Source organism: Sturnus vulgaris, chromosome 1 (assembly GCF_052056855.1).
Source record: "Sturnus vulgaris isolate bStuVul1 chromosome 1, bStuVul1.hap1, whole genome shotgun sequence".
Classification (NCBI taxonomy): Eukaryota; Metazoa; Chordata; class Aves; order Passeriformes; family Sturnidae; genus Sturnus; species Sturnus vulgaris.
Genome location: NC_142243.1, coordinates 72210353 through 72354531, shown reverse-complemented (window position 1 = coordinate 72354531; position 144179 = coordinate 72210353). Strand labels below are relative to the sequence as shown.

At 42.7% G+C, this 144179-nt stretch overlaps 2 protein-coding genes and 2 long non-coding RNA genes across 6 annotated transcripts in view; 1 reads left to right on the top strand and 3 right to left on the bottom strand.

Moving 5' to 3' along the window:
- Window positions 1-7731, bottom strand: part of NRN1 (neuritin 1) — an 8334-nt gene extending 603 nt beyond the window's left edge. Inside the window, exons 1-3 of the mRNA XM_014885834.2 lie at window positions 7555-7731; window positions 3361-3505; window positions 1-749 (exon numbers count right to left, since the gene is read on the bottom strand). The exon at window positions 1-749 is cut by the window's left edge and continues 603 nt beyond it. Of these exons, the coding sequence (XP_014741320.1) occupies window positions 518-749; window positions 3361-3505; window positions 7555-7609 (432 nt within the window). The 5' untranslated portion in view covers window positions 7610-7731 and the 3' untranslated portion in view covers window positions 1-517. The remainder of the gene's footprint in view (window positions 750-3360; window positions 3506-7554) is intronic.
- LOC148225299 (uncharacterized) lies at window positions 3610-5175 on the top strand. Its single transcript, XR_015805364.1, has 2 exons — window positions 3610-3681; window positions 4603-5175. It is a non-coding gene; the product is annotated as an uncharacterized LOC148225299 (long non-coding RNA).
- A 38319-nt stretch (window positions 7732-46050) lies between the features above and the next one.
- Window positions 46051-105365, bottom strand: F13A1 (coagulation factor XIII A chain). 3 transcript variants are annotated; one of them, XM_014885847.2, is made up of 15 exons: window positions 105347-105365; window positions 103867-104017; window positions 98143-98331; window positions 86414-86665; window positions 79795-79913; window positions 74121-74228; window positions 71457-71631; window positions 68193-68331; window positions 61825-61928; window positions 60940-61028; window positions 59944-60097; window positions 59083-59370; window positions 54872-55032; window positions 51883-52019; window positions 46051-48015 (listed from the first exon to the last, which is right to left on the bottom strand). In XM_014885847.2, the coding sequence occupies exons 1-15, from the start codon at window positions 105347-105349 to the stop codon at window positions 47871-47873; spliced, it is 2214 nt and encodes a 737-aa protein (XP_014741333.2). In that variant the 5' UTR covers window positions 105350-105365; the 3' UTR covers window positions 46051-47870. The 3 variants fall into 3 exon arrangements, with proteins under 3 accessions (XP_014741333.2, XP_014741335.2, XP_014741334.2); XM_014885849.2 differs by lacking the exon at window positions 105347-105365 and adding an exon at window positions 104938-105034 and having other exon boundaries at window positions 103867-104012; XM_014885848.2 differs by lacking the exon at window positions 105347-105365 and adding an exon at window positions 104938-104992.
- Window positions 105366-108120: 2755 nt separating this feature from the next.
- On the bottom strand, window positions 108121-113840 carry LOC106858923 (uncharacterized). The gene is made up of 3 exons (XR_001403802.2): window positions 113751-113840; window positions 112556-112625; window positions 108121-108251 (listed from the first exon to the last, which is right to left on the bottom strand). It is a non-coding gene; the product is annotated as an uncharacterized LOC106858923 (long non-coding RNA).
- Between the last annotated feature and the right edge of the window lie 30339 nt (window positions 113841-144179).

The following is a 144179-nucleotide window of genomic DNA, read 5'->3' as shown; positions in this document are numbered from 1 at the left end:
CCTTGGATTTCTCGCCAGTGCCTTTTCCTGTCTGCGGTTTTTGTTCTCGCCTCGCACACTGCCACATTTTTAGCGGAGCCCGTGGCTCGCCGGGAGGTACCCGGCCGGTTACAGCCTTAGCAGTAGGTGGCCCAGAGCCGTTCCTGAGATTGCGTTTGCACAACGAGGGCTCGAGTTTGTTTCTTTATATTTTTTTTTCTATTTTTGATTCGAAGCGATAGTAAAGCTGAGGTCCGATTTGGGCTGCGCGCCGCTGCCTGTTTGGTAAGTTTTGGCAAATAAACACAAAAAAAAAAAAAAGAAGGAGGGAAAAAAAAAAAAAAAAAGAAAAAAGAAAAAAAAAAGGGAGAACGCTTCCACAGTCCTACATGGATGTTTCACCATCATCAGCCACCACCATCACCATCATCATCATCATCAACCACAGAAAAGCACAACGTCCCCAAAGCAACGGATGGACACTTCCTCTATAGATCCAGCACATGGAGAGGGTGTGGGTGTGAGTGTGCTCGCCCCCCTAGAAAGGCAGCCAGGTCACTAGGGCGGCCCACAGAGCCGCCAGGAGCAGGGGCAAGGCCGGCGGGAGGACGGACGGTGCCGCGCCGCTACCGCCTCCGCACAGTTCGAATAAGCTGCCTTGGAAATCGAGGTTTTTGGATTCCCGTCTCAATTTCTCCCAGAGGTCTGTCGCTCCTTCCTGGCAATCGGTGAGCGCTGTGAGGGTGCAGGCGTGGAAATCATCCCAGTACCTGCAGGAGGGGAGAGCAGCCGGCGTCAAAACAGGCACGCGCCCACCTTCCCGGGAAGGGGGCCCGCCCCTCGGGCCCGCCGCCCCCTCCTCCCGCCGGCGGAGCCCAGCCGGGCATGCCTAAAAGGGGGGGGGTTGGGCTGGCTGGGAGGAGCCGCTGCCTGAGGTTTCGGGGGTCCCCCCCATCCCCAACCCCGCCTTCGGCACCAGCCCGGTGTAAAAATTGCTCTGCTGGGTCTCTGGCGGAGGGGTCTGTGCCCGGCTGGAGGAGGGGACGCGCCCCGCTCGGCTGTCAGAAGCCAGCCCGGGAGCCCGCGGGCTCGTCCCGAGAGTTTCTCGTCACGGGTGGGAAAGGCACCCTTTCGGGTGGGGCGTGCAGAAACCCTCGGGGGAGATTCCCCGGGGAGGTAAAAGGTCAGGGAGGAAGAGTAGGAGAAGCAGGGAGGGTAGGGGGAAGAAGAAGGAGCATCTTCCTCTTTTGGGCGCCTCGCAGCGGGAGGGACTCCTGATCTGTGGCCAGGGATCTATAGGCATCGAAGAGATTCGCTTTCCCAGGATAATTTCCAGCTATTCGCACAAAATCTCCCCTTTTTTTTTTTCAATTTTTTTTTTTTTTTTTCCAAATCCTTTCTTCACCGGGACTGGACCAGCGTTTGTCGCCGGGACAGGCAGCCGTCGTCCCGGAATAGGGAGAGTACTGGAGGATCTTTCCTGCAGTATCTGGGTTATCAAAAATAACCCCGATTCTGCCGTCCGCCTTCTATTTCCCCCACGCCTCATGGCAGACGTCTACAAAACTGGGTCTTGATTTTCTTTCTTTTCCTTTTTTTTTTTCCAAAGTAGTCCTACTGCTTCTAATTTATGAGCACTCTAAGCTGGTTGTAGACTCCCAATGTTTGCTACATTTGTAATAAATAATGAGATACTGAGAAGCCAGAGTCTAAGAGTGTGCCTCTCCTGCAGTATTTCTGCTGTAATTGCATCTCCCAAAGGAAAATTAAATCTCTCACCATCTTCCTTCAGTACACATCCCGGCACAGGGCGAAGGCAATCGGATGGTGGGAGGTGGTCGGGAAAAGGGTCTTTCTTAGGAAAGAGTTACTTTTTAGAGATCAAGATCACATCTGGTCTTGCACTCGAGGGCAAAAAATATCATATCAAGATGCTGCCGTCCCTGAGTATTTATTTCTGTTGCAGGACACAAAGTAAATCTCAGCCCAGCATTTATAGCGAGGTGCCAGCCTTTTTGTGTGTTTGACTCAGAAATCTCTAGGGAGAAAGAGAGCAGTGTTATAGCATCTCTTCACCCTTTCCTTTCCTTTCCTTTCCTTTCCTTTCCTTTCCTTTCCTTTCCTTTCCTTTCCTTTCCTTTCCTTTCCTTTCCTTTCCTTTCCTTTCCTTTCCTTTCCTTTCCTTTCCTTTCCTTTCCTTTCCTTTCCTTTCCTTTCCTTTCCTTTCCCTATTTTTGCGGAGCGAAATAAAACCCCCAAACTATTCCAAACTTATTTATGTCTAAAGATATTATCTCGTTTCTAAATATTTTTGTTTGTTTGTTTCTTTGTTGTTTGGTTGGGTTTTTTAAACGGGGGGATTTTGCACCGAAAAGCAAGGAAAACACCTTGTGCTGCAACCACTTTTTGCTTTCTATTTTTTTTTTTAATGTGTGTTTGTGGTTTGGTTTTGAGTTTTTTGTTTTGTTGTTTTGTGGTGGGTTTTTTTCCTCCCAGACATATCGAAAATGCTCGTCTCTTCCTCCCCGTGCGGGACACCATTTCACAAGGCGAGCTCTTTTTCTCCCTTTAATATTTTTGTTGCTGCTGTTGTTGTTATTATTGTTATTATTACTATTTTAACTATTATGACTATTATTATAATTCCCCTTTATCGTTGCCCTTCCCTTCTTGTCCCTTCTGCGCCAGGAGCGAGGCGAAACTGGGGGCAAATGCGCTTTCCCTGGGGATGGAGGTGGCAGAAGAGAGCTGGCGCTGGGACGGCCGCCTCTCCGCCGCTGGGCGATTCATGTCATGACTGGGCTCTTTTCCTTTTTAATTACGTTTTGTTCGCCGAGAAGCCGCCTCCCCAGCACCGGCTGTGCCCGGCCCGGGTGGGCAGCCTCCCACCGGCCTCTGCCTGCGGGGCGAGCCCGGAGCCTGCCGGTGAGCGTGTGTCCCGCAGGCAGCAATAAGGAAAGGGATAACGATCCCAGTGCAGCTAATGTCAGTACCCCAGCGCAGGTCGGGGGAAGGGAAAGAATAGAAAGAGCAGCTAAGTAGGGAAGGAGAGGAAAAAAAAAAAACCAACAACAAAAAAACCTAAGAAAATAAACCAGCAAAAAAAACCACCTCAGATTCACGGAGGCAAAAAAAGAAAAAAAATGAAAAGACATTGTAAAAATTCCCTTCAGACTTCGCTGTTCCCCAAGCCCGGCCCGTCCCCGAGACAGTAAGCTTGGAGGGGCCCTGCAGCTGAGAATCCAACCCCAAAGCGTAACCCCCGCGTTAGCTGCGTTCCTTCCCTCCTTCCCGCCACCATCCAGCCTCGCCCCCCCTTGCCCAGCCCCGGGTGACCCCCATTCTCCCCCCGCGGCCCCGAAGGAGAGAGGAAAGACCTACGCGCAGATCGTTTGGAGATTTCTCTTGTCGTCCAGGTCCTGCGGGTAGTTGGCCATGTTATCGCCCAGCCGCAGCAAACAATCCGAGAAGCCCCTAAAGACCGCATCGCACCGCCCCGCCGCTCTCACCGCCTGCACCAGGTACGCTGCGGGGGCAGGGGCACAGGTCAGCACCGCCGGCCCCCGCCCCCGGACCCCCGCCCCCGGCTCGCCTCTTCCCTTCTCCTCCCCCCGCCCGCCCCCAGCCCTGGCTAAAGGCGCGACCTGGGGCAGGAGAGGGGCGGTGGGACCGACACAGGCTCGCCATCGGCCACTCGAGGAGGTGAGGCAGGGGCTTTTCGCCCTTTCCTTTTTTAGTACGGAGGGTTCGGTGCTTGTGGATTAGCTGCGTTGATCTCATTAATATTTTTTTCCCCTTTCCCCCCCTTTTTTTATTTTGAGGGGAGAGGAGGAGGGGAGGTGAAGATGCGTTGCCTGCTTCCCCCCGGACTTGATCCTTTGTTAGAAAATTCCGCCTCGAAGCAGCAGGAGCGTTTCTCCGTACAAACGCAGGCGCACGCACACACTCCCTATTGCCCAGGTCGCTGGGCAAACATCGTGCAAGGCGCAGCGGGAAAAAAAGTTAAATTAAAAACAATAATTTTTTTAAAAAATCACTAGAAAGAGCTGAGATAGAGACACGCAAAGAAGGGACCGCGAAGTCACGCAGACAGCTGCGGGGGCGCCGGCCCGGCCGTGTCTATGCTTGGGGCGGCGAGGCGGGACCGGGCCGGGGTGAGCCCCGTTCCCCCAAACCCGCTTCCCAGGCATCCCTAGGGACGGCTCTAATCAAGGGCATTCGGTTCAGTACAGCAGGAACCAACACAAGAGCAACCGCCTGCAAACGGGGAAAGAAAATGAGTTACGGGCTCCTCCTGCGTGCCCCGAGAGGGCACGGCACGGGATGGGACGCGGGACTCGCCACACGGCATCCCGCACACGCCCGCAGCCGCCCGGCGGGCAGGGGTACCCGGGCACGGCGAGGGGCTGGCTCCCAGCCGCTCTCCTGCCGTGACAGGAGCTGGGGACGCCGCGGTGTCCCTAGGCCTGGGGGATGTCGCTGCGGCCAGCGGGGGCGGGAAGGGGCTTCCCCCCTCCCTTGAGGAGGAGCGCCTTGCCGCCCACGCCGTCGGGTGGGGGTCCCCCCCTGCGCCGTGTCCCCAGGGAATGGCTGTGACGGGGGGTGTGTGTGTTTCCTTGCCAGGTACCGGTTACAAGCTAAATGGCTGACTCCAAAAGAGACTGTTTCAACCCAAATCCTCCTCTTGCCGTTTGATTCATCGCTACCATGAGTTGGTGGCCACTCCCCTCTACACACACACACACACACACACACACACACCAGCACCAGCCGTCACATCAAACCCCCAGCAGGCTCCAGACATTGGCTACGATAGGAAAAAAAAAAACCCAAGCAAACAAATAGAGAAGAACCGAAGACCATCCCGAGGGTAAAACTATGTCCTATAAAACCCGCGCCATCTCGCTACAGCAGCTACGGAGGAGGGGGAGTCGCCACGAATTTCTGCAGAAAATGTGCCGGGCTGTGCTGAAATTCCGGGGTTCCAAGAGGAGTCTTGCCCCGGGTTGTGGCCGGGGTGTGTATGTTGCGGGGGGGTTCACATTTGGGACCAGAGGTGAGCCGAGCATCTCTCGCCCCCGCGGGGCAGCCTGGCCCTGTCTGCCCGCGCAGCTGCTCCCGCACAGGGTATCCCCGGTCCAAAGCTGCCATAACCCCGTCAATAAATTAAAAAAAAAAAAAAAAAAAAAAAAAAAAGGAAGGGGGGGAAAAGCAAAAGCGGATAAATACTGTTCCTGTCTGCTTCAAAGACAATGAGATTTCTCATGAACTAGGTCGCTTGTGCCTTTGCCGTTGCCACGACCTTCCACACCCCACACGCCCCATTTAAAGATAACAGTGTGCAGCAATGTGCAATGCAGCAGGAGCCCTCCGTGATGGACCGGGCCCCCTCCCGAAACCCATTCCCCGTTCTCCCAGTCCTGCGACTGGTCCATCCCTCCTGTCCTTTCCGCGGAGACTTAGCTCACCCCACCCCCCACCTCGGTCACCTCCCAAAATGCCAGGGATTTCGGACAGCTCCAATCTCCTGTGCCTAAATAAATAAATAAATCAATAAATCCCCCTTCTCCCCCCCCCCCCCTTTTTTTTTTTTTTTTTTTTTTTTAATGCCCGGTGCATAGACATTTTGGGAACGAGCCGAGCATCCATTTCACACGAACCTTTGGCGGGGACGGGGCAAAGCCAGGGGACCTTTGCAAGCCCTGCACCGACAACCAGAAGCTGATTCCGGGGGTGGGGAGGTGTGGAGGAGGTGGGGGGAAGGTTACCCGAAATACCGAAGGAGGAGCAGGGAGGAGAAAAGCCCTCCACGAGCTTCAAAGCCGTCCCCTTCCAGGGCACCGCAAAGCCACCGCACCGCCACCATCCCCGCGGTGTGCAGCAGTATTTGGGGGTAACTTTCCAAATGACTGCTCATGCTCGCGCCAGCCTGGGAACGGCATTTCCCAGCGACTCTAGCTGCCTTTTGAAATTTCAGTAAAATCCGTCCTCGGCTGAACCAAATAAACACAAAAGAAAGAAAATCTTTCTCCTCCTCCAAACGAATGAACGAACACAAAAACAAAAATTGCAAGGATTGAAATTAAGGACAACATCCAAATAAAGCCTTCCCCCTTCTTTATCTGGCAGTACAAAACTGGCCTTCTGAAGAGTTCAGCCTTATTTAAAATGGAATAGTAATACGAATGTAGGGGTTTGCATCATTTAACCACATTTCCCAGAGGTCAACATTTCGTTGCACTATTTCTTTCCCACCCCCCCCCCTTTTTTTAGATGAGGAAGGCATTTTGCCTCCCTTTCTAATTCTCCCCTCCTTTTTTTTTTTTTTTTTTTTCTTCTTTCCCCCTTTTGGCTTTGGTGCCCATAAAATGCTGCAGAGGTTTTCTGGAGAGGAGTGTGACAGAGCAAAAGGATCTCTAAATAGCAATGCCGATTTTTCTTTTGTAATTGTATCAGAATTCCTTTGCAGGAAAATATTTTCAAAGGGGTCTCCACACCTGACAGTCTAGATAATAAAAGACGTGCTTTAATCCCCCTTTCCTTAAAACCCTGTTTTGGATCATGCCCGGGAATCTACATATCCAGTAGCTAATCTTTAAAATTTCCCTATATAGGACCGAAGTGGTCATTAACTTGGAGATTGTTTAATATCCGTAACTGAAAAAAAAAAAAAAAAATTCAGGAAAGAAAAGTATAAAATGAACCCGAGAGCAAACCAACAAAACCAACCAGCGAAAACCCCAAGATATTGAACAAAACCAGCAACAAAGCACACAAAATACACACCGGCATGGAAAGAAACCTGTTCTATTTTAAGTAACAGCCTGTATAGAAATTTTTTTGGACCTGCTCGATTTTTGACAGGTCTTCTCCAAGCACAAAATTAACGATTGGGCGGTGGGACTCCGCGATTTTTTAAAGTAATTTTTTATTTGTTTAATCTCCACATTCGAGTTGATTATTTCTTTTAATTTAGTGATGGGTTTTCTTTGGTTTAAAGATGCTCTGCAAATGGGAGAACGTTCTGGTTCCCAAAGGGAGACCTTCGCTTGTCCCCTTGATTTTCTGCAAAAAAACTTTCCAGCTAGATCTCTCGCAAGACATTTTGTGTCAGTTCTTATTTCTCTGTCCCTCGGGAAGAGGAGGAGAATTTCTTAGCACTGGAGTCACCAGATTGTAAGTGGAAGGGAATGAAGGGGATATCCGAAAACCAGATACAAACGCAACCGTTCGTGGGGACGGAGAGAAAAGGAGGGAAAAGAAGGAAGAAGAGGCGGAGGGGAAATAAAAAGCGGAGAATGAGTGAACATGCACTGCTTTAGGAAAACGAAAACCAAAAGTGGTTCACGAGAAAGCAGAAACCGGCTGCCTTTCCTGCGGGCTCCCCTGCCTTGACAGCGTTCCGGAACGCGAAGCCGCCGCCGCCGCGCAGGGAAGGGAAGGCGGGGAGCGGAGAGCGGGGTCCCGCCGCCCGCACCGCGGACCCCGCGCGGGTTATCCCGACGTTCCGCTCCCGCATGCACCAGCCGGGCTGGGGCGCGCACAACTTGACACGGAATTTGGCAGTCCACTTACCTATCTGTACAGCAAGGATCAGAGAAATATAACTGCCGTTCAACTTAAGTCCCATCCTACATTTAGTAAAACCATTTGCGGCTGCAGATCTTTAAATAGTTACTTTGGAGAACGTGGGGGAAAGCTGAAAAATAGACATTGCCAACAAGTTCCGAGCAGCGGAGGACTTTGCAGACAAGGGGGGGAGACAAGAGGAGAAGGAGAGGAAGAGGGAGGCAGCGGGAGAGGGCGAGGAAGGCTGGCTGGGAATGGTTCGCTCCATTAGGAGGGGGCGGAGGAAGTACAGCCTCACGCCCACCACCGGCCCTGACGTGGGGGGATGACACCGGCCGGGTTTTTTTCCCCCTTTCTTATTTATTTTTTTTTTTTTTCTTTCTTTCTTTCTTTCTTTTTTTTTTTTTTTAATAAATGTGCACCTTGGAAGAGGAGCGCCATTTATAGGCATCACGGGCTGGATTTACCCGCTCTCCCCGTGTCCCCCCGCCCCATAAATCGCCGAGAAACTCCCCCCGCTCCCCGCGTTCCTCCTGTCCCGTGTGGCGGCGGTGGGGGCGGCAGCCGGGACCGTCCCCCCGGGGCGGGAGAGCTGCGGGGGCGGGAGAGGACACACAGACACAGACACACGGACACACAGACACATACACACACACACAGACACGCACACGGAGGAGCCGCCCCCCGGGGGTGGGGATAGCACGGCAGAACCCCCCCCCGCCCCCGGGGCCGCCCCGTCGGGGCTGCTCGGCCCGGCCCCCGCGCTGCGCAGCGTGCAGGGGGACAGGGACGTGCGGGGGTCCCCTCCCCCTGCCCGCCCCTCCCCCACCATGACGTCACCCTCGGGATGAGGGTTGGGGGGAGCGGGGAAGGAGGGGGGGCTGGTCTCTCCCGGCCTTTCTGCTGGTGCTCAGTCCCGGCGGCAGCAGCCCGGCGGTGACACCGCAGAGGGTGGCGTGGCGAAAGGGGTCACGCGTGGGACAGCCCCGGGTAGCCGCGGTGGGGCTGCCCTGCGTTGGGACCATGGCACCCCGCCATCGCACCCCATCCTCTGGGGACGGGATACAAGTGTGATGGGGCTGGGTGGAGGGCATGGCTCCGATGAGCCTTGCCGGGGATAAGGCTTGTTCTGTCACCCAGGCACCTTCCCGGGACCGTCCTCAAGGCCGTCCCCTCCAGCAGCAAGAGAGGGACCTCAAGGTGCCGGCACGGGCTTCTCGCAGCGCTAAGTAATCAGACAAAACCCCTACAGCCTTCTCCTGTGGCTCTTTCACTGCACAGTTTTCTCCCCCGTGCCCAGCTCAGCCCTGATCTTTACCACCCATCTGTACATCTCCAGGAGCCAAAGGGGGCTCGTTGGAGTGAAAATTAGTGCTGGCTTCCCTTCCTCCCAGTTCCCCCCAGCCTGCAGTCCTGCTGTGCTGTCTGCGCTGCAGAGTCCTGGACCAGCTACTGGTCCCTCTCTTTTACAAACCACTCGTGTCAATATTCAGACCCGAATGACACAGAGACAGCAGCTGCCAGGCTGGGTACCCATGGCTCCTATGGGCTGCAAATGCCTGAAGCCCACCTGGCAAGGAGAGGGATTGCAGGGGGTTAAATGACAGTGCAACTAGGAGTAAAGAAACTGGAGGGCAAGAGGGAAAGCTTCCTTGCTGAGAGCTCCATTCACAAAACAGTGCTGGTGAATGCCACTGCCTCTTCAGGTCTACCTAATGTGTGCAGTGGCAGCCTGTATGTGCATCCCCTCAAAGCCGTCATGAACCCCTAAGCTCTATTTCTCCAACTCAAAGGCAAGGGTAATTTTGGGTAACTACGCCAGCCGTCAGCTGGGCCCTGCAGATGAAAAACGCTGGCTTGCCACCTCTGTGCCTTCCCATAATTTCTTTTTGTTCTACCTTTCCTTCCTATTTATAGATTTCCGCTATGGACAGAGAGAAGAATTAGAGGACAGAGCTGGCTGAAAACAAATCTGAGGAATTAAAAAAACAAAAAAAGTTTCATTTTCAGCCAGCTCTCAGAGCCAGCTCAGCACGTGGGCACATGGTAGTGAATGAAGAACAAGGCACAGACCGTGGGGCTGTGTCCCCTGGCAGCTTGCCTTTCCATTCACTCCACCATAAAGCTGCAGCCCAGAGTAGGGTTGTCTTTTACACCCTCCTGAAGACATTGGCAGTGTCAAGGAGGTGGAGGCTAAGCTTTGCACTGTGCACAAAGTTCTCCTTCAAAGCAGCAAAAGTTTCGAGTTTAAGCTAAGGCAAAACACTTTTACCCTGCTCTTTGCTGCTGTGGTGAGGAGGGATTTTACAGCGCATAAGAAAGATTGAAGAAGTTATCAAAATGTGGAACTCTGTCCTTTTCTCCAGAAGGATGGGTTAGATAGCTTAAAAGACCTTTTATACCTCACAGTTGGTGCATGATCAGCATAAAAAAGGAAGAGGATGAAAGGAGTGTGGGTTGAGGTACATGGGTGTAAACACTGGACTTATCAGTTCTTGGCAGCTTGTCCATTTGTGGCTGTGTTTGCTGTTGAGAAGGACAAGACACCTTTGTAAGAGCACCAGATTGTGGAGGCTGCAGCAAGAGGAATTTTCATTTCACCTCTTTGCCCTACTGAGTATCGTATTGGTTTATTGGTTTATTATTTCTTATTGATTTACATACATATCTGCTATGGTTTTGTCTGCTCCTATTTTTTTTTTTTTTTCGGAAGGCAGACGAGCTATAGCTTCAGGTTAAAGGTTGGGCTGGCTCCAAGAGGCTTGGTTGAATATTACACTCTGCAAATCTGCTTTGGAACGAACTATGGGGCTGTTTCCAATGCACAATCAGGAAGAGTTTAATATCTGGCTTTTGATATGTCCATCACTGCCTAAATGGCTGTAGCCTCTGGCAATCTGGCCACGAATCTCATAAGAGCAGGCATTTCTAGGGGATTTCTGGCCAAGCAACAACAAAAAGAGATCTTACAGCTAGAGGCATCAATTACAGAGGCAAAAAGGGTCTGGCCAAATTCCTCTAAATGTTCTTGACTTTTGGGGCAGTCCAGATCTGTCTGAAATTCAAGCTTGACTCCAGTCTTACCACCTTCCCTGCCCCAGGAAGGGGCCCACTGCACTATAGATTCTGAACAAAAGCCAGCGGTTTCTGCCCATCTCAAATAGCAGCACTCTCAGCTCTATTGGAGCCGGGGAGCAGGATGAAGTGGGGACAGTTGTTTATCAGTCTGTCCTTCTTTTTCCTTTATTTTTTTCCCAACCTGGTATTAGAAGGTGTCATGTTTTAGAAGGTGCTTGAATATCAGCCCATCTCTAAGAGACATCAGTCTGTGATTAAGGAGAGGAACGTCCGACAGTGCCCTGCTCAGTTCCTGTTAGGACAATTTGCTCATCAGCACGATTTTGCCCTTGTTTTTAAGGAAAATCTCTCCACCCTGGCAGCAGCAGCTTCATGCTCCACTTGTTAGGGTTGGCTGTCGTGTCGTGCCGTGGCGGAGGCAGGCGGACAGAGCCCACGGCTGCTGGCCAGATATAGCTCTGCCAGAGATAGCGACAGGCACGCCGTGGGCTGCTCCGTGCGCCCCAGGGGCTGCCCGGATATTTGGGTGGGCATCCCTGTGCTGCTGCTGCCAGGCACAGAGCAGTGTGCTGAGCAGATGATTTAATTCCAGGTTAGCTCCACCGAAATCATCTACCACAAGGGGACCCACCACGTTCAGAGGATGTGTTTTCTCATTTAGTTTTTTGGCTTGCTGACTGTCATGGCTGAAACTCAAAAGAGGCAGCCGGCTCAAGGTAACAGAAAGATGCTTTCCCCAGCAAAGCTGTCTGTATCCCCACAAATTCTTTTTCCCTTCATCCCTTTTTTAAAATGCAAAATATATCTTCAAACAGCTCACACCATGGGCTTTTTATTTCATGTTTTCAGGCTAGTAATAGGGATAAAACCTAAATCTTTCGTACTGTCAGTCAGAGACTGATTTATTCTAAGCGTCGTCTCAGGTTGAAGAGGAGGGTCCAGTGATCACGGTGATATTTAAAAAGTCCCTCCCATGGGTGTTGAGCAATGTATTCGCTGTTAGCTCATCCTGCAGTAACATCGCCTCTACCAGGAGGTGATCGCCTGCTTTTTCTCTCCCCCACCGTCAGCCAGAGAGAGACCTGGCCCTGGAGAAGCTGATGGAAACAGGAGCCGGTGGCTTGTGCCTCTGCACCCTCCTGCCTCCCAGGTCTCCTGAGAAGGAGGGATGGACTGACTGACAGCCTTACAGTCCTGCAGAGGTGGCTGCCCTTGCTCCTGCTGTGGCTCCCAGTCCTCAGTTGCTACCTTCCCTAGAGCAAGGTGGCCAGCCAGAAAAATACATGCAAATATCAAACCTAGCTGATAAATTAATAGCTGTTCAAAGTATGATCCTCCAAGATTATATTTAAGCAGAAAAATGATGAGAACACACTGAAAATGTGACAGGTAGGATTAAAGAAATACCTTTCGCTACCAGCCAGACTTCTAAAGGGTTTTTTGGGTGGTCTTGTTCATGAGGCACCTGGCTTCATTACTGGCTAGATGTGTCCAACTTTAGCTAATCATAAAAATTAAAGTTATGCACCAGAATTTGCCTCACATCTCTCTAGAAATTAGTACTAAAATGGCACTTATCATTCACCATGAAAATCATTGTCATTTCATGCTTGTGAAAATGTATTTCTGAAATGTAAATTGTTGCTCTGGTTTCAAATACAAAATTGAAAAAGAAAAAAATATCTGGCCGAGCAGATGTAAAAGGAACATTATTCCTTGATATCAAATCTTTAAAAAAATGAAAAATGCTCGTTAAGGTATTTGTAACCTATTTGAAACATTAAAAAATGATCTGATATAAACTTAGAAAGTGATTAGAATAATGGAAACTTCATGCCCAGCTTCTGTGATTTTAAAAGGGGAATTCCAGAATGCCAGACTCCTCCTCTATGTTCTTATGAAAAGCTCAGTCTCTGTGTTCGTTCTTCAATATTTTCTTTCTTTTAAAAAGCGGTCTTCAAAAACCAAGGCATCACTTGACCATGATCAGCTTGTGCCAGCCAATCCAGTAAGGAAAGCACTATCTGTTACAGAAAGAGCATTGTTTGCATTTAACTGCACTCCTCTGGGATATATTTTTAGGAGGGTGCCTGTGCATGCACTCAAAACGCTGCTTATGAGCATGACCCCTTTATATTGGATTGTGGCTCGGGCTCTGCTGCTGAGCCCAGGCGAGCGGAGGGGAGGCATGCGAGCCTGCGCTTCCCGAGCCAGATGGAGTTCACACCCACTACAATTATGTTTGCAACACATGATTTGCTTAAGGTGCCTGTGGATGTTTCAAAAGAGTGGGGTGGTTTCAGTAAAGCAGTCTCAGAAGAAAAGCAGTATCAACTCCTGGCATCTTCACCACTGAAATTTTCTTTCAAGAAGCAGAAGCCTAAAGCCAATCTTTGGGTTTTTTTTCACTTTGATGGCAAGTGTAATGAACAGGTATATACACTTGGAAAATGGCTGTGTAAAGGTGTGTATGGGTGGATTTCCTGCCATCCAGAATTACTATTGTCATAGAACATGGAACCATAGGACAACTCAGGTTGGAAGGGACCTCCAGAGATCATCTGGTCCAACCTTAGATGGAAAAGGGAATCTATATGAGATTATCTAGCACCCTATCCAGTCGTGTCTTTGAAACCTTGGTGCTGGGGAGTCCACCCCATCCTTTTGGAAGCTGTTCCAGCAACTGCTTCCTTATGGTGAAATCCACACCACGTAAGCAATTGGAAGGTTTGTGATGAGCTGTAGGGAGCATGCCAGAGCTGTTGTTCACTCTCTGACATCCTTCACAGACACCTTGGCCCAGACACTTGTCATCCTGAGTGCCTGGTAATAACCTTGAATGTAGTCCCATGGCATTAAGATAATTTCAGCTTCTCTGGTTGCAAATGCCAATAAACCAAAATCTGTATCTTGGTTCAGAACCAAACTTCAGTTCCGGAGTAAACAGTGCCGTTGTCAGAACAAAAACTGGGTGCATAAATCCAATATCCTCAATATTTATCAATAACTAGTAGTAAAATTTGCTGACACGTGAACATTTTCTGCTTCCATGGACGTTGGCAGCACAACTTCTATTGACCACAGTGAGATGGGATGTACCTCAGTGGGGTGATATTCTGATTCACGTGTTTCTGCCATTGATTTATAGAGTATCTACTGCCACAGCAGCTATTAACCTTCAGTTACAGTAGGACTTCAATAACTGAAATAACACTCTGAGTTTTCTTTATAACAGTCAATATGATTTGTTCTAGAAAAAGCCCATAAATACATATTTAAAGAACCAACCTTATCAGATTTCCAGCTATCATAGGAAGATACTGCTTCAACATTTTTCTTCATCAGTCCTTAGTCACAAAAACCAAAATTTCAGGGGAACTTGGGGCTTTAGGGAGCAGGAAACCAATGTGTTAATTAATTGTGGGCTGATGAGAACATTGCTAGAACAGATGTTCAGCCACTCACACGGGCCTTACAAGAACTTCAGGCGAGATCTCACTTTCCCAGGAAGGATGAAATCATGGAGGAAGAATGTATACAAAGGTGAAAAGGGCTCTGTGACAGGGAAACATATTATGGGTCTGCAAGTGCATCAGCAGTCTGATTTACAAAGATGTTGAGAACAGGCAACTTCATCCCCCTTCTCTACTATTAGCTTCAGGAACCTATTTATGACACTGGAAACTGGGAAAAGTCAGAGATAAGTCCTGTGAATCTGAGTAGAAAGCTTCTTCCTGATCCGAACTGCGAACTGATTTCACAAAGACATGACTTGAGCAGAGAAGTATACACTCATTAATAAACGTCCTTCTTCAGAACCTGCATTTGGGCCACATTTGTTTTGTGCATGCCCCAATTGGCACAATTAGCTGAAATATCACAGTCATGTGTCAGCTGCCGTGCAGGTGATTGCAGCTGGAAAAGTAAAGGGCAGTTCCACGGCTGCTGTTTGTAAGTGCTTAAGAGCCCCAGACAGCCAGCAGCCTCCTTGAGGACTTGTCTTGCTCCTGAGCATGATCTAGCAGTGCAATAAAGAAGCTGGAAAGGGATGTGGATGGCTGTGAACTAAGGTGTTTCATGCATCACTTATTCATTGCCATTAGCTTAAATGCATCCAGGACCTAAAACCGTATCTGGGAGCACCAAAGACCTTTGCCTAGTCACATTAAGGAGTTACTTCTTTCTCATGTTGTTATTTGCCTGTGCCATCCCTGATCATTCTCATCTTTGGGTTTTGTAATGAAATGTCCACTCTGCTAGACCCTAGTAATTTGGAGACTGAACCCCAAGAGCCTTGGACAAGCCCCTCCAGCTGGGGAGCAGGCAGTAGCCATTAAAGGCAGGCTGGGAAGAGGCAGGCTGCTGTAGTTTGTCTGTCCTGTCACTAGAGTGAGACATGCTCACAAGCATCCTGGTCTCCTCTTTGAGGCGGTGCTGAGCAGGCCTGTGGGGTGCTGGCACTGAGGGGGCACCTTGCACCATGGTAGACCTTGGCATCCCCAGCTGGCTGGGGCTTGGGATTAGAAACTCTCCAGGTTACCCATTCTACTGCACAGACTTTTTTTTACAGTTGCCTCAGAGTAGTGGAAGTGAAGGAGAGGGTGGGAGGCCCCTAAATATCCTTTGTCATAACCTCTTGACAGCCCCTGATTCCTGGACTGACCTGAGCTGTAGTCCAGTAGAGTCCCAAGAATCTTTCTATTGACTTCTAAAAATCTTTGAGCCAGACGATCACCCTGCTTAGCCTGAGCAAGACCAAGCAGCACAATAAGTATTGCAGATATTTCTCATCCAGGCAGCAAGGAGAGCAAACTTTTTACTGAAGGGTAAAAAGACAACAGTAGTTCTGACATCTAAATAAAATGACTCATTGAGGAAACTACCCTCTCTCCCCATCTGTGAAATGCCCACCTGAAGACCCGTGATTCACAACAATGTATTTCAGAGGGGCCCGTAAGGATGTTTTTTTTTTTCTTTTCCCCCCGTTTTTTTCTTTTTCTCAGAGTGCGATGCCCTGCCAGTGAGCGACTTGTGCAGTCCAGACGGAGAAAGCAAGCTGTTAAAAGGTAGTGATTGCAGCACTGATCTCTTGCAGGCTCTGCAGTGTGAGGAGGTGGTTCTGAATCACAATGAACTTAATTGAACAAGAAATGGCATTGATTTTTCCTTTTCAGCCCTCCCCATTGCTCACAGCAAAGGTGCATTGAACCCTCTGCCCATGCCAAGCAGCAGAATTGCACAGCACGGTAGAATGGAGATTTTTTACTTTTGTCCTTTAATTAGCATGTATTTATTTTCAAATAGGGTAAAAACCAAAGCTCTCTAGGCTTTGAATTGTCACCAGGGAAAAGCACTGCTGGTGCAGTATGAATTTCAGCAGTCCAAGGAAACAGGTTATGTGAGAAGCCATAGCTTGCTCCACACTCCCCTGGCCAGGAAATAATGTTGCTCTTGAGTCCATCTGATTGTAGAATGACACAAGCTGCTGAAGGGCTCCTAAAAGGTCATTTTATATTATTTTTTTAACTTGGACAAGTAGAGGTGCATAAGCTGCCTCCAATCTGCAGGGAAACAAGGAAGAAAAGTATCTCATACTCCAATTATTGAATCATTGTTATTTTTTGCCCTGTTAAGCTTGTTAACACATAATTACATGTTTGAACAGCTAGTGACTTCCTACAGATGCTGTTAAACTTGTCAGTGAACATCTCCAGGTGTTTACACTAACTTAGAAGTGTATGAGGTGCTTGTGAATTTTCCAGTGTCTCTCCAGCTAATTTTCCCAAAATGTAAAAAAAAAAATAAAAAAATTTGGGGAATTCACTAGCAAACTCACTCTAGCAGTACTCAGATCTCAGCTCTGGTATCATAACTTGGTTCCCTGCAATGCACAGATTGTTTTTTTTTTCTTGAGGGGAATTCTCCAGTTGAGATTGCCAGGATGAGCAGGGGAGGGAAGAATGGCCAAAGGAAATTTAGGTTCACTGCGCTAGGTAGAGCAGTGGATGCCATGTATCACAGTGAGAGCAGCTTCTACCCTTAATAAACACATGTCCCCAGTAGCAGGTACTGGACAGCAGATCAATTGGATCTGATGTTGGAAATGAGAGGGGAGGACAAACCCCACCACGCTGTCAATTCTGGCTGCCAGCACAGCGTTTTGGGGCTGTGAGCAGCCTAAATGCTGGGAATGCTCTCAAGAACTGGCTGCTGCCACTTGCTACTTTCATTGCCTTCTGAGCAGTGAGATTAAATGGATAGTTAGCATGTATGGGTTTCATGGAAAAGTTCTGTCATTACCTGTAATAAGAGCAGGATCAGACTCTTCTAGGGTTGATGCAATTCCTGAAAGTGCTGAACATTGTACAGGAACTGAAGCAGTGTGCTGTATTGCAATAAGATACATATAACGAAGTTACTGGCATCCAAGAACTCTAATGGGGAAAAGAATTACCGCCACGAATTGCTGTTACCAAAAGGAGGGACTACACTGAGTAGCCTAAGAAATGAAACTGAAGGGAATGCCAATATTTTGTGGTTCTGCATGCCCGTGAACAGCTTATGCAAGCCTTCAGCAGACCTTGCCTGCTCCTGCTAAGCATTCATGCTTTGCAAACTCACCTCTAACTCGGCAGAGAAAGCCATGGATTTCAGCTTCTCCAAGCCTGCACCAAAGTCACAAGAGGCTGGTTTTGCCTCTGTAAGGGAACAGGTGTTATTTCTGCTCTCCTGGTGAAGGGAAGTCTCTAACCAGCTGCATAGGCTGAAGAAGCCAGCCAAAACAGAAGCATCAAGGCAATACAAAGTGTTGGGAAGAGCTACGTGGGCTTCTCTCTGTGAAAGCAAAAGCAGAGCCATTTGCCACAGCTCGTAGCAGTGGTTGTGACTGGGCATATTTTTTTTCAGCAAGAAATGGAAAAGGGAATCTCTTCAGGCCATCAGATAAAAGCTATTGCAGGTCCTCCAGCCCATTCCCACAGCTAATGCCCTTGTCTCACAGTGATAAAGTTGCTGAGAGATTGGAGGTTGGATGTGATCACCTGGGAAGTGTCTCACATCAGCCAGCACTGAGTGCACTTGAGGATAAAGCTGTGCCATTCATCTCAAAAGTGAGGCAGCTCTTCAACTACTACTGCTGTAATGGGTTTGGATCCTAACGTTTTCCAACAGACAGTCTTGAAACAGAAAAAAATTATCAAGAAAAACAGTAGGAAGCCTAGTGGTCTAATAGTCTATAGACGCAATACAGTGACACTGTGAGATATAGAGTTTAAAATCTAAAATATTTAGTATATTAAGAATATTCCAGTGATTCCACTGGGAGGATTACACCTAACTTTACACCTAGCTAAGCCTCCTTTTTCTAACTTTCTGAAAAAAATCTGTTTTCTACTCACAATATTTCAATTATTTTCTCTAGGCAGAGAAGGATTTTTGTGTGTGTAAAGTCTAAGGTTAATCTGACAAGGATTCTTAGAGACATGAGCCTCTACATTGAGAGTGGGCTTTCTTGTTGGTACAGCATTTTCAGTGTGGGGGATTTAAAAATTTTATTTTTAAACACCCTATCTCTAAACTCGAGGTAGGGAAGCATTTAATGTGATTATTTAGCTTTCTTATCTGAAAAATTATTCTCAATAAATATTTTAATAAGGACACTTTTTAATTTTAAGAACTCTGCAGAGCAATGGTTTTAACACATGCTTCTGACTTTAATCTACTTCATGCCAGCAACGACTTATGCACTTAGTTAAAGAAAAAGTCCACTTATGTGTCTAAGGTGCTATGCTTTTACAAGCAAAGCAGACTGGGAAACCCTTTTCTGTCTATACCAGAATTTTATGAATGAGAACACAATCTTAGGAAGAGTTTACTAGAGTAAACTGGGTAAGCAGCTTAAAACCTCCTAGAAGATCCGTATTTGTTCCTTTCTCCCACTAATTTCTGCAGTTTGTTGCTAGTTAAACAGGTTGTGAGGTATCCTTGTGTGGCTGCTGCTGCTAAATGTGGTGGTGCAGGTAGGCTCTGATGGCTGGTGTGTGTCCAGTGAGGGACTGTGCCAGATGAGAGGCACAGGGGAGGTGCTGGTGGTTTCAGGGTTGCTGATGATGGGATGGTGACAGCCAGAAAGGGATGGTGATGGGGCTCTTACCATCAGCAGCTTGCTGAGAGGTCCTGTGGCAGATGCAGCCAGCCTCCTTCCTGCCACCCTGTGAAGAGACAACAGAGGAAATGTCATTGTCTGCTCTCTGCAGACGACTAAGGAAACTCTTGGTCCCATCAATCTGGTGAGGAACATTAGGTGTGCCTTGGTGCTACTGGGACGTGGCTGAGAAGGGGAATTGACCTTCCTGCTGCTTTGGACTGTCAACTTAATCTTCATTCCTAGTTCACAAATAACACTTCATTACATATTTTATGTAATAAGTTATATAGTTTATCTATTACTTATCCAAATAATTTAGTTGTAAATTCTATGGATTAACAAGCCTTTTGCTAGAAGCCTTTGATGCAGGCACAGTCTGGGCACTATTAGCACCAGTATCACCTTATGTCTCCTTTCACCTCAGTGTCTGCCCAGCTGACCACACTCCTACCAGCTCTGGTGAGACTCAGGTCTGGCATTGCAAGGGTATTTGGGCTGAAGAGCTGTAAATTGTAGAAGTCTTTCAGGCTCTATCCAAGCAAAGGAGTTCCAGGTAACATGAAAACCTAGCTGGCCTTTCTTGGAGTTCAGTTGTTGTCTAACTGGCAGCAAATCACACCAGTATCTCCAGAGTGCTAAATTACTTTATTCCTCACTGCTTATTTTGGTAGGTAGGAAATATTTCTCTTTCACATCAGTGGGACTAAAATGCAGCACAGTGAAGTGGAAGATAAATCTGAAGTGCTATCAGATTTCTCAAATCCTAGCCCATGAGCTTCTCACTGGGGATCCCTAGCTCTGCAGCTGACCTACATTTAACCTTGTATTTCTTGCCCTCACAGTTCCTGGGCTTTAATAACAGTTCTCCCTGGATATAATCCTGGTTCTTTCTGTTACTTTCTTCATCTTTGATTCCTGATTGTTAGAAGAAAGGTTGATGGAGCTGGTTATTTCTTTCATGTGATCCAACAGATCCACCCATTGTGGAAATATGTCTTGTTTTCCCTTGTATGGTAAGAAGCCACCAACAGGAAATAATGTTTCTGTTTTATTGCTTTATGTTGTTTGTTTGTTTGTTTGTTTTCCATTCAGAAATTTTCTTTAAAAAAAAGCTTTTTCTTACTTTGTCTCCTGTGTTTTGCTTCCAACATTTTTTTTCTTCCTTTTCCTGTGTTCTTACTGCTTCTGTTCACATACATCCAAACTTACTTTGTAAAGTCAGTCACACCACGTGACTTTTCACTGGCCAGAGTGTCCTGTCTGTATTTTGGGTGATGGTCCAGGTTGTTTCAGCTCTCTCTCTCCAAGACAGAGCTTAAGATCTGCTCTGCTAAGCCCTTGACTTTCAGGCCAAGAGATTCCAATCTCATATCAATCATAGAGACATTATTTAAATTTGTATGGTTGAAAACTGTGATTCAATTTATGATTTATTAATTGGTTTTTAACATTTACAGGTTTTTAAGGAGCCATCTTCAGCTTCACTCACTATACTATGCTTCTTTATGACAGTGGCTGCTGCCTGTCAGAGGTCTTTCACGCCCTTCCACATATGAATGGGACAGAACAGGGCATCTGCTACCATTACCAGATCCATGGTGTATGTCTCTCCATCTTGGACTACATTTGATGAAAAGCTCCCCTGATAGCTCATAGAATTGTTTAATCAGAGAATATCCTTGGTGCAAGGTCCTGCACTGGGGTCAGGGCAATTCCAAGCACTAAGAGGATGTATTCAGAGCTGCTCTTGATAAGAGAAGGGCTTGGACATGTTGGTGAATAAGAAGCTTGACACGACCTGACAATGCACACTTGTAATCCAGAAAGCCAATCTTATCCTGGGAGGGGATTCTGCACCTCTACTCTGCTCTGGTGAGACCCCACCTGCAGTGCTGCATCCAGCTCTGAGCCCCTCATTGTAAGGGCATGGACCTGTCGGAGTGAGACCAGAGGAGGGCTGGGAAGGTGTTCAGAGGGCTGCAGCACCTCTCCTAGAAACACAGGCTGAGAGATCTGAGGTTGCTCAGCCTGGAGAAGTCCCAGCAAAGACCTTACAGCACCTTGCAGTACCTCAAGTGGGTCTGCAAGAGAGTGGGAGAGGGGACTTTTGACAGGGTCAGGTAGTCATAGGACAAGAGAGAAAGACTTCAAAGTAGAAGAGGGTAGGTTTACATGAAATATTAGGAAGACATTCTTTACTGTGATGGTGGTGAGACACTGGAACAGGTTGCCCAGAGAAGTTATGGCTGCCCCATAACCCTGGAAGTGTTCAAACCGAGGCTGGATGGGGCTTTGATCAGCCTTCCTTAGCTGCATAGTGGAAGGTGTCCTTGCCCATAGCAGAGGGGTTGTAAGGAGGTGATTTTTAAGGTCCTTTCCTGCCCAATCCATTCTATGAAGTGATTCTATGATCCTGAGTTACAAGGGACTCACAAACATCATCAAAGTCCAACTTGTGGCCCAAACACTTTTTGAATTCTGTCAGGTTTGGGTCTGTGACCACTTCCCTGGGAGCCTGTTCCAGTGTCCTAACACCCAAACCCATCAGGGGTTCTAATATCCCAATCTAAACTTTCCCTGACAGAGCTTCAGGACATTCCCTTAGGTCCTGTCACATCACCACAGAGAAGAGATCAGTGTCTGCCCCTCTTCTTCCCCTCACAAGGAAGTTGTGACTGCAATGGGGTCTCCCCTCAGTCTCCTCCAGGCTGAACAGACCAAGTGACCTCAGCTGCTCCTCATGTGGCTTCCCCTCAAGGCTCTTCACCATCCTCATGGCCCTCCTTTGGATGCTCTCTAATAGCTTAATGTCTTTTTTATACTGTGGCACCCAGGACTGCCCCCAGCACTGGAGGTGAGGCTGCCCCAGCTCAGAGCAGAGCAGGACAATCCCCTCCCTTGCCCAGCTGGCCATGCTGTGCCTGATGCCTCCAGGACAGGGTTGGCCCTCCTGGCTGCCAGGGCACTGCTGGCTCGTGTTCAACTTGCCATGGACCAGGACCCCCAGGTCCCTTTCCATGGGGCTCCTTTCCAACCTCTCATTCCCCAGTCTGTACATCCAGGGGTGTTCTGTCCCAGGGGCAGATTCTGGCACTTTCCCTTGTTGAATTTCATACAGCTGGGGATTGCCCATGTCTCTGATTTGTCAAGGTCTCTCTGAGGGGCCACTCTGCCTTCAGGGGAGTGAACAGCTCGTCTCAATTTAGTATTATTAGCAAACTTACTTAATATACCTTTGATTCTACGTCCAAGGCATTTATGAAGATGTTGAAGAGCACTGGCCCTAAATAGAACCGTGCAGAACCCCACTAGTGACCAGCTGCTGGCCTAGTATCACCCCATTCACTATAAACCTTTGTGCCCAACTTGTCAGCCAATTTTTTGCCCAGGAAGGACAGTAGAGAGAGCAGCAGAATGTTCACTTCATTATAGGAAAGGTCAAACAATTAATGTAATGAGCTCCACAAAGTGTATAAGAGTGCAGATCATCAGTGCACAGACTTAAAAGACAGCACTGTAGCAAACTCCAGAAGCAGTTTCACTAACTTAAGAAAATTCTTAGTCTGTGATGGCACTTGTCACAAGAGGCAAGAAAAACCCTCAACAAACCCAAAACAAAGATCTCCCCTGTGAATCCTGTTCCAGGTCCTTGACTGTAGAGGAATGCTAGGCACAGAACTATTAGTATTATTAGCTTGAAATTGCATCTTGAGAAAGTGACTGAACTTGGAAAGCTGGAGAGAAGAATTCCACTGAGAAATCGCAGAGCTGGTGGGGGACATAAAACCGTTCATTATTCTTCAGGTCTGGGGAAAATTATAGCAGAAGTGTAGAATTTATTCTGAAATACATTCTGGTTATTTCAGACACTAAGTGAAATTTGTACCAGCTGAATTGTTAGCATGCTTTTTTTTCTTAAAGGGAAGAAAATCATGTGAAGTCATGGCACACATGGGGTGCATTCTTTTTTTTATTTTTGAAGTGAGATCTAAATTAGTGTGATCTGAATTAGTCTGATAAACTTAGGGTAAAACTAGTCTGGACTTTTGTAACTGGGAGCCGTACCCTGTACAATAGAGCAGACAACACACAAGCCATCTCTCAGGAGCTGTGATTAAGGATGTGGTTAGTGAATCATTCCTGCCCCAGAGCTGAGCCCACCAGGAGCTCAGAGAGTTAGGAAGGAAATGCTCTTCCTTGATCCTGGGTTTCTATTAAGCTGATTTAATCACTTGAGCTACATCTTTGTCTCTAATTTCTTCAGAATATCGAAATGGCCTCAGGGGATAGAAAAATAATATTTACATGTAAGTTCATAAAAGAACAGCTATGCCAGGCTAAACTTTGCCTTTTGATACATATGAGTTGATGATAAAGGAGTGTCTTGGGCTAAGGAAGGAATCAAGTTTGCATTTCGTGTAAAGTCTTGGATTTACTACTGCAAGATTAAACAATCAACTTTAAATGAGGGGTTTATAGCAAGTGATTGTTGGCTTGTTTTTGTAGTAACAACCACCATTAAAGAATTTTTTGGTTTCTTATTGAAGACACAAAAGGGGAGGGATGAGTGGTTAAAGTACTTGAAATACAAAGCAGTAAATTTTATTGAATGAATACCCTTTTTTCTGCTCCCTTACCAATTAGAGGGAAATTTTTACATTTTCTTATATTGTTGGGGAATTTAGGATTGGTCTTGCAATGTCCTGCATTGTGGGAGAGGAAGAGATGGGAATCCTTCCTGACCTATGGCCGTGGCTATTTGTTCTGGTTACTCTTTTGGAGAGACAACATGCAAACCATACACAAAGCAAGAAAAAAACCCACAGCAAATCCTATCACAAAGGTTACTGTCTTCCACACGGATTTATTTTAGCAAACTGTCTGGAGAAACACAGATTCATCACAGCTGCTTCAGGAATTGGCAAGCTTCTAATTATGTTTCACTGTTCCGAGTATTACTTCCAGGATATTTTTTGGATCACACATGATAAAAGGTGACTTTGACTTAGCTAGTTATTAGCTAACAAGCTCAAAAAGAAGAGAAATCAGGCAGTGAATGAAAATTATGTAGGAGGGAGAGAGTGACTTCAGGAATCATCAAGTCATACTCTAGCCACTGCTGCAGGGGGTGTAGCCAACGTGAAGTAGTAATGGCTTAATGACTGCTGGAAGATGCAGCCAGGGTGGTGATGCTTGCATCTTGCAGAAGGCCATTGTAGTGACCTCGAAATAAATTATGCCCATCCAAGATGTGTTGTGTCTTCTTCTTATTAGTGGTATCAATCCAAACATTCAAAGTTTCTGACTCGTGTCAAGCCCTGATGTTTGCAAGCCCAGGAGTGTATTGTCTGATCTGTGATTAGCAATATCACAAAGTAACTCAGAGAGAGAGAACACAGGCAGACCCATGGCAAGCTTTTCAATGTAAGTTTTGCTGCAAAAAACAGTTTGGACAACTTGCATGCAAAAGTAATTGCCACATCTGTATGTGCAGCTGGCTTGAGCCTGTGTGGAAGCTTGTTCAGCTGGCCCAACAGGACATCCTCACAGTCTGAATTTGTACCTACAAATTAGCCCTGACTGACAAGACCAGCTGGTGGCTATCCCAGCCATGGGTCCAGTAGCTATCATGGTGGTGTTTTGCAATAGCAGCTTGGCTAATACCTAATCCTCTGTCCCCTCAGGGGCCAGAGCAGCCTTCTTATGGTAACATCCATCAATCACTGCTTTGTTAGGTGTGAACATGGAGCAGGAAGACCCAGGGGAGCTCAAGTCCAGTCACACAGCTCAGGGAATTTCTGAAGGAATAACAAAACTAAAAATTTCTTCATATTATCTTACAGCAGATTTGAATTTCTAAAGGAAACAACCCCTTAAATAGCTCTCTATATTCTGTTTCTTTATAGACTTCCACCTGGGGACTAGCTTTCTTGTTTATCTTACCGAAAATAGTTTTCCAGTGCTTCAAATTTTCAAGGGATTTTGATAAGGTGAGGAGGAATTTTGCTTGTACACAAGCTGTGGGAGAACTTTTGGCATTTCTCTTCACACTGGCGTCCATTTGGGACCCATCTGAGTCCCTCCACTTGGCTGCTGCACTTCTGTCCTTCATGCATACACAGCAAGACATCCATTTTCACTCTTTTCTCCAGTTCAAATAATCTTGTAATCTGATAAAAAAGGCCATTATGGGGCTGAAAAATCATGAAAAGTGACAAGTCTTGTCCCCTCCTGACTTTTCTGACATTACCTCTCACTCAAGCTGCCAGGAGCCAGCATCTGCTTCCCTTGTTATCCTGGCATTTCCTCTGCATGATGAAGAAAAATCCTCTTCCTCATTACCAGCCACACATTGCATCCTGCTTTACACCTGCTTCTTGTTTTCCCCAATTATTTTCTTTACTTTAGTTTACAAGTCTTAATTTAGAAAGGAGTGAGCAAATGTAATTCTTCCCAGATACATTTATTCTCTTCCTTACCAGTCCACTGAAATGCCATCCTTCCTTATTCTTTCCCTTCCTCTTCTCTTTCCATCTGCTCAGATTCACTTACTTTGCCAGCCTTTGTTGTTTCACCTTTCCTCCCTCTTCCCCCACGGACTTGTTGCTCCTGCTCTGTGGTCAGCAGTGAGATGATCAGCTCTCTTGTGTGGTGCAAGGAAGGTTTGAAGCAGCAGCTCTGCTTGGCACCAGGAGTCTGGGGTGCCAGGGCATTGTACCCAGCGTCCCATTTGGGACCAACTTCTTTGTATTCCCAGAGAAATCAACTGGTGACAGCTCACAGGTTTGATGCTGGTGGTGATGGGGCTCAGGCAAATGACCTGCTCTATTTTTAGTTCCTAAGGCCTGGAGGAATGGAGCATCACAGAAATTGCCTTTGAACCACTAGGAAAAAGCTGTAATTTCAGGGTGGATCTCAAGCAATCTCACATTCCTCCAACACCTCATTCTTATAAAACACCCTGGTGACAGACAGATGCCATGTGGCAGTGGTCCACTCCCTGTGAAAGCTTTTCCACACACCAATAACAGCGATCACACTGTCTCAGAGCCCAAGGCAAATGTTTGCTTCAGCATATACCAGCACGACTTAATACAGATAAACTGCCTGTGAAACACAAAACCTCAAAGGTTTCTATTTCTATCTCAAACCTTCCCTTAATTTGATGGGAATAGCTAGTGACCAGCAGGGCTGGCTGTGGCTCTTGGAGGGCCAGTCTCTGCAGCCCCACACGAGTGGAGGTGGTGGAGTTTGACCTCCTGCTTGTGCCAAGGTCTCAGACTCCTCTCCAGCCTTTGGCCTCTGAGCAGAGAACACCGTGGTGTGGCTGTGACTTAGACAAGCACAGAATGCAAATGTGCCTCCCTATCAATTAAGCAGGAAGAAACAGTCATTTGACTGCAAATACCCTGACTGCCAAAGCAAGCAGTTTAATTACTGAATCTTGCTGAAATTCAGCTTCATTGAGAAGTGAAGTCTTTCTCTTCCCATGGGGGTGGCTGCACTTCTGTTCCCTTAAGGAGCATGATAATTTTTCTTTTTGTGGTCCTCATGGTTGGTTAAAAATCAATTTTCTTTATCCTAATTCTATCTACATAAAATCCTGCTGTGTGCTAACTGCAGCCACCCCTTTGAGCCCCAAATGCCTACTGTGATGACTTTTCTTAGGTGAACTTTACCTCATAAGTGTTGTGTCATTATTTAACATGATCAAAAGCTATTATAATGGGTCTGTATAATTAAAGTAATTAATTTAACTAATTACCTTTTTTATTTTTGTAAGGAAAACAGATATATGTAATAAAGTAGTGCTCTTGTCTTAATCTTCCTCTTATTTCTGTACAAATTGAGCCTCCCACATGTGGACCTTTTTCTCATTTCATAAAAATAGAATAAATCAATTTAACAGGATCTAGAAATTCTCCAGGACGTGTAATTAAGGGCTTGGTCTATTTGTCTGCCCAGCTTTCATAATCTACCAAATATTACTGCTTCTGGTCTAAATGCTGGAGGATATCTCTGCTAGAAGGTCTGTACAAGACTGGGTTTCTTTCAGCCTAGCACACACCAAAATGTCTCATCTGCAAAAATTTGGGATTTTGACACTTAACATAAAAGAATAAGAAAGGTGGAATGACTATTAAGAAAAAAATATTAACTTGGTTTTCATTTTTCACCCCACCCATTTCCTCAAATGGCTCAAATTCAACTGTTTTTACATCCAAATCCTGACATCAAGCAGTGACTGTAAAGTTAGTGAATTTTTTAGCTGTTAAGGAATTGTATGTTGTCAGTTTGTCACATGCTGTAAACTGGCACATCTTTATTGAAGCCAGTTGTACTTTGTCAACTCCATGCAAAGTAAATATTTGGTCCATTGTATTCTAAGTCTTTATCCAATTCTAATTAAAACCAAATAATTCTCTTGCCAGCTTCCTAGAGAGCTAGATCAGATTCTGGGAAACAATGGGGAAACTGTAATTTGTGTGATTTTTTAATATCATTCCCAAAGAATTATATTTACGCAAATGTCCTTGGCTAAAATCCTGAAAGCAGAGCTGGGGACTTCAACCATCATCCCCCCAACTTGAGGGTCCCAGAATCAGTGCAAAGAACTTTATAAAATATTTAAATTTGAGGTCTGAGGTCACTAATACTAAATGGCACTCCTCAGCTCCAAATGCCAACCAGCTGACCAGAGAGAAAAATTTAATGATGCTCATCTCTTATAGGAAAAGAAAAATCTTAAAGTTTAAAATTTGTCCTTTCATCTTATCAACAAGGCATAATGGATGAAAGTAACTTGCTACACGATTCTAGTTCAGTGAGAAGAGGGAAAAGAAGTGTGACAATGAGTCATCTGGTACAAAGCATCAGAATTCAGTAAATAAAGCATTTTTTTTTCCGGGCAAACTGCCTTTTATCTGATAAGGTCTGCATGACAGCTGTGTATTTCCAAGAGTGACATTCTCTAGAGGCAAGAGAGCTAAAGAATACCAGTAACTCATGGGTAACCTACTTCTCTTGTGTATTACCCCACATGCTCCCTTTTTTTGGAGCTTCTATCTCAGCAAACCAGGGGAATCACGGGCAGTGCACACACTTACAAAGCTGTTCCACACTGAGACTGACTCCCAGACTCTAACTCAGGTCCTTGGACTGCTCACTTACAGGTTTACAGTGCCCTCAATCAGTCCTACAAATAAAAACCAAGAACAGAGACTGTTGTTAGAGGCTCTGAATTAGAAACCTTGTGATTTTCTGCTGGCACAGACAGACAGGCACCACCTTGTCAGCCCTGCTAATAAACTTCAGTCACAGAGCTGACCTTCTGACAGGCTCCACAAGCTGATGATATCTTGCGGCTCTTAGGTAAAGATTGTTTCACAGGTCAATGCAAAAGGCTTCTCCACGATATTTTTAGATTAAGGTTTTTATTAGAGAGCCAGAGTGAAAAGAGAACATGAGGAAGAGGAGAGGGCTGTGACAACAATATTTTCAAATGCTTCTCCCTTGTCCCCTGCTTCTTAATCTATGCTGAGATACCATTCTGTGATGGAGCCTTGCAATCCCACTCATCTCCCGGCACGAAGGCATGGAACCTAATATGGCAGTGCTGGATATTGAACAAAACATACTTCCTGGAAGGTGGCGCCAGCCCCAGTTGTTTCAATAGAGGATGGAAGGTAATGCATGGCTGTTGGCAGGCAGGGAATGGTGAACTAAATGACTTTAGGCTCAATGTAACATCTTGGCCCTGCTCTACACAGGGCTGCCCATGGACACTGCTCTGCTGAGTCCTCACCCCTCGTGAGCTGTCTGTCCCAAGGCCATCCACCCTGCACATCACAGGACACACCTGCTGGGGAGGCACCTGCCCTGTGCTGCACCAGCTCTGGAAAGATCAGAGAATCAGAACTATACAATACCCTAAGCAGGCAGGGACCACAAAGATCATCAAAGTCCAAGTCCTGTCCCTGCTCAGCACAGCCTCAAGAGTCACACCATGTACTGGAGAGCATTGTCCAAGTGTTCCTTGAACTCTGTCAGGCTTGGTGCTGTGACCACTGCCCTGGGGAGCCTGTTCCAGTGCCCAACTACCCTCTGGGTGAAGAATCTTTTCCTGATATCCAACCCAAACCTCCCTTGACAGAGCTTCAGGCCATTCCCTTGGGTCCTGTCACTGGCCACCACAGAGAAGAGATCAGTGCCTGCCCCTCAGGTCTCCCCTCAGTCTCCTCTTTGCCAGGCTGAACAAACCGAGTGACCTCCGCCCCTTCTCATATGGCCCTTCACCATCTCTGTAGCCCTCCTTTGGATGCTCTCTAATAGCTCTGTGTCTTTTTGATATTGTGTTGCCCAAAATTGCACACAGGACTTGAGGTGAGGCTGCACCAGCATGGAGTAGAATGGGACAATCTCCTCCTTCAGCCAAATAACAATAATAGAGACAAGAGATCACTCTAGAACCCAGAGGACCTTGCATCTGTACAGGCATCTTTCCTGTCAGTGGCCTACTGATTTCTGGACGTGAAAGGTTGTTTTCAGAGGGACTTGTGGTCCCTACTTCGGGAAATAATTCTGTGTATTTATGCGATCTTCCAGGTCCAAGAGCAGGTGAACTTTGCAGAGAGCTGCAAAGCCAGGTGCTGCTGCCCAAGCCACAGGTTGAGGCTGTTTAAGGTATCTTGAGTGGCCACTACAGCATGCAGGAGGTATGACGTACCCCAGTTGTGCTGGGACTTCCAGTGGGACACACTATCCTCTCCGTGGTATCCTGACCACCCCATCGCCCAGTGGGACACCACTGATGTGTGCAGGAAATTTATTCACATACCTTGGCCGTACTGGTCACCCACAAGGTACCCTTGGTGTATCTCAGCACTGCCTACCTTGATGATAAACCTGACACTAGGTAGGAGGAAGCCAGTAGTCCACCTGAGGCCATCCAGATCCTTCACCCAAACTATGCCAAGGCAGGAGGGACAAGACAAGGAGCAGGAGGGACAAGGGACAAGAAGCACATGCTCTCTGTGTGTACATCAGCAAAGTCCTCTGTCTCTGCAACCTTCCATATTACTCTGCACCACGACTAGCAACACCTATGCTACTGCATCTCAAGAGATTCTCTTTCTCTTTCCATCACTTCCAACTTCATACCTTCTAATAGTTTTCCCTTCTATGTGCCCTCTCTTTTCTCATGGCAGACTCTTATTCCCCTTCTCCACCTGGCTGGATTTGCCAACCCCTCTCACTTAAGTCCTCTCTCTGTGAGAAAAAAATGTTAATTCTCTCTCGAACTCCTCATTATCTGAAGCAAGAGGTGTAGCTCCAAGCTGTGAGGACTGGCTGATTGACTGGGACATCCAAAGATCTCTCTCTCCAGCCAACACTTCCAAATGTAGGTTTTGTCCTCTTCATGTAGATACTGGAGCACAAGAGTGAGTAGGAAACAGGGAAATTTGGCTACTTTGTGCAGCCTCCATCATTGGTGGGTAGCTGATTAGATGACTGCATGAATTCCTCTGTTTGTCTTAATACAGGATCTTCTGGAAACCTAGGTGGTTTTATATGTAATTGTCTCTTTCAGACCTTTGTTGAAACATTCCTTGCTTTGCTACCAGCTCATGTCATGAGCGGAGTGTTTGGAGGGCTACCCCGTGCATCAGTGTAGAAGCTCCTCCTGAAAATGGACCTTCCATGAGCCACAGTGTTCTGCAGTCTTTGGACAAACTTTTGGTGGATGGATGCCCTTCTGCCACCACCTGGTTCATGGCCAGAAAAGCTGAACACCTCTCGACTGGTGCTGCAATTTAGGCTTTGAGCAGGGAATGGTGGCTTGGGGTGCTCAGCTGGAGTTTGCCAAGCAAGGATGCAGCCCTGCAGATTCTCACAGGTGCAGTGAGATAAGTGCTGGTAATAGAAAGAGGAAGGCTTAAAAAAACATTTACCTGGCAATATCCCTTTAAACCCATGACTCATCATCACAAGCACACTTTTGATTCTCTTTCCATTCATGTCTCAAGGACCAATACCTCAGTTCATGAAAATTTTAGGCAGTTGCTTTTCTGTGTGGTATTTCAAATTCTGGCTAATGGATGTGGGTAGCACAGATGATTTTGTTATGAATGAACAGTGCTCTGGTGAATAAGTCCATGCACTTCTCCAGCTCCTCACTAGAACATGTGAGGCTGTGAGTGGGTTTGACAGGGTCAGATTTTGACATCTGAAATGGAGCAATGATGGAGCAGCTGCTGCTTCCTATGCTTGTCAGTCAGCCTCAGAATGCAAAACAACCTGGATTTCAGGGCTCTGCTTTAGAGAGAAAACCCTTTGAGTCAAGGTGCAGGTCTAGGCATAATGCAAGGTCTTATCCCAGATTATTGCATTGATTATTGTAATTTTTTCCTTTCGGGACAGTTTCAAGCTATACTCTATCCAATTAGAGCTGTTTTAAATATCTTTGTACTGTACATCATGTGATGCTGGAGAAAGGAGGTAGTACATGTATTTTATTTAGCTTCTTGTTTTTACAGTAAGGCTTTTCATGGCAAGAGAGTTGGCATTATTCATATTCTTTATTTCACTCATGGCTATATATGAAGTTATCTTCCTGTGCACCACGCCAAAAATGTTCTTATAAATGTGTTTCTGCAGTGCAGTGTCCAGTTTTATATACAGATGGAGAATAGGCCCTCCTTCCTCTTGGCCCATTCTTTTGTGATGGGTTTTATACATTGAATTTTTGTACACTTCATTTGCAACAGAACACATAAAATTGTGTTCATTGAAGTCTGCAGCAGCAATGGGAAAAGGATTTCTCCTTGAATGTCTACATATGTTGATCAATAGTGTTTAGAAGAGCTAAATCTCCTGGGCTTCTTATGCAAGGGAGTGACTCTTCTAGATTTATCTCCTCCTCCCTTCTTTTCCTTCCTCCTTTATGATTAGGGTTTGATTTTTTGTTTGGTATTTGTTTGCTTATTTAGTTGATTGTTTGGGTTTTTATTTGCCTTAACTTGAAGACAAACTTTCAGCACCAAGGCTTTAATTTGCCCAAAAATGGGTCCTCTTTCCCTCTGTGCAGCGAACAATACTGATATGTAGTTTATTTCCACCACCTTTAATGGATTTAAACAATGGCTTTCTTTTTATTCCTTCATGGAAAATAATCTGAGAGTGGGAGAACTTCCACAGAAGCCATTTACAGACGAAAGTCACACTGTTTCCAGTTCTTTAAACTTTCCACCCCACAGAACACCTCTCCTCTCCTCTCCTCTCCTCTCCTCTCCTCTCCTCTCCTCTCCTCTCCTCTCCTCTCCTCTCCTCTCCTCTCCTCTCCTCTCCTCTCCTCTCCTCTCCTCTCCTCTCCTCTCCTCTCCTCTCCTCTCCTCTCCTCTCCTCTCCTCTCCTCTCCTCTCCTCTCCTCTCCTCTCCTCTCCTCTCCTCTCCTCTCCTCTCCTCTCCTCTCCTCTCCTCTCCTCTCCTCTCCTCTCCTCTCCTCTCCTCTCCTCTCCTCTCCTCTCCTCTCCTCTCCTCTCCTCTCCTCTCCTCTCCTCTCCTCTCCTCTCCCTGGAGGTAACAAGTTTTCCTCTTTGGAGGCCTTGTTTTTTCCACCATACCCCTATCAGGATGAACATGTTTCATCATGCATGTGATTATTTCATATGTAGACATCATTGGTGCTCTCATGCTTTGCTGAGCCAGGCGTAGTTTTACAACTGAAGCACCAAGTGTCCCTATGAGATCTTGTTTTACCTCTGCCAGAGTGCCAGTAAGCTGACTCTGGGTGCTGCAAATCACTCTTCCCTGATCTGTTATTCCTCCTTCCCCAGCTGAGACCCTCTGACCCTTCTGCCCCCACCCTGCTGGTTTCCAGCAGCTCTGATGACCTCTCTGAGCTGGGCCCATTGGTTGCAAATGCCTGCAACCTCCCTGCTGCTGAGCAGTGGATTTGCCAGGCAGATCTCCCACCACGACACAGTTTGAGGTATTGGTGGTTCCTGCTGGGGAGGAGAGAGAGGAGGAAAAGCAGGTCTGTACTGTTTGGCAGCCTGCTGGGTAAAGCCTGCTGGTTTAACAATGAAAAGAAAGGGAAAGAGATTATTACCCACATTTTTTTTTTTTTTTCCTCCCCACAGTTTTCCCTCTATGCTTTCAAGGAGTGAAGGTCAAAATTGAACACCAGCATTTCCTGTGCATTTATCAAGAGCGATCAGGGAAAGGAACCCCAGGTGAGTCTGTGGATGTTCCACGCTCCCTGCTGGTCCCACTGCTCAACTCTCAGTGTTGCTGGCCCACCGTAGCTAGTTTGTGTAATGAATTCCCCCAGCCATCCCAGATTTCAGATTGTGTCTGGGAGCATCAGCCTCGCATTTGTGTTGTTATGAGTTAATGTCTTCTGGTCTCTGAGTCATTGCTGATGAGTATTCGGGTGTTTGGAGCCTCATCCCTTGCACACATGAACATTTTCCAGCAATGTTAATGAGATTTGCAACCAATCCTTGTTGACTAGAGCATAGTCAGAGCCAAGCAGAGCAAATAAAGAAGGAAAAAATTGGTGTGCTTCCATAATCCAAACATCCTGACAGCCAGATTCTGACCTGCTGGCCATAATGCTTTAAGAGTCAAATACTTCCAAATGCACGCACTTTTGCTTTGTTTTGCATAAAAAATACTTATTCCTATTCAAAAACGGAAAACCAAAAAGCCCTACAATGTCCAAAAGCTATTTCTGGACATGTCTGAAAAGTACTGACTTAAGACTTCTTAAGTCAGCATGAATATAAAGTTTCAGTAATTCAGGAGGAGGATATAGGATACTAAAAAGTTCTAAACCCCCTGAACATGTGGGGTTTTCCCCGAAGGTGATCATAATTGTGATAGATTTTTCTGTTAAAGCTCATGTGGACCTCCTAGTCTCTATCATTGCTCTTCTTATAGTAGCAGGCACCGAGATCCTGTATGTAAATCATGTTGCAGACTCATTACTGTTACTGCTGCTTGCTTGCTAGCTGAGACATCAGTTCTGATTTAGGGTATTTTGACACTTAGCAACAAACTAAGCTTTGTGAGCAGGTGGCTGAGCCAAAATAGTATCAGAGTTCGCAGTTAGCTGAAATAATAACAAGGAATTGCTGGTCAGAATATGCTTTCTTTCTTGATTTATTAAAACAGCATACAAAACTCGTTTGTGAAGGATCCACTCCCACGAGACACCTGCTTCAAAGCCACCATAATACAGGTGTTTTGCTTTGCACACAGTCACCATACCCAAAGTGTCCAACCAGTGAATCCATTCACCTGTGGTGGCCAAAGTCATCAACAGCCTGTGTTTCTTGACTACCCAGGAGATTTTTAACCAATCAGTTCTGAGCTCTCCCAACAGCTGCTTGCACCTGCAACTCTAAATACACCCTCCTTTCCAGATCTTCATTGCTGCTCTCTCTGGCTGAAGAATTGGAAGTTGTCTCAGACGGTCTCTCCCAGCTCTGGCATGGCAATTCCCTTTTTATCACTCCATTTATGCTCTACAGAGAAGGTAAAGACATCCACCTTTCTTTTGAGGGTCTCAGTGATGCCTTGGATCAAGAACCTCATCTCACTGTTTTCCAGCCTGGCTGCCCTTCACAAGCAAAACAACTTTCCAGGCAATGGAGATAGCATAAATCTGTCACTGTATGCAGTGTCCACAAACTTTCCCTTTCTGAGAGAGAAGGAGACCACTTCCCCTCATGTGAGACCCTCTCAATATGTCAGATAGCCAGATTAAAACAAAGGAACAACCGAAAAATTGGATATCAGCTCTCCACCTTGGACAATGTACATTTGTACTCTCTGGTCGCTTTTAGTTCCTTTTATGCTGCATGTTTGCAGTCTAATGCAGGGATTTGAAACCCATGGCTGAAGGTCAGACACAGCCTGAAAACTGATTTCTCATGGGCTGTGGCCACTCAGTTTTTAAAGGCACACCGGCTGGCTTGCTCGATGGCTTGATGTAGCTGAAAGAGCAGCAGAGCTCTTGTCAAGAGGGGCAGACCCCACCCTGGCCTCAGGGCCGGAGGATGGCGCTTGGGGAGGTCCGAGCATCCGTCTGCTCCTGGCAGCTCCGTGATTTCACTGCGAGGCTGTGAGCAAGCCTCTTCCAGAGCTCCTGTGTTCTGCAAAATGGGGCTAGAAATAGAAATTTGTCTCATGCGCGAGACTTGCCATCTGTTTGGGAACCTTGCTAGCAGGTTCACCAGCTGAAAGTTAAGTGTTGAAGGCTTTGTATGGGAGGATGAGAAGGTGTATGTGTGCCTGGGGGGGCAGGTTGGGGTGGTAGCCTTGCACAGGTTCGTGCAGCAGTCGTGAAAGCAGCAGAGGAGACTGGGGGCAACAGCCTTGGCTGAGATGCTGTGAGTGCTTCCAATGTGCTGGGCTGGACACGAAGCTCCACGCTCAGGCTCATAGGCCAGTGAGTGGTTGGTACTTGGTAACTTCATTATGGGCATGCAGCCTGAACAGCTTTAGAGGGCAAAACTTATTTTCAGAAGGCAGAGGATCATTCTCAAGGAAAATAAGCTTTCTTGCAGCATGAACTTGCAGAAATCACTAGTCACTTTCTAAAATCCTGCCAGTTTACATTTACAAATCATTATGTAAAAAGAACTAAGTTTTATTAACAGTTGCAGAAGAAATCAATGAAGATATTGCAGAGAATTGTGATCCCAATGAGGAAATTAGCTGCAGGAGAGGAGGAATTGTTGACAAGCAAGAAGCTTTTCCCAGAAAAATACCCCTGCCATTGTTAGGCATGCATAAGGAAAAAAGATATATATAACTCAGGACGTGAGTGAGTTGTCTGGCTTAGGGGAAAAGGTAAAGGAGAATTGTTTTCTAAAAAGTTATTTTTAAGATGTAAGCAGGTCTTTAAAGCACAGGCAAGAGTTCTGCATATTATGTTAGCTAGCACAGGGAATTCAGCAAATGAGCACAAAACCCAAAGGGCTCCATCCCAGATGATAATTCTCATGCAAGGGGTATTTAAGTGTACCCCTGGGCCCACATGGAGAGATTGGGCAGGGACTTCTGTGACAAGTGCAGTGCAGAGAAAGAGGAAGAATGATCAGCAAAGGCCATGGTATATACTGGAGTTATCAGAAAAATATTAACCCTGTAGAAGGTGGTCAGATCTTGTTATTGCTTCTATGAACCCTTAGCCTGATTATTGCCATGTGGTACCTTTGATTATTTCTTCACAGTAGCTCTTGGAAAGCCCTTTATACATTCATGAATAGACATTAAAAAAAAAAAAAAAAAAAAAAAGTAAGCTATTTTCTAACTGACTTGATACATTCCAAAGAGGCAGGACTCAACATCCTTGGATAGGTGAGTGCTTTGAAGGTGCCTGAAGGTGAACATGCATGTGTATGTGTGTAATGCATGTCTGGAGACCTTGAGGGCATCCTGGTTGATGGTGCCCAAGCATTTAAATGGAATGACTTAGAAGACCTTCTAAGATATAACAAATGCAGGGAAAGAGTTTTTGCAGTGAAGAGGTGGCAGGAGAGAAGCACTGTCCCTTGGGTTTCTGGTGCTCTTGCCTTTACACCTCAGTGCCTGTTTTTTTGAGTTGTTTGGGATCTCAATAATTTACTCAAGGCTACTGAGTCAAACAGAGCTAGGCTCAGACCTCAAAACTATCCAGATCTTTCCATCAGACCTCCAGGGGACTAGTTTAACTTTCAGGCTACAAGCTATGTAATGTACTTTACCACAAAGTTGATTCATTTTTACATCAACAACCTGTATATGTGCTAATATTTCAAAAATCAGTGGATCAGTTTAAAAACTGTAGGCAATGCTTTAGAATCATTATCAACTGAAGTGACTGACTCAGAGGTAGTAGGAAACCATCAGGACTGTGGCAGTAGAATGAAACAAGCTCTTAAGGAGGTAAAGCTGTGGTTAATTTTGAGTGAGAGGCATCAAAACATTACTGTATGTACTTCTAGGGTGCCAAAAATTGTACTGCTGTGCTGTTCCACATCACTCTGAGCCATTCTGGATCAGCCTCCAATGTAGTGAGACAGTTAAGATGACTTACAAAAGTGTTGAGAGAGGAAACAGGTGAAAAATGTTTTCAAGACTGATGCAGTAGTAAAAATGTTGGTCTCTGATGAAATGAAAAAGCCTGGCTGGAGTATGGAGATGTTGATTTACTGTGCTTGTCACACAGAAATGCTCAATTGATGTTCTTCTCAAGAGAAATTTCTGAGTCAAAGATGACACAGCAATGGTGTGTTCAGTGTTTGCACTAGTATCAAAGTAAATTTACCAAAGACCCAGGATACAAGCATCCAGCTTGGGCTAATTAAAACTAGATCTCACTGTTGCAATCAAATATACTATGTTTGAGTCAATAAAGAGCACAAAGACAAGCCAAGACCCGATGTAAGCCAGTCGAACTCTGACACAGCGGCTGCTTTAGATATTACTTAAACCTGCCTTTACACACAACAAAACATAGTTAATATTGATTCTTTTAAAAGCTGGCACATTATCAATATGTATGTGCTCTGGTAAGACATGCCTCTTCCTGGGAGGGACCATGTGCTTTCACTGAAGTCAGCTGGAGCCAAGCACTTTTTACTCTGCACCTCTGAAAAACAGCCCTGTATCTCACTGCAAATAACCCTCACCAAAAGCAACCATCTGGGATGATTGTTGCTGGAGATGTTACATATGGAATAACTTTAACTCCTCTATCTATTTCCATGTTACATACAGGATTTATAATAACCTGGAGTAATAATACCATGTTTCTGATTCGTATTTTTTTAAATATGCAGCCCATGTCAAGCTTTTGGGAAAAAAAAATGGCTTTTTGATCATCATACAATTTTTAATTTGAAGCCAAGTAAGAATTAGCTCATGCTTTGAAAGCTTTTTTATTCTTATTATTTCTCCCCATTTTTTGTTTCCCTGCAAGTGCAATTTTTTTAAAAAAGACAGCAGTAGTTGTTCTGAGGATCACTTTCTGGAGTCTGTGGCTCAGCATTGGTCTGTGGCTTCAGGCAATGCTTGCAAGCAGTATGAACCCATCCCAGTTGTAAAACAGGACACAAAACAGAGAACAGACTTGCACAGGGATGCCCAAAAATCAACTGCAGAGCTACTTTATCCTGAATCACCTTCCAGCTCTATCTTGTTGATATCATTGCCTCCCTTGGCAAATGACTGATTGTCAGAAATGTTCCCCCTTTTCTCTGGCTTCAGGGATGGTTTAGTTAATTCCTGTAGTAGGGAGCTATGGTTCTTGTTCAGGTTCTCTGATTTTATTCCCATTATTCCCCCTGATTCTCCAGCTTATTTTTGGAAATCTACTGAAGTCAATATATGTCACAAGAGAAGCAACAGCCAGACTTCTGAAGAAAATTTACCTGCTCTTCTTTGTGTTATTTTTTATCTTTTCTGGTATACTCTAGGAAGAGCTCCTGTAGCTGACTTCATTGCCCATGTCCTTTACTAGGAGCCTATTAGGGTGGATTGCAATAATAAACGGATCTACTATAACACAACCAGACATCAACAATACAGTTCAAAATTAATGAAGCACAAAAAATAAAAAAGGAAGAGGGAAAACACCATTATCTTTTATTATTTGGTGTTTCCTCGTGTGTATTATTTTATTTTCAAGGGATGGAGAGGTGAAAAACAAAGTCAAAATTCTCTCCCTTCACTGAGGACTGTGGTGGGGCCAAGCAAAGGGGAGCAGAATGGACTTCTGGTGTCTGCTGGTATAGGCACTTACCAAACTAATCTCAGCTACCTCCCAGCCAAATCAACCTTTATTCCAGCCTTCAATTCCATCACCCTGGGTTTATGGCCCACCAAAGCTCTGAGCTGGTAGGCTCAGTGTTGAACTTAAGGACTGAGACCCTCTGAACTGTGTCCTACACTGTAAATCCACCAGCTTTAGTGCTGGTGACTTTTCCTAAGGAGGCTCCCCAGGATTTTCCTGAAATCCCCGATCCTACTGGGAGATAAAAATGTTCAACTGCCCAGATAGGCAACATCAATTAATATAACAAACCATTAAAGCAAAAAGTTATAAGAACTGGGCAATTAAGTAATTGTAAATTCGGTTACTGCAGTGGCCCATCACTTCAGCCACTCTAGTCCCACTGAAAGCAGCGTGGGATACTCCCACTCCCAAGCTGCTAGCACAGACAGCCTGCCCCAAGCATCTGTTGCCAGAGATGTTTCGAAAGGGGGGATCCCACCACCAGTACAATGACCACAGATACCCTGAAACTTGGCCAGGAATTTTGCTTTCTCCCCTTCAGCTCTACGACATCCCCTGCTTTTTCCTTTTGTGGGCTCTTCAATGTGTCTCAAGTCTCTGCCCTAAATTCAGCAAGGCCAAGGAGGTGGAGAAAGGGCTGGGGTAAGGGGTTAAGGAGCACCTTGAAGCAAGCTTGTCCTGCTCTGCTCACTCACTAGCTCTTCAAGCCCTACTCAGAAAGCAGATTTACTCTTTCTTCACAGGCATTCTGTTGGATACCATGATTGCATCTTTCTGTAACATACAGGGTGGTGGGAAACCCGAAGTTGCCTGGAAAACTGAGATGCTCAATTAACAGCTGATTTTTGAGAGGAGTTACACTCCCTGCCACATTTAATGGACTCAGTGTGTGACCCTCATTAGTCTCTCCCACAGCAATGAGTTGGCTACCCCTGTGCACTCAGGAGCCCTGTGCCAACAATCCATCTTCCAGAGCCACAAACAGCTAATTGCTCATCCCAAAGAGACCCACCAGCCCATCATCAGAGGAGTGCATTGCCAGTGAAGGCACACACAGCCTAAATGTGATGGCCTTCACTTGCTCTCCTGTTGATCCCTTCCCTTATCCACTACATTTTCCCCCATTCCTGCAGGAACGACACTGGGATCCAACAGGCAGAGGCTGCACTCAGATCACAGTCCTTCCTGCCCAATCTCACCATCCATCCTGGCAAAGGGAGTGATTATTCCTGTGGAAAAAAAGTGTGTAATTGGTCTATACATTGGTGATGACCCCTGCAAAGGGGCTGACTTAGTCCTGTATGCCTCTTTCTGAGCACTTGGGTTTGTCACCTGATAAGATCTTCTACGCAGACTCAGCACTAGTAGGGTAAGGCACATGCCTAGAAAGAAAAATTCCCAGAGTGTCTTTACCTGCTCAGATCTGTCTGTCCAGAGCTACCAGCTACTGACAAAGCAGACAGAATTGGGGGTAAAGTGATGCTAAAATCTTGAAAACCTTTAGGCTGAAGCTGTGGTCCACCACATTATCAGTTTAGTTCATGCTTTGTTTCTAAGCAGCATTTTATAGTCACAGGTTTTGTGCAACAGAGACCCATAGGCTGAACAAATTGTTGTGGATGAAAAGCGCCCAAGAAGGGGTGTGAGCCATAAAGTGCCTTTCCTGCTGCAGGAAGAGATATTTGACCACTGGTTTTTTGAGCAGTTATGTAAAGGAACCAAGAGCCGCTTGGTGACAGGAATTACAGATTCAGAGAGTGGCATAATCAGTTTGCCTGCTGGCATGTCTGTATCGTTCTAGATACAGTCTCTTCTGCCTCTCTCCCTCAATATTGTCCTTAGTTGTATTTGCTTCCTGCTACTCAATTTCTAAATATATAAAAATCACACGTAAAGGTTCTTTTCCTTTCCTCAATTCTACACCCCCTGTTTAAAGTCTGCTCCTTTTTTTCCCCTTTTCCTCAAAATGGTGACTTTTCCCATTTGATTAACCTCACACTTTCAGTTGTAGCCACAGTTGGATGCAAGTTAATTTGCAGTTTGATGATGACACTTCCCCATTGCTGAGTCTCTGAACGCAAAGGTATTTTTTTTCTTGGGCACCAGTAATGCTGATGAGGTCAACAGAGCTTTGGGAATAGGTTTTATTACTTAAAAGCTCTTCCAGAACTAGTTGATTGGAGCTCAAACTATTGTTTTATATTGCAAAAACTGTGCCTACCTAACTTAAACCATTTGAAAGGCAGAAAATAAGTCATCAGCATGTTGCAGTGGGGTTTATAATGGCCCTGTGCAAAGCTTATCTTAGTAAAGGAAAATGTCTTCCGACAAACTAAAGTGTTTAGGCAGCAGAGGCTTTGGAACATCATCTTTATAACAGTCCCTAAATTAGCTCAAGTTGTTTGTTCTATAAAGGACAACAAACCCAACAAACTTTTAAGCAAAGAGCAGGGCAAACTTTTCCAGCTGCAAAAGGGATTTGGAGGCCATATGCATCACTAATGAAGTACACAGCATTTGGTTAAAAGGAAACCAGTTCCCAAAGCATGCATGTTGGTACAAGCACAGATGCAGCTGGGTCAGCACAAAGATACTTCTAGGGATCACACAGCATTAGTGTGCCATTCTGGAGAGAGCACCACCAATTTCTGCTGATACTAAACTAGACCTGTGAGAGACTAGAGAATTTTTTCCTTGAAGCTGGACTACCAAACATTCCTACCATTATTTCTGAAGATGCACTAACCTCCTGTTGGAGTGAGCAGTGGTGATGAGAGAACTTTTGTACCAGTACACCGACACAGAGAAATACAGAATGCTTCAATGCTCTGAAATTGCATTGCCCAGGCAGATCTTTGCCATGAAGCTCTCACAGATGCTGAGCTCTTGACCATCCCTCACATCTTCTGACCAGTAACATGTTTTTGAAACAATAGCTTACAGTGTTTTAGTTCGTGCCACAGTGATTGAAGAGCACACATTGGATCAGCTCAGTTTTGCCTGAGTTGATTGAAGAGTGAAAAGTGATTGAATTGAAGAGTGCATCAAAAGCTCTCCAAGGGCTCACAGCCATTCAGACCAGAGATGACAAGCCTAATGTAAGTCCTCCAAAATACAGTGTAGCTATTGGGTACTCAGTGCCAGCAGCTTCACTCTAAAGATCTGCTCCTGTAAAACGTACTAATGCAAATATAGCTGAAGAACATTTAAATTGAGTTACAGCTCACAAGATTTACCCCTTACTCTGTGAGGTTTTTTTCTGTGCAACTGTCTGAAGTTCACAGCATAATTTTACTACTATTCTATAGGTTATTTACAAATGAAGGAATTTTGTAATCAGATAAAACAACCTGAAGAGCATCACACAACCACAGAGATTCTGAGATATATTTACGTTGAAGAAGAGCAGCATGCAGATAACATTTAAGTGCATCTCAGAATCATATGAATTTACAAGTGATGAAAAAATCAGTTGGTTTTCAAATGTTAATGCCCTACTTATTGCTCATACACTGCTGTAGAAAGATAACCTGTGGTCTTTTCAAAGGCAGAGTAGAGTCTTTTCTATGCCAGGTGGAGGTATTTCATGAAATAATGCATGCAAAAGCACAAAATGTGTTCAACCTTTATGGTCCAGATCTTGCAGGTTTTCAATCTGCTTCAGCCAGAGTTGGGTCTGGGTTTAACCTAATGAATCTGGGTCCCAAGAGACCCACATTCTCCCTGCACAGGTAGGTCAGTCACTCATTAGCAGTGTCCTTTCAAAATGCAGATGCTTAAAACTGCTGTGCTTAAATGGTACTTAAAGTGACATAATGTTGGGAGAGGTTCAGAGGAGAGAACCAAGACTGAGTACAAGCATGTAAGAGTTTCCATGCACAAAATGACTGAAGTAGGACTCCTAAATCTGAAGAAGATGTGATGTGGGTAAAATGCAGTTCAGAAATCTATGAATCTATAAGTCACATGTTGGAGAGGGAAGACAGTCTCTCTGATTCTCCCAGTCCCAGAGATGCAGGATGTCAAAGGAGGTCAGTGGGAGAATGAGGTTCAAAGTAAATATGAGATGTTTGATTGTATCTGTTGATACCACACCTGGGAATCGCCTTGGTAGATGCCAAAATCTAATGAAGTTCTCAAAGATCAGGAAAGAAAGAGCCACTAAATGTACTAAACAGAGATTCTATGTTGTGTTTGTGCCCAACCAGGATATTCCTGTTGCATAAGCAAAATACTTGCATCTGCAACACCACTCATGGCTACTTCAGTTTTCACTAGGCCACATGTTTCCCACTCCTTCCATTAGACTTGTCATGATACCTTTAGATTGCTTGAAATTACAGGACAATATATTAAAACTAATACTTAAATTAAACTCTATTCTATGAACAGACTAGGAAAGTAAACAGACACTTCCATCTCTGCACAAACCAGTCTAACATGCCAATACAGTGATTCATCACTTAATTCATGCTGTTCCCATCTTGCAGTTCTCTTAATCATAACTCACAACTCACATAGCAATGAACAAAATAGTCACCTAAAAGACATTGAGAGTGCTCATTCTTCCTCCCCCATCACTTTGTGGGTGTCCCCTGTTTCACACCTGGAGGCAAAAATGTCTCAGTAGTCTGCCTGCTGTTGGATCCACTTCCAAAGATTTTTGGGTAAGCCAATGTATTTATAACTTCCAGCTTGGAAGTTTGATCTACATCATTTCCATAAGTTAGTGGGTTCTCAGGAAATGGTCACACAATCAATATGCCAGGATTATGGCTGCAGGTGATGGCAGCTGCATGATGACCTCCTCCCCTCCCTATCAATCACATCCTGCCTGTGTGTTGTTGTGGCTTTGAGTGGTGCTTCCAGCACATGTCAGGGCCTTGTGTCCACTCTATGGTAGCCAAAACCTGAGCAGGAGCTGCATGAGTGTTTTCAAGGGGTTCCTTTTATTCCTGGACTAATCCTGTGGAGACCAGACAGGCACAACCCTGTTTTAGTTGGAATGCAGGTGACTTATGGAAAAGGCTGAGCCCAGCTTGGATCTCCTCACAGGGTACACTCATCTCTCCCTTACTCATCCAGCTATCATGCTGGCTCCAATATACAAGACAATTCCTCTCCTTCCATCGACGCTTTCAGTATACTTTAGACTTTCCTCTTTCATAACAGGGATATTAATTCTGGCTTTCCCACCTCCTCTGATCTGGTTGTCTTCCATTGTCTTCCTCTGTTGTGCCATCACTCAAATTCAGAAGTTAGCACCAGCAGCCACAGCCTTCTCCTTGGGAAAAGCAAGGACAAATATGAAAGCAATATGCTGAGAAGATGGCATGGCAGGAAGGAAAGCGCCCAGCAGCAGAAAGGGGCGGGGGGAAGGTGTGTCACTGATTTGGCAGTGTTTATTGATTACTTTCAGTTCAAACCAATTATCACTGGTAGTACCAGTCACTAGAAAAGTCAATGCTCAGTCACATTCTCTCATTTTGGTGCACAAATCAGATGCTGCCACTGCTTGCAAAAGGTCACAGCTTGGTGATAACCTAGCAGCACGGGCACCGAGGCTTGTCAAGTTTTTTACCTGTAAGATCAATTATTTAATGCCCTGATACCTACTACTGGCTCTCTTTTAGTTTTTCTGTGCTTTATCCAGCTGCATGCTGTAATGCTTGCTGTTATATGTCCTTTTTGTAATTAGTGGACAGTAGGAGCAGGTGGTTATTCCTTGTAGAATGAACTATATATGACCTCAAAATGCAGCATAAAGGTTCATTAGGATGGGAAGGTAACAGGGGCCTTGACTGCAGGTGTAGGATGATATGGGAGGCCTCAGGCTACAAATAGCTCACCAGTAGTTAATAAGTGGTTGTCAAAGGGTGCAACATTAGGAGATAGGTAAGAAAAATTCTAGATGTAACAAACAATGAGTACCCAACACATGTAAAATGAATCACGTAGCAAGTTAAGATCTACCATGGAGTTGAATCAATAAAAAAAGAACAAGATGTGGAGTGTACAAGAAGTCTGTAAAATGACCTCTGATGTATCATAGGGTGACAAGGAAGAAATTTTCTGTTGTGCTTCTCCCAGTGAAGAGGAAGATAAACTCTCCCCACTAATATCAGACTCTGTTTGGTGGAGGACCCGGTGACTTGCTGATACACATGCCCCCACCAAGACTGAAGACATCAGAGGGTCAGTGTAGAAGTGCATAAAAAAGCAGAGAAAGTGGAGTATGCTATAAAGTTTATGTATACCAGTTTTACCTAATATAATTTGGACTATAAATGTCAGTATTATTGTAATAAAGATACAAGAATATAACTCCATCCTAGTTATTTCAGCTACTAATAATTCTCTGAGTAGATTAACAAGATTAACAATATATTCTTCCCAGGTGTAAGTTGTGTTTCCTTTTGATCATAGCAAGATTTTGAATGCGACAAGTTGATGGCTACTGGAGCAACCTGCCCCACAGATTGGATGTAACAAGTTGGAAATAAATCAGGTGTGTTTCAAGAGTGACTTTTGTTTGTATTTAGCATCTCTGAGCTGCTGGACTGTGAGAGCTGTGGAAACAGAGGTTTGATTTTGGAATGTTTCCTCCCCAATTCATCTCTGAGCTGTGATGGTTGCATTGAGGACCCAAGTTCAGCCCACCCAAAAAAGACCCTCAGCTGAAGAACTTGAACTCTGTAACTCTTTCCAGGTTCAGAGCTCCTCCTGAGCTCCTCTGAGGTTGCCAATCTGTCCTCACTATTAATTGATCACACCCTATGTGTACATAAAGTGCAATCACAGCACCCCCTGCTTCTCCAGTCAGGTTTTACCTGTGCTCCCTGTGACAGCCCATGCACAGGCTGGAGAGTGGCTGAAATCCTAGAGGCTATCCTCATTTTGTCCTTAGGTTTTTGTGAGCATCTTGGTGCACAGTGAGCAGACTCGTGGTGCCAAGGGCTGCTGACATCCCTGGTCTCTGTTCCCAGTCATCACTTCAATATATCCCTCTATAAACTATAAATAAAAATACTTCCTGCCTCCTGGCAAAGGTCATTCAGCTTAATGTGTGTTAGTAAAATCACTTGAAATATGTAGCTGAGAGAAGCACTTCTTAGAAACGAGACATAGGTAAGGTTTCATTAGGGGCAAACTGGTGCCTTAATGGTCTCTGATAAGGTAAAGCAAATTCCAGGGATTCTTTTTCCTGGCACTAGTGATGTTCTCTGGAAATCGTCACCTTCTCCAATTAATCAGATAGCCAGTTGTTGAAACAGAAGGAAAACCAAAGGAAAACAGTTAAAATTAGCCTGTAATTTTTTTTCCATTTAAATAAATATAAGTTTTTTTTTCCTTAGCACCAAAAAAGACACTGTTATTAGCATGGCTCAGAAGTGAATTTTTAAATTCTTACAATGAAGATGCAGCAACTGGTGTCTACAGTGCTACTATGTAGAAGTAATTGATCAAAATACAGAACACAACACACAAGTGCAATCAGACACGCTTTATTTTGAATTTTTATTACACTGTATTTATAAAATGCCTGGAATAGAAAGCAGGTTTATATGCAAGAGCACAAAATGGATAATTTTATTAGAAGATGTAGACCTTGGTAACACTGCTTAATTACCTAACAGAGATTCTCACCTTGCACTGACAGCACATTGTTCAGTTTCCTCTACCCCACAGACAGGAGACTTTGACATTGCAAAGTTTCTAATGTGGTCACATAAGCTGTATGAAATGAGGGTGTGTCCATGCCTGAAGTGAAAGCCTCCAAAAGTCTGGTTTTCCCAGACCCTGGGGTATGCCCAGAGTATATGAGGTGGGATGAATTTTTGCTTTGTTCCCCGCACTTTGGTAAAAAGAGCAGCTGCATTTTTCCTCTCCCAAGACTTTAACAGCTGGTTACAGGTCTTGCAGGAGGTACCGTGGGCAGTGTGTGGCAGCAAGAGGAGCAGAAGGGAAGGCATCTCTCTTGCTTTTCATTGAGACCACCAAACGACATGGCCATCCAGTAAAACCCCAGGGTTTAAAGAGCAAGATGTTCCTTTTAACTTTAGAAGCTCAACTGGCTCCCCTGTGCTGTTAATATCTGATCTTACATACACACTGTGGCCAGAGGGGAGGAGTTGCTGTGGCTTGTGGTAGGTTTCTGACTCTCAGGATACATCTTTATTCCTTTCCCAGATGAGTTTCTGTCCCTCAGTGTTGCTGGGATTATCCATGTAACAGGTCTTCATTCTGCTTTAGCCATGATTCTTGGGAACTATCAGGCAGGATTTAATCTGAACACATACCCATATCTTTAGTGTAAAATCACCCCCAGCTCCAGTGCAGGATATTGGCTAGGCTTGTGGGACTGGCAGGAGAAGACCCTCAGCTCTCTGGTCCTCTCCTCTTTCCTTCACCCCATTTGCCAGCCTAGACTGCTCTGAGACAGTGAACACTCCTGACACACTCATGTGGGAGATGTGCCTACAGGGTGGGTTCAGGAGAGAAAAAAGGCAGAGAAGGGTGAAGAGAGAACACATCTTACACAAGAGATATTGCCATAAAATGCAGATTTTCTGTGATAAAATCTGAGCAGAGGCAGAAAAAGCTCTGGATTTTCACCCAGCAAAGTAGAGGAACAGCATACCAACTGCATATGGGGTCTGCTGAGGGTATGAAGTGAGTATGTGCGAGTGCCTCCACACATGAGAGAGTAGGAGAAAAAGTACAGGGAAGTTGCAAGATGAAACAAGGGGCTGAGAATATTCTGGAGATAAAACATCCTGAGAGATGCCTCCAGCAAAGTGAGCTCTCCATGAACCAGAACATTATTAATTTGTAAGATAAAGTAGACCCTTTAGCCAGAAATACTTGTCTCTATTGCAGCCTGAATGATCTACCATAACATTGTGTAATTCAGTATAAGAATTTATAACACTGGGTTCTTTATTTTTTTCCTTCCCTTTTCAGTGAAATACCAGGCCTTAATTAAAACTAAAGTTCAGATTACTCTGGCGAATGGAGCTTTTCAAATTTCCTTGCAGCACTAATGCAAAAGACCATAAATACAAGTGAACTACAGGAATAATATGACCTAGAATTGCTTTTAATTACATATAGCTAATTTTAAATCATTCAGCATTCAGGTGCTTTTTGTTCTCTCCCCAGTCATGCCATTTAGTTTGCTTTATCAATTTTTTTTCAGCACAAGGATGACCAAAATAACAATAAGCAGATTTATACCTCTCCATCAGCCACCCCTTACCATGACATTTTTAAATATATCTAAGTGAGAGAAGAAGGCAGCACCTTGGTTCATGGTTTCTGAATCTGGACATTCAGCTCACCATACACATGTCTCAAAGCATCAGAATTCAGGCTTGCAATCAACTTTCGTAAACCCGGTTGCATTGGGAAAAATTTTACTTCCCAGGTCAATGTAGAGTTCATCGGGATTCTCCTGAATAAAAAAGAGAAAAGTTTCAATATTGCAGTCAGTCAGCCAGTGCTCTCAACCTGACACATAACTGGAGAAAGTGAAGGTGGATACTATAATATGTCTCAAATCCTTTGTTTCACTCATTCTCATAAACATGATACAAATTACTCTCTCCATCTTCTATTCCTCTCAGAACTGACCCTTTTAAAGCCTTTCCTCCAGGCTAATTTTAAATTTCCAAAATGAATCCATTTTCTTTTGCCTCCTGTCACTTCCTCTCATGATCACTTTCAGAATGACCTTCTTTACAGCTAACATATATTTTTTTCTAATTTATAATTCCATTTTTCAGGGCTATTATAGCCTATGGCCCGCTGGTGATTCTTTAAATGGTTAAAAAAAGTCCAAGTGTCCAGGTTATTCCCCTGCAAACCCTATGAGATGTTGAATCGCTCTGTAGTTCCTATCCTGAACCTCCCTGTCATCAGCAGATCTCCTCAGTGGCCCCTTCAGATGACTTCTTCATGTCCATACAAACGAGTCAAAGTATTCTTGGGAGTCCTGCTGTTGTTGGTTTTTCTTTTACATTATGTATGACTCCTGATAATTCATATACGAAACAAACGTATTCTGCACTGTTCTTGATTTTCAATTTTTTTGCTACAATTAAGATGCATGGAGAGCCTCAGGTATTGGTTTTCTGTGTTTTCTCAGTGCTTTCACAAGGTTCTGTGTGCAGATTTTTAAGGCTGATATTTATTGATTGATTGATTGTGTTTGGTTGATGCTGGGATACAACTGCTGCAAAGGAAGCAATGGACAAAGTAGTGTAGTGGGAAGCTTTTTATGAAAATTAATGGTATTTTCCCCAGCATTAAATAAGAGGGTTCTAAGTTCACTGTTCTTATCTCATGTAGCTACAGTCTCTTGAAAACTGAACAAAGTGAGAGCAAAGCAAGCCTATACTTCAGTCACTGTTTCAAATTCTCATCTGGTAGGATTTGGTTCTCAGGTTTCATGTCCTATGCCAGGGTCAGGACAGAAATATCTGCCCAGACTTAGCACAAGCAGCCACGAGACAAGAAACCTTAATTAGTTCTAAATGAGCTAGCCTGGAATCCTCCCACCTGAGTATTTGTTTCAGCGCAGGTTTGCCCATGTTAAATGAGGTATTCCAGCTCCTTAGAGGTTAGCTTAGGTATCTCTATATGGCACTGCATTGCATTTTGCATATACAGATAGAGGTACCTTGGGGCATGTACCCACTTTTAGAAAAAAAAAGCAGAAAGAGATCATATATTTTTGATGTGAGCATGTGCAGACTGCTTCCAGCAAGTGTTTCTCCTTTTTTTATCTTTGTTATTAATGAGAGAGATTCTGTTCCCCATAGCTGGTTGGCTTGCATCCACCAGATGCCCACTAAAATGGAATTATGATAAACTAATGACTTCAATTGCTGAAGAAAGTAAAATACCTTTTAGAGTTTATGGAAATTATCTGCAAGAGATTATCTGAATAGAAAGTGAAGAAGTTATTTTACAAATCTACTGTGCAGAGTATACTTCTTGAGCAGTTGAGGGGGCAGATTCTCTAAGGATGAAGGTTTTTGGGTCACAGCTTCACAGTACTCCAGTGAGAGAGGTAGCACTATCATCTTTGTTTTATAGTGCTACCATCTATGTGTGTGCATGTGTGTGTGCATGTGCAGGAAGACAACCACTGTGCTGGGAAACCAAACCTGCCTTTTCCTGTCTCTCTACTGTCCTATTTCTAAAACATGTTACTTCTCACTACAAATGCTAATATTAGCTTCGCTTTGACATATAGAAACACCCAAAATTACTTACCTGCTAGTGTGAAAGTGTGCTTGGCTATAATCCTTTTAGCACTATCCATCACTGCCTGGTTAATTCTCGTTTGTCATGCAAAGACTATGCCCTGTGTAAAAACTGCTGCTGCCAAAGGCTTTTCCATAACTCATGCTCCTCATCTGTCTGAGGCTAATAGCTAAATATCAATATCTTTATCTATATATAGACTTTATGAATGGTCAAGACTGAAGCCCCCAGGCCACTACATTGCCAGAATAATGTTGTATCAGCTAGGTCACACATTACCAGTTTTATGGAGCCATTCAAGTGATACAGAAAAGCTTCCTGAAAAGTACACAGATGCCAAAAACCTGATCCCCACACAGAACTGTAAAAGCTCCATCCCAAATGTAACAGTCCCTAGTAAATAGGGAAGTGTTGGGAGGTGGGGAAAGCCTAGAATATGTTTAATTCTCTTTACAAATGGAGTAAGCTACCCTGATCTGATTTTCCTGGGAAAGAACTCAGTGATGAATGATTCTGTATAATGTGCTGAGCCATCACCACACTGGAGCCATTTATCACTTTGAATGCATGGAGACAAATGTGACTATTATTTAAATAAACTACAACTGCCCCTTGCTCTCTCCTCTGTGTGTATCACCTGCATCCTACATTCACCTCAGAGAACCTAAATCTTAAAATGACTAAGCTGATCCATTTCCATTTTCAATGCTGCCAAGAGCATTACTGAAAAGAGGAAAACATGGTGACTCTAAGGAAAATGATGTGTGCTCCATGAGTAATTTTTCTCCCCTCACTCTTTGAAGCACCTGATACTTTCTGCATCCTTGAAGGTGAGGGCAGTCCACAGCAGCTTTTGGATCGAAAAGGATGCAGAACAACAGGGAAGGCTGGCACAGCTGGGCAGCAATGAAGGCTATTGCCACAACTTGTGTAACTCTTGTGGACCATGCTGAGTCATGCTCAGCAGCACCTGTGACATACCATGTGCACAAAGCAAACACAGTATGTTGCCCTTTCATGGTTATTTTTCTATCAGCTCCACTCTGGAGATTGGTTTTGATCTTTTTATCCCTGTCCCAGGTGCAATCAGGCTCAGACCTCCCCTGCCAGCTGCAGAGGATGCTCACAATTTATGCAGCTGCTGAAGCACAGGCAATTTTTCAAACTCCTTTTACACACACCTGGGGACCATCAGCTCAGGTAATGATAGATACTAAGCCCAGATACATAGATGCCCAGGACTAAGCAATAGCCTAAAAATTTTCCAAGTTTCTCCATTATATACCCTTGGCTAATGCTAAGCTTATAACACTAAACTCAAATGGAAAGAGGATTTACAACTTGTTTAGCGTAGGAGTATGATGGTGTCAGTGTAAGATGTGACTCTGAGAATAATGAAAGTGACTTTCCTTTCAGGTCTGTGCCCCTGTGCTGGGCACATGCCTGTGTGCCAGGGCAGCCCTGTGCAGTGGAGCTACTGGGGGGAGCTGTGTGCTCACACACGCTGCAGCATGCTATGCCAGCCAGCTCTACAAACAACACACATTTTATGTCTTGACATGAGCTTGAAAAGATCATCTGAGGTACCTGAACGTCTTGTATAATCATGATTAACATGAGCAGAGAAAAGCCCTTTCTGAAAAACAGCATAGGACTCGATTTGCACATGCTGAGTGAGCGGCAGTAAACACTTTAAGCACAGGATAAATCTTCCTCTGTGATAGCGGCTTGTAGGTGCTATTGTCAAGTGCTAAAAACAATGTAATACAGTGAAAAAGTAAACTTGGGCTGCACTAGCAGCTACTCACAAACACTGCCAATTCCTCCAACCCCAGTACTGAACAGATGAAATGCTCTCACAATTTCTGTGGGTAGCCTGATTTCTACTCACTATTGAGACCTATAGCTCCCCTGTGTATTGGATTTTAAAGTACAGAGAGAGTGTTTGAATTAAATTACTCAGCACAGCATTAGTTAAGTGTCTCCTGTGAGCTTCCTACTGTGAGCAAGCAGGGGACAAACTCCCAGTTGGTTGTGCTTTCTTCCCTACCCGAACTGCTTTTTTATTGTTCTCAGCACGCCAGGTCCCTCGAGGCGGAGCGTGACGTTCTCCAGGGTTTGTTTCAGAGGATTGGTGAACTCCACAGTCACAGACGCTTCTTTACCAGCTACCAGTTCACCTTTGGTCTGCAAGACAAGGAAAGGACAATGCACCAGAAACTGAAAATAACAGATACACAGTACTGGCAAGGCAGAAGAACAGAGCACAGAGCAAAACAGCACAAGGCAAAGGAAGCCTAGTGAGAAGAAAATTGTTGGATGGCACATTTTTCCACCCATTGTAATTTTCCCTCAAACCACATGGCAGATCAAGAGGCAGGCCCTCATTTCCATAGAAAACCAGAAATCTGCTTGTACAGTTCTGGAGCTGAGGGCCCAAGTGCAGGTGTGTCCAGCTGATGGGAACTCTCTCCCAGACTCTGCCCTGCTCCTCAGGCTCCCCACCAGCACTGAAGTGATCTGCTCAGGACATAAGCTCCAGAAGAGAAGGGCAGGTCTTACTACCCTAAATTAGAAACACCAGGCTGGAGTGGTTTCATCCTCAAAACTGTTGTGCCCATCTTCCTCTTGCTTTTGCATTCTCTTCTCGTGCTCTGAAGGGTTTCTAAACCTGCACATGTGCTCTATGGAGGCCTGAAGGCCAGTTTTCCTCCAAGCCCTATGTAAGCAAAAGAGCAGTACATTTTGCACTGGAAAATAGTAAACCTCCAAACAAATTTGTTTTTAAACAACAGCTACATACATGGGGGTTTCGGGTTCTTTAGCCCCCTGGAAACTCAGCATTTCTCACAGAATATGTGTACTTGTTTTTGTTCATACTTGCTTGGGCAAGGGTTTTCAACTTACAGCTGGCTGACCTTCTGGCCCACTTCATGGTCCATCAACTGATTTAAAGGGCCTTGAGAAAAGTAACTAAGAAAAACAAGTATCTTGTCCATAAATTTAAAGTGGTGTTTTAAGGAAGTATGATATTTGCAAAAACCTGCATAGCCTCCAGTCTAAGGGATTACTCTGTGCCAGAAAACAATAAAATGACTGGAGTAAAGGAGGAGATACAGGTATGCTCTCAACAGCATTTGGCCACCTGAATGTGCAATAGGACACCAGTGGCATTTTCAGAAGTCTTGACTCAATCAGAAATCTCTATAACCTCTTTATTTCAACTGACCATTTAAGATTACTGGGTGTGATTCAAAATCATCTTGAAGTCCCACACTTGCAGCTGAGACCATGATATGTATTTGCTGGTCTTGTTTTTGTAACCTGGTCTCAAGGTTATAGTCTCAATATGGTATAATTTCCTAAACTGTTGGGTCTGACAATCTCCTTAGACCAACAGAGAAAGATCAAACGTGCATCTGAAGACATCATGGGAGATACATTTTTTCATTCTTCTCTCATTCTCACATTAAGAAATTCGGTCTGCCAGTCACATTCACTGAAAAAACTTGACAAGAAAACTAAACAGATAAACTGTCTCAAATTTCTTTAAAAAGCTATACATCAAAATTTCCTCTATCAATACATGCTCACACACATGCACACACATACACCTCTCCTTAAAAAAAAAATCCAGCTTTTAAAATTTCATTTTCTTTGCATACATCACAAAGAAACAAAAGAGAGAAACTTAGTTTTACTTGAAAACATGGGTTTTGGACAACAGCCTATTCTATATGCTAAAAATCCTTTCTTCAGAACAGCAGGGAGATTATGCTATTTTGAAGTTGAAAATCTGAGATGATGTAGAAGATGTTCTGTGTAAGTATTGAATTGAAAGAATTTTTTACTTTTAAAATTTGGTTATTGAAAACAGGTATTTGAAGTAGAATTTCCTTGTCTTGTTTACTTCCTCTCTAATATGCTCAGTAAACCAAAAATATTTTGTTTGAAAATACAATTATCTGATCAGAATATAATGATATTTCTAAAGACCATGAAACAGGGTAGATTTTTTGGCAAACTTCGCTGTAGTCTCAATCCAAATTTCTAAAAAAGCTTTTTTTGCATAAGGCTGCAGTTGCTACATAAATTATTATATGGAAACCCGAGCACTGGTTCTAATAAATATAGAGAGAGGAAAAGTTGTATAAACTTAGATTTCTTTCAAGCTCCTGAATTTTATGGAGCTGTATTCATGCTTATATAAAGCTTCCTGAACATGTGTTCTGATTTTTTTTTGTAGTATTAGGAAAACAGCAGATCCAAATTCCATCATTCAAAGCAGTTGAAGGCTTGGTGCTTTTGAAAATGATGTAATTTATTTGGATGCTCAGTTATGAACTGAGAAGTTTAAGTCCCAGTTAAAGTGGTTTGTTAAGTTAATCTCAGCTGAGTTAAAATGGCTTGTTTTTGCCATACAACATAGGCTCCTTGTACTTCACAAGCATTACTTTGCTCCATTTTCACAGGTACCACACCATTGCCTGCGGAAATGCTTCAACTTTCAGGGAACACCAGTGACAGTACACTCAGAGTGGCAGCAAAGCACTGAAATCCCAAGATATTGTCCCAAATCAGTGCTGCCCGTCCAAGTTTGGAGAAACTTTGCAGAAGCTCTCCAAGCAAAATCACTTCAATAGCAGTGTTCTTCATTCTTCAGCAAGAGGCCCCTGTGCTGTGCTGCTTTAAATATAATGGATTTCTGGAGTAGTTAAAGAACTTGAGTGGCTTGAGTGAGTAATCTCTCTTACCCTTTGAGTTTCTTCAGCTTTCTCAGATGGTGCCCCCTCTTTCCTCCACTGGATAATTTCAGCTCTTCGCTGCCAGTGCTGCTCTCAGCCTCTCTCTTCAATGCAGGGACACTCAGTACACTATACAATGTACCTATTACACCCTCACACACTCCAGCCAGCCACTGCTCTGTAAGGTCCATGTTAGATGCTCTAATGTTCATAAACACACACACTCGTCTGCCCCACAAGTCAATGCAACACCCTTGTAGAGAACACATCCCTTCCACCGCAGCCTGGAGCTACCTTGATCCGCAGGGTGGGAATTTCCAGCATTAGCGCCTTCTGCACGGCCAGAATCTTCCCCGTTTCATTGATCCGCGCGGTCACAAAGAAATGAAAGGAGGCTTGCTCCAGCAGGTCTCTCATGTACTCACTCGATTTGATCACAATGTCGAAAGAGCTGGCTGAGGGAAGACACAGGAAAGAAAAAATGGCATCTGAAGCAATCTAATCACTAACTGCTCCTCCCATGGAGCAGTGCCAATTTCATGAGTGCCTTGGAAAAAAGGCGGCTTACGAGCCAAAGAATGGCTTTGATTTTTTTCCCCAAATGAACTTAATTTCTTTACTACACCATTTCCCCTCTAATTTTCCCCTCTTTCCATTTAGGCTGTGAGCTTCCAGGGGCAAGGGCTGGGTTTGTAGCCCAGTCCCCTCAGTATGGGCCAGGTCACTGTTGAAGGTTTCTAGGTGCTACCACAAAATAAATGGGAAGGAAGGCTGGAAATACATAGCTACTGGGCACATATGTCCAAACCAGTTTTTGAGTGTCATTCCTGTAAATGTTTGCTCTTTCAATTTATTCCTGTTCTTTCTTGGCCTCTCTTCTTGGCACAGAGATGCCACCAGAGTAGCAGCTGGGGGGAGTGAGCCCATGCAGGCTACCTGGGAGATCACCTGCTCTCCAGGATATGGCTGGATATATGCCTTTGTTCTACACTGGACTTGACTGCAAAATTTAGCAAGAAGCTCTTCCTGTCACCAGCATGCCCTCCAGAGAGCTTTCACGTGATCTCTGACAATAATTATTGGAAGAAACAAGTCCCTGTAGGCTAGACAGTTGAGAAGCAGGGAATCATTAATTTTAACTATATTGAACTGCAATTCCCAGACCAACAATGGTGTGAGAATGTGATGCAGAGAATCAGACCTGCTAACTAACTGACCAGGCAAAATATATAGACCTGGAGCTCTTCTCTCTATAAACATTCATTATAACCCTAGTAAACACATCAAGATCTCCCATCTGTTACCTATGATGATTACTGTTATCTGTTATTTGTATTGTATTTGTGACATACACTGTAAACACTGAGATAATTGAACTCAGTTGGGTAAATGACATTCACCCCTTTTTGCTCTTTTGATCCGCTCACATCAAAACCAGTTCCTTGATTTGGTTTCAAAGCTATTCCCTTGGTAGCCACCTGACCTGGATTTACTAGGCCAGCCTTAAATTTACTTGATGTGCTCCAGCTCCCTCCCTCTCACTCTTTATCTTGTTTTAAAGAATTTCCCATAATACTCTTAACTGTAAATTATAAATCAGCTGAGGTATTTCTCATCTGAGAAGTAAATAAGTAAATAAATTAGTTACAAACCAGGAGAAATTCACTTTACAGTGGAAGAAAAGACAAACTTTTCTGTTTAAATTTAATCACTGTAGGGAAAAAAAGAGGAAGAAGAGACTTCCATTGCCTTAGCACTGGTTGTGCTGGCAAGTTCTCAGTACCACTTACTGCATCTGGGAAAGCCAAGGGAGACACAACACTGCGTTGCCTTACTGTTTTTCAAAAGAATAGAGAAAACTAAATATAACTCAGTAGATGTGAGAGCACCTTTGAAGGCACTGAAAGGTTTAAGCTATTCAAATCCTCAAAGATGTTTCCAACCCACACAATTCCTTTAATCATTATTCTGAAAATCATTCATTCGTTTCCTGTTTGAAAACCTAGCTTGCCTCATGCTTTTAGTATTTTGGGCTGGAAGAATGCCTTTAATACGTCTGTTTAGCATTGTAATTTTTTGTCACATATAAATATATACATATTTATAGGTATATATACATATATATCTTCTTGCCCTGAACAAAACCTACAAATCCTGCTTGGGTGCCTCGGAAGGTACCCTCCCATTACACCCCTGACAGATTGTTTTCATGCACTTGCAGATAATCACAGTACCTTCCTTCACACTGCCCACCTGCTCAGACACTATTCCTGATCCATGTACTTCTTTCCAAGGAAAAGGTGAAAGAATTCATGCTCAAATTTCATGTAACAACTTCACACCTTCAGAAATGGGGTAATTTGTGAGGTGCTTTTGTCCTGTTGCAGAACAGAATGCCCCACAAGTTGATGACTGTAGCTCAGATATAAGCAAATTCCCACCTTGAAAAGTGGGAGCAACTTTTAAAATATCTTATTGGCCAGAAGCAGTGATGGGGACATACTCTTGGTACACATACATAAAAATCCATGTTCTGTTTTTTCAGGTCTCTTTCCCCAGTCAGTGCTCACTCACCATCGTTCAGTTCAGTTTCCAGCACTATTTCAAGAAGCTTTTTTCTTAGCATTTACTTAACTTAGAAAAAATGAATTATGATGCTCAGTGATGTTTAAACATCTATTAATTTCATTTCTTGCAGAGAGGAGCCAGGTGATCCTCAAAGCACTGCAGAAGCTGTATTTTAGGTATTAATACCTACACAGGCCTTTGATACAAGAGCAGGCAAAAATAAGTCCTGGAACCATGAACAAATCACAGCCGGAAACTGTAGCAGGCACTTCTCCTACAAGATGACTGAATTTTCCCTCATCAAAGAAGTGACACAGAATTTAGACCAAGACCATTGAAACTGATTTTTTTTACTGTACCTATTCAAGCCTCCAAACTTCTGCAGTATTTCAGATCAGATATTTAGAAACTGATGTAAGTCACTATAAACCCTCACACTGTGTTTTGATAGCATGTATTGGAACAACCTAATGCCAATTTCCAGGCCCCCTGAAAATCATCCACAGAGTTAGAAAGAATCAGCAAGCAGCTCTCAGGGCTTTGTTACAGGCTGGAGGTAAAAGTTTTATTAACCTTCACCAGAGGATCCTTATCAGTGGACTTCTACTTTTGGAGAATAATCAGCCCCAAATAAAATATGCAGTTTCAGATGATCAAAGTGGGGAAGAGAGCAGAGGACTTTTTTGTGGCCTGATAGGAACTGTGGTTCTATGGAGGCTTCTCAATGAGACAAAACTCGTCCTCTTTGAGGAAAGAGTGCTCATTGTGTCTCCTGAGCTGTTACAAGGTAGACAAGACAGGAAGCTCAAAGGTCAGCCAGGATTGCTGTGATCCAGCAGCACACCCAGTACAGGAGGCCCAAGCTCTGGGCTCCCAAACTCTTGCTGTGCTCAGAAAGATTGATTTGCCCAGTAGCAGTGTCTAGGAGGCAAAGTCAAGGCTGCTGGCTCTCAGCAGGGAACTCCAGTGAAGGATCCTCTCCTCTACTTCATCTCCACAAGAGCACGCTGTCATCACTTTTGCTGAGCTGGGAGCACTGACCAAGGACACAGCCCTGTCAGGAGAACAAGTGATTGGCACTTGCTGCTAGAGCCTGCTAGGTAGCATTGGAAATACAGTGGGTCCTAAACCCCTGCTGCAGTGGCCAACAGGAAATAGATTATGTCCAATTTAAAAAGGAGAACATCCCTCTTCCCTACTTTGAACAGTACAAAAACCTTCCCACTGCTCCTGAGCTAGTCTGCCAGGAAGTGCTTCTCTGGGAGGAAGTGGGAGGCAGGATCTCCCTACTGTATTCCAGAGGGCACTTGGAAAAGTAAATGCTGCATCTGTAAAGCTAACTCACCTTTGGTGTCTGCTGACAAATGTCCCTGCTCTATCGTGGCACATTTTCATTACATATAAACTTTCTAGATCACCGTAAATACAAAATCCTGAACTGCACAGTCCTCCAAAGCCAGATATTCACTTGAATCTTCTCAGAACTTGTCAGCTTCTACCTTGTCAGGTAAGACAAAAAACACACCTTTTTGCCTCTGTACATGACACTCTGTGGAATTAGAACTTCCCCTTCACTTGATGAGATATTGCTAGGAAAATAAAGGAATTCAAAGGAAAAACAATACCTTGCTGCTTAATACCTGTGCTCCTTTGATTTCTTTTGTATTAAAGAAGAAAAATTAACAATTCCCACACATGCAGCTTGGTGTAAAAGAGCATTATGCAGGGAGAAACAGCCTGAAGTAAACAGCCTCAGCTTTAAATGACCCTGGTATCCAGCCCAGGGTAGGGAGTGGATCCTTCTGTTACCCAATAGAATATCCTACCCCTAGCTACTAGAATTGGCTCTACCCATGGGTGGAAACACTGGTGACAGTTAATAAAACTGAAAAAAATCTAGCAGTTAATATCACAGAAAACAACTAAGCAAGTCTTACATGAAGAGGGTTCCAGTTTTGCACTGAAAGAGTGTTTCTTGAATTCACTTTTTATGACTCCTGTATAAAACACTATGTTGCCCGAAAGGTAGGTGGTTGCAGTGTAGGAGTTGCGGCTCTTGTTCCTGAAAGTGATAGTGACTTTAAAGTCATTGCCAAGGACTGCCTTTTGTGCTTGGAAGTCCATATCAACATCTGTCTGTGGCTGGTACGTGGTGTCTTGGATGTTTTGCTTTTTAACACCATACATCACAGCAGTCTCAAGAGCCAGCCTCTCCTCATCTGAGCCTAGGAATGAATGAAAATCAGATTTAGAAAAGGAACAGAAGTCCAGTGTTAGCCCACTTACCGATCACAAGGGTGTGTCTTCCATAGTTTGTGGTAGCTGAAATGAGTGGATGAGGACAGTGATCCCTTCTGAGGTAACACTAGAAGTGGGAGAACTTCACATCTGCTCAGGGAGTTGGTGTTAAAGCCATATCAGAAAAACTGATGTAGCTGAATTCCTATCAATACAGCTACACTGGTTTACTCAGTGTGAACATCTGGTCTGAATTAGAAATGTCTAAACATCTTTACAGAAAGCCTTGAATTGTTTTGAATGCTTTGAGTTGCTCCATGACTAGCCTTTATTTTCACTACACCTTACTTAATTTAAAGCATTTCAGAGTAGCAAAGTTTGTGCTCTGTTTGTGCCCTTATGATCAAGGCTTCTGGGATGGAGTTACAAATCAAGAATTCCTGAGGGCACTTTGGCAGCTTTTCATGAAGCTCCCTCAGTGACAGAGGTTTCCATGTCATCATCCAGAGTTTGACTGAGATAAGTCTACATGCATATGGTTCCAGCTCATTTCAGTTTACCTTCTCGGAACTTGTACTCCTCAGTAATGTTCACCATTCCATCACCTCCAACTTCCTTGGTCACAATCAACTGCCCAATTCGGGTTGTATCAATCTTTTCTACCACTTGGGTTCCATTTTTCTCCACTCTTGTGTAAAAAATGTCACTATTCACCTATGAAATTAAATGAAAGAAGATTGAGATATATGGAAGTAGAGAGAGGAAGTCAGCCTATCTCCCCCAAAATAATGACACATTGACTTAAGTACCACTAATTACTCACATCGACATTTCATGTTTAAAATGAGTCATATGCTGAGATGCATTTTACTATTTGCAGCTCCAGAATGACAGAGAGTGTAAACTTTACAAAGCTACAGAGAGGTCATTAAAATTTGGGGAGCACTGCTACACATTTCTTGTACCAAAAAGCTTTAGGAATAGAGAAGAGAATGCTTAACAGCTAAAATATTTTCATTCTTTTCTGTCCTAAGCCATTTACAATTCAATGAGAGAGAAACTTTTCCTACAGTGTTGCAATTGTGGGCATTCCTCCTCTGGTGATGCAAGAGGTTAAAACTCCAGACCAGGCCCTCTATCTCCTTATTGAGATATTTCCCTCTCAGATCTGTCAGTCAAATCACCCATGTGAGATCTCCATGACCCACAGCAGCCAAAAGGAAGGTGGTGAGCAAAGAGAATGAGTAGCTAGAGCTAGTGACCCATTCAGCATAGCTGAATCTTAGAAGGGAAAATGACCACAGCCTGGAGTTTTGATTAAGTCAGAGCAGCTTTTTCTCATTGCTACACTGGGGAGCAGAGATTAGAGAAACCTCTGTCATTCATTAGAGCCATATCACACCTGCTAGCATGTCAAAATACAATGAGATTATTCTGTAATATGAAGTATACACAAAGTAACTTCTCAATCCATAAATTGAAGTGGAACTATATCTTCTGTTTCGCTATGATCTCACTGATACCACTCATTGCAGTGAAAATTTTCATATATGTACCTCGGCATAGACAAAAGGAGCATCAAATTGGAAGCAAACGTGACCATGTTTAATGGCTTGAACTGAGGCTGGACCACACCTGTACATACCTATGGGGAGAAGAGACAAAGTGAGAGCCTAAATAAATTTAAAAACATGTAAAAATACTATATTTTCTCAAAGAAAAATAATTATTGGGGTTTGACAAAATCTTCTAATAGCTTACAAGAACTCCTAACCAAGAAGCAAAAAGCTTAATTTTGTTACGAGTTCTGTAGATTCGAGTCTGTAACAGCCTGGTGGCTCAGTACCTTTAATGGCACTATAACATCCACTGTAAGTCTCAAGTGCTTGAAATACAGTTACAGCTGGTTTTGGTTAAAATAGATAATTTTGGGAGCACTCAGGTACACCACAGGCTGAGAAAGATCTCACTATAAATTTGAAAAGATTGTATTTTAAGGGCTGGGAAATTAAGGACTCAAAAGAAAGAGCAGTGACTATTCACTTTTTTTTTTCTCCTGTCTACTGCCTGCTCATGTAGTTTAGTTAGGGCTGCGTAAAGTAAAGGAGAATTAATTTGATCAGGCTCCTGTATAGGTACTCTAAAATGTGAGAAGCCATCTTTGGCAACAGGATTACATATGTTCTGTACCAAGCAGGGCCTTTCTCGTGCAGGACTTTGTGTACCAGGGCTTCATGAGCAGTGTTATAACAAGGACAGATTTATTTTAGAGTTCAAAACAAATCAGGAGAAGGCCCTGAGATGATTGTGGTTATTTGGCTCAAGAAGTTGTCATTGGCCATATGGTGCCAGGTGCCACTGGCTCAGCTATCATCAGCTCATTGCTTGAATCAGAGATCCCAAACATCTGAAAGTGAGCTAAGAGCTTCAAGCAATATTACCATCACTGGTTTCCTGAGGTGTCCCATCAACAACCTGCCATCCTCCGAAACCAACAGGAAGGTCAGGTCTGGTCATCCAAGCTTCGTTCCAGCAATGATAATTCCTTAGACAAGAGATGGGAGCAGTATATCAAATTCTTGGAAAGAAGCACACAGACCAAAACAAATCCTGTGTATTTATGTCCTGGCATTGTTTCAATAACACCATTTGCCAATTCAGGGATAAAAAAGTTGACTCTTTTAAGAGAACAGATTTTTAGGTCCATAAGTTTGGTATCTATCTGTTAAAACCTGGAAGCCACAATCCTTCATTGTAGTTTCTTGACTGCAAGTTAAAGAAGCTTTTTTGTTTCTTCTAATGTGTTCTGAGTGTAAATGTCTGAGAAAATATGCCAGTGTTTGGAGATTGTTGGGGTATATGAAAAGCTACACAATCTAGAATCCCTTTCCAGCCAGACACCTCCACTTCAATCTGCCTGCTAAAGCAAACTTTGAATCTTCAAGCCAATGAAACATGGCCTGCTTTATAATTATTCAGATTGAAGCTTTGGCATCTCTTATGAAGAGATTTGGGATCAACTCCACAACATACAGTGTGCAGTTTTGTTTTCAAAACAAGCATGCTTTGCTGGCTTCCATGTTGGTTGAGAAAAATACCCTGCATAGCCTTTCTAAAACTATCTTCACTGTGGATTCCTTCTAAGTTTTTTTCCCTGAGTGTCATGCCAATGCATGATTTCAGATCTCCTAAAACATACATCTTTTCATAAAACCCACCTACAACCACTGTGGGCCAACTTGTATCTTTAGGGCCCAGGACAGTGACCTGAAAGATAAAATTCTGAGTTCATCTAGGTGCTCAGACCTAAAACGTTCTCACCTGGCTGGATGCTCAGGAGAATTAAAAAAACAGTACAGCATCATCAGTCTGCCCTGGGTATTTCAAAGATGAGCAGACAAGACAGAGAGATGTTGTAACTTCGTGCAATGCTACTGATGCTCAAGGGAGAGCATGAGCAAGAAAAAAAAGATGATCTGGAAAGAGAGTCTCACAGTAAAGCTGCAAAGTGTTTAGATTTCATTACTGCAAAAAATAAAAGAAGGAAAGAGTAGAGAAAGGAGCAATTTTGCTTGCAAATTATACATATCCTACAGCAGATCTGAATAAAATTACATCTGCGTAGCTGCTCATATAGCCTCTAGTACACGCAATGATATTAGCAACCAAAATGGGGATTGTTAAACTCCGACCATTCCATTAATAATAGGTGAAAACCAGCTATGGAGCAGAGTCAAAAGGATCTGAAGCTTGTCTAACAAGACATTTCAAAGTGGAAATGAAAGCTTGGATCAGGGTAAAACTTGTCAGTTAGGAGAGTTAATGAAGCAGCACTACAGAAAAAGGAATTATTCAAGGAAAATGACGCACACTCAGAGAATTTTTGATGCTGCTGAGAGTAGTCAGTGCTGAATCATGCTCACAGAACTTTGCTGAGGGCTACCTGAGAATGGGGACACGCTTCATGGAAGGTGGGTATCTGCAAACTGCTATGCCAACATATGAGAAAGACAATCCCTGCCCTGAAGCCTTCACTGGTTCAGTTTGAATCAAAGTCAGATATGTCACTAGCTTTGCATTCTGAGAAAGAACTTGAAGAGTAGGCAAAAGGAAAGGATGATAAAAACAAGGCTGGGAGGGAGGGTAACAGTGTGGAAAATGGCACATCTACTTCAGTTCTTTGATTACATAACACAGTTTTTTCTATATTTTTTCCTGTATTCGTCTTAGGGACAGGACCTTTCTTTCTGGTTTCTATTGGTTTAGTGCTGGACACAGCAGGATGGCAATTTCTTTGGGTCTGTTGCCATGAAAATAACAAATACACATAAGGATATTGAATGTGAATGGACAGAAGGACACTATTTGTAGAGCAGTGAGCATCAAGGAAAGGAGGATTAGGGAAACATTTGTCTCTCCAAAGGTAGCAGAAACTTCCTTATAGAGGTGAGCATAGCTGAGGAGCTGATTCCATGGCCATAATTTGTTGAACTGATTCTATAATTCTTGTATTCTACAGCTAACCTGAGACATTAAAGAAAGCAAGAATGGCAATAGAGATCAATGTAGTGACCATTAAATATTTACAGAGATAATTACGGACAGACTAAACAAAGCAATTGGGAAATTAATAAAAGATGACCAGGTGGGTTTTATGCCTGGAAGACAATTCAAGAACAGTAGTTCGTATTGCTTATGGGACAGGCACATGCTGGAAGCAGCTGCTGCCCTTTTATGAGCTAACAAGTTCAGGCATTGAGGTCGAGAGAGACTGCTAGGGTCAGGCACTGACAATATTGTTGAGAAATTAGAGCAAAGTGATCTGGATGTAAATGGGAGAGCAGAGGTCTCAGAAGGGCTTTCTCCACATGCCTGGACATGGATGAAATCCCATAGGGTTGGGTGACATCAAGAAAATTCCCGCTGAGATGCTGATGTTGATCTGCTTGGACCTCACAGTAGGAGTGAGTCTTGATTCACATCCAAAAGAAATATTTTTTAAGTATCTTTATATCATCATTAAGAAAGACAAGGAGAACAGACAGTACTGATGGCCCAAATCCGGCCAGATTTATAAAAATAACTTTTTGCAAAGTCTGTGTAATTTTGTATATGTGTTTTGTTGGTGGTGGTGTTGTTTCCTATCCTGAGGGAGAAGACAATCTTTAATAAAAGTAAATAAATGTCAGATAACATTCAGAGGGAGCCCCACACTCAGAGATTGATTGGACTAAAAATCCTGGCTCCAAGTATCTCTGAAGTCTGAGAGTATTTAAGACCTGAAGATATATCAGCTCCAGCAGCACAAGGCTAGAGTACAATAGAAATGATATATTAACAAAGAAAAAGAGCTTTGCTTCCAGTTTGCAAGAGATTATAAATAAAACTGAGAAATGCATTTAAAAAATCATTATAAATACCTTGAGCTTGTCCTCTTAAAAAAAGAAATGAAAAAGACATTAAAAATAAAATCAGGGTTAAGACACAAGTCATTAGGAGTCAGCATGTGGGCTACCAAGGAGTGTTACAGAGTAATGAAAAGAAAGGACACAGAGGAGAAATGAAAAGAGGTGTATATATTAAGTCATGCCCAAAGGGTTATGTGCACCATGTACTAATAAATGTGCTGGGAGGATAAAAAGATTAACAAGGCAGTTTAAAAAGTTATCTAACCAAGGAAAAGCAATGTAGGATGGAAGAATGAAATGCTAGAGACAAATTGCATATGGATTTCATTGGGACTAGGATGATTTTGAATGATCTGACCCTGTCCCAAAAGAATGCAGGAGAAAAGAGATGAAATTAAGAAGTTTTTGGATACAGCTGGGAAAAATTGAGGTAGGAAAGTAAAAAGAAATGTCAAAAGTTGGGGGGATGTATTTCATGGATCAGGTTAGGAGCAGGAGACAAGAGATGAGACAGTGAAAATTGTAAACCATAGCAATGATCCATTACAGGGTGTGTATGGATAGAGAACTGAGGCAACCAGTCACTGGCTCTTGTTTCACATCTTTTATAGGCAGAGGAGGTTTCAGAAGACTTCTCCTTTACAGCTCTCTGAGCCATAAAAGGACCAGCCCCATGAGATATGCTGAGGTCCATCTGTCTCACAGATAACAATCTAAACTGCTCAAGGAGCAACAGAGCAAAGAGCAGGACCACAGCTCTGGGTCTCAGGAGAGTAAACTTCATCATGTTTAATATCCTGCTTGGAAGAATCCCATGGGAGGCAGCTCTGGGTAGAAGATGGATGCAGAAGAGCTGGTTGTTTATCAAGAGTCACCTCCTCTAGACTTAAGAATGGTCCATCCTTGGAAATCAACCAAAAGTAGCAGAAGTCCACAAGGTGGTCCCAATTAAACTCAAACATTTAAAAAAAAGGTGCTTAAGAGAGGGGACAGGTGACCAGGAGGAATACAGAGTCACATGTCTAAGCATGCAGGCACAGGTATAGAACAGCCAGAACAGAGCAAATCAAGTATGCCAAGGGACATGAAGAGCAGCAAGAAACACAAGCAAATCAGTGTCAAAAGGAAGCCTACAGAATGTGGCTCTGCTGTAGAACACAGAAGGCAACCTGATGACAAAGGATTAGGAGAAGGCATTCAGTGTCTTCTTTACTTTGGTTTTTACTGCTAAGTTCTGCCCTCAGGAATCACAGCCCATGAGACCAGTGGGAAGGTTTGCAATAGTGAAAACAAGACAAGTAACAAGATAGAGAACAGCTAAACTAAATGAGCACGCACAAGTACAATGGATCTGATGGAAAATATGAGGTAATCTCATAAAAAATGCTCAGGGAGCTTGCCAATGTCACTGTAAGACCTCTCGTATCTATCTTCAAAAGATCATGGTAATTGGAGGAAGTTCCTGCAGACTGGAGGAAATTAAATATTGCTCTATTCTTTAAGAGAGAGGAGTATCCAGGGAGAGAAAGACTTGTCAGCTTCCCTTTGATCTCTAGGAAGGTTATAGAGCAAGTTCTTCTAGAAAACATTTTAAGGACTAAGTGATTGGCAGTAGTCAGCATGGATTTACAAGCAGCCAGCTGTGCCTGACAAACCTGAGAGGGTTTTCTGATGAAACGAGTGACTGAAAGGACAAAGGGGAGACCAGTGCATGGAGGGGTTGGTCCTTTTGACTTTAGTGCCATCTCCCAGAACATCCTCACACACAAAACTTTGAAGTGTAGACTAGACAAATGGACTACAAGATATATTGAAAACCGGCTGAATTGCTGGGATCAGAGGGTTGTGATCAGTAGTGAGCTGGAGCTCAGTCATTAGTTGTGTACCCCAGGGGTCGATACTGGGTCTGACACTGTTTAAAAACTTCATTAATGACCAGGAGGTACTTTCTGTACCCTCAGCAAGTTTGTTGATATAGAAAACTGGAAAGAATGGCTGATACAACACAGATTGTACAGGAGGAGAAACAAAGGCAGCTGAGACTGTTCAGTCTGAAGATAGGAAGGCTGAGTAGGATCTTATCCACGTGTATAAATTCCTGGTTAGGGAGTTGAGGGAAAGAAAACAGAGCTAGACTCTTCTCAGTAGCCCAAGGACAGGACAAGAAGCAATGGGCACACACTGAAACAGAAGAATCTGTCTGAAGATCAGGAAACACTTTTCTCACTGTGAAAATGGTTGAGCACTGGCACAAGTTTCCCAGGAAGTTGTGGGATGGCCATCCTTGGAGATACTCAAAGCCCAACTGGACACAGACCTAAACAACGTCCTCCAGGTGAGAGTGCTTTGAGCAGGAGGGTTGGGTGACTTCCAAGGGTCCCTTCTAGTCTCAACTGCTCTGTCTTGCTGTGACACAAGCATCACATGTAAATCAACCTGCTTTCCTTAGATTTCCTCTTGATTATGGAAATCACATAAAAGATGTCACAGCAACAGGTTCAGTCATTTCCTCCACCACATAGTGGGTTTATTACAGTTTTAATACAAAGACTTCCAGAGATCAAGTTATTAATGAAACATGCTGATGAGCTGCTATGCTAATGAGTTGAAGATATAGTTGACACAAGTCAGGTATATTAACACTGAATAAGACAAGTATCTCCTGGATATAGGAATGTAGAGGTCACATTCATTTCTTCACTCTGAGGAGGAGAGGCTTGAGGGCCAATATTCCACACAGAGCATATAATCAATATATGCTACACTTCTGTCAAACAGAAGACAGTAGGAGTTTGAAGAGCCAGTTAGAGGACTGCCTTCTCAAAAAGAATGTGTACACTCCTTCTCTTGACTCTAGGGAGTTTTCTTTTTACAAATGTGGTGATAGCATTTCAGTATCTTTTATGATACCTTGACTTGTATCTCTTTCAGCTGAACAGCGTTTATTTTGGAAAGCACCTCTTTGCAACAATTACTGTGTGCACACAACATAAAACCAGTTTACAAATATGGAAACTGGACACAAGCAGATAAAAAAGAGTGTTTTCCCCTAGATATTGAGGTACCTGTTGGAGCCTGGCTCCAGAAGGATGGAAGTGCCCATCCTACCCCATTCCAATTTTAGAAAAGCTGATCTCTAAGGAGCACAAGTCCATTCCAGTGCTCCAGTGTGCTTAAATGAGCACTATATGGTAATATTAATAGCAGGATCCCTCAGGGGTTGCCTGTTTACACAAGAAGGCTTCATATTAGTCAGCCTACCAATAATCATTCATTCTTTTTCATGTAAGCCAGCAGTGTTCTTCAACGCACAGAGAAATAAACACAATACAGGCATTGCCATCATGCTTTTTGCTACTTTTATCATTGAGACATTAAAGGCCTTTTCCAGGGAGACTTACCAGACAGAATCTTTTGTAAGTCTGGTGTCCACTTTTCCTTCGTCATCCAGAAAGAAGTCCAACCGTAAATTGGCATTGTTATCATGGGCAGAAGAATAGTTGGTAATGAGTCTTGCAGGTATCCCCAAGCATCTCAGAACTGTGGCAAAGACAGAAGTGTAATGAGAAGGACAAATATGGAGACTGTGTTCATGGATGACAGGATGAGAGGACAGAAATATAAATAACTAGAATAAAATGGGAAAACTCAGTCAAATCAACCCAAATAACTCCTCCTATCTGTTTTTATATTGCACATGCTAAATATTTTATTTGGTCTCTAAATTATGAGCATTAAAGACAAATATTGGTACAAGGGTTATAACCAAAGCAGATGATTACCAATAGTTTTAAAGGAGCTTTGCATAGTGACCACATGGCAGAATTTCAGGTCAAATCTGGGTGCAACGGGTAAGCTGCATGACCAAATGTGATACAAAGAAAAAGAAGTTTGAGCTTGCAAGAGATACACAATATGTCAGGTTTCTCAGTATCAGTAGCTCAGGAGAATTATGAGACTATGCTAAAAAGAAAATTAATAGAAAGTATCTCCTTTGGATTGATTTGGAGTTTTCCTGTTGGATGTTTGATGTCTGCTATCAGAAAGGATCTGGAGAACGCAATGAATAAAGTAGAAAATGATTGCTAACAATGGGGAAAAGCTGCCTTACTTGCAACTGAAATTACAAGCTTTGAGAATCTGAATCAAATGCATTACATAATTCATAATGCTGGCTAAGTAACAGCATTTTTGAGTCAATAGTCCCTTCCAATTAAAGACCTTAAAAGGAGGATCAAAAACAAAGCCCCTAGCCCTAACTCTCACACCATTGCAATAAAGCACTGATGACCCTTCTTACCATTTGACAAGTGGTAAATTTAAGAAATGTGGAAAAACTGTGGAAATGCTACAGCTATGTCTTGTAGTCTGCATCAGTGCATCAATAGGCTTCTGTGTTTGTTGTGCACCCTGGCACATAAATAGGCATGGAGCACATTCCTGGGCTAGGGAATGGGTCTGTGGGGTGGCACATCATCTCAGCTACTCCAGATGACATACTTTGTCTCAGCCAGAAAAAACTCCTGGCTGTCAATTTAGGAGCCAATGTGATTCTGTACAAAAGAGAGAGTGAGGGGTTTTTGGTGGTTGATGGGGTTTGTTTGGGGTTTTTTGGTTTATTTGTTTTTGGCTTGTTCGGTTTTGGGTTTTAAAATTTCTTTTTGCTTAGTTTTTTTGTTTTGTTTTTGGGGGCTTTTTGGGGGGTTTTTTGGTGGTTATGGTGGTGGTAGTTTTTGGTTTGGGGTGGATTTTTGTGGTTTTTTTTTGGTTTTTTTGGGTTTGTTGTTGTTGTTGTTGTTTTTTGGGGGATTTTTTTTGTTTGTTTTTTGTTTTTGTTTTTTTAAGGGAAAAGACTTTTATTGAAAATCCTATTTAAAAATTGTTCCAGGGCTGCAGAGTCGAACAGCCCTGCTGCTACTGCTGGGTTTTGTATATTCATTACTGTCACTACTGTGACTCCCAACAAGTGTAACACTGCACATTCATTTCAAGTTCCTGGATGAAAAATTACCTGGATGCATCCAATACCATATGTACCTATTGATTAAACTTAATTCAACTGCCCTCCCAGGCTTCCAGCACATGAGCCATCAGGGCTCATTGGAAATAATTTGTCTGACAATTTCAAGATTAATGACCATTTTTTGGAATGTTTTAGCATTTTGAACAGATGAGTATCTGGAGTGTACAATATAGTGACCTTGGAAAGCTGGACTGGTCACAATGATAAAACATTGACAGATGAGAGAGACTCAGAAACACCTCAAAGCGACCCTGATAGTTGCACGTGATTGTTTGGACCTTCACTGTCCCCTGTGCAGTGGTCAGCAGCTGGATGTGTCAGTGGCTATCATCAGATCAGCCATTGGACAACATCTGCATTTCATAATGCTCAAGAAACTTTATACTTGCAGTGCAAAGTGCCAGGTCTCTGACTTGGCTAACTTAGTCAGCAAACCAAGTCTGATTTTGCCCCAGATAAATACGCCTCTCCCTTTAACACAGCAGGCTCTGGGGCTCTGCTGCATCGCCCCAGTTTCACGTGGCCTGCAGGCAAATTATTGCGTAGTGGTGACTCAGGGCAAGTGTTGGGGAAAAGGTGGGAGAACTGGTGTGTGTGTGTCTGTCTGTGATTAGGATAAATCCAGATAAGGCAGAGAAGACAAAGTAGCCCATGGAATCTACTGCAAGGAATTGCATCCACAAGAAACATTTTCATGAACTTTTTTAAACCCATTGTTTGAGATCAAAATAACCAGACAATGTGCACTCACAGCCCAGAAAGCCAACTGTGTCCTGGGCTGCATCCAAAGCAGCGTGGCCAGTAGGCAAGGGAGGGGATTCTGACCCTCTGCTCTGCTCTGCTGGGACCCTACCCAGAGAGCTGCCTCCAGCTCTGGGGTCCCCAGCATAGGAACGACACGGACCTGTTGGAGCAACTCCATAGAAAGCCACAAAGTGTGTTCCTGTGAATTAGCAGATGATGTTGTTTGAAAGTGCTAGACAGTCAAAACATGGGACCATTCCAATGCTGCTTTCCCCATTGGTTTTTATGACCTACAACAGTCTGTTTACTGCAACACTAGAACTCTAGTTTGACCAAATGTGTTTAGACTTAACTTTGTAGTGCTAGACAATTCATAAACTAGGCCATCATTTATTTTCTCCATTCTTTTGGCTCATAAACTCCACATAAAATGTTAACAATGCTCAGTTAAAAGGTGAAGGGACAGTGCACCTCAGTCTTCCTAGGAGCAATCCTCAGTAGGTGAGATTCTGGAGTAGAAACACTACCACATATTCCATATTGGGTAGTAATTTAATCTTTTAGGTCTAGATGACAAGAACTCTGTCTAAGAATTCTTGAAAGAAATGTGGGCTGTGCTGAAGGACTTAACTTTCTTTCACACAAACTTACCCTCATGAGTCACTGAGTACATTTCACTGAAGCAATAGTTAACAGAATTGTATGGAAGGGCAGCTGACCTGAAGGACACACCAGAGGTTTATCCATGACCATGTCTTTTACCCATGTATTTTTGAGTATCTCTACTATCTACTCCTGAACAGCACAGAGCTAGGAAACATTTTAGTTAGCTTTACCTAAAAACTCTGTTAAGCAGGAACCACATAGCAGCTTGGAGCTTTTCTCAACTGATACCTACACGTGTTGAAGACACCAGCGAAGACCCAGCATTGGCCATATCGGACAGGTTGCTTGGAACTGTAATACTCCAAGAGAATGTCCACACTTCCTGTCCAGGCTGAAGGTGCAACACCATAATCGTACGAATTGTTCCAGGATCCAGCAATCACACCGTTGTCATCCCGGGAGTTAACCTAAAGTCAAAGGAAATGAGCATTAGAGATGTCAGAGACTGAGTAATAAAAAGCTCTTTAACTCAGCAGACTGATAGGATGAGAGAGAGTGAATATAGAGAGTGAATATAGACAAATTTAGGCTAGAAATTAAGATAGAAGTGTTTCATTATGAAGGTAAGGGATAAATAGGACAATCTTGTTAAGGGCCATGGATTCTCCATCACTGAACAATTCTGAATGAAGGTCACACACTTAAAAAAATTCTGAAATTAAATCACCACACTAAGTATCCATGTTGCCAGTTAATAAGTTTTATTAACATTAAACATGCTTATTGTTACATATTTTTAATAAATGAAATCAGTTATACATTGGTAAGCAAGCCTCAGAAATATTAAGCTGTATTATTTCCATCATCTATTTTTCTGTCCATATCAGCCCCGAAATAGAGCCTCCTGATTTACAGCAGCTTGAGAGAAGAATCAGTCTACTGTTATTTTTAGAGTAGAAACTAATTTCTTTGGTCTGGCACACATGAAAACAAGAAGGAATTTGCTGTGTAAGTTTTCCTCTGGTAAGATTATACAAAGCAAAGAGTTTTGCTGACTAATGGCTATACTGATAGGCATTAACGAGCAATACGTCTCCTAGCTGCAATTTGAACCAAAGCAGTTGAGGCTGTGCAAAAAGCTCATTCAGTCTGTACCTTTTAATTATGCTAATGTGGAACAGCTACATGCCAGCCAAATAAATCACAATTCTCATTTAAAAGCTTTTGGCTGCATTAACTACTCTTTTATAATTAGGAAATCGACTTCCTGTGAACTCCAGGACTGAACAGAGATAAGTATTCAGAGTCATAACCAATGGGTTAAGAGGTTGTGCCCATCTCACTGGTGTAGGAAACATGCCAAGGAAAGAATCACTTCAAGGACAGGACAGCATGTTGATCTTCAGGCTCTACTCTGACTGTAATGAGTGGAAGAGAGGGTCTCTACCTGCTCTGCAATGTCAGAAAGCCTCAGGAGGATTCTAGCATGGGGGGCATGTCCTCAAACTAGCCCAACTCTAGCACATTTCAACTTGAGCAAGAATGAGGTTAAGTGCAACCTAAGATGGTAACACAGGTGGGATTTCAGCACCTCTTGCTCACTTCTCACTCAGGTCCAGATTTCAATGACCAAACACCTTACCCAGTTATGGCCCAATTCTGCAGATTAGCCCTAAAGTCTGTTGAATTCTGGATTTCTGATGCTGAACTCCTCCATTTCTCTAAAATGTTGAATAGCTCAAAACCTAATATCCAAGCATTATTTGGATTCATAAATGATATGCAATTCTTCCTGAGGACTTCCACACTCCTTATATGAGGGACTTTTACGTCTACTAATTCAGGGATGAGAAAACCACATTTGATTCTTTCTTCTATCTAAATGTCCAAAGCTGTATTTCTGATGTCTGGTGTGAAAGAACTAACTAAAATATTAAAAGACAAAGAGAAGTAGAGGTGTTCTCAATACTTCTTAGTGAAGCTGCTTTATTTAACATGCAAGACTATGAGGCTGGAGATCCCACTTCAATGTCTTCTAAGACAAAGAGCTCATTTTCTTAAAGCTGGGCAAATGCTCTAACAAGTGGGTTAAAGAATCATCTATCTCCAGCCGCCATGTCTTGTGGACAGTCTATTTTAGTAGCTGGCTCAGGAGAACATCTAATTACTCTAGCTTATTCTGGGAAGCAGAAAGCATCAGTTCAGACCTCTAATAAGGCAAAAGAGAGGACTCAGCCTCTGTCTTCCCCAACCTGGATGAGTCTAGCATCTTGAATATTACGGATGGGACTGCTCTTGCACCCCTAGCATGATTCCTGGTGCCTGGCAACTGGAAAGAATAGAGGTCTGAATAGTCTTCTTGGTTATTTTAGGTACTTTCATTCTGAGTGGGGTATGTTTTGTGGACTTCATGTTAAAGAGGACAGGGTTTTCTTCTGGGGCTAAAGCAGCCCACTTATGTAACTGCTCTCAGTCTGATTAGGTCACTGGGGGCTTGGATCAGACACAACAACTCGACCATTGCAGTGTTCTAAGACCCCACTGAGGTTAGCAGAGTTATGTGGAGTCCACATAAAGTTCCTCAGGTCCCCATCCAAAATTCCACCCACCATGCCACTGCATTATCCATAGCAGAAATAGCTTTCTCAATTATATTAGCTACTGGAAAATGAGCACATTGTCATGTAAGAAACTATTATGCCCAGAGTGCAATGTCTGAAAGTGGCTTTCCCACCAGTGAGGCACCATTCTCAGGAAAAGGCAATGAGACAACAGAAGTTGCTCGAACTTTAGTGGAGAGAAATAAAATGTCAGACCCCAGAATGGACAATTGTCAGAATGGACAACTGATCTGTTGTGTGCTGTAGAGAGCACATAAGGGCAAGAGGGCCAGTTAAATCAGCCCAGCTTTTATTTATGAGTCCCTTCTGACAGATATTAGGCATCCATTACATACCACTGCTGAGGCAACACGGCAGATTTTGATTGGGTTCCCACGACCAGAGAGCTCCAGCTCTGCCTTGTCCATCAGGAACAGACAAGCATCCAGAATGTTTTCTTCAAACTAGGTAAAAGAAAATAAGAAGGGACACAGGGGGAAAACTGACTCAGTTTTTATTCTGGAAAGAACAGGCAAAGCTATTTTTCCCTGTTGTTGTATTTGCTGATCAGTTTCAAAATTAGCTGGTCACATCAAAGCTCTGTTTAACAATAGAAATTTTCTTCTGGAATAATCATCCATGTGTGGGGGAAAAAATAAAAATGTGAGAGGCTGCGAGGGAAGAGAGTGTAATTTTCAATTCAATCTCAGTCCAGTTTCCAGAAGGTTGAAATGACAACACAGACTTTCTGACAGGACTTGAATTTTTAAGTGCTAACAAGTATATAATAGGAGGGTATTATAATAACTACAAGAAGCTTGTCTACTTGCAAAGGACTTTATGTCCTTCACAGATTCCAGACCTGCTAATTTCAGGACTTCTGCGACACAGCCAGTGCATTGCTGGGAACTTGAACAATAAGCGGTTTGCCAGTGGTAATTTGAAGACACTTGTATTTCAAAGTTATTTTTAAAATCTGTTTAACATTGACAAGCCAAAAGCATATTATATAGATTAATCCTGGTCCACAAAATTTAGACATCAAAAATACCAAGTGACCTAAAGCAGTCTTCTGCAAAAATAGAGTGAAAAAGCACATTTTTTCAATCTAGCATGAACAAGCACAAGAATGAATTGAGGGCAGAGGTGTCTAAATAGACCAGAAACCATTTGTCACAGAACTTGCCCTGCTATGTATTTCATTTTCCTTTGAAGAAACTGCATAGCAAAGGAAAATACCTCTGTCCCCTGGAAAATGGTAGGAAGTGCACAATAATGAAACAAATACCTTCTAGATACACAAACTTATATTAACATTCAAGGCTGTGACAGAAACTCCATGGTGTTAGGTTTCATGTTCTATGCTTGCACGCTGAAATATATGATTCATGCTAATAGGATTTTTGCTCTCATGCTGCTACTAGAGTTGGATCGATTTCCTAACTCTCTACAGCCTGGATTAGGGCTCCTTGGCAGATAAGACCCTCCCAAAATTTGCCTCCTGAAGAAAGTGAGCAAGACCCCAGATCAAACTGCTGCTTTGGCAGTCTGAGGAGAATGAAGAGTGAGGTCAGAGAGCTGAAAAGGAAGTCCCAAAGAGCAAAGACTGCTGCTGATACAGCACGGAAGATGCGAAGGATAGAAGTGACATCCTAGACAGTAGCTGAGCTCCAGCATAAGCCAAGAAAGGGGAAGCACCATCGTGTTTCACCATCTTCAGCCATTTCCTGGCCAATGGAAGTCCTTTGCTTCTGCCTTGAGGGTACCACTGCCTTTTCAGCAAGCATCCTCCAAGGCAGCACACCCATCCCATTATCTCCCACACTTGCTCTGAATTACTTTCTCTGGAGCAGGTATTTGCTAATGATCACTTTATAGTCTGAGCAAAACTGAATTCATGGTGTTTGGGAATAGGGACACAGGGATCAGTGTTTCTCAGAGACCCACTACTAGTATTTTGTCATTACTGGCAAGCTGAATAATTGCACATCCCAGTCCACTCCACTGGGATGTGATGCAAATAATGTCGGATGAATGACTGTGCTGTGGAGAACCTCCTTCCCAAGGAGAATCCTTACAACATAAAATGTAAACTCTGGGCCCTCACAGCTGTCCCTCCTGGTTCAAATTCACTTTTCTTCTGGTCTGGCCCAACAATCTTTTACCAGGATCAAGGTCTGCTCTCTGCACTTCAATTAATCAGACCTGGGTTAGATCAATAAGAGGTTTACCCTGCAAATTAAACTTTTTTCATCTACAGTTTATGAGACACTGTCAATCTTGCCAGTATATACAGAAAGAATAAAGAGAAAATAAATGGCTATCAGGGTTGTTGCCTTCCACTCTAGCATTTACAAAGTGACATGAATGCTTATGAAATAACTGGATTAACAGAAGAGAGGACAAGCTGAAACAGCTAGCTGGCTTACACTGTTGCAGCAGTGTAGGATGCAGAGTAGCCTTAACATTGAGGCCAGTTTTGACCTTCTTGACTATTCAGGGAATTAAAAAATATTAAATCAAACTAAATCAGTTTTCTGCCTTCACTTTTGAGAAGAAAATCCTATCTAGAGGGAAGTAGAATAGAAAATTTGCAGTTATAAGGCTGAACATCTCTGAAATATTAGAGGAACAAGAAAAGTAGTAGGCAGCACAGCAGAATGAACCTGGTCCAGGCACAGTCTCTGTCTGTTCCATTGAAGCTGAAATGAAAACAAACCTGTTTCACGAGCAAGGAACTTTGGCCAAACCATGTGGGAAAAAATACAGGTGGAAAATAAGGTGCAAGAAAACGCACAGATATGCCTTGTGTTACAGAGCAACACATGTAGCTGTCCTGGGCATCCTCCTGCATGCTAAACTGTTTCTACCAGATGACTTTCCATTCAAACCAAAGTAAGAGAGGCTGTATCACTTTTTGTACTGGTTGACTAAAAGCTGTGTTTCCCGCAGTCAGTTACAGGCAGATGTGATCTCATCTTGTCTGTGCCCTGACCTGACCAAATGCATGTGCTGTAGAATTACATAGGCACAGTAGGTTTCCAAGCTAAACCAGATCAATGCGTGGACATGAGAGAAGTCATGATGCCAAGAGAACTCTATGCCCACCTGTTTTATTTTTCTCACAAAACCACAAATCAACATTAAATGATCAATACAGCATCCAAGTTCTGACATTTTTCTGCTAGTGAATTCCTATGTGCCTAGATGTCTTCCAAAGATAAATTTCCCCTGAATCCGCCATGGAATTTTCTGAGTGCCTTTTACAGTTAGGACGAATCACAGTCATGTTACAAGGAACACCTCCATCCTCACTCATTGCAGCCATGTTTCAAATGTTCTGTTGTTTTCTCTTCCTCTGTCCATGTTTCTTGCATTTTCTCCTCTCATGTCAATGCTTCTCGTTACAGATAGCAGCTTTGAGAACCATCCCCCAGCTAGTAACCCAATTTTGAGCTCTATGCTCCTTTTCAATTTACAGCCTGAGTTAAAGTTTCCAGATGTCATTGTCCTAAGCAATCTTTTAGCCTAAGAACATTACCATGCACAAGTCTATCTGCATTTTTGTATATGACCTTTTACCTCTATGACTCTGTGTGGCCTTGTGCTTTTTACTTACATGTTGTAAAGGGCTGTATGTCATAAATATAAAAATCATAATTGTATGATATATTAATAATCTAGGCCTTTCTGCTAGTACTTTTACTCACTCACAGCAATGCTCTTATTCTTAACATCTAGGATTGCCAAAAAATATATCTTTAATGGTTGGAAATGGACAGGGTAAGATCAGGAACATTCTGTCCTCCATTTCACTGAAAGTAAGAGAACCAGAAGAACATTTATCTGTTCCTTTGCAGATTGACATGCCTGTTAAACCCCTACAAAATGATCAATTCCATTAAAGCTCTTGGCTTGGGCTTGCTGAGATGCATCTGCCACACCCAGCTTTCACATGGGCAACCAATAGCAAAAGGTGCACCACAGCAGAGTGAAAATCAGGTCCTCTGATTTCAGCCAACACAGGAATTTCCATTTCCAAAGTACATGAAAAAGGACTATGGAATGGCCCTAACCCTCCAGACAGAACTACCTCATAGCAAAACCAAATAAATAATGCAATTTCTCAAGGGAGGCCAGAATTTGTGTCAGGAAGATGCCAGACTCCCAGAAAATAAACACCTCAGGCCAAGCCACCATAGGCCATAAATTTAGCATCCCAGGACATAAATCCAGCATCTGCTTTAAGCAGCATCTTCCACCTCCAGCTGCTTATTCCCCTCTCTCCCTCCCCCTTACGTTTGTCATGGAGTGAATCCCAAATCTAGGAACAGAGCAAGCCCAAGAAATTACCCAGGGGGGAAAAAAAAATCAAGGAGATGCATATTCAACTAGATCAGCTCTCCAGTCTGAGTCACTGCATGGCTGCTTGCAGGGGGAAAGAAGGGCCAGGAGGGGGAATTTTTGGTCAGCTTACATGCAGGCCCAGCTTTGGCCTCAGGATCTGGTTCCACAACTCTTATATCAGAGGCACCATCACATTATGGAATTTCTTCCCTGCTCCTTATTTATGGCTTGTTTTTGTCTCAGTTAGGAAACCAGTCAGACCCTGCAAACAACAGCACTGGCACAACCAAAGGAATGGTGCAGAGGCAGAAACTCCCTAAGGCAGTGCTGCCACAGGAAAAAAAGATGAAATTACACCCTTAAATAAGGAAGAAAGAGAGACATGAGTTCAAAGAGCTCTCCAGGGCAAGCACACTGGCAATCCATCCAGCTGAAGCTTTGAGGTGGTATTTAACTGAGGGAGAGAAAGGAAGATGTAAGGGCCCTTCTGCAAGGCTGTGCTAGGGAGGTGCCTCAAAAACTGAATGGATCCATCACCATAGTAGTAAGGAAGTACCTTCTTAATTGTGCTGTTGTGAAAATCCAGGAGATGCAAGGAGTTCACCACAGCCATGTGTCTGTCCATTGGAGCCCCTCTGAGTGACAGCTAGGGTTCTAGCTTTGCTGTCATTTTGATTCTGCTTGGCAATGTTTCCTTCCCAATCTAACACAATAAATTAACTCTTCCATCCCACAGGGATTTTTAGGCTGGTTAGTTCTTACAAGAAGGTTGAGGTAAAATAGAAAGTCTGAGACAAGGAGTAGTGGTTTTAAACTAAAAGAGGCTTGGTTTAGATTACACATGAAGGAGTTTTTTACAATGATGGTGGTAAATTGCTGGAACGGGTTGCCTAGAGAAGCTGTGGATAGTCCATCCCTGGAAATGTTCCAGGCCAGGCTGGACAGGAATCTGAGCATCTCGTCTAGTGCAAAGTGTTCATGTCCATGGTGGGGTGGTGGAGCCAGATAATCTTTTAAAATCCCTTCCAACCCAAATTATTCTATGATTTTATGTTATTGAAGGCACACCAATACCCCACTCCAGCCTAGTGGAGGGTGTCTCTCCCAGACTGCAAGACACCACTGGAGACTGTTATTATCAAGCCCAGGCAGAAAAGGGAGAGATTCCCCCAGAATTTAAAATTTCGGGATTAAATACTAGTTTGTCACAGGAAACTTGTGCCTGTCTGACCCCCAAGAAGAATAGAATTACTTCCACCAAGTTGCTAAAGCTCAAAAGAAAAGTCAAAAAGCAATACAACCTGTTGTCAAAAAATGAAAAAGCCCAAACAAAAAACTCTACTTTTCATAAATTGATTTGATCCTGAAGCAGCAATAATGCAGCAGCAGAAATACCTCTGCCCTGTGGAAACCTCAGCTAATGATTATAACTTCCAACAAGCAGCCTTTTAGTATCTGAAATATGCCCCTGAATGAAGGTCTTTAAATATCAGCTATTATAGCATTGCTTTTCTGGATTAGGCATATACCCACTTCATACAATTTTAAAATGATACCCCTTATCTTTCTGAAGAAGAAACCAATAATGCATTCCAGAGCCCACAGTCTCAACCACGGTCTGGTGTCAATTAAACTCATTTGCTGTCCTACTGGGAGCAGCCAGAGAAGATCTAAACAGCTCACCTGCCCGTAACTCCAGCTTCTTGATTTTATATCTTCGATATTTCCATGGAATACAACACCAACATCATTCAGGACATATTCTTCCCTTTCTTTCTCATCATCCAGGTACACAGCATCCACTGCATTAGTTTACCAAAAATAAATATTAGTACAAGTGCTTTATTTTCAGATAAAACATTTTAGCATACAATACATTCATCTTTGATGAAAAGTACCCCTCTTCCATCAAACAAAGCATTACTTGCTTCAACAAAGTACAGGGATAAGGAGGTAGTGATCCTAATTAGGAATATGATACACAGCTTAAACACATGCAAGATGGAAAAGTGCTGGCAACTCCTGCCAGTTTTCTCAGGATCTGTAAAGTATGATTAAAATGTCACATCAAGAATTTTATTATTACTGTGTACAACTAATTTAAAAGTTGGAGCACCGTGATGTAATTTTGCATCTATACAAACAGATCAAAGAACAATTTCAAACCTATTAATGCTAATGGAAAACAGCTCAGGTCAAAAGATCTAAAGAAAAATCTGTAATGCATTAAAAAATGGAATACAGTTTCTATAACATATTAAGAGAAAGGTTTGATTGCCTTTTCTGTACATTAGTTATTGACTGGAGTATCCCTTCCCCACATAGCTTGAGTGACCAGGTAATATGAGGAGAAATTCAAGTGTCTAAGTGAGAACTGGAAGTAATTGGATGAGATCCTCATAAAAACATATACAAAGGGTACATTCTAGATTGGACTTATATAAAAAAAATCAAGAGCATATGCATGGATGTTGACTTGCAAACATGATTTACACATGTAAATAACACTACTATTATTAAATATCAATATTAACATTCATAAGGAACCCTGAACAACATGAAGCCATTCAGACATTCACAGGTAAGTAGGAAGCAAGCCGTGATGCTGTGATGTTAGAATAGTTGAAGATTTCTTTCCTGTGCCAATGCTTGCATTTTGAGACTAAAAGATACACATTAACAATTAATAGCATGGGAATTAATTAATTTGAGGAAATCAGTACTGTGGTCCTAGATAGCAAATTAAAGAGAACTTCCAATAGTTTGATATGAGCAACTACAAAACTACACTCACTGCTGTCATAGTAGATTTCTTCAGCACCCCACTACAAATTACTAGAGGATCATTTAACTTTTAAAAGTCTATTGATTTGCTGTGTTTTGTTGAAATGCTAATCAGATTTTCACTTTCTTGTAAACCTCATCCTCAAAAGTTTCTTCATTTCTCCATGAAACCGCAATTTGGCCAAAAATAAGCTAAAATCTGAGCCCACCAAAAAAAAAAAAAAATCAGTGGGGAGACTTACATTGGCCTCAGCTAGGGGAAGGGCTTTGCCAATATACACACCTGACCCTTCTGGAAGTTTTGTTTTCCCTCAAGATATTTTTATATTTCTATGTCTATATATACCTAAGGGATTATGCCTAGCTATGTGACATAATAACCTCCAAACTGGTGTGCAAAGGATGATAGAGAAGCAAGGGTTAAATACAAGAAGCCTGTATTGCCATTATGCTTTATGGCAGTGCTGTACAGGCTCTGATGACTAAGTATGACTTGGAGCAAGTAGAAGAACAGCAGGTTTGACAGAGTTTTACCTAAAGTAGGCAGGTCTAAGACACACTCTTGTATTTGGCAGGGTGGTATTCAACTGGCTTCTAAAGGCTGGACCATTAAGAAGTTTATAAGCTTTTCATTAACCATTACCTAGTGAGCCTCAACCTGCACCCAGGTACAAAGAGGATGATCATGGGTTTACTGTATTCAGAGGCTAAGAGAGTGTTAAAACTTGACAGTGAATGAAAAGGCTGCAGTCATTTATGCAAGCAGCGACTCTCATACTCATGAAACTGATATTACATGCCTTTTTTGTGGTCCAACAAGTTCTGTATAACATGCCACTAAAAATATTTCTCACCTTACAGATCATGGAGGTTCTGTTTCATTAGGCTGGATTTGCCTGATTTGCTCACTGAACGATTATCTGCATTCTCTCACTGAGCTTTGGATTTATTAAAGTCTGTCCATACAAATAGTACAGAGAGTTCATTTAAAGAAGGAGAATTCGCACCTTTTTCTGTGCAGTTACACATTCAGTGAAGTGTGTGCATATGCCTTCTTGACAGCTGTTGTTTGCTTTTGGGGATTAAAAATATCAACATTGATCTTGCTGGTATCAATTGAGATGCTTATGTTATTTTGAGACTGCATGATCTTTGCTAAATCAGATGAAAATTGATTAACTTCTCTGTCGATTGTTTTAAATATTTGTGTTTTTGATAAGGTAAAAAGGTCTTCTGTGTTTTACAGGGAAGCTAGCTGCTTTGATTTTTGACAGCTTTCATTGCCCTTGAGACTGTTTAGAAGAAAATATGAGGCATTTGTGACTACTTTGATGCTAAGCATGCTCTACATAATGCAACTCCTAATTATTTCGTGCAAGTGGAGGCTCACATCTGACAAACAGAAGAATTCCACAGAAGTGTACTGGGTTTGTTTGTTCTTCTTCTCTAGCAGTTCAGAGGTTTTTTTACTCACATCTTTTATCCTGAGAATTTACTAAGACACCAGCAATGCTACAAAGAAGCAAATTAGCTTCTATGCTGCTCCGTTTGAAGTTGGGTAAGGTGAAAATACACTTCACGTGAAGACAGCGCTGCGGGTAAGGAATCCCTTGCTGAAGACATGAGGAGTGCAAAGTAACCCTTTCTATTTGGGAAAGTGAATGAACATAGGAGAACTCTACCCAGAATGGAGGGACACCAACCCCAGCACAGCAACCCTGTGGTGCTGGAAAAGCCATTTCTTCATGCAGACAGTGACAGCTGAGCACAGCAGCACCAGCAGACAGCTGGAAGTGGAAGCAGCAGACTTGCCCTGAGCTCCCAGCCTCCCTTCAATGTGCTCCTGCAGGAATCCAGGAATGTAAGGCTGGGCCTCACTGGAACCACAAAACCCCCAGGGCTCATGTTGGGAAGAGGACAGTGCTGTGACAAACCCCAGGCTGCAAGAGCTAAATGCAGTTATCTACTAAACACACTCTATCCAGGATCAAGATCAGTATGCTGCCTTGAATAGTGCCAGTACTTGCCTACATTAATGTAGCAGAAGGATGAAGCTCTGTGTGAATTTTGCCCATGCGGAATCTATGACACAAGAAATCGAATTTAAGATTTACCTATAAAAGTAAGAAAATGTTATTGGGCCAAATTTGGATGACTGGTAACATGTGAGATGAGTCCAAAGTCAACCACATGTTACTAATCCTCAAACTGTATTAGAACATTTAAGCAGAAGAAATATGCAGCTGACTCAATAAAGTTGCAATGTATTTAATTGCTTAAATGTAATCCACTTTGCATGAGGCTTGGGTGAGCAAAATGCACACTTAAGCCCACAGGGTCTGCAATTTACTCAGCTACACTATGCACCTCCACCTGTGAGAGAGTCACAGAAGTCAGCACTTAATGTTCCCCAGCAGAAAGCTGCATCTGCTTGGAAAGAGCTCACAGCTTCTTGGAAAGAGCTCACAGTATCCAGATCAAAGGAGCTCTACTCTGCTTTCATGTGGTCTGATATTACTAAGAGTTTAGTTAAATTCCAAGAAGTTATGCTTAACTACTTGCCATTTGTATCTTCTGTTCCAGAACTGAAGAGAGCTCTGCATGCCCAAAAGCACATCGGTTTTATCTAACCATGTCATCTGACTGTAGAAAGATGCTGCCTCTCCTCACAGACTTTACCTTGCTTATTAAGTGAATGAAAATTTCACCTGAGTAACTGAAATCTCAATCCACTAGTTAGGTGAATTCACAGATGTTTGGGGCTAGTGTATATAATTTTGGAGAATCAAGTCCAGTGTCTTGAAATTATTCTTGGTTATCAGTCCTCAATGTACCTAAAGGGATTAAAATATATTAAAGCATATGATGATTTTTTTTAAGCAAAGTACTCTGTAGCTTGACTGGTAAAGTATTCAAACTTCTTCTGAAGCAGCAGGAAAAAAAAAACAGCCCTTCCCGGGAAAATATGTCAAAACTGAACTATAGTGAGAAAAGGAGCAATAAGAAAGGGCACAAATGCCTCCGTCTGAAAGAAAAGCTCATACTGACATATTGATGTTCCTCCAAAATGATGAGTCGGAAAGCTGCACCAGGCACTAGAGCCCATACTCTGCTCCCTGCTATAACAATCCCTATTCATTCCTGGCATCAGTCTTCTCTCTTTTTAATGAGGCTTTTCACTCAGATTTTTCTGCTTAGTTATTAACCCAGCAAACAAGTCGAGAAGGTTTTCAAACTGTTGTTTTCTCTACGCTTTAACTGCCTTGGTTTTTCTACCCTTTTGTCATTCCACTGAAAAATCTTTTCCAGCCAGGGGATAAAGCATGAAGAAATAGTCCTTGATTTTCTAACACAAGGAAAGGAGGGAAAGACAGATATAGGAACCAATTAGCCCAAACTACCTTGGAGTAGAAGAGGAACAAAAAATGAGGATATATCAAAATCCAAATGAAGCAAGCAGGAAATGAAAACTACAGTAGTCAGCAAGGAACAGGACCTGAAGCCTTTGAGACACACCTGAAAGCATAAGCTGCAGAGGAAAATGTGGTCCCCAAGTTGACTGCCCTGGATCTGGGGTCACACAGCATGTCCTTGCTGCCCAGAGACTCTTTTTTGCTTTCCAAAGGGAGACTTTTTCCATCAACCTTGCCGATGCCTGCCACTGGAGGCAACTGCTGCATGTCTCACTCCCTGTGGGTTTACTTTCATGTTGTGGTTTTAATCTTTCTGGCTTTTGGACTCATTCAGCTCAGGTGTGAGGGAGGGAGAACACGAGAGAGCAAAATGTCCATAAACCATGAATAATGGTGCATCAGTCTGCATGTAGAGTTGCTGGGCAAGGAGGTGTGAAGTAGGGATCGATTTTCCCTTTTTCACTCTGACTAACACCTCACATCAGTTTGTGTGGTCCCAGTCTCACCACAGTGGGGTAGGCAACACCCCCCACATCACATCTTGTCTCTGCATTAGGACTGCATGCAGCCCTGGCTGGTTGTCTGCTATTCAATCATGAGGCAAACTGAGGCAATTTAAGAAGCTTTTCCTTGGATGTGCTGTGTGCTGCAGCGTCACTGTTCTGGCTGTTACAACACCCAGGACTAAAACCAAGTAGTGCTCTACCTTTAGGTGGAGAATTGCACCTCCCTGGCTGAAGTTGTGAGTCTGATGATGCCAAAACAAACCTTGAGAAATTTTGGCTGCTCGCAGTGGGTCATAGTTTTGACAATGTTTCGTCTCGTTCTGTTGCACACCCTCCAGAACAAACTTAGCACACTGCTCTGAGGTACCTTACACTGCTTTTGGAAGTGTCTCATGGTGTGGCAGGGCCAAAGGCCCTGCCCTCCCCTCCTATTCCCACTTAACTAACTCCTCTTTATTCAGCATTAATCTATATCTTCTTAAATAATGCATAAGCTAATCATTGCTTATATTCCCTCGGACTAGGGGCAAGTAATGAATCCAGCACAAATCATTCCATGTACTGACAGTAGAGCAGCTGAATAATGGGCTCCACTAATAATGCTAAACTTACTTGTCACTTGGTAGGAGGGCCCTTGTTTGGTAGAGGATTATTTGATGCAAATATTGTGGTAAAAAACCAGAAAGATGAAGGAAGGGTAGCAGAAGAATACTGAAGTTAGTTGGTGACCTAAATATACTGCAATACATGTGACTTGGAGCCTTGCAAGTGTCAGAAGCTGAGACAGTGCTACAGTCTGTCAGAAGGCTGAGTCAAACCTCTCTGGTCCTTCTTGCCCTCTCCTGAAAATCAGACACAGAGTTCAGTGGGTAAAATACAACCCTGACAGTGTAAAGCTTGATTTCTTCCAAGGAAGATTTAAAAAAATAAATTTTTCTTCAACCCACCATATTATAAAAAAGGGCTCATTTGCAAAATGTTTTGTTCCTCAGAGAGGGCACCATTGCTAATTAGTCACCACTAAACGGGAAGTTATAAGGGCAAATGTCATGTAGCAGCAGGAAGGCACCACCAGTGATGCCACAGCAAGCTGACTCCACTCAGCCTGTGCAGGAACAGCAGCTCCTATTGAACTCCTGCAACATTTTGACTGCAGATGTTCAGTCCCAAGTGTGGCAATTAGTGATGTAAGTCAACAGACTACATGAGGCTGCCACATCCTGCCCCCCACCAAATCCTGCAAAAAGCAGGCCCATATTGACTTGTTTAAAGCGTACACAGGTACTGGAGACTCTCAGTGTTGCCTATTCAAGTCAGAGTAAAACCTTGGGGTATGTTTACTATGAGAAATGGAGCCTGAACTGGTAAACACAGGCTTGGCCTCATAAAACTGCAGAGTTTAGATGAAACAAAGGCATTGGTTTCCAGCATGGAGCCCTGCTCACACAGTGCTATTCCCCACCCTGAAAGACTTGACTTTTAGCAGTTACTGTAAATTTTCCAGACCCAAACTGACATGTCTCCAACCTCCTGGACCAACCCACCTGAAACCTGATGAGGCCAGCAGCAGAAAGTGTAAGCTTTTGACCAGGTACTTACACTGGCACCAGGGATTGAACAAGATGTAAGTGTCAGTCGCCGAATTCCTGCGTGTCCGAAGGATGCCATAGGGAGTCAAGACAGCAACATACAGGCGAAACTTCCCAATGATGCAGGTGGCAGAGGACATGATGGACAGCCGAATGGAGTTGTTTTCCCTGTGGATAATCTTTGCTCCCCACTGACCAGGTTTTAGCACATTGCCTACTAGGATTGGGATGTAGGTGCCTTTATTTTGCTGTGGGTAGCGACCTGGAAAGAGAAGTGAAGAGGTTCACTTGTTCTGACAATTTTTTAATTTTCTAGAAGTCCTCTGTCCTTTTGTCTTATTTTCAATGGAAGTGGCAGGTTTTAGTGGGCAAAAATAACCTACTCTCTCATTGTCCCTCACAGGGCCTGGCAATTTGACAGCACAGCCACACAAATACCTGCAACAGCTTCCTGCAGGCAGCCTGTGCCCATATCCCCACCCACCTTTCTCCAGCAAGCTCCAGTCTCACTGGAGCACAGATGGGAGCACAGATAGTCCTGCCAGCATGAGAAGGGGCTGTCCAGTTTTTTTCTTGCTCACCATTGTTTATCGTAGTGCAGCAAGCTGCACTCCAGCTTGTTCCTTGCCTTGATGTCAACAACATCAGCTAGACTGTTGGTAAGTTTAGGAGTTTAGGTGAGAGCCCCTTCCCCAGTTCAGATGTACCCACTACCCTGGTCACTAGCACACAAGTGCCCTCTGGGACACAGACATCAGCTTTGAGGCTCTTTAGCAGAGCAGAACCCTCTTCTTCTCTGCACTACTGCACTGCCAAGCAGAGACCAAGCGCTCTTTCATGAAGTCCACAGAGATGGAGGAAGCACAAATGAGTCCACCTGTAGATACCAGTGCCTGGTTCCTGCCGAGCATCCACTCCTCAGGGACGTAGTGGAACCAGTTCTGGATGCCCAGAATATAAACCACCACATTGGGGCTGAATCGCTGAATCTCTGACAGAAATGGGTCCCAAAGTATGAAATGCCTCCAAAGTACTGCACGTGAGAGTCTGCCTCACAGTAAGACAAATCACACTCCAGAGAAGCTTATTTTACTCTGCCAACTCTAAAAACAGCTAGACAGATAGGCTACATGTAAACATGTACAGTGCCAGGATTCAAAGTTGTGTGAGGCTCCGCCCCTTGAGACTGAGGTAGAGCCAAAATAAATCTGGAAGCCAACCAGAAGTATAGACAGAAGAGACACTTCTGAGAAGGATGAGTTCCTTATCTCATTCTCAAATCTACTTTTCATTTCATATTTTAGGCTGAAAGTGAGTCTCATTCAAAAATAGGGTAATGAAAAGCAATGATGGCAGACGGAGGGACAGACTTCTATATTTTTCATTCCTACTATTTAAGAACTTCAAAATTAAACCCATTTTCTTGCTTGCTTATTTTTATACTACCGATGTAGAGATAATCACAGATCTGAACATTGCTACATTTTGGGAAAGGACAACTCCAGCTTTAAATCTGAAACTTGCAAGCTGCCATGACATTTGTGTTTCTGAGAAATCTGGGGCTACTGTGCTTCATCCAAGAGATTATTCTGAGCACATGAATTTCCATTTTGCAGATATTCAGTGCACATAAATAGCCCACTTTGCCCTGCAGGCCAGGCATGCTGTAACCCATGAAGCTCATTCAGATCAGTGAGGAACACAATGGAAGGAAAAGACCTACAGAAGAAAAAAGGACTAGAATAAGAGAGCAAAATCAATAGGAAACACTAGGAGATAGAGCATTGGACACTTCAAATATAAACCATCAAAAGAAAGCCAGTGTAGAGAGAAGAGCCTATAGAGGTAACAGATCTGTGAGCTGAACACATTCTTATTCTTTGTAGTGCAACTGTGTATGACCCAGCTTGCCTCTACGGTTGATATTTTGCTTCTAGTTTTGCCATAATCTTTTTCTAAAAAAAGCAGTCCATGCAAACAAAGCAGCAAAGCAAACCAAACCAAGTAGTTGAACTGATATCCCTGAAAACCGTTAACAAGTTCTACTTTTAAAAATACCTCCCGTACCTCCTTCAGAAAGGTGGGAGGGGGAAGAGATTACTATTTTAACATGGTTAGGAACTGACATCCTTGTCTTTGCTGGAAGCTGCATGCTGGTGTAGGAGCCTACTGGGGACAGAAGCTGCGCTCTGGCAGTGACTTTGCACCACCATGTCTGTGTATGCCACGTGTATGTGGGGAGATTGCAAAATCACTTCCCAGAAAATCTGCCTACAAGGACCAGATAGGATCTCAAAGAAGCGATGAAAACTTTTCAAGACATCCTTATGGGACCACTGACACTGGCACCTTGGCAAAGTACCAAGCCTCTGATATTCTCACTTTTTCTGAAAACTCAAAACCCCATTTTCCCTTCCAAACAAGCAAAGCCACAAGACACCATAATATACCTTTTTCTAGACAAGGGAGCAGCTGTAGTTGCTGTTGAGGAGTATGCAAGGTTCTTTCAGCCCAGAGCCCCACACAGCTGGTCCCACAGAGTAAGAGGTCACTGCATTCGCTTGCTCACCCATGAGGAGAAGGTGCTCTGGGGCACCAGGGATGCTCTACATCCCTGCAGACATGGCAGATTTGCCAGGGATGGAAATCCTAGAAGTCAGGATACTGTGCAGATATTATAAATAGTAAATACAAGAGTATGTTGTTTGCTCCTGACAGACAATCTTGATTTGGTGCTTGCTAATGGTTACATAAATCCTGAAACCACAAGGAAGTTTGGGAAGATGGGCAGAGCCTTCAAGAGCACAGTGAGCAGTTTCCAATGTTTTCTTTGAAGAGGGGACAGGTTCCCTAATCTTCTGAAACAGAACCAAACAAAACCAAACCAAAAAGTAAACAAAACAAAACGCAAATAGAAGAATAAGGGGTGTAAATGAAAGAGTAAGGGAATTGTTACTTCTGTCAGGAGCTTATGGAGCTGAATTGTAAATGCACATCTAGACATCTGACAGCATCAGCCACACTAGTCTCATATACACACATCTGTTATCTTGATACTAGAGTGTTATAAAGCTGAGTAACTTTGGCATTGCACACTAAGGTTGCTGGCCAAATAATTCTTGCATAGGCTCAGTACTATGTTTATCAACTTTGTAGGGAAGTCCTATCAGGATGGCTTGGCCTTTTGACCTTTATCTACATCTTGAGCACACATTTCTGGCTGCAGTGGAAAAGTAGATCCAGCTTTGGCTCATAGTTGGGATATCTGCAATATTGGCTGTTTCTCAGAAGGGGTAACATGCAGTGGTGATTTCATTCTCTGGCTGAGTCTTTAAGGAAGAAGATTCAATACTATGCAAAGACCAAAAGCCTGTGAATGCCTGGCAGAACACTCTCTGAAGGGTCTCTGGTATTAACCCAACCCATGGAGAGGCAGGAGGCAGTTTGAGTGCATGTCAGGACTGGGACATGTCGACAAGATAAACCCTTTTTATGCTGACAGGAGGGTGCTGACATTATGCCAGTAGCATTAGTTGGCTCAGGATCTCTCCGGCTCTGATTTGCTCCAGGAGTTGGCAGCCTAAACCATGCTCCACAGCCAGCTCTTTGTGGTTGCCTCACTCCCCAATGCTCACGTTTGCTTTGGGTGTAGGAGGCTCTGGCCCTTATATGAGGACATTTCACAGCCAATTGCTCTGTGGCAGACAAAATCGTTGTGTGACATCATGCTGTTGGGATGTCCCTTTCTGCTCACTCTAACAGCATGTGGTAATGAGAAAATCCAGCTTGTGAACTCAGAAAGTCTGGAGATTCCTGCACTGGATGATTTTTTTTATAGGCTCCTTCAAAGACATCATGTACTGAATAGAAGCTGCTGACTGTCCTGCCTTTGAAGCAGGAGAGGACAGGAGAGAACTCACTTTCTAAGACATGACCCCCTTTCTCAGGCCTCCAACCCCTGCATATCAGTGCTAGGTCCTGAGCCACAACACTGCCAGAAGACATTACTTTTTATAGAAACCTCCCTTGTACAGAATGTTTAATGGCACAAACAAATTATTTCCTCTGATACACAGTGCACAGGTCTGCAATCCTTTGATACTTCTTTTTTATCCTTTCTTATTCCACCCTGGTTTCTGTAGCTAACCAAACTGCTCCTTCTCACTTCAGTTGCAGCTCAGCTCAACTCTACGCTTCTTGAGGTTTCCAGGCATCCAGGAAAAGAGGAGCAAAGTATCTGCTGTTGCTATTAAAAGAACTCATAAAATAAATTTAAAAAACATGAATAAAAGATCTACATGGCAAAAGGCACCATGCCTACAGCATGTGTGGATGAGGGCACGCATGGGATGTCCCCTATCACACAGACACTTTACAGGGGCAAAGAGAAAACTGCAGCATTGGTTCAAGCTTGACAAAATCTATATGTACCACCAAATAATGAACCATCTAAACCACAGAACTGTGGCCACACACACATGCATTCAAAGTGAGTTATTTTCAACATATGCCTTTCCTGCCTAGCATGTCAACTCTGGGCTCATCAGGCACAGAGGCAAGCTGTGTTAAATTCTGGGTAAAACTGCCACAGCAGAGAGAGATTTACAGCAACAGAGAGAGGGTGAGAGATAGGTACAGTGAGTTCAGCTGTCAAAACACGAGCAGTCCTCCTCCAGTTATCCAATTCTGCTGCTGCTCTTTACAGGTGACTAACAGGAGCCAGGGCTTGCTTGGACTGTTCTCCTCCTTCTCTATCTTGGCCCTGGAAGCTCCTGACTACATGTAGTTTAGTTTTCCCCTTGATCCCCAATGGACATGCACACTGCTCTGTGTGTGTGTGCATTAAACAGCTCGTAAACGCCACGGCTGAATTAGTGCCATGCCGTTGGCACAGACACTGGAGGGACCAGCAGGTGCTCTTGGATAGGTCCTACACAGCCGAGCTTTATTTCCAGCAGCAAGGAGGGAAGGTTTGGTAGCACAGAGATTAGAGATGTAGTGAGCTTCACAGGACATTTCCTTCCTCATCAAAGTGGGATAACTCAGAAGAGAAGGAGGTGAACAAAGATGTATCTTGGTAGTCTTTGTCTTTTTAGGAACACTCCTTGGAAGATTTGCTATTCAAGGAGTCAAGTGATCTGTCTCCTTTTGGAATATATATTATACACAGTATTTAACAATTTTCCTATAAGTTCATTTGTTTTATCTAGATACACTCTTTCATTTAAAGGGTAAAAAATCTATTTCAACACCATCCATAGAAGTATTATAATTGTGATATGTTGATAAATGAGTTTGAGCTGGAAGTCACCAATACAGAGTTGTAGCAGAGATAAGCCTTTTGATAGCAAGCAGCCTTAGAGATGTGTGTTAGCATATGGGATTTACGACACAAAACACAGGGTAAAACAAATTAGAAGGAAACAGGAGAGGTGCTCCAATAAAATTCCAAACAATCAAAAGAAGCAAGAAGAAGAAATAATTTTTTGTTAAAAGCAGTAGTATCTAAATCTCTAACATCTCATATGGGTTTCTCCCACCCTCAAATTCAGAAGTGCTACATACAAACTTGGAAATGTAGTAAATGCAAATACCTTGAAAGCAGTTTTGCTCATGGGCTCCAGTTATAAATCCTTAACATCTGGCCACTCTGTCCCAGAAGTGAATGTTTCTAGTACTTTACAATTGTAAAACACACATCAGAGCCACACACCTTAGCTAGTAAAACAACTAAAAAATACAGCCAGATTTTATGTGCCACTTGATGCTGCTGCAGCAGTGCAAAAATCAGCTTAATAAAGATTGCTTTGCATGAAATACTGCATTCATAGACCACCTCAAGGGACTCCACTGTCTCTGCTCCTCTGGGGCCCAGCTGGGAATTCCAGAGGGGAGGAAAAAAATACCCCAATGCCTTTGTTCAGAAAGTGGAGAGGTTTGTTTTTTGCTAAGAGCTGGCAAATAGGTCTCTCGTCTGCTGGGAGTCAATCTCTAGAAAATATGTTCCGCTGCTAATAAATTATTTTTTCTGTCACAAAATGAGACTCCAAGCTTAGACCATCAGGTGTTTCTGTATCTCTGCTCAACTTTTTGTACTTCTTTTTGAAAAAAGGATCTAATAAACTCACAGTTTATTAGAGTTACCTACCAACACAGTGTGTCCTCTAGACTGGTTAGCTCTCTTTATAGTGCCAAGAAATCTCCTAAAACATGAAGATCTAAAGTTTTCCAAAGAGCAACTTTTAACCAGAGTCAGAACTCAGCTCAACATCTCATCCCTAGTGCTGGGGGACATCTCACATTCCAGCACTTCTGTTGGCTACAACCTGCCCTGCCCCAGAGCTGCTGAGGAACACAGGTGACAGCAGAGGTAGCAATACTTCTCACTAAGGCAGAATTACTGCCTGACAAAATCATCAAAACCTCAGTAATCCTGGGATCATTCCTGGCCCAACTCTGCTGTGAAAACAGGGAAAGGCCATGGACACTGTAAGACAGTATGAAGAGCTCCATTGATTCTGCTGTGTGTATCCTGAACTGGACCTCTGGTTATTTAGCTGAACTCAGATATCCCTCTGACTATAAGTGGGAATTTGGTGTCATCTAAATAAGCCCTACAGGATCAGCTCTAACATCTTTATGTTCTTAGCTTCTTTGATGTGTTTATAACTACCCCTCTGGAACTGGCTAAAACTGTGGAAAAATGAGCAGTGAGTCTCTCCTGTGATTTCAGGCCAGGAGCCAGTGATTTATAGAAGCCTGAGGAGGGCATATGGACAGGTGTGTGGGTGTCCACACGTGCACATGTGTGGAAAGGTGATAGTAGCCTGGGGGACTGGAATTTATGGTCATTCCAGAAGTGCGTCAATGAATAAAACATTCATAATAACATTTAGGGCTAGACCAATAGAAATGGATTTATGAAGCCATTTAAGGAAAACACAAATAGACAGCAATTTATGAGGATGTGGGGAAATACATCATTAGAGTCAGGATGCACCATATAAACTCATCAACCCCTCAAGGATTTACAGCCACATACTGGAAACTACTACTGAAAGCAAGACTGAAGGTTGTATAAGCCCATCTCATCATACATCTGCTTTTCAGAGAAATCTCTGCCAGTGCAGCAGTGCTAGTGGAAACTTTGCAGCATTCACACCAAACTGACTGTCCCAGGTGTGGGAGCTACGCTTGGCCAGGCTAAGCCTTGCACTGTGGAAAACGAAGAGAAAAACAAAATATTCCCATCACCACAAAGGCAGGAGTCAGGACAGATTAAGATGAGTGGAGTCCATTGGCTCCTCTGGGTTCACTGAGGCTCCAGACAAACTGGAATTAATCCCACTGTGGGAAGCTAGATGTAAGCACAGCATCTGCACTTTTCTTGTGGCTTTTTCATCACAACCCCAAACCAATGCAACAAGTATCATCGAAGTGGTAATGCTCACCTTTCCTCTTGTAAAAGCCAGGAAGTAGGCAGAAATGAAGGAAATATGTGGTGACAGAGCAGCTCTTAAACCATAGGCACTGCTCCAGGGCTGAGGTCCAGCACAAGAACTGGAATTACATCTAATTACTCTTTATAAGTGGATATTTTTCCATGTGGATTTTTTGGCACATTCATTGTGTTCCATACTTTGGCAGGCAACTATGGTCCTAATTTAATGAAGGATTATGTGCAAAACTAAATTATACTAATTCACATGTTAGCATTTCAGTCAATTTCATCAGGGATGACTCTACAGAAAACAGTCTGTTAAAGCAAGAACGACTTCAGTCATAAAGAACTATCACAGAAGAATGTCTGTAAAAGTGACTTTCAAGATATTGGGGTGAATTATTTCTATATTTACATATAAATTATATATATACATACACACAAAAATATATATCTATTTACATGCATATATACATTTTTTATACAATTTGACTCATGAATTTTCTGAAAATGGAATTTAAACGGACTGGATTAAAAAGGATTGTAATTAAAGGTTGTATTCTGAGTGTTTCAGATCTGGTTTCACATGAGAGAAGAAGTATTTGTCCCAGGTACCCTTGATTCATTATCAATTAGAAGGATTAAGCAGTCTCTACTTGCTTTACTTGCTTCATTAATCATCTTTTTAATGATGCAAAAGAAGAAAAAAGAGGAGTGAAAAAGAAAAGAGAAAGGAAAGTAAATTTTAGGGAATAACGGATATAGAAAGTTCTGTGCACACTGCAGGATCAATCCATTACAATTGTCACATTTTTCAGGATCAAAATTAGTCTTTAATGGATAAAAATTCTGTGATGGATTAATGTCAACTTTGGGAACTTTCTCAGAGCTGGGAACTAATAACTTCTGAAAAACTTCATAGGCACTGTTGTATAAACAACCCCCACTGCAGGCATAGCCCTGCAAAAGTTTTCCCAGCTCGAACTGAATTCCTTGCGAGCCAAGACCAGCCATCCCTACAGAGTAACTTTGTACCTTATGAGAATAGAACCTTGAACCACTTGAAATAATCTGCAGTTCAGGACATCCTGGTCCACACTGTTTGGGGAAACATCCACACTCTTGGAGATACTCAAAACCTGCTTGTGGGGAAAGACCCAGAGATGCTGGAGAAGCTGGACCTGCTTTGACCAAGGGCTAGAGATGAGACCTCCAGAGGCCCCTCCAACCTAGGATATTCTATTCAACAGTTCTGCTTCACCACTTGAAATCTACTGCTCAGGCACACAGAGTGCTCCTTGGAAAGGTCATCTTACAACAGCCTGCCAATATTTTGTGTGTCCATCACTTTAATCTCCCAAACTCAGCACATTCTTAGGAGGTATACTCCTTTCAGTGCAAAAAGTTTCTCTAAGCTCAAGCTGCCTCTGCTGCAGGGCTGTTGTCTGAGCCACTCCCTAGGGATAGCTTCTGCCTGACAGTACCAAAGGACAGGAATCACCTTCCCTGCCTTCGGTCTTCTTAAAGTCAGAGTCTGGTCTATGAGAGACAGTCAATAGAGGAACAAAAAAAAATCCAGAAGAGAGTTCATTCCACTTTAAGACAACAGGGTTAAATTCTGCTTGGAGGTGCCTGCCTCTCTCCCTTGCCCACAGGCAGCCTTGGCAAGAGCTTTTGGACTGGGTTCTGCTGTTCAGGCAGTATGAGAGGTGAGCTCTTCAGGAAGTCAAACTGGAAAAAACTGGATGAAAATGGTAACATCTCCCTGTGACAAAAGGTTTGAGAGTACAGCACTGAGACATTCAGCAGTCTTTTCTAAGTAAGAGAAATTTCCTTTCTCTTCTCAGCATTAAACAGTGGAACTGATACTAAAAGGAGAAGTAGCAAGAGTCAAACATATAATTTCTGAATTTTCCTTCTCTGCAATGGACTGTTTTTGTTTTGCTTCCCATTGCTAGCCTCTGAGAACAAATATACTGCATTTTCACCACACGTTCACAAAGAGAAACATTTGCAGAGTGCTGAGTGTTGACCAGTGGGAACTGGAACACCTCCCAGCTGAATCTCTGTGAGCTAAAGTCTTTGCAACAAGAGGGCAGTGGTGCTCACAGAAGTAAAGAAAAACCAGGGGAGGGCAACAGCATTAAAAACTATCTTGTATCTGCAGCCAATTGTCAGCCACCACACATGGACACCCATCCCATTTCACTGGAAGGACATCAACAGTGAAGATGAGGGAGGGGAATTCCAACACACACCCAGGGCTAGCTCCAAAGGAATCATTCAGAGTTGTGTTTATTGCAGAGACTCCCCTGACTCAGGCTATATTAACCCCATTCATACCATGGCTGAAGATGAGAGTATTTTTATCCAAGGTACAAAACACAGATGGATGTGTTAGGAAAGAGCAATAGAAAAATAAGTGAAATGTGTTCTCTTAAGTGGATTATGCAATGTCAAAAGAAGTGTTAATTTTCTTCTTCCAATATAGAATATCTGATTAAAACAAATGCAAACTGCACGGAGTGCAATAAAAAACAAATGTTCCATTTTCCACATCTTCTTGATACAGCTGTTTGTTTTAAACATATAAAGATTAAGGGAACAATCTTGAATTTAATTAAATCCCAAAAGAACTAATGATATTTATGCATATTAAATTTTTAAAGGCACTTGTGGCTGTTCAGCCAATCATTCACTGGACTGTCATAACATGCCTCCCAACCCTAATTTAAATTAGAAAGAAGAGACCCATGAAAAAAAAATGTGCAGACAGTAACATTTTCACTGCACATATGTTTAAGAGATAAACGCCCCTCTAGCTTTAGAAGGCAACAAATCTAATAAATGGCCACATCATCATAATTCAACGATGGAAAAGACTCAGTGTTACAAATTTCAGATCTGCATCTCACAGGAAAGTAAATTAAAACATCAATTATAACCTTCTTTAAAGACTTTATAAGGGAAATATTGATGTCTTAACACAGAAACTCCCAAATCAATCTAGATGAAGCTGGGTGTTTCCCAGAGTTGTGTTATAGGGAGGGACCAGAATTTGGTGGTGCCATCTTTGGAGCATGGCAGGAAACCCTTTTGCTTCTCTCCTTCTCTAGTAAGTTTATGCCCTTCTGTAGTCCTGTACCTTCAGTGAATCAACAGCTACCTTAGGACCTGGGTCTCTGATGAAGACTTCTCAGTGAGAGGAAAAAAGCTCTCCTTCTCTTTCAGCAATAAATCAAGAAAGTCTCTGACATCGTCCTGAGTAAGACTCTCAGCACTGGTGAAGCCACACCTCAAATCCCGTGTCCTGTTCTGGACCACTCACTACAGCAAAGACATTGAGAGTGTCCAGAGAAGAGCAACAGAGCTGGGGAAGTTCACAAGTTCTGTGAGGAATGGCTGAGGGAGCTGGGGGTGTTTAGCCTGGAGAAAAGGATGCTCAGGGGAGACCTCATCACTCTCTACAACTGCCTGAAAGATGGCTGTAGTAAGGAGTGGGTTGGTCTCTTCTCCCTGGTGACAAGCAATAGAACAGGAGGAAATAGTCTCAAATTGTGCCAGGGGACATTTAGATTAAATATTGGGAAAAATCTCTTCACTGAAAGGATAGCCATGCACTGGAACAGGCTGCCAGGGAAGTGGTGGAATCACCACCCCTACTTGGGTACAAAGTTTGGGAGTAAACATGGCAGTGCTAGGCTGACATGCAGACTCAATGATCTTAGAGGTCTTTTACAACCTTAGTGATTCTATGATTCTATGATTCTGTTTCTGGTCCAAAATTACAGTTGCTGAACTTTATCTCTTGTTACTAAGTTGTTTGTAAATGCAGGCTGAAAGGTTGCAAGATTCTTCCATCTGGTGTAACTTCCCCTCTTTATGCAATCAATATTTTGCTATCTCAGTTCATACAGTCACCTCTCCTACCTCAAAAAACAGACTCCTCCTTCCTACATCTCCTAAACACTAACAAATAGGTTTCCTGTTCCACCTACCTTTCAGCATTGCCATACAGCATTAACCAGATATAACTCCGAAAGCTCAAAAAAGTACAGCTTCTTATGAAACAGAAACCCCCAGATTTGCTCCTTCTTTTCTCACATAAAATTCTGCTGATTTTCTCAAGAAAGGATTCAAATCCTATTTAGAAAAACACTTCATTGCCTATGGCTAAGCCTGTTTTTGTGGTTTATCAATCATAACAGGAAAAAAACCAACTATTAAGTTCTGCTGTTTTCCTGTTTATGAGAGACCATTGCTTTGCTGATAATACACAGCCTTTGCCAGGCACTTACCCATCAAAAGCTCCAGCCAAAACTGGTCTGTTTCTGGCTTGTAGGGTCGGTTGAAGTCAATCTGGATTTGGAAAGCCTGTCCCCGACGTACTATCAGCCTGGGGTTGTAGTACTTGTCAGTGTGGTGTTCCTGCTTGTTGATCTCTTGAGGCTCCTTGAACATATAAATATCCACAACACGCAGGTAATCTGCAGAGACACGTAAACAAACGGAGGGGGAAGGTGTCAGTGTGCTGAAATGTCAGTATTGGTGCCAACACCATTAGAGGCCCTGTCCTCTCATCTCCAGGGAAGGAATACCATGCAACAGGAACGTGCTGGATCTGTCTGGGGCTTACATGCTCCTGGCTGAGAAGACACTTCTCTGTCCACCGGCCATTTTCATTTCACAGAGGCTAAAAGGCTTCAAGTGCATGGTGAGAGCAACCACAGAAAGATCAGTTTGCTAGGTGTTGGAAGCTGAATGACCCCAAGGAGAGTCTGGACCCATCTTTCCATTGGCATTGGCTTTCCACAAATCTGGGCGTTGCTGTCACAAGTTTACCAGAGCAATCAGTGAGACTTTGATGGCTGGGGCGTGTCTCCCTTCCTGCAGCCCCCTATTTGTAAAATGCAAATTCACAGGGGTTTTGTGACAATGTTGTTTGCAAAATGCTACCAGTTCTGAGAGCTGAAGAGCCTGAGAGGCAGTTAATGATCTTGCATTCAGCTGAGAGCCTGGATTGCCTGTATTAGATAAGGTTTGGGTGTACTGTATGTCTTGTCTCAGCTTCTCAGTACACCTCCACTGCTATTAGTGTCTCCTTATGAAAACTAAATATAACATTACAGCATATAATTACAGCATAGAGTTACAGGCAAGCAGCAGTAGGTATCTATAACATGCAGAGGCAAAGCTTTCTCTCTTCAAATTCAGGCTGCCTAAAGGGTTATAGCAAACTAGAAGTAGTTTGTTCAGCAAATGACCTGTGTGGGGTGGCACTGGGGATAGCCATAGGCACTTGCAGTCACCATAAGCTACATGACTGTACCACACCATGAATCTGCACAGTGAGAGTCTTCTCACACTATAAGAAACCACATGAAAATGAACTGGACATTGTTCTTTCACCTGCATGCTTTGGCACATAATCATGAAACTTCTGCTAGGAGGAGCAGGACCATTACTTACTCACCACCGGGAGAGAGACAGGAGAGTAAAGCTAGATTTGCAGCTCTCAGCTTGTCTTCCAGGTGCTGACAGTTAGAAACAAGCTAATTCCTGCATTTTATACTTAGAGTGACAGAGCCAAACTCATGCCTGGGAAAAAGAGCTGCACATTTACAGCAGCTGGTGGAGCTGTGTGTACTTGTGATGGTGGCTAATTTGGCCTTCTACTAAGCACATTGTGGGCAAGAATGATGTGCTCAGTAAATGAGTCGGACATTCAAGTCACTGAGGGCTGAATGTAGCCCCTTTCACAGAAGCTCAGCACAATTGTTAGATTCGTCAATTCTGGACAAGCAGCAGAGCCCTGCAGGCAGCACCTTCCCTGGATGGGAAGCATGGTCAGGATGGTCCTTCTGCTCCAGCCTAGGCTCTGGGCAACAGCTAATGGGAGACAGGGCAGTAATGGCAATGCAAGTAGGTCCCACTCCTGCTTGCATCATCCCTCAGATCCCTATCTGTGTTCTTTAAGAAACAGAAGGAAAGGAATATGCCTGAAGACACAGCATGATAAGGAACCTTTCATGGAAAAGCCCTGCATAATTGAACCCAAACCCATCTGTCTTCTGCTAACCCTAACCTGCTGTCTTGGGGTGACTAGAATACTCTTTTCAATCCTGAGTCAGGCTTAAAGTCCCATGACAACATTATTGTTATTCTCTGCTCAATTCACCAGGCTTCTGGAGTAACTCCTGTAAAAACCCACTGACTTTAGCACTGATCAGAAAACATGTTCATTGCCCCTCTATGAAGTAGGGCATGTCTTCACCTCCCTCTTTGCAAAATTTACCAATGCTCCCTCAAAATTGCTGACAAAACTCACAATTGAAATACATGAGGCAGGAATTTTATGTACAGGGGTAAAGCAGGGACAGGGGAGAATCTCTCCCCTTATATCTTTCAAACCCATCTGGGCCGAAAGCACTACATGTAAAAGCTGTGTATTTTGGGGTTCTGCTTTGAAGAATGAAGCTGTCAATAAAAATCTGGCTCAGCTTCTCCCTCATTCCAAGCAGGCATAAAAACAGAGCTGAGGGTTTGTTTTATTTTCATCTCCTGTTTTGTAATAAAAGGCAACAGTGACCTCACCCTTCCTCTGCATGTTAGCCCATTGAAGGAACGGCAAAGCTAAGCCACCCTGGGCTTTCATTTCAGCTTTTGCTTCATTTTATCACAGGACTTTACACAGCTCCTGTCAGAACATAGCCATACACATCTGCAAAAAAACACATTTCATTTTTGGTCCCAGTGTTAAAATGTACGTTTAGCTTGCTAGTTGAAGATAACCCATGGCTGAGCCTGTGCTAATTACAGTAATGGTAATTATGAAGAGCAAAACACAAGCAGGGTAATGGGATGTGCTAAGACCAGCACCAGAGTGTGATCCAAAGGGAAGCTCCAGGCGATGCTCATCTGTGAGTGACAGGTGGCCAATCGAGATCTCCTTTGAAGTCAGGTCCACTCGAGGCTTTGCCTGTAGCCTGGTCTTTTGTCCAGTGCAAGCAGGTTTGCTGCACAAGAGGCAACAGTGTGATGCCTTCTTAAGGCTTGTGTAAGCTTGCAGGGAAATAAACCAGCACAAGGTTGGGCAGTTTTTCAAATAAAAAGAATAGCCTTCAAACATCAGGTTTCCTCAGAAAACCAGAGAGGAAGGGCTTTGAATTATTACAAAAAAATAGCGTGAATTTCCAAAGGAAGTGCCCATCACTTCGCTAGCAGGGGAAGCACAAATGCCTGGCGAGCCACCGGACTCTGCCAAGGAGAGTGGGATGTCAGGGCTGTGTCCTCCCACCGAGCCCACCCACGACACACTGTGGTGAGATGAGCTGGCCGGGACGAGCCGGGGGGAGGACACGGCACAGGGATGTTCCCGGGGACAAAGGCTTCCTGCCGAAGAAGCGCTCCGTGCCCCTGATGAGCATCTCCTCCGGCAGGCAAGGCGGCTCCGGCGGCAGGCAGCCCACTGGCCGGGCTGGGGATGCAGCCCGCCCTGGCAGCCGCCGTGCTCGCCCCGGCTGTGATTCAGCCCTGTAGAAGTGGGTGTCAGCAGAGAGCCAGGCAAGCACAGGGTCTTACCTCATCCGAGAGTAGTAGCTAAAATAGGTCAAATGAATCACACCCTAAAAATGCCTGTTTCTCTCTGTTGGCTGTCAAGGGAAACGAGGGTGAGTAGCTCAGCTGTAGACTCCTACACTGCACAGATCAAGGGCAGAATTCAGTTAAATTTAGGCATCTAAATGATGTGAGCCTGGTATGTAACTTCTTATTATGGCCAGTTGATGGCTGGTTGCTGCAGTCAGTGGAACTGAGAGAAGGGTACAGATCACCATGGAACTGTCATCCAGTGACTCTCTGGACAACCTGTGCCCTCACCTCCACTCACTGGATGGCTCTGTGTTGACTACAATCTGACACAAGTGAAGACACAGGTGTTTAGATGTTTATATCAGGTGTCTAAAGGCTGAAAATACCTCTGTTGTAACAGCAGAGATAAAAGTATTTACATGCTTTTTTTCAGTGTGTTATGGCACCAAAATCTGGGAATCACTACAGAAAAATCTGGACAGCCCAGAAATGTAGGGGTGTGCAGGAGAAGGGGAAGGTGTCGCAAGCAGCTCTCTGCCAGGATGTGCTCGCAGCTCTAAAGCCTCATCACACTACGCTGCTCCTGTTCTGCCCATGGATCCCCCAAGCACAACACTGAGAGTGCTCTGGGGCAAGCTCAGCTCCTGAATGTCAGGTCGAGCTCCATGGGGCAATAAACCTTTAATGTGGTCTGACTTAAGCATCCTACCCCAAACAGTATGTCCAGGGACCACACTTGTAAGCTGTGGTATCAGCTGGTACCACAGGCTTAGATCACTGCTGATGTGCACCAAACAGGAATGCTGCTACAGTCCCTTCAGGGACCCTTCAGGCCACCCCTTGTATATTTTTGCTACAAGCATTGGAAGGAATTGCACAGCAGAGCTGATTCAGCTGTACAAAAACTGTTTTGCTATTACACACAGATTTATTTTTCAGCCATACCAGTCCTATATCAGGTTTACTCAGTGGCCACACAAACTCTTGGCTTGGACAAGGGATGTTCTTCTCAACAATAGCATCACCTTAAGGACATGTTGGGCTCCTGCCTCAACTCACTTGACCCTAAACATTCCTAAGCTTCCACTGCCTTTCTGAAAAGCAGGAGGCTACCGCCCACAAGCACCAAACTTCATTCAGAGCCTGATGTGAAGCACATCAAAAAGCAACAGGAACTTTCTCTTGGTACTGGTGGGCTTTAGCTACAGGCTGCATTCCTTCTAAGGTATTCCACAGTTATACATCTCCAGTTTCTGTGAGCATGTTGGGTTTGAAACAGTGTCTAGCCAGGACCTGAACTGCATTGCATTTGACAATTTAAACACACACACTTGCCCCAGAGCTACAGGGTTGTCAGAACGGGTTCAAGCAAAATTTCTGCAGTCTTAACATGCCAGTTGGTTTGCTCAGGCATTTTTTTAAAAATAAATACTTCTAAAAGAAATGTGTTTGTATTAAAATGGGGGTGGGGAGGGGTGTGTGGGGACGGGAGTGTGGTTAAGGCACATGATTAGGATTACAGAAATAATGCTTTGCAACTTGTCACTTAAAATCTCTTTGCCTGCTTCCCAATGTGTGAAACTCAGTAATTAATTCTTGTCCACATTTATTAAGCATTCCTTAAACTCTGGATGAAAAGTCTCCTATGAGCATTAAACAGTATTACATCCAGCTACCCTGAGTAGCCACATTCAACAAGTTCTGCTGTCCAATTCAAATAGGCAAAAAAGTTAACATCACTTCATTAATGAGTCATTCAGAAGTTAATCGTGTTTTCTTTTAAACCAGATCTTGCATATTTTTTATTTCTGATTGACTCCAAAGAGCTGACACTGAGAACATACTTTGATTTGTCTATTCTCTACCATAGTATTGTTTTGTTTCCCCAGCCAAATTATGGAAGCTTTTTTTACAGGAGAATAAAAAATCATATGAGTATTCCTTTTAGTCTCATGTAATTTTTTTGTGAGTGAGCTGAACATACATAGCAAAAGTTTTCCCTGCTAGACAATATTTTGCAGCAGTTTCACAGGCATATAGGCCATATAAATGAGACGGGCCATTAAGAGAACAGACTCCTTCTGACACTTCACTCCAATGCTGCCACAGCCATGCCTGAAGCCAGTAGGTCCTTAAAGTGATTCTGTGATTGTGATCAAACTGGAGAAACTCATTCTTGCCTTTTTTTAACCAGTCCTACAGTTCAAGCTGATAACTGGTCACTCAGCTTCTTTACTCCTCACTTTCCCTACCCATAACCCATGCTAACACTTCCATACATATAGGTGGTTTCAGTAAGTTTTCACGTGAGCAGCAAGAAAACTCAGAATTGCAAAGATGTAAGGAAAAAGTGGTTTGGATTTAGTTCACAGACCTCTGCTAAGAGTACGGAAGATGTAAAAATATATTTATGGATTAATTGTACACCGTACCTCTAGGATTAAATCCTCTAGGTATCAATCCAAAAGCTTCCATCTCAGGAACCTCATTTTCTTCATCGTTGGAGTAGTTTGGTGGGATGGCTCTTCTCCCGTTCAAAGGAGGTTTATTCTCATTGGTGCTCGTTGTTTCAGACATCCTGTACTAAAAAAGTTGTAATAGCATGAAAGAAAGAGTGCAAGGAAAAAAACAAACATGAGTTAGCATGGCACGTGCAAGATGGGAGAAGCCAAAAAAGCAATGTGGGGTACCAGTGAGCTACACATTTTTAGACTTACATAAATAAAACCTGAGAGGCAGAAAACATCAGTCTAATGATAAGTACAGCTCTCTAAGGATTGGAAGGCATTTTGTGTTCATCAAAACACATGAATAAGAGAAGAAGGAGGGGGCGGGAGAAGGAGAGGGAAGTCTAACACAGAAGTATTTGCCTAGGAGAAGCAGGGCACTAAAAACATTAGGAAGTTTCAGGTAAAAGAACTGGAAAATCTTTCATTCTCTCATCCTCCATAAAAGCATTATTGAATCCAAAATAGCAAATTATATTTTCAGAAAGTGCATCACACACTACCTCTCCCTAATAAAAATGACATTATAAGTCATACTGCAATCAAGCCAAATATTACAGCCTACAACAGTCTGTGGATGATAAGTGGAGAATTGTATTTTTGTCCCTGTGCACACAAATACCCAATAACTACAGGGCTAACTCCTGCACCCAGACAATCCACTTTTGAGAAAAAGAGGGAGAGGGGGAACAGAGAGGGAGGTAAAAGGGAAAAAAGGAAAAGAAAAAAGCACTTATCCACTTATTTCTCTCCCATTGATGTCCTTAAGGGAAATCTTAGATGTAGGCTGATCAGAGACTTCTTTTTGAGCTACTCAAAACTGCTTTCACATCTATTTCAGTGTAAGTATGTAGCAGTGAAAAAGCCATGCAACCCTTCTAAGAAAATATTAATGACTGAGAAGAAAACTTCTACCCAAGGCCCCTGAAAACAGCAATTTAAAATGTAGCATTTATTTAATAGAAGTTAGCTCTAAAATGAAGTTATCAAGGATACCTTCTTTTCAGATAGTCTTTTCTTTTTTTCTTCTCCCTTGCAGAATTTCTGCAGTGCAATAGAAGCAGGGGAAAATTTGGGGGCTTTTAAGTAACCTCTCTGTATCCTCCTCCTTCCTGTTGCAGTAGGACAATACTAAAAAGATTGCCAAGCCCTCCCCACACCACCTCGGAGCATTTGTCATCACAGCTGGGATGTCTTTTCTTCCTCCTTCCCCTCCCTGCCTTTCTTACCCCAGCTCTGGTCACCAGGAACATTTCAGGATGTTTGTGCTAAGGAAACAACTTGGGCATTGAAGTTTCAATTCTTTTTGAGACAAAGTAGGAGTGCTTATGGCACAAGAGCATATGAGATGGGAGACTGGAGGGGATTTTCTGAGGCACATAGTGCTTACCATAGCCATGCTTACCATGTCTCCAGTCTTTGATGGTGTCTCTGCCTCAGGGAGCCTGTGATGCAGCTTCAGGTGGCAGTTTTCAAGAATCCTCTCAGGCAGACACAGTGATGGTTCCCCTGCTTGGTCCTTTCAGAGGACTGCAGGACACATGAACACGGAGAGCTCATTGGCAACCCAGCTTTTTCTAGAGACTTTGTGCTGTCCAGGACAATGAAGGTGTTTTGCACCACACAGCTATATTTGAGTCAAATGACCTTCAGCTCTTGCCCATGATAAAATGTGCATCACCTGACAGGTCTGGGGCTGCACCTTATGGGAGCTTTTTAGCTTCATGTCAGCTTTCTTCAGTTTCATCAAGCTCTAAGATAACTGGAGGCTTGTGACACCTCCCCTGTCAGACATAACTCCACAGACCAATGGAGCTACATGAAGAAAAAGCAACAGACAGGGAAGAATTCAGGCCTATGATCTGTCAGCTGCTGCTGTTTGGCAGCAAAGGTAGAAATCACCTACTGGGAACATGCATGGGCAGTGGAGAGCTTCTCTTACCACACGACACTCACCAAGGGCATGCATTTGCCTCTGCTGCAGAGCAGATGAAGGAACAAGGAGACACAGTGAAAACAACTCTACTGCCTTTCAGGCAGCTATGACTTCCAGCCCCAGAGCACCAGAGAAGCCTCAAACCCCCACTGGCTAAACACCACTGAAATCAAGGCAGAGGGCAGAAAAGAAGAGAATTGGGTCACATATCTGTAATGGGAAGCAGCAAGTAAATCATCTGGAAGACAGGACCCCTGTCCTACCTCCCTTGGGATTTCCCAGCCACAGCAAGATAGTTCCAGACAGGTCAGGACACATGCAGAGTGTGGGTCAGAGATCCGAGCTGGGCACCTGGGAGCATCACGGCTGCACCAGCACGGCATTGTAGGTGGGATAAGGAGCTTGCTAGGGCTGATTGCCAAGGCACGGCATGGACCTGCAGCAGTTTTGGGGGCAGCCTGATTACCTTCACAAAAGTGTTGCACTATGCTTTCTCACAGCTGAAGGGTATGAGAAAATTGCTGAACACTGTTTGGCCTGTAGCACAGAATGCCACCTGGCTGGACGACTCCCCTTCCCCTGTCCTGCTCTCCCAGGAGTGCAAACACCCTTAGGGGAGAGATTTGATCCCATCACATGCATCCTGAGCTGCAATTGCCATTGACTCACTTTTACACAGATGGGCCTTTTGGTAACCATCTGGAGGGCAAGCAGCACCCCTGGCACCCGGGAGCACAATGAGCTTTCTGGGGGAGGAGGCTGGTTGCCAATTTTCTTTTCTTTTCTTTTCTTTTTTTCCCGCTTGCATACACGTTTCTATGTGGCGTGTTATGCTTTGTGCCTGTCTCTCCCACTTCTAGCCAGCACTTCAGTTCCCAAAATTGCAGCTGCTGTGACGATGTTACAAAAACTGATATAAATATTGCCTCGGTGCCATGCCTGCTGGAGGCCTGCAACACAAACAAGAAACACCGTCTCCCAAGGAAGTCATGTGCTTCCCCAAGTGGCTGCGGTGCTGTCAGAGCCAGGAGGAAATCTTTCCGTCAGAGCGGGGACTGGAGCGAGCGGATGCAGCAGAACAGATCCCGCTCCAGCCATCGCACCTCAACAGGCAGCGATTCCCGGTGTCTCCAGGCATGGCACTCTGGGGCTTTCGGCAGAAGCCACCGATCACACAGAAAGTGGGGAGGCCAAAATTTTTGGTGGCAGTGGCAGGAGTGGGACTTTGCATCCAGGGAGAGTAATGTTTTGCAGGCTGTGATTTATTTATTTCGTGGGGAGAGATGTAAATTCATGCTTATGACAGCTCCAGATGGCAGGTATTTTCTCATTACCTTGACTCCTTAGCATTTGCTATCCCTTGCCTATTAGACTGCACTGGCCTTAATTTAACTTCCATGGTTCCAGACTACTGACGTCAGGGCTGATGCAGGAGGGGGTACGGAAAACACAAAACCCCTGATTTTCCTGTAGGGCGTTATGTTTAATGAATGATGCACTGGGATGACCGGTGGAAGAGCGTTCTCTTCTGCACAGCGCCCTGTGGGGAACTGTGAGCCCATATCCACTTCTCAGAGCAGCCTTCAGATGCTCGTGGCCTCTGCCAAAGACCTTTGCAGTCACAGGCACTCTTCCCACAGCAGTGGACTTTGGATGATGGACAGCCCTTCCTCCCTAACCCCACAGAAAAGCCCTTAAATGGCTGCAAAGCTTGCACCCTAAAGGGTTATCTAAAATGTACCTTCCTGTTGTTGCCAGAGCCAGGGCTGCTCTGTTCCAAGTCCTCCCATGCCAGATAGGAGTTTGTGGGGGAAAAACCACACAAGTCAGTAAAGCTTTACAGCCAGAGGAGAGGTGCCAAGATCTGTCACAGGCAAACTGATCAGCCAGGTGCTCACATAAATGGATTGCTGTGCTGTGTGCCAGTGACTAGATGGGAGGGATGTTTTGCCTGATGTAGCTACACCAAGCACTCCTCGGGAGCAGCTGAGCATTGTAAAGCTCTCCAACAGGGTGGTTTAATTTCTTCTTCTTTTTTTTAAAATATCACCCCTGTGCTATTTGCAGTGTAGATGGATGTACAGATCCACTGGAACATTATACTACAGCATGTGCACAAGAGTACCTGCCAAGAGTACCTGCACTGGAGTATATCATCCTCAAGAAACCAAACTCTCTCAGCTCTGGCCTTCTATACACAATAACACAAGTGTGCCTCTTTCTTGTCGTCTCACAGCTTTACTTAGGAACCTGCATTCTTTCTTAGGCATCAAGTCTTGTCTTTCCCTTTTGTCTGCATCAGTACTTGTCTTCCATGAATTCATGTTCCTCTTCCTGTGATGCTCTGCCTCACCAAGGCAGAGTAGAGCAGATCCTAGAAGAAAAAAACCCAAACTAATAGAAATGTTATTTTTAAACAGAAGGGATTTTCAGAAGTCTTCATTTGGTGTTTTTGTTTGCATGTTTTGCTTTGTATTTTTTAAAAGAAACAAACCCAGTTAATATATCTGTGTGTAACAGCAGCTCTGGTTACCACACATAGAGGAATATATTTTAAGTTAATTCTGAAAACTCAAAAGGCCTAGCTCTGAAATATGGTATGTGTACACATGTCTGTATGTGTGAAAGAGGGGCAGAGGCAGAGAGAGATAAAATGGCAGCTCTTCAGATGGTAGAACATTTGGAAGGGGATATAGGGCCAGTGTTCAAAAGATATTGTTGCAAATGTTTCTGTTGCAGGAAGAAAAATACCATAGATGTATATATTCATACACATATTCTGCTAGGAAAACATGGCTTAGGAAGTTTTACTCTTCTCTGGAAAATTGTTGTTCCAAACTAAAAGCCTAAATTCAAGCTGTAGATCTTTACAAGCATCTACATCTGTGCTGGCCATCTTAGGCTCCCTTTATCCTCCGCACAGATCTAGTCTAGGCAGTGATTCATCTCCTCCTACAGCAGACATGTAAATAGGTCAGATGAATCATGGCCTAAAAGTGCCTGCTCCCTGTATTGACTGCAAAGGGAGCTTGGGGTGATGGGTTTTGCCATATGTGTCTACACTGCTGATGTCTGCAGTGAGAGGAGATATATCCTAGGCTAGGTGCAGGAGCAGAAAAACATTTTATTTTGGTTTTGAGGCCTGACTTTCAAGTGCTAAATTATCCTTTACTTTTATGGAAATACTGCTGCAAGTCACTATCAGTGATACATAGTGTATCGTTCAATACATTTTTTTTCTATCAGAATGTGTGTCTGCCAGTGCCAATTATATAAAATGTATTTCTTACAGTGTGTCAGATTACAGCAAAGTATACACAAGCTCAGGAAAACACATGCATCTTTTTATACTCATTTGTGAAGCTGTTCTGTTCCTTCAAACAGAAATATAACTATACCATGTAGTAACTGCAGCAAAATACAATAGTAGTAATAATAATAATAACAGTAATAATAATAATAATAATAATAGCAATAACTACTGTTATGAACATAGAATCCATAGTTCCCACTCCTATTCTTACTCACATCTGAGTCCAAAGAATTCTGTTGGTTGGATACCAGGAACTCCCCTAGTTTCTTTTACAGGAAAAGTAAGACAGGAGCCAAGCAAGGGCAGAGCGGTCTGTCATAAGGGGCAATATTCACAGTCTCCAGCTAAATTTACTGATTTATGTTTTGCTGGAGTTGAGGCCTTGAAAGATGAAAGAAATCTCTCAAAAGTGGGATTAGACAACCTCTGCTGGCCAGCTGACCCAGAAGCTGATAGGGACACAAAGACTGTGAGCCTCAGATATTTATTTATACCCCAAAAGAAAAGGGCAGGACATCCATGCAAAGCCATAAGTACCTAGACACTTAAGCAGGAAAGATCATTTTAGATACAACAATTGTCTGAATAAATTTCACCACAAGTACCATGTGCCCGGGCCACGGAAACTTTCCTCTCTTAAGCAATTCTTTCAGTCTTCTTAAACCCATCTACCCAAATAAGCCCTTGGCTTGGGGATCAACCCTACTTGATCTGTCAGACAATGAGACTGAGAAAAGAGATTGTAACTTGAAGAGCAGGGCAACAGAGTATGATTCCCATTCATAAACTATTTCTAGGTATCTACTCCCTTTTGAACAACCACTATTTCTAGAGACAGGCAGAACAAGCAATATATTCAGTCTGGTAAGACTTTGTCTATCATTCTTGCTATATACTCACAGAGCTGCTTGAATTTTTCCCAGTGCATCAGCCTCCTTTTAGTGAAGGCTGATTCCACAAGACTGAAACTTTTTCAAGAAAATGGCAATTGATTATGGTAATATAGTTAGTAAAAAGTTACCAAAACATGCTTAGCTTTAATTTGCAAATTTTATCGTTTAAGTTTAAGCTTTTAAGTTAAGTCCTCAGGTAGTGGGATGTCCATGGCAGAGTAGGCTTGAAGGTAACATTAAAATTCCTGCAAAGACCCATGACTTTAAGTAGCTGCAGCTTAGTTCTGCACCCTGGATGGCTGCTGCAGAGCTACAGCCCTCAGCTCCAGAGGGGCTCAGCTATAATGTACAGCATCAGATGAAAATGATGGTGCTGTGCCCAAACTACCTGGTTCCAGTATGGAATCATCTTGGATACATCAAAGGCAGAACCAACAAGTCAAGGAAAACCCAAACCACCTACAAGCAAAAGTATAGGGTCCATGCCCTGCATTTCTGAAGCACTTGCAGCAAAGACCTGGTACAAGACACTTGAGATGTCCCTACCTAAATCCAATTGGACTGAGCAGGGTTTAGTAGATCCAGGTCTACTTTGTGCACAGATGAATATCCTTGTTTTACTGCTCAGCTGGGAAGCATGTTCACAGAACACTGCATCTCAGCCAAGAGGGTAGGCCAGACCACAGCTCTTTTCTGTATCCAGGGTAGGGGTGGTAATACACAACCCAGGCAATCTCACATGCTTAGTTAACAGTTGCTTCTAATTAATTTAGTAGCATATGTGGACATGCAATATTTCAATCTTAATGTCTCAAATAGTTTCAACATTACTGACACACAATATTTCAAGTATGCTCAATTACAAGATTTCTGGAAATAAAGATCTCCTAAATTTCATTAAAAGATAAAACTTCCTGTTCCAGTTCAGAACAAGAACACATTTTAAAATGCCTGAATGTCTTGTAGAACAGCTTTTCTTCTTAATACAAACACAGATGTAATGTGTAGGCCCATACCCAACAAAACACTTAAGCACATCTTAACTTCAGTCGTGTAATTCCATCTTCAGGCATGTGCCTAAACCCTGTAATGGGTTCGACTCTACCAAACCAAGGCTGTACCATATCTGTTTGTACAGAAACACTTAAGCTGCCTGTTGATGTTGCATTTCTGCAACATGAAATTGTAGTTTAACATGTTTTTACTGCAATTTCTTCTTGACCACTTCAAAGATGGTTGCCAGAGAGGGTTGTTGATTCATTTTTCAGTCCCAAGACTGACCTTACCTCTTTGTAAATGAACTGAGTAATTGTTTATTCAAGGAAATGTGCAATCTTTTGAGAAATGGGTTCAAATGTGGATTGTAAAACATTGCAACTGGTTGGTTGGTTAATGGCAGATGTTCTGGAGGGAAAAGGGAAATCAAAAGTATGAATCATTATCCAGATGAAGTTCAAAAGTAATTCGAAATTCATTTCATAATCACAGATGTGAGCCAAATAAACCCATCCAGCACAAGCTGCAAGCTTTGATTTTTGTCAAGTCTGCAAGTTCTTTCCTTTGCTATTCCCACTATAACCTTTGGAGTGTGGCTAAAAATTATTAATATATAAAATATTAGAATAAATTATTGCCTTCTAAATGCTCTATATACCTGTCTCTTTCTATAGCATTGTGCTGCATCCAGAAAATTACTGTCAATGTCCACAGTGGAATACAAATACTTTTCCCTTTGGGCTTGTAGTGAGCTCATGGTTGGAATAAAGATAAAAGTCAGAGCAGCTGAGAGTGCATCAGGAGTGCAACTCCAGCATGCACTCACAGCAAAGTCCCTGGACCCTCAGCTGAAGTGAAAGCCCTATGTTAGAAAGAACAGGCATGCACAGTATTTCTCTTACATGACTCTGTAAATCCTGTCAGGGTTGGACCTGGTCCAAGGTAAAAGCCACAGTCAACAGGTGTTCTCTTCATTTGAGGCTTATCCAGCCTCTCACACAATTCCACTTCTGGTGGTGTGCCCCTAATAGATCAATCCAAAACTCAACAGAGTTTCAGTTGTGCTGTTTAGACTGTGAGCCTGCAAGAAGGCATGTTAGGACAAAACTCTGCAGGCAGATATCTTGTCCTTGATCCCTTGGTTTATCTCTGGTCTCTGGCCCATCCCTCTCTCAGCTGTAATCTTCACAAACTTTTGCAGCTACCATAGGAATGGTATGATCTTTCACACTTTTCCTTTCAAGCCCTTTTCTTCAACAGCCTTACACTGCTTTTGATTTGCTTTCGAAGCATCAATGGTTGGTTGCTGGGGGAGCATTTACTGCTTCACGAAAAAGCAGCAGTGCGAGCAAAACAGGAATTGATCGATCTTTTATATTAAAGGATCATTTTTTCAGAAAGACCCTTGGAATTCTTAATCTTCAGACTAGTAAAATATTATAGGTTGTTCAACTCATACAAAAATAAAGGACTCACTGGCTGTAGTTGAGATGTCTTCACCCAAGTGCCTTGCTTGCCTGGGATTCCGCCTGAGAGTCTGTAGTTCCTGTAATTTGCACAAATAATTCCTTAGATATGTGCATAAAACATGGTATAAAAACCATGTTAGGAAACTATAAAAAATGGGGTAGTAAAGTTAGGCTGAAGAAGTAGCCAATAGATTTTCCAGTAAGAGCATAAACATATTATAAAGGCGCCCATTGGAATATATAGATGAAAACATGTTCTTTTAAAGTCCTGTCCCATAAAATGGTCCATGTCACCATCTTGCAGTTTGCTTTCCCACCTCTCCCTTGCAAGTCAGACAGATAATCAATGAACAGAAAGAATATTATAACACCATAAAAGTTTCTAGTCAAGGATAATGAGAATCAAGTAAATTGAACAAATGGTTTTAGAATGACCAATAAGCTGAATTTCTTTGCATTATACCACAATAATTTTTTACCAAGATCATGCATTCAATAAAAGCAAAGTTGATTTGTGGATCTCTAAAGGAAAAAGTTGGGACAAGTAAGCAAATTGGAATGTCCTACTTGTTCAACTTTTCCCATTGGTAGAGACAATGCCTTGATAATACTTCTGTACCTGCTGATGGTCAGAGTTCAAATGTTGACTCTCTAGCTCACTGACACTACATTTTCTGTTGCATTCAATGGCAAATATATTTTTTTGTGCCTGTTAAAAACCATTAGGACCTCTTTAAGAAATGTGGCTCAAAGGAAATACTTGATTTGTGGGTTTAAAAATTATGAAAAACCTCGGAATGTGTAGAGAGGCCAGTGTTGCAGTGTTATCTAATGAACGTGACTCTAAGGTCATGTTTATTGTCACAAATACCACAGCTTTTCACAAAGGCAACAGAAATATACATGCAAAGCTTCAGCAATAACGCAAATTATGATCTAAACTCACTGTAGCCATGATATCTTTTAGAATGAACTCCCATCAGAACTCCTCATCTTCACAGCTCTGAAGGCTGAAAACATTACACCTTTTCAAGACTTTAACTATACCAAAAAAAGAAGTGCCATCTCACTGTAATAATGCTGTCTTAATTATGTACAATACTTAGCACTAGTTTTACACTAGATGAGTCATAGTAGAAGCTTGTACTTTACTGTTTGACTAAATCCCACAGCTCTTAGAACTCCCTGCAGTGAGTGCTTACCAGCTTGTGCTTAGCTCTATTCTCAGACCATGCCTGCTGGATCCTTTGGGGACGGTTGGTTTGGAGGGTGCTGCACTAGGATAAGCAGATACTGTGGTTGGAAATAAGGTCTCAGAATCAGCGAGAACACGAAAGAACAGAAAGCTGCTGAGGTGTCTATGCTTCTCCAGTCATGTCCATTTTAATTAACTGGGATTCTAAAAATTATAGGACTGGGTTTCTTTTCTTTATTTTTTAAAAGCAGTTTATCTTCTGAGTAGAAAGCTGTTCATTTTTTTGTCATCTTGTGCTGTTTGTTGTAACAATTAAGATTATGACAAACAGGTAACTGAAACACATTTGTGGAATCCCTCTTCACTTGTCTTACACCATCTATTCTATTACTGCTAAAAATAATCCCACAGAAGCAGATACCTCTCATTTTATGAAAAATGTTTACCACTGGCGTTTTCAACAAGATAGCAATGGTTCTTCATTTGTTCAGATTTTTTCTCCTTCCTGTGTTTTGGGGCTTGATGAGATCAGTGAAATTTCCTGGTAAGCATAGGTTCTTTTCCCAGGTCCTTCTAAATGCCTTGGAGAATACTGATTATTCTCAAGTCAGTTGTTACTTTGACAGTTCAGATTTCTTCATCTGAAACATATGAATAATATCCCTTTTGAGCCTTCATAAACGGTGCTGGAAACTTCAAAGGAAAAACACTCTTAGATAGAGTTAAAAAAAAAAAAAGTTAAAGAGCAGATGGACTTGTAGCCGAGTATACTGCAGTATATTCACAGTCAGCAGGAGAAGTAGATTCCAGCCTCTTTGAATCTCTGGTCTGGAAAACCATGTGGGAAATTTAATGTCAGACATGGTAAAAAATTGGTCCCATCTGCCTCCCCTCCTTCACCCAATAGATACACAGGGTACCTAAGTACCTGGCTAGCACAGATCACTGGGATCACTGCTGAAGCCTCTCTATGCAAATGACAAATATTCTACTCATTAAACATCCCTTCAGTGAATGCCCTGCTATGGCAACTTCCAAGAGACTCTTGATTAATAGAAAGAAGCAAAACACTTCATGTTGAAGTAACAGCTGGTTATGGTACTTACCGGTATCGGCTGACAGTGTAAAGACATACAGTTCACCAGGAAGCATTCACTCCTGCAAGTTATTTAAATAGAAGTTGGTTTTTTGCAAACTTGGTACCTCTGAACTGAAGTCTATTACATTTGGCAAGTAGAGTCCTTCTAGTAAACAGCCAGTGTTTTTTTCAAAGTCTTACCAAAAACTGTGCCCAGTAGAAACCCCAGGGAGTGGCGTGCATGCCACACTATTGTGTGATGCTAAAAGGATGCATCCAAGTGAAAGGACAAACAAATCTTTCTGCTAACGAAAATATTTTATTTCCATTTTAGCCAGGAATGCACTAAATAATGTATCATGCCTCAGCTACTTGAAAGGTCACCTTTTGGTCTATGAGCAGCTGCAGCAGCTGTGTTCCTTTGAGACCCTGCTCTGAGCACACAACAAAGCGTGAGAACTGACAACAAGCTTGGAGGATGCAAGTATGGGACAGGCTTCTGGAGGCCTCCCAGCAGCTACAGTTGAGAACCACTGCCAAATTTTCTTTCTCTCATTTTTTACTTCAATCTCAAATAACCTCCTTCCTTTCCCTCCCTTCCTAAGTAAATTAGTCATATGCAAAATACAAGAAAATTAACAGCCAACTCAGATTTTGACACCATGCAGAGACAAGTATCCATGGAGATTAGAGACCTCCTGTTCATCACTGATTTCCCATCACATCTGACAGGAAGGTACAACAAACAGAATAAACTAGTCCCCAGAAAGATAGTCCATGAGGCCAAGTTCAGCTTAGAGGCTACCGAGTCTGTTATTCCCAAACTATAATGCAGGCAAGACCTACAGCTACTTTAGATATATCCCTCATATTTGAGGCTTTCATCCATGAATTTGGATGAAAGAAATTTGTGGCTTCTCACATATTATCCCATTATCAGGAACTCAGATATGAGTTTTGCAGCTGGGAATCACTTCAGCTTTCTAGACTGGCATATTGGTTATAACATACAGACCTTAGTTTGGAGACAGTGATTTTGAAGGGGAATGAAAATCAGTGTCCATTATCATCCACTTCAGAATCTGTCTTCCTAACAGGTAGATCAGGGTGGTACAGAGGAGACATCCTTATTAGACCTGACTTTGACAGGTGGGGGAAGCAACATGTTGTTCTGGTAGGATTTCTGCAGTTGTATTTTCCATAGATCTAATCCTGTTCCATTTCCTGAATGCCCAGATCAAAACTGCCTACAACCTGAATAATTTTTATTTCAAATTAAATCAAACAAGCAAGGAGAGCAGTAACAACTTCAGAGAAAATAAACAAGAGTGTAACTCACCGTAAGGGCTATCTTGCATTGATGTATAGCATTCACTTCTAGACTGGAGACTGAAGAAAATTTTATTTTTAAAGGTCCCACACACAATAACAGAATCATTCCAGACATACATCTAGACATATATACCATTCATTATTTCCCAGGAAAACAAGCAAATCTTAAAAAGACATGGGGGAAAAAAAAAACCAACTACCAACAAACCAAAACAAACCAACTAATGCATAAGCACTGAATTAAGTATTAGAATTCCAGTGCTTATGTATTCCTTAGCCCATCCAGATGTGCTTTCATCTCCTCCACTCACTCACATACCAAGATTGCAGCAGGCCTCCATGAAAACCCTCTGAGCTCAGGGATTCCTTTCAATCTTGTGTGATGTAGGATTCATTAACACCAGCTGCCACTGTTAGCTTTTCCCCACTGCAACGCTCAGTGTCACCACCAAACAGCACAAAACCCATGCCATGTGGCAAGGCCCTATGGTTAAGGAGCCACAGTGGGCACAGCAAGGTGGCACCATCAAAGGGCAGAAAAGAGAGCCAGGGCCATAGGGCTCTTCAGATGAGTTGTCAAGAAAACTTTAAAGTTTGCACTTTAAAAACAAAAAAGGCAGAATACTGCAGAGAAACCAAATTCACCATAAACTTCTCTTTACAAGCTGGAGGTAACAGCAGGAGTTATCAGCCAGCCTGATCAAACTGAGACCTCCTGCTTGCTCATGTGACTCTCTGGCACTGGCACATGAGGGCCCTGAACAGTATGTCAGCAAGTCAGGAGAGCCCCATATGATTCTGACAGCAGCCATTGTCACCACTGTCCAGCCACGTTACCATCAGGTATGTGTAATCACCGGAATTCAGTCCGCATCTACAGACTACAGATACAATGTATACTGACCCATCATTCAGTAGGTACTTCAGATGGGGCCAGGATATCACTGGCATCACTTAGATCATCTGGCCAAGCCTAAGCTGCACTGGCCAACATAAAAAACGAGTAAAGAAAAGCAAGTCTGTTATCAGTATGTTTAAATTTGTTCAGCAGGAGCACACACCTCCTTTGCAAAACATCTGTGAATCTGGAAAGTAGCAAAGGCTAAAGACACAGACCAGTCAAGCACCATTTATTTAAAATGTGTGATCCCAAAAATAACTGAGCATCCTTTCTAGCTAGAAATTCAAGCCAGAAAGCAATAGCAGCCCCCCGGACAGACAACAATCCAGGGTTTAACTCTGGACCTGCAAACAGCTAAACAAGTGGTCATACTAATAGCAAGAGAATGGGAACACACAGCCTTTGCACTCTACACCTTTTCTTCCAGTGCTCAAAAGCCATGTGCTTTGGGCTTCCACGAGATGATTTTAGAGGCTTTAGTGCCATATGAATTCACCAAAAAGCTTGACATAATTTCAACTATTCTAAGTCACATCCTTGGACTGCCTCTAAAAAAGCCATCCCATCTTCACTGAGAGTGTGGGGAGCCTGGTAAGAGGAGGTTTCCAGTGCAGACTCCTGCATAATGTGCTTCAAGTCAAGCCATGACAATATTGCTCCTGCCCCTCACCCTTCCACCCCTGTTCTTCCCCCCTTGGCTAACGAGATGTTTTACTTTGGCAGAGCAAACGATGTCAAATAAGTACAAACAGCTACGAGACTGGAGTAAGAGTGCATCTGTGTGAGCAAAGCAGCCCTTTCTCAGCTTCACACCAAGTGAGCATCAGTGTTCTCCATCCCATCTCCAAGGATGGAGCACACCACAGGCAGGAGAGCCCAGCCCAGCAGCTGGACCAGAGTGCTCCACTGTTGCAGTGAGCACTACCCTTCATATGGTATCTGCTGGCCAATTAAGGTACAACCACAGTAATTTTTTGTCTCTTGAGCATATTTTCAGAGTTGCCCCTTTTGACTTAAGTATTTAATGGGTTGCAACCCAGTTAACACCTTCACACACACACTTCCAGACACATAAACACACAGAGTTGCTTACATATGGCTTTCCTTACAGTTCTGATAATTTGGGTAATTTATGCAGGTTGGCAAAGTTTGAGTGTTTTTCCATTTCCTTTGCAGAAGGGGAGCAATGTGATTGTTGCTGTGGTGATCCTTCCCTTAATATTTTTAGCCATAATCTGACTTAAAGTCATGACTGGCAGTTTTTTAAGGCACAATACCAAAACATTTGTGAAGAGCCTTTTATTTTTCACACTGAATATTATATATATATATATATATATATATATATATATATATATATATAATGTTCCTTGAAATTCACATTGATAAATGTAAACATGTAGATATTCCTTTATCATAAACAGGCCTGAGTTTGGCCTTTCTTTTGTAAGCCCTGTTCTCCTCCATCTCCTTGGGCTAAAGCTGCAAAGTCAGAACCCCTGCTCACCTGGGTTATGTTTTCAGAATGGGAATAACTTACTCAGACATATCAATGCTGACATTAAGAGCAGTTGCTTGTCTAATGCCTCAGGCATGGGGTTTAAAAATCTACCCAATTCCCTGTTACTGAGGTTAATGACTTCTCTGCAGATGGGCAGCAAAGCGATTTCACGTTTTTCCTTTCATTTAAGAGGTTGCAGAGCCAGCATTCCTCTCTGTGCTGAGAGGACAGCAAATGTCAGCTCCCTCCCTTCATTTATTCCTTGGTCAATGAAGCTGTTGGCACAGAAAACAGTGACACTCAGTGAGGAAAGGAGCACAAGCCTGACGGAAATGGTGATGTTATTCCCATTTGTAGCATGGACTGTAGGCATACCCCTGCAGGGCTCTACCAAAGCAAGGGTGGTAGCACTACCCCACCAAGCCTGGAACTCTGCTGCACCACATGGCAGTGGTGCAGAGCACACAGGAGCTGAGGTGAAGGTCCAGCCCTCAAGTGTCTTATGTTTGTGTCCTTCCCTTCATCCAAATAGGAAACCTGAGAGGCCTGGGAACGGATGTGCTCTGAAAGTCACAGAACTTTAATTGCACTGCTTTTCCATAACCTGTTTCACAGTGACTGAAATGCTTAACATTGAATTATCCCATGGGACTAACCATGGAAAAGGATGCCATGAAGTATAGATGAAAATAAACTCAACTGTGCCAATGGAAAGCTGTCCTCCCATTTAGTTGTGGCTTCTTGAAAATTATCATTTGGGATGAATTTTTGTTTGTCATTTAAAATCCAGAATTAATCACCTGGCCATGCTGACAATTCTGTTTCTACCTTTTGTACCTCTGGCGGGTGTTTTCCAACATTTAAAGCAATTTCCAGATTATTATTTTTTTGAGATGGGGGAAGAAGAAGGGGCTGTTTATTTTCCATTCAGGCAAATAAAAAGTGACATTCCAAAAGATTATGTTAACTTCCATCATTGCAACTAAATATGTTTGGTGTATCTGAATAAACCAGATTCGGATATTTGTTCCTGAAATGCACTAAACAAAAACTACCACAATACTTTTCTTCTACAATGGGGTTGAAAATACAGGTGATGTGAAACCATATATTCGCTTAATTTTAATATTAAGAATTCCTAGAATCATAAGTAGAGAAACTATTTAACAAAGAGATGAATGCATACTTATTTACACACACACATTTACTATGAACTGCATTAAACATGACAGAATACAGCAGCATGATTATGCCCATGTCTTTTGTTTCTCACTGCTCCTCTAGATATTGCAAGACTTTTAGGATTTCATCTGCAGTTTTTCAGTAAGTGCTAGAGACTCGTGCCTTCCAAAAAAGCAGCTCAATCATCTGTGATCTTTACACTCCCTGCATAGACTCTGGTAGATTCAGCAGCCTGTTGATGCAGCAGGTTATGTCAGAGGTGCAAGAAAACAACCAGTGCAACACTGGTGGAACTAGGACATGGCTTTCAACCACTGCTTCAGTATTTCCCCACCACCACCACCCTGAGCACTTGGACTCTGCCTTCCCACTGATCATCCTGAGGCAATGCATTGGACACAGAAAACACACCTGTGGCCAGACTGCACCCGCACAATATTTTGGGGACACCCTGGATCCTCTGCAGTGGCTGAACAGTGACCCTGAGCTCGTGCTCATCCAGCGATGCCAGCCGAGCTCCCATTGCTGCAACCAGCATGACACTGCTCTTCAACAATTCCTCACCAGACTACACAGGACATGCTACACCTTGGGATATTGATCATGTGCTGGCATGGGAAGAGCAGGAAGTAAAAGCTGATTTACTTTGGCCCATTTAACGCCCCATCTCATACCGTGACGCCACCAGCACCTGAGTAATCTGCAGGCATGCATATTGTGTACGTGTGTATTCTTGCCACTGTGTGCCTTAGGAATGAAAGAATTCTGCAAATAAAGGAAGGGACAGCTCTGGGAGCTGGGAATAAGCACACAGGGTCAGCTAAACCCCTTTTCTAGGTAATTTTAAGAAATTTCACTGCACACGCCCACTCCTATTTAAACCTAGTCCCACTGTAAGAGAAAAAGAATCAATATAAAGCAGACTGTTGGATGGAGCTCAGCCTGCTTAGAGCTACTTTGACACTTTTCATTAGCTATAAATTCCAGGTCTTGCTTTCCACACTGACCCAAAGGTGCTGGATCCTGGCTCACTTTCATTTACCATGCACCACACCTAACTGCAGCTTCATGGGACCAGACTGAACTTCCAAAGTCCTGTTCTGCCACACTCAGCTTCATTTTCTCACAAAGCCTTTGAATTAAGGCAACCTTCCACCACATCCTCCAAGCAATTAGAAGATTTCCTACCTGCTGTAAGGCAACCTTATTGTGAGTGTGTATCACAACGCGCTTTTCACATGTTATTCCACACCAGGATTGTGGCCTCCTTTGCAGGGGACTGAGTTCTACAGCCCCAGTGAAAGCGCTGAACTGTGCATTTGCAGAATGTAGGTTTCTGTGCTATTTCTGAAGCTCTGCAATTCACTTCCTGCCTTGCACGTGGACCAGGGTTTTGCTTAAATGCAAAGATGAGATTGAGCTGTCAGTCGCAATATACTTCACTTTCCCCCCATTTTAGCAAAAGGGATTCACATCTGTAAAGGATGCATTCAGTTGAAAACACTGTAACCTTAACTACATCGGCTCTGGAGCAAAATATCAAAGAGAAATGAAGGCATGTGCCAGAATTAAGTCTGCAATGAAACAAGCCTAACTAATATCTAAATTCCAGCCTTGCTGAAGTACAAACAGCAGCCTCCTTTGCAATGCAGGTAAAACCAAACTGATTTTATAACAGTGTATTTCCTAGCAATTTCAATCATTCTTGCTGACAGTTTAGTTTTAAGGACCAAACTTTCAGACAATAACTCATGACCTAATTCTGAAGTCAAGACTTCAGTTCGAAGACAATTTTCCCCTTACATCCCTCAGCAATTTTGGAGAGAAAGGATTCTAAAAGAAGGCCACAGTAAGCACAAAAGAGACAAAAGCAGTTATCCAGACATTTAACCAGATAAACCCAAGTAAGTACTAAATAAGTATTCTCAGAAGCAGTTTTTGCAAACCCATGTCAAGGCAGGTAAGAAGTTGGAGAGTCTTAAATGGTTACTGCCTTGCCACCCGCCACCTGGTCCCCTCCATCCCACATGAAATGAAGGTAGAAAATAATTCTCTGTTAAAATCAAACAATGTGCTCCTCCCTAACAAAAGATATTAAGATATTAACATACTTTTAGTCAAAGCTGTATTATGAAAGACAGAGAAAGCACTCAATTTTTCAATAAAGGGGAAAAAACCCCATACAAACTGAAAAAGGCAGCAAGACCAGGATATTTACTGTCTCACCTGTCTACAAGGCTTAATTTTGCATTACTTTTGTGGCTTGGCTACTTAGTTACACACTCAGATATTTAAATTGTGATTGATTTTTCCAGGTCCTTAGACTAGTAACCACAGCTGCTCATTGCTATAGCTTGCTAAAGCTTATTTAAGCTTTGAGGGCCAAAATTCAAGCCTCCATCTCTGGGTATCTTTAAGGAGGAGTTAGACACACATCTGTGAGGGATGATGTTGATAAATTTGCACTTGCGTTCAGAAGGAAATATGGTTTAATGATCTCTTGAGGTCATCTTTGGGACTAAATTTCCTTGACAAGAGTCTGATCATAACACAACCTAATTGTACTAATTCAAGAGAAAGTTACCCCATCACAATTGCTCTCCCCCCAGCTTTCCCCTCCAGCTTCTTTTCTGCTTCTTTTTTAATTAATCCTTACACTGCAGTGTAGTTAGGTTATAAGAAAAGTAGGAAGCATATCTTTGAGAAACTACCCCTAAGCCAGATTGACAACTTTCTGAAGACAGATAGAGAACCATCAGCTTTGTCTTTCTACTGTACCATCAGCTGTATGTGACATAAAAACTAGGAAATTCAATACTGTGAGGAGAGAGGTAGGGAGTCTCTCACCGGTGTTTCACTGTCACAGACTCCAGGTTTCTCCACCAGCAGACTGCTGGGCAGGACACATTTGATCTGGGAAGAAGACTGCATTTCTATCAAGTTAGTTGCAGTGCCTGAGGTAAAGGCAACATTTGCTCCAGCACAAAATTTATCATTGCTATTTCCAACCTCAGAGAGTCTTTGGACAATTGAAGCATTCCTGGAGACGTGTGAGTGGTATCTATGTGGCTGATATGTGAGATATCAGTGCTCCACATGGTGTGCCCACTTCATCTACAAAAGGCTCCTGGGGACCTCCCTGCTGGGTTTGCTCCACTGTCAGAGTCTGGTCTAAAAAAATGAGAGCCTTGGCTCCCTAACATTTCTGACAGACTTTTTGAGGCAGATCCCATAAAAATTATGGAGCAGTTGACAACCCACATGTGCATATTTTTGAAGAATAAAGTGTTCCAGAAATTCCTGGTGTATTCTCCACAGTTTCTACCTTCTGTGCTGTTTTCCTCCTCCTTTTTTTTTTTACTCACCACTTCAGTAAAGATCAAAAGTCAGTATATTGTCCTGTTTTATGGCTCAAATCCCTCTAGACTAATCTCTGCAATGACATACAGATCTGCAGATGTATTTTTGTGGAAAAAGCATTTGAATATTGTTCAGTATATTATAATATTTTGTCTGTTCATTTTTAATTGCCTCTAGAGTGAAGCTTTATGGTTTTTATTTGAACACAAAGGTTTCTTTTATGCCTGAGATTTAAATTAGCAGTGGGCAAAACAATTCCATAAAGAGAAAAGGAGAGGAGATTAACATGTCACCTTCCATCAGAAAATAATATACCCAAAGTGACATATAGAGGGTGTGCACCCTGAATTGGGATTCCCTCTCTTCCTACCACTCAGTCTTGTGATCTGGTGCAGACCCAAACCCACCCACCCCACGTAAGGCTCCCGTTGAATTGCCCCTGGGGAGACTTTGGAGACCAGCACAGAAGCTTTAAACCTCCCATGCTCAAACCCAGTGTTCCTCTTTGCTTCTTTGCCAAAAAACATCTGAGAGGACTTCAGTGGCACTGTTTTACAGATCCTGTTTCCTAAGCAGGGCTGTGTAATGTGGCAAGCTGTGGTAGGAGGCAACTGTGTTTGTCCCCATCAGAGTTGGAGGAGAGCACCTGGCCTGTGTGGAGCTACCAGGGTTTCAGCAAACACAGACTACACTGGCAGGGGACACTTGGTTGGTAGCGTGTTGGCTGGAAGTGGGAGAAGGAGCAGAAGAGTAAAGTAGGAGTTCCTCAGTTATAGAGAAGACCATTAGGTTATCAAAACCATGTGGATGTCAGGGAATCACCTGGACTTCTCTCTGTGTTTTGCAGCTGATCTGCGAATATTTAGTGGAATGCTACTCCCAGTGCAGCATTCTTACAGGGGAAACAGTAACACACAATTAGAAGTCTGTTTCATAATACTGTGATATTTACAAACACAACCACTTGAAAAGGATGAAAGTTGGTGCTGGTTTTAAGTGCTTTTGGTTTATATTTTAGTTCTCTAAATCTAACTCTGATAAACCTGACTGCTTCTGAAGGCAAGATAAAATAGATTCAAAACCTGAATGTTTGCCCTAAAATAAATGAAAACAAAAGTAGTCATCTGATTTCAATTCCCTGCTTTATAATCCTCTGACTTTAATTACCTTTGACTCCTTAGATAAAACGGAGGATCTTATCCCTCTCATTGCCTGTACACGTCCAAGGGACAGTACTGAGACATTTCTCCAAATGCATACAACCAACAACAAAATCTGATCAAGTGACCTCAAAAAGAGTTTTCCTAGTGCTACATGTGTGCTGTAACCTGCTAGGAGGAATAGCAAATTTCTCTGCGCTCTTTTGGTACAGAACTACCATTACACAGCCCCAGACAGATATCTGTGATAGCACTGTGTCAAAACCATGAATAACAGACAAAGTGTCAGAGACAGAGGAGAGGTAATGGAGAGTAACAATTTCCATTTTCTGGTCCTCTAGCAGATGTACTGTCAACACTGAGCTTTCCTTTGCAAGAGGGGATTGACAAAATACTCTGCTGCTCTCCCACACACTTGTCCTTTGGAGCAGAGCATGGTGGGAAGCAGCCCATGATGAACTCTCCCGCTCTTCTTCGTCCAGCATAATTTTTAAAATTACTATGGTCTTCCTGTGCTTTATGCCCAGTCTCCCTTGCAAAGGCTCAATGCTGTAACACACAGTCCCCACAGTCTTTCATAAGATCCCTGGTGTTGCCAACACCATTGCCTGGTTTACACTAAGCCAGTTCTTAGGTACCACATCATTTCTCTGTTCAAAAATACTCTGCAATTTGTCTGGGTAGGTTTTTTATGCAAGCACGTGCCCTTGTCTATTGGTTTTGTTCCAGCACAAGGTGTTAGTTTTTCCTAGCATAGCACTGGTCACACTACAAAATAAAATCACATATCACATATCACAAAGGCTGCAGTATTTTCATGCTTTTTGAAATCATTGTGTCTGTAATGCCATCCCTCCAAGGATCTGCTAAAGGGTACTAGCTTATGCATCATTTTCTAAACTGTACACCACAATTAGGAAAAAAAACCCCAGACACTACACATGAAGTGCCATTGTTGTGAATAAGATTTATAATACCTAAAGAATCACAAGTGGACTGGCAATGTGATGTACTTGGATTCAGATGCTAACTTCTCATGAGATGAAGTACTTTCATGGAGGTCTGAAAACTGAAGCTGGTTTCAGAAGAGCTCCTAACTGTATTCCAGTCTGACTGAGTATAAATGTTTTTCAGACAAGGGGTTACTGGATTTGACAAAGATATAAAGAAAGCCTGCATTATCCTAGAAGCTGCAACAGGGAACCTAATGGAGGATGTCACCCTAACCCCTAATGGAGAACTGTATACTATAAGACAAGAGAGTGCTATGGCCCTATTGAAGAGCTTGCCATTTCACAAAACAGTTCTGTGAACTGCATTCACATTCTCTGTCTTGGAATGCCCAAATAGATTGGCTCTTGACTCCCTCTAAGTATTCAGAAAACCTGGGGGATCTCAATTACAATTGTCTACAAGGCAAAGGCAAAAACCAAAAGCAAACAAACAAACCCAAACAAAAAATCAAGTAGATTTGGACTGAGATGAAATTTGTTTTGATAGGGAACAGAGTATAGTATGGTTCAGCTGCAAATAAAACCTAACTGCTCTTAACAACATCCTGCAAAGTTGTTAAGGACCTATACACAGACAAAAGAATCAATATAAGCTAAACTTGTGTTTCACAGCTGAAATCAGAGCCACTTCATAGTGACAAAATAATAAAACAGCAAAAGAACAATGAGACACTCTGGCACATGTGTACATTTTCTAAAACCGCACATAATGAAGCTTTAGTAATGCAGAACTCAACCTCCCACCTCAAAGTTTTATTGGCCATTATCTCACTGGATTTGGAACAGCAGTTCTGAATGCAGTAAAAGACATTCATTTTCACAATGTTTCCCCACATAACTGACAAATTTATTACTGTTATAAAAAAGGACACTATTTTGAAATCCTCAGGGTGCTTGACTTGTAATGGTGCCAAACATGTTTCTCTTTTCATTAGCATTCAGGGAACACTGAATATGCCCAAACCGACCTCATCTACTTTTCCCCCTCACGTCGATGCAACTGATGTTGGATCTCCAGCCATCTCAGTTGTGGTCCAAGGTAATAGCTTAGGAGCAGAGTAATCAGGTATACTGAGAGGCTGTTTCCAAATTAGACTGGAGACTGCTAGGCATTCCCAGCATAGCCTCACACTGGCCTGTTTCAATATGGTGTGAACTCTGAAAATCTTGTGGCTACCTCACCTCACAGAACAGGCAATGTTAGAAGAGACCACCGTGGGTCACCTGGTCCAAAGTTCTCCCTGCTTGAGAAATACAGACACTTGTCTCAGTTTGTAGGATGGTTGAAAAAGTAGACAGATAGCACATAAACCTCTAGAGTGCATGAATTCTTCAACAGGTTTGGCATATCTTCCACCTTCACAGAAAAAAACAATGAAATGGCAGCACAATATCTTTTAGGTGGTGTCTGAAGAGATCACAGGCAAAAAAAGACAGTAATTAATAGGGCATCAGGGTACTTGGTTAGCCAAATTTTGCTTCTCCCAAGGAGAACTCCTGTCCTCCTTTCATATTGCAACCTTTGTGAAGAAAGCAGGAGCTCACAGCCCAGAAACCTCCTGCTGTCTACCAAGACTGCTCATCTCTTTGGTCCTCAGCCTAATGACCCAGATCTGAACACCACAATTGTTCTGAAATTATCTTTGATATCTTGTCCTTCTCATTCATGAAGTCACTTTTGGGGCCTTATATGATATAATCTTTGCTCCCCTCAGCTGGACATGCCAAAATTTCCCTTCTGGAAAAAGGCTTCTTCAGGAAGGCTGGACCCTTTTCGTTCCATGACTTCCTCATTCTGTCACCTGTTCACCATCTTGGTCAGCACAGGTCTCTGTCTCCTCTTTGCCCACAGCTCTCCTTTCTCTTAGAAACCCCCCGGAGCTCACTACATCCAGTGGTACCAGGGCCTTTCACATAATCCCCTGCTATCCCCTTGCATCAGGTGGATCTCTGTGTCCTACAAGACAGACAGGCTTCAGTAGTCAATGGTATCACAGCAAGTGCCACTAATTCAGTCACACCCACAGATCATATTTTACATTACAGGCCCTGCAGTAAGGATTTGTCATCTTAATTTCCACTGGCTTCTTCTCACCCACGTTCACTCCAGCCCTCACTCTGGTTTTGCTTTCTTTGACATACTCAGACCTATCTCCAGTGGGCTCTGCTTAGATTCTTCTCCTCTCACCATAGATAGTTAGGAGTTTGATATAGCCTGTATCAGCTCAGTTGTTTATGCTTTCTCTGCAGTAAATGGAGAGAGACAGCTCCAGAGGGCTGTTCATCCCACTGTATTCAGGTACACCAGAGAGGGGGGAATGCATCACCTTACACAGAGTAGATCAGAAAATTGCAAGCAAGCTCAACATTCACATGGCTACAGTTCAGCACTGCTAACCTTAGAGCAGGAACCACAGAGATCTGGAAACCAGAGATTGACTGACTGATTGAGAGCTTCACTCCCATGGAAGCCCAGATGTCCTCTCTGTCCCATTATCACTTTCAAGTTTAAGGGTGGGGATGGTGTTTTTTGGTATTCCCAGGAGGCTGTGAAGATCTTAAGGGCATAATCAACACTGTTCTGTGGGGCTGACATCAGTTCTGTGCAATACCATGCTCAGTGTTAGGTTATCATTTAGGTCAACAGCCACAAATGTTTCTTTCAAACTTCTTTTCAGACTCTGCATCAAGGTTAAGTCTAGTTCTCCAGGATCCACATCAACCTCCATTTAAGGCAAGGAAAACAAAGGAAACTGTTCCTTTGAAACTACTAATGATTGAAGCCTTTTAATTCTTTTCCTGTTTGCCATTAATTTCTGCCCCCACGAGTCTCAGAGCTTGCTGCTTTATCTTCTAAGCCTTAGAAGCCTTTTTCTCCTCAAGGACACATTGGATTTATGAACATTTCTTTCTTTTTTCACCATGCCCTTCCTATTTTTTTTCAGAATAGGGAACTCATTACAGCACCAGTTCATTCTCTCTCCTTGAGTATGGAAAGTAAGTGTTTGTATGCAGGGAACCCTTTCTTGATAATTTTCCAAGTAATACAGAATGCCTATTATAAGAAAGAAATCTCTGCATATTCTTACAAAAAATATAATATTGATAAAAAGAGATAACTCTAAACTGATCCTCAATTTCTGTATCCCAATCCTCAAAATTACTAAAGAAAATTATATAGTATCTTCATTCAGTGAAAAGATTGTCCCCTTTGTAAATCAACAAATTCACTTTTTCTCAAGTCTGCTTCTCCCTAGCAGTCTCGCACATACTTTCCTCCTTGCCTTGATTTTTCTCTCTCTGCTTATTATTATTAGGAGTCCTATTCTTACCAGGCATGAAACAGGACTCTTGAAGACTTTACTGGACACATCTCTGGTCTCCTTTTTCCCTTATGACCTTCCTTCTGAGTCCAACATAAGCAACACACAGTCAAGTCAGAGGCTGTGTATCATTGCTGACAGTGAGTTCTACTTAAACACAAATAATTCAATCTCTTCTCTAGTTTCACAAGTCTGTCAGAATGGACATTTGTTAATTCTAAGATATATCCTCATAACAGAGTTACAAGTTATTTCAGGTCTTTTAATTCCCCTTGCCAATTTGCACAGGCAAACATTGTCCAAAATACTTTAAAAAATAATAATAACAACCCCTAAATGAATGAACAAGTGCCATCCCACTGGGCAAACATGAAAAGTAGTCTTTATGACAGACCACTGAAATGTGTAGTCAAACCATCCATGCTGGCAGGGAAAGTACTGAAATAATAAACCAACACCAGGCTGAGTTAGTATACACGTTTGTTACCAAAATCACTCATAAAGTGAACAGCAGAAAGGCACCTTGTGCACCTCACTGATGTGCTGTGGAAGACAACAGCAAAGCAAAGGGCAGAGCCTGGCCACCTGCATGGGAATTATGGGATCCCACTTGACCTAGAAGACTGAGGTATTTCCTACTGGATTGCTGCCTGTGATCCACTGGGAGGGACAGACAGAGAAGGGAATTTCCAGTCAGCAATCCCTGTGTTTACTAGAAGACTCAAAAGAGGAACAGCTCTTAGTGAGGTCCTAATGTTCCCAGAAGTGGGAGATAAAGTCAATCCATGGAGAAAAAAAATAAATAATATAAGAGAAACTAAGAAATTGATACATTTGCAATTTATGCCTCCATCATAACCTCAAACTTGTTTCAAGGGAAGTCAGTGACAATCCAGGATCAGGGTCCATTACAGTTTATATCTTTTAATGGATATTTGAAATATCAGCAAACATGTTGGTTTCCAGTTCCTTTCAGCACACAAACTCATGTTTTAAAATATAAATATTTTAGAACTGTTGACTCCTGCATCTTGCTCTTACCTTTACAATCCTCAGAAGCTATGACATAACAATTGTTACCCATACATAGTTCATTTATTTAAACTCTCATCATCTTGTCTGCACAACAAGGGTTGTCATAGAGCTGAAGCCACAGATATTCCCCAGGCATATTTGAGTTGCTCTTCAGAGCTTTAAAGAGAGCAAGGCACAACATGAGCAGCAGCCTACATCTGAGAGCTGTCCTCATCTTCCTGCTACACCAAGGTGCAGCAAAGCACACAACCAGTGTGAAAGATTCTCATAAGACAAAGCCAGAAAAAGGAGATAAAAATCAGGAAGAGAAGCAGAGTACAAAATTTTCTTACTCGGTTTCCATGTTTGTGTCTCCTCCTGAGTATTCTTGGACATGATGAGGAGGTGCAGGAAGATTACAGCTTTCCTGACAAGCTGGACTCTAGCCTGAGTCCACATAATTCACAAGAGCTGATACAGTCCAAAAAAAAGCTGCAGAGTGAACAAAGTCTGGACACCTCATCTTGCCCCCTCCTCTTAGAATGAGTTCTCCTTCCAAGTCACAACATCAATATTAAATCAAAAGTTGTGAGAGAAAAATTTATGTGAGTGTAAAAGACCTGTAGACAGAAAAGTTATGGAGGAAGTTACCAACCCTGGAAAAGAAGCAGCCGAAATTAAATTAAATTTAAAAAAGAGAGCACAAAGTATTGATCTGATCTTTGCCAGAATAAAATATTAATCATAAGACCCTTCCCTTACACCAACCACAACCACTATAATGATAAAAAACACAGGAAGATAATAAAGTCATCTCACAAAAGAAGAAAGAAAATAACCCAGGGAGGTATGGAGCACCATTTGTACCAAACATCATGTTTTTTTAAAATATTTTGCCACAACTAAAAGCCTTACTAAAGCTTTTTTGTTGGTTTGGGTTTTTTTTTCCACTTACTAAAGCTTTACTTCCTTTATAAATCAGAGAGGAAAATGGCCAGCAACAGTCCCTTGCAGATTTGCAGGAACTTTCTCATTGCATATTGCAGGAACCTAGCTACTGTGTGAAAGTGATGTCCATTGGGATGGCTGGGATCACCACACAATAAATCATAGAGAATTTTACCAAATTAATGTCTCCTTCATCTCCTCCTGTGCTCTGGCTAGTCATCTGTCTCTCTGCGATTTACAGGATAACACATCCCAATTCTATGGGTAACTCCAGTTAGCAGCAGGCCATAAATCAACCTCTTCTTGCTGCTCTGAGTGAGTTGCCTACCCTACAACCCAGGAGTCATGGCTTTTCATAGTTTCTTCATCTCCCATCCTGCAAACATTGAAATAAGAACTCTCAGACAAAGGATATGGGGAATACTCAGCTTTTCTAGAAAGAAGAAAGAACTTAGTCAAAGCCCTGGGAAGTCCTGAGGCTTCCATTTAGTGTCATGAGGTTATTTAAATTTTTCTGGGGTTTTGGGGTTGCTTTATAATTCTAAGTGTTCTAATTCTAAGAACTTCTAACTAAAGCATTTGTCTTCATGGGCAAATGAAAACAGTCCCAACCTGTTTTCCAAATCTGTTTAAAATATTTCTCAATGACTTCTACTGAGTTCTGCTCTAGCAAAATCCACTAAGCTTGTAAGCAGTACAAGTGGCACAGCCCAAATAATTTGTATGATCCTACCCAAGCACAGCCCATGCAGTCCCTGAGTGACTGAGCCTGTTTGCATGCACACACAACCAGAAAAGTACTCCAGCATCAATACTGTTCCCATAAGGACTACATAAAATGCAAGGCTAGTCACTAACACCCAGCGGCCACGTGCTGGTTTCTCTTTCAAGAACTCTCCCAAAAAATATTCACGTGATGGTGCTCAGGGTGCCTGAAGAGCTCAGGGAACTCTGAGTAGAGCACCCAAAGACAGACAGACACTTTCTTAACCTTATGGATACCACTTATTTCACAAGTCTGTTCTGCACATGTGAAAAGAAACCAGCTGTCACATACCTTAGTCAGAGGCATGAAGGAAAAAAATAGAGGACTCAAGAGTTACAAGGCCATGGAGAGACACTCTTCAGTGGCTTCTCACACAGCTGGCCCTTCAATAGGAGGAGTAGGAGACACCTACAAATACAGTATCCAAAAGATGATGGAAATGCTGTGGAGTATTTAGTGAGACACAAGGTCAGCAATGTCAACAGTTTTGAAGTAAAAAGGGTATTGAATGGGAGAACTTTCACCTTGCTACTCAGCCCATGAAGAAATTCAGGGAAGGATGGCAGAGTTTAAACAATGAAAATGAAAAAAAACCCTCAACACTTGCAGTTTGGAGAAACCAGTGGTAGCACAGGCATGGGATAACTGAGAAATACAGTTTTCTATAGCTCTTAAAGTAGATAAAATATTTTGGCTTACATTTTTCCTGAGCATTCACTTATACAAGTGCTCAGAGGCATTCTGTGACTTTTTTTTCACCCAGAAGAAAGATGAGTAAGAACTTGGCCCAGGTGAATTTGCAATAAAGGAACCATGAAACCACAGAAGGAGAAACTTTTGGAAGGATCAACAAGGGTCATCTATACTGTTTCCAAGGTAAGCAAGATCATTCAAATATACTTGATGAAAATCAAATATATTTCCAGCTGTTGCCATTTCTGCATTATGTGATCCAGCACTCCCAGAAGAGAAAAGTCAGTATGCATTTTTCCAGATCTGATCATGATACTCCAAGGGTGGGAGTTGGGCCAAATGTGTCTCATAAGCTGCACACCTTCTCTGACTATCTCTGCACTGGAAACATAAATGGCTTTATTTTTAAAAGAAGTTTAATAAATATGAGACTGCCTTTAACTCTTAAACTAGAAGTTACCTATTTGTCAGACAGATAGATCTTGTTCTATATAGGGCTAAGGGAAAATTTATGACAAGAAGGCATTTTCCTTACAAATTATTTAGGAGTTCTTGCTGCTTTTCCCCAGGTCTTTTGAGACACCACGACAACCCTAGTTTTTGCTATGTCAGGGACAGGCAGAGGTCAGCACCAGAGCTCAGTTTTTTCTTCTGGAAGGAGCTGAGTCATTTTGTTCAGAGAAATGATGTTGCTTTGCTAACACCAGAGCAGTAACAATAGTATTGACATAATAACTTCATTTAGATCATTAGTTTTTAAGAGCTGAATTTTGCCTCTAAGTAGCATGGCTGCTTCTAGAGGAAAATTTTGCCTGGTGCTCTCTTCTTCTGATGTGAAGAAATCTGTGCCTCCCTGACCACACAAAGTGCTTGGTGCCATCAAATATGATGGAAGAAATCAGGGAGTAGGCTCTTTGAAAGATCAGCCTCTCCATAGATGAGCATGTCTCAAATGAAATTTTCTAGGTGGAAATTCCATTAGAAATCTTCTGCTTTCTGCTTCTTTCTATTGCAAGATTTATTGCTCAAGGGAACAACAAAATCCAGTCAGCAAACCCACTCCAAACCTGGTTAGCCACAGCAGTAACCATTACAAAGCAGCTGAAATTCTCAGTGGAAATTTCTATCTAATTTCCAAAACCTGTGGAGGAAGCTGCTGGTACATATTTACAATGTTCAGATTTGCCTTCAAATGATCTAACTTCAGCTTTGTGAATTTTCTGCTTATGTCTTCAGATCTGGAGTTCTCACAGATCACCTTCATTAAAGCCAGATAGCCAGCCTGCCAAAACCAGAATTGAGAGCAGGCTTCAATGACGACAGAATTCAACTGAGTCTTGACCTCAGGGCACCAAATATTTCTGGTACAGTTAGAGATTTGTGAACTGTGCAATTATGCAAGAGTTCTAAGAAGTCAGGGGAGGTTAGAGGAAAAACCTAGGAATTTATCAACCCTGTATCCCAAACAAGAATTTTGATGTCAGATAATAACTTTTGTAGCCAGGCTAAAACTTTGCAATGTCTTCATCACCCATTGAGGCCTTTCTCATTTAGGATTTAGGGGAAGGAAATTGCAGGTAGGTGTGAGTGCATGTGATTTCTGCTGAACATGATGAGAAGACAGAGGGGATAATTTCCAAAAAATGAAAGAAGATGTTTTTCTTTACTCACATTTAATTTTCTCTTCCGATAGCTACTGTTCTCTCTTCTTATTTTTATTATCAGCAGAGTACTGGAATATCTCCACATTGGAACTGACATTCTCTTCAGAATGGAGAGGTGATGATGAATGCATTGGCCATGATTCCAGTTCACCCTTTTGAATGGTTGTTATTCCAAGCTCCATTATACATTTAGTTTTGAATATGTCTGCTTCCTGCATCTCCTCCTCACATGATTTTATAAATGTCTGCAAAATAAGTACTCTCAGCTGTGTCTGAGACATGTCTAGAAAGGGATGTGTAAAGTACAGGAGCTTTCCTCAGGTTTTTGGGTAATTAAATATCAGCTAAGAATAATAACAAAACTGGAAGTGACCTTCAAGTCACCAAGCAGCTTAGACCCTTGATTTTATGTCTCTCATGGCACTCCATCACTGACAGGATGAGGAGTCCAAGTCTATTCAGCTGCTGCTTTCAAACCTTTGAACCGCTTGGTCTTCCTCTCTATGCTTTTTCTATCAGTTCACAAGGACTTACTCCCTGAATGCTACAATTTATTACGTGAGAATTTCTCCCACCAGTTGCAGCATTTTGCTGGTGTCGTTTCCTGAATCCTCCATCAGAGGTGCCTAAGGCAGCAAGCCCTAGCAGCTGCCATTCAGGCAAGGATACCTTTGAAGACTGTATCCCTTCGGTCTTTTTTTTGAAATTACACTATTTCAGAGCAGGCAGAGACAGTGCCTGATCATAGATCCCCCACATGCAACATGGTAGGTTAACTGACCTGAGTTGGTCTTTTTCTCAGCTTCTAGTCAAACTCTGGCTCTTCTCATTTCAACCCTTTTGAGCTGCAGCCACCTCAAAGGATGTCTCGCTGGCAGCAAAGTTCTCTCCAGTTTACACCTGAAGTCTGGTTCTCTGTTTTCCACCGCAGACTGAGGGCCTTTGAATCACTCTGTCTCCTCTGGAGGGTTGCAGACACACCTGTGATTTTCCAACCGCAGGATGTTCTGTGCAGAGAAGTTTCAAAAGACACACAGAAATAAGAAAATGCTGATTCACAGATATTCTACAGCAGAAATAGTAGGAGTATTTCTTTAGCACGCTACTGGAAAGTGTCTCTTTCACTTCAGGATGAACATGTAATTTAAATACCATGCTATGAGTCCATGTGTATGTCATGAATTCCTTACTGATCTCCAGGGCTGTGGCTATCTGACGGCCACTCTGCTACAAGCCACAGATTTTTCCTGCATGTCATTAGTCTGTGGAAGATCCCTTTTCCGTCCCTGATGCCTGTGACATCAAGTCTCAAACGAGGCTGTTTTGACAGACCTCATCCTGGAGAGAAGTGCACTAGGGAAGTGGGCACACAGTTTTCATTTTAAAGAGCCTAATTCAGGGCATCCATTACCATACATCTAGCATTATTGATATCTTGCTCTAATTTTGAAGTAAATGCATACAGACAGAATAAAAGCCTTGGGAAAAAAAGGGCATTTGACACTATCATACCTAAGCACTTCTATTCCCTTTACTTGAAAAGCAATTTTTGTTTTTTCAATAAAAAAATTTGGCTTCCCTTTTGAAATTCAGACAAATGTATTAGAAATAATGGAATCCCCTGTGGAACTGATGTTTCAGTTCCTAAGAAACATGGGGTTTGGATTTCCATTTTTCTTTGTTTTCTAATAAGATCAGGTACTATATGGATAAGTTAGGGATAATAAGTAATTTTTTTTTCGAAATAGATACTTAATAAAATAAGATTTGAGCAATTTATAATGATTGTGAAACCTTCTGAAGGCAACTGAATTTTGTATTCTAAGCAAAGTAACAGTAAAAACCCAAAGATAACATAAAGTCATTTTTATTATTTCAACTGTTAAGTTTCCCAGAAATATTGCCAAATTAGTGCTACCCGGTTCTTTAGAAATAGTAAAAACAAGCTTTTACAAAAATCACAAGTTTATAAAAATATTTCCTTTCACATTCTCACAAGCAGAACTTGAATTAATAAAGTGAAATAGTCCTTTTTAATAGTTACTATTTTAATTAGGATCCTTTCAATGGATATCATTCCTTCAAATTGAAAAAAAAGCTATTTTTCTATTTCTCATTTTCAAACACTCAGGAGTGAGCAGGGGAAAAAATCACCAAGGGAAAACAGGATTCAAAAGAGTTTTTCAATTTTTTTTATTATTATTTTTTTAAGAGAGAGGCAATTTTTTAGCTGATTCTGCATACAAATACTCGAAGATATAGAAAGGAGAAAACCTATAGTCCAAAATGTTGCATGAAAAAGCATGAAATATTATCACTTCACCCTGTCAAATGCTTTTAAAAAATTCTTTGTAAGATTCCCAAAATCTGTAGGCCATTACTGAAAATGGCTCTTTAATGTAAGGTGGGCTATGCCAAGCAGAAGTTCTACCCTGTATAAGCAAGAATATCAAAGGCTATGGCACACACACTGCTCAGCTTCAGCTGCAGCAGAGAGGTTAAGAGGGCTCTGACTGTGGCACTTTAGAGCTGAGAGTATGGATTGACACGAGGGAAAAGAGTGACATACTCTATTAAGAAAAGCATTTTAGGATAATGCCTGGAATGTGCCAAAATTGGAAGAGTATAAGTTAAAAAAACAGAGCCACCAGGAGAGCTAGCTGGTCAGAAGCCAGGTAGTGTGAGAGGTTATGGGGAAAGATGCGAGAAGGTAGGAGAGTTTTTCCCTGTGCTAGCTCCAGAAGCTCTCACACATGACCTGGCTGAGCTCAACCTTCTGAAAAAGGACCAATGCACCTTTTGAATCGAGTGGTATTAAGGTATGAAGCCTGCTGTGGTTTGGCTGCAGCTGTGGTTAGTGCTGCACAGTCATAATTCGAAAGGGATTTGAAGAGTGCAAAGGTGCCTTTGTTCTGGGGAGGCAAAACACCACCACTAATTCATTTATTGAGCCTGTAATGGGGTGCTGCCCAAGGACACCTGACAAATGCTGCTTAAAAATTAACACTTTGGACACGAGTGTTTCCAAATAATTCCAGAAAATCTAAACCACCTCATTTCAAACACCCACGTGTTTTCTTTCAGCTTTTAGAGTCAAACAACTTTTCTGCCTGTCTGAAATTTTATAAAAATGACTGTTGATCAGAAGAGGTTGGCAAAGGTTAAGGTGACCTTTTTTTTACTGTATTCCAGCAAACCATCACGCTAATTGTTCTCCAGCTGTGGAACATTCTAATAGTAAGCAATGCATTCTTGCACATTGTGTTGGTTGAATTTTTTGCCTTGTCTTTGAAGCCTGTTATTCTCCTCAGTAACAGTCCAAGAGATGCAATTTCTTTAAAGGCAACTATTTCCATTAATACAGTGTCACTTGGTCAGCCAGAGACCTAGCCCTGCAAAGCTGGCCTTAACAAGCACCATTTGTATGAATAATCAGTAGTCTCTTACTAAACAGATCACAACAATAAATTTTCCCAGTGACTATTGCTCTGATGTGTATTTACAAGAGAACTCCAATTTGAATTATTACATAAACATATTTTCCTCATGTGGACCTCCAAGTAGGATCTTTATTGCCATTACAGACAGCGTGGTTCAAAAGAGATGTTTGAAGAAACATTTCTGTGGTCAGCATTGGGATTTCAGGCTGTTATTATCTGACTAAGAATTGACCTAGTGGTAATTTCTAACCTAGTTACAACTTTCTGGAAAAATTATAATACTTGATACAAGAAGTGGAAATTTAATGGGATATGCTCAGACATTTCTGATGTAAAATTGAAAAACTGAAATAAATGTGTTTTTAAATTTGTCTTCTCAGAGAAAATACCTCTACTTTAAATTGGCTGCTCTCAAAATGATTTATAACCTTCATCTTCAATGACACCAAAATCTTTAAAAGATTTGAAACTTGGTGAATCATGGCTATTCCATGGGGTGATGCAGCATGGTACTGCTTGAAGATGCACCCAGACCTTCATGGTTTGCATTACTTGGAGATACATTGCCATGGTGGAAGAAGAATTTGAGAAGCACAGTAATTGTTTTGCTTCAGCAGTGAGAAAATCCCAGGATTATGAAGGTATGCTTTGAAATAAGTAAAGAATCATTGCTTCTAACTCCTTCCAAAAGCATGGCAATCCATCTTTGCATCTCTCATGCCTTGGAACTGTACCTTGTATTCCAGTAATGGACAGGACACTTTACTCAAGCTATTCACATTAGAGATTACCAAGAAGTTTTACATCACAAATTCTGCTGACCAAACTGGTCAACAAAAACTATTTCAGAGAAAAATTCCAATTCTAAAGAAAAAAAAATCATCATCCTGGTTTCTCACATAAGACTTGACTACTAGAGCAGCTGTTATTTGATGATATTTCTAAGATCTCCTCCAGGACACAAGAGAACAGCAGAACAGGAATTTTATCATGTGTTTCCCTCATGAGTACTTTAGTCCAACAAGCCATTCTTTACCTGGAAAGCATAAGGGATGTTGGTTTCTCCTTCACCAACATGAGAAGAATCACTACTGCAAGTGAACTGAAAAGTATCACTGGAAGGAAAAACATTATTTTTATCCAGCCATAACATATTTAAATAGTCAATCAGTTAAATTACAGATATGCCTCAAATACAATCAGTTTCTTGTGTAAGGTTAAAGCAAAGACCTTGGAATACCTAACACACACCTCAGGTTTCAAGGAAGTTTCAGACTGAGGAAATTTATATCTGACTCTAAGTGATTTTACACCTTGAGAATGAGACCTGGGTCTGTTACTGGTGTGAACCAAAGGAGACCTGGAAACAAAAGAAGGAGACCCTGATACAATGAAGGACCGAAATCCCTTTTTTTATGACCTCTGCCACTTAGGCTTCATTTTAATAGGCTCTTCTTAAGCCTTTTAAGTTGTTGGCTGGACTTCAGTCTAACCCATGAATGAGGCTGAAATTGAGCCCTGAAAGTACTGGCTCCACTAATTAGGAATCCTCACATTATTACTGAACTAATAGTGTCCTCCATTATGACAGCTATAAAATAATTTGCCTCCACTCAGCATTGTACCATTTTTGGAAAGAAGGCTGGGCAGCCAAAATGGGAATTTGAACAGGGCTTGACTTGAGGTTTACCATAATAAAGAGAATTAGAAGACAGTATATGTTCCATAAAAGAAAATACATCTCTTCATACATCTATCATATCAACAAAAAACTCAGCAAAACTACAGATTCACATCAAAACCCAAACCATGTGTTTGTTCAGAAAGACAGGCAATATGCTTTTTATTTTTTTTGTAATTCACCCTTTTACTCACAAAAATAGTGTAAAGTGTTTCTTTACAGAGAGACTGTACTGCAGAGAGACTGCAATAGTCTCACTGCTGAAAACCCCAGCACAGCAGATTAAAAGGAAAGCTGTGCAGAGGCAGCAATGTGTTGTACCACCTAGGGAGAGCTTGGGTACACATCAAATGAACCCGACCTTCAGCGTGTGGGTGTGCTGAGATTTTAAAGAGGTTCTCAGTCGAGGAGAAAGAGGAGTCTCCATTTAAGCTAGGTGCTACATTCCACATGTGTTAATCAAGATGAATTTCTGGATTTCAGGGAGCCAGCCTAGATGCATTTAAGGTATTCCAACAGATAAAATCCTCTCTGCATGCTGCATTCAAACACAACTAGCTGAGAGACTGACCTCTGCTCTGCCCGTTGTTCTTGGTATTAGTAGAAGGCAGGACAGCAGGGAGACTACAAGGTGGGAAAAAAAAGTAATGCAGGACATCAGGCACTGCTTGTTCACAGGGTAGCTGGAGCAACAGTGCTGAAAGTAATTTATTATATAGAATCATAGAATATCAACCTATTTCGGCAAAAATATGATCTAGACAAGACAGCTCAGAGCACTTTCCAGTTGAATCTTAAAAGTGGCCAATACTGGGGAATGATAATCCTGTGAAAGATAATTCCAAGGGCTGTTTGCTCTCATTGTGAAAAATTTCCCTCTTTTGTCCAGTCGGAATCCTCCTGAGAATAATTTGTACACCTTGTGTTTTCCACGTGACTTCTTGAAAATGGGAATATCCATCTTCTTTGTAGCCATACTTGAAATACTAGAACATGGTGATAAGGTCTTCTCTAAGCATTCATTTCTCAAGGCTGAACACATCTATTTCTCTGTTAGCCTTTCCTCACATGTCAGCCTGCCCAGGCCTTTGATCATCTTTGCTGCCCTTCTCTGGACCCTCCCCAGCCTGTCCACACCTTTTTGCATTGGGGGGACCAAAACTGAGCACAGTGTTCCAGGTGCAGCCTGAGAAGTGCCAATTAGAAAGGGACAATGACTGCTCCATCTCTGCTGGTGATGCCCTTGTTGATGCAGCACAGCATCCTGCTGGCTTGCTTTGCTGCAGCAGCAGCAGCACACTGCTCACTCAGATTGAGCTGTTTGTCCACCAGGACTCCCAGGTCCCTTTCCACAGAGTTGCTCCCCAGGTCTCATCCATTTATTAACCTCAGGTGTAAATCATGATGCTCTGAGAAGTTTGACTTTTTAGCATACAGCTAGAGCCATGCTCACTTTCCTCCATGGCCTCCAGAGAGCCCCCACGTCCACCCACTGTGCAGCAGTTTGGACACAGTTTGTCTGCCTGCATAAATGAATGCACAGGCAGGGAAGGAAGGTGCACATGGATACTCTCAGACCTGGCTTGCTGCCCCGTGACAACATGTTGCTCTGCCAGCTGAGACACCACACTGCAGCGAGGCTGGGAAAATCACCCAGCGTGCATCCTCCCAGACCAAAGGGAAAATCAGCCCTATGCTGCTGGGGAGAAAATTGGCAAAACATGGACCTCAGCCTACCCATTTATAGACTCATAGCTGCAATGGCTTCATAGCATCATGTCACAGTAAGAGAGTAGGAACATTATTGACCTCAGATCTGAGAGCCAGGAAGATGATTGATGGAAATCTTCCCTTATCTCAGGCCTGTGTGAAAGATAAGAGGTGTAAGTGCTTTCAAACCTTCACCAGCATACAAATAGGGATGTAACAAGCCTATACATCTGTCAAAACGATCAACTTTTTCTTTGTAAAATCAAACCAAATACCTTCTGAGGGCAAAACAAAGGTTAACTACATCAGGAAGTTTGACCAAATGAGACTGATGTTTCAGGGTAGCACAGAGTGTACTTGTGCGACTTTAAAACAAAGCTGTTGATCTAAGGTAACAGAGTCTCAGGGTAATTTCCTATAAGTATATATATTATCCCCATAGCAACATTTTCCAGTTCCCATTCGTGATTAAAACAATGCATCTGATCCAAAATACCAGAGAGAAAATATTTGTGGTCAAAACTTATCTGACACCTTATCATCCCACTTGACAGACACTACAGGTCTGTTCAATGTTGGACTTTCTGCACTAATATGTCTTTGATCTCATTTTATCACACAGAATGTGATCTGCCAGCAGTCCTTCTCTTACCTGTGCCAGTACACACACAGCTTCTGGGTTTTTCTTTACCTCAAAGCCTATAGATAGAAGCTGGTTTATTGGTAGGAAGATGTAGTTTTCCATAGGCAATATTCAGGTGTGAATCACACTAATGCTGAGCAACTTTTATCATTCAGGACTCCTCCCTGTCCCCATGGGGATGGCATGTTAATGGGGTCTTGAAAATACAGAAGAAAAGAGGGGAAAATCCCACTCTCCCACTCCTGTAGAAACTCCACCAACTCCTCCATTTCCCGGAGGGATTTTCCCCTCCAACTCAGCACTCTGGTGCCTTTATCTCCATGTGCATGGAAGTCCCTCCCTACCCACCTCAGAGATAAGTGCTGTGCTAGCAAAAGGCTGTGTACTGTTTCTGAAACCACAAGCTGAGCATGGGTCAGCACCTGAAAATATCACCTCCTCCACCTGCTGCTCCACCAGGTGACTGACATCAGGACACACTCCTGTGTCACAGCTTTTGCAAGCATGTGCAGAAAAACTGTCCATGGAGGAAAGCCCTGAACTTGGGGCACATGAAAAAATTGTACTTTTACATGCTAATAACAATGCACTAAAATTCTCTGAACTGAGGCACCTTGATGAACAGTAAATTGTTGTATTTTAACAGTTGTAAAAAAGAAAAGCTATTAAAAACCTTAGTCTAAGTAGTTTTTAAGAGATGTAAAAATACAACACAGAAAAATCCCCGACCCAATTCAAAATTACATTGTTGATTTACATCTTCATTTAACACTTATTTGGAAACTTCCAAAAGTTTAGACTGTAATATGAATTTAAACACCACTTAATGACTTGGCTCCAGCTGAATATATCTTCATTAGGCAAATGTGTCTTATTTTGTTCTGATTAAGCAACAGTCATTGTTCTTTGCCACTGTTAGTTGAAACAACCCCTAAAATGGTCCCCAGTAAAGCAGTAATCTCAGCTAAACATATTCCCCTCAGAATGAACCCACAAAGTTCAGACAGGGTTCCTTCTTTGATGTCCAGTAAGTGTTTAATCGGATTCTATGATTATTTATAAAAAAATGATTATTTATTTAAAAATCCCATACTGCCAGTGATAACATCTCACACCCAAATTAATGGCCACAGATAAAGCAAAAGGAACTTCTTGAAACCCTTTATATTGTTCTCAGTAAAGACAATAGGGTAGATCTTTCCAAGGCTGAGGAAGAGTTAATCCTCATAAGTCCTATTTAAACCAGTAGGCAAAACGCCTGGAGAAATTGGAAAATTTCAGCCCTGACTTGTTATCTTGCTGCTCTCACACGGGGCAAGCCACAGACCATGAGGGATAGCTCACTGTCACGGGCAGGCATTCTCACCAGCCAGGAGAACGCTGTTACTTGGCACAATGATATTACTCAACATGCAAATTAAATATGGGTAATATGCCACGGGATGAAGGCCTTGTAATAAACTATCCAAGGAAGGAAACGCCTCCCGCTGTGTTTCCAGAGTACCATGTAATTTACAGTCACTGCTGTAGGTTCTGCATGAGAATATTAATGACTACATTTCTCAGCCAGAAATATTAAAATCATTATTACCATCTGAGACTGTAGACTACAGTTTGGAAAGAAAAGGGGTTCACTGAAAAGGACATTATTTCCTAGCTAGGAAAAAGAAATTATGATCTTAATCCAGAATCTGCTTTATTAGCATACCCTAAAAGAACAGAAATAGCTGCTTAAGTAAAGCATAGCTAAACATGAGTTGAGTCCTAGGACTACCTTTTTTTCTTCTGTTCAGTAAGGTAACTTTCAGATTCCCATTGGCTTCTGGGAATGTTGGGCAACTTCATTAACTGATACAAGGGGAGTTTGTGTTCAGATATTTCTCTCAGTAAGCAGAATATTACCTCACAATTCAGACCATCTTTACATAATCAGCTAGTGTGATAATTGCAACAAATTTGAGAGTATTCTCAACAATAAAGTCCTGTGCCTCTGCAGTGTCACTGTTGTGAAAGGTGACAATAAGATGTGCCTTCTGTGTGTCATGCAGCAACTCCATGCTGTTGATTAGCTTGGCCACACACTCCAGTGAAGTGAAGAAAAATAATTTACTTTAACATCTTAATTTCAGCTATGACCACACAGTCATCTTTTTAATGTCAGCTATGACCACACAGTCATAAAATGGGAGAACTAATCAGCCTGGCACAGCAGCAGACCTCCGCTGTGAAGAAACTTTTCTATCTTGTTAAGTCAGCCACCAATTATACCATCAGAATTTGACATTCTCAACTATTATAAGAGGAAAAGTGTTTTAATGAGGTTTCTGTATTTTATTATGGATGCTGACATACTCACGTGGTGAACTGGGAACCCAATAGGAAAAGAAAATTTTTAAGGTGATCCAATCAAACAAACAAAAAACCAAAAACAAAATATAAAACCCCAAACAAACAAAAAAACCAGAAATAAATGTCGCAAATAAGAACTGAAACAGGGAAGTTTTATGAACATTTTCAACTGATCTATCTACAAAAATACACATCAGCCATATAAAATTGAAATGTGGGGACCATCCCAGTCCCCAAGCTGTTTTACATTAGTGTGCTAATTTCTGTATTCTATCAGTAATGGACCAGATTGAGCCAAAAAATGTGGATCTCACCTCTGACAAGACACCAACAACTAGTCAGAGAATTCTGACCCCAGAGTAATCAGATATGAAAACAGGTATTTCTAGGAAAAACTAGAAGTACAGAATGAGCCTGGGGTCTTGTTTGACCAAGGTGATAAGCTGTCCTTCTGAGGAAGAAACTGGTGGAAGCAGGAGGCAGAGCAAAGCTCAGTGCAAGTGCACTGCCAAGGACAGTCTCTACTGTTTGTACAATGTGATTCAACATGTTTTACCCAAACTGTGATGGTCAAAATTGACTTGCATGAAGATGATACTGGGATTTCCAGAATTGCAAGAAGCCACAACTAACAGCAGAATTTAAAAAAAAACATACTTAAGACATCTAAAATCTTTA

Excerpts from the sequence above, each read along its gene's own strand:
- F13A1 (XM_014885847.2), bottom strand. Across the intron at positions 74,229-79,794 it reads GAAGCTGGAGTTACGGGCAG|TTTGAAGAAAACATTCTGGA; the intron begins GTGAGCTGTTTA and ends TCTTTTACCTAG. Across the intron at positions 59,371-59,943 it reads GGAGTACAAGTTCCGAGAAG|GCTCAGATGAGGAGAGGCTG; the intron begins GTAAACTGAAAT and ends ATTCATTCCTAG.